General features: G+C 46.1%; 3 protein-coding genes, 3 long non-coding RNA genes and 6 other non-coding genes across 19 annotated transcripts; 9 read left to right on the top strand and 3 right to left on the bottom strand.

Moving 5' to 3' along the window:
- Positions 1–13,940: 13,940 nt before the first annotated feature.
- On the top strand, positions 13,941–14,012 carry trnae-cuc (transfer RNA glutamic acid (anticodon CUC)). Its single transcript has one exon. It is a non-coding gene; the product is annotated as a tRNA-Glu (tRNA).
- A 15,956-nt stretch (positions 14,013–29,968) lies between these two features.
- On the top strand, positions 29,969–30,042 carry trnan-guu (transfer RNA asparagine (anticodon GUU)). Its single transcript has one exon. It is a non-coding gene; the product is annotated as a tRNA-Asn (tRNA).
- Positions 30,043–32,560: 2,518 nt separating this feature from the next.
- Positions 32,561–32,632, top strand: trnae-cuc (transfer RNA glutamic acid (anticodon CUC)). The gene has a single exon. It is a non-coding gene; the product is annotated as a tRNA-Glu (tRNA).
- Positions 32,633–50,854: 18,222 nt separating this feature from the next.
- Positions 50,855–50,928, top strand: trnan-guu (transfer RNA asparagine (anticodon GUU)). The gene has a single exon. It is a non-coding gene; the product is annotated as a tRNA-Asn (tRNA).
- A 2,518-nt stretch (positions 50,929–53,446) lies between these two features.
- On the top strand, positions 53,447–53,518 carry trnae-uuc (transfer RNA glutamic acid (anticodon UUC)). The gene has a single exon. It is a non-coding gene; the product is annotated as a tRNA-Glu (tRNA).
- Positions 53,519–59,332: 5,814 nt separating this feature from the next.
- trnaw-cca (transfer RNA tryptophan (anticodon CCA)) lies at positions 59,333–59,404 on the bottom strand. Its single transcript has one exon. It is a non-coding gene; the product is annotated as a tRNA-Trp (tRNA).
- An 8,727-nt stretch (positions 59,405–68,131) lies between these two features.
- On the top strand, positions 68,132–73,310 carry LOC140460690 (uncharacterized). Its single transcript, XR_011954287.1, has 2 exons — positions 68,132–68,238; positions 71,754–73,310. It is a non-coding gene; the product is annotated as an uncharacterized lncRNA (long non-coding RNA).
- A 3,835-nt stretch (positions 73,311–77,145) lies between these two features.
- LOC140460668 (uncharacterized) lies at positions 77,146–88,862 on the top strand. 5 transcript variants are annotated; one of them, XM_072555295.1, is made up of 3 exons: positions 77,146–77,251; positions 83,984–84,167; positions 87,396–88,862. In XM_072555295.1, the coding sequence occupies exon 3, from the start codon at positions 87,781–87,783 to the stop codon at positions 88,786–88,788; it is 1,008 nt and encodes a 335-aa protein (XP_072411396.1). In that variant the 5' UTR covers positions 77,146–77,251; positions 83,984–84,167; positions 87,396–87,780; the 3' UTR covers positions 88,789–88,862. The 5 variants fall into 5 exon arrangements, with proteins under 5 accessions (XP_072411396.1, XP_072411395.1, XP_072411394.1 ...); XM_072555294.1 differs by lacking the exon at positions 83,984–84,167; XM_072555293.1 differs by lacking the exons at positions 77,146–77,251; positions 83,984–84,167 and adding an exon at positions 85,832–86,778.
- A 6,590-nt stretch (positions 88,863–95,452) lies between these two features.
- Positions 95,453–124,503, bottom strand: LOC140460677 (uncharacterized). The gene is made up of 3 exons (XM_072555309.1): positions 124,191–124,503; positions 121,578–122,991; positions 95,453–96,214 (listed from the first exon to the last, which is right to left on the bottom strand). Exons 2-3 carry the CDS (start codon positions 122,611–122,613, stop codon positions 95,535–95,537), a joined length of 1,716 nt encoding a protein of 571 aa, XP_072411410.1. The 5' UTR covers positions 122,614–122,991; positions 124,191–124,503; the 3' UTR covers positions 95,453–95,534.
- On the top strand, positions 97,620–106,591 carry LOC140460681 (uncharacterized). 2 transcript variants are annotated; one of them, XR_011954278.1, is made up of 3 exons: positions 97,620–97,748; positions 103,850–103,974; positions 106,132–106,591. It is a non-coding gene; the product is annotated as an uncharacterized lncRNA (long non-coding RNA). The 2 variants fall into 2 exon arrangements; XR_011954277.1 differs by having other exon boundaries at positions 97,620–97,871.
- On the top strand, positions 106,846–119,268 carry LOC140460680 (uncharacterized). The gene is made up of 3 exons (XR_011954276.1): positions 106,846–107,162; positions 108,802–109,008; positions 118,651–119,268. It is a non-coding gene; the product is annotated as an uncharacterized lncRNA (long non-coding RNA).
- A 4,704-nt stretch (positions 124,504–129,207) lies between the features above and the next one.
- LOC140460670 (uncharacterized) lies at positions 129,208–132,418 on the bottom strand. 3 transcript variants are annotated; one of them, XM_072555301.1, is made up of 2 exons: positions 132,200–132,418; positions 129,208–131,052 (listed from the first exon to the last, which is right to left on the bottom strand). In XM_072555301.1, the coding sequence occupies exon 2, from the start codon at positions 130,656–130,658 to the stop codon at positions 129,759–129,761; it is 900 nt and encodes a 299-aa protein (XP_072411402.1). In that variant the 5' UTR covers positions 130,659–131,052; positions 132,200–132,418; the 3' UTR covers positions 129,208–129,758. The 3 variants fall into 3 exon arrangements, with proteins under 3 accessions (XP_072411402.1, XP_072411401.1, XP_072411403.1); XM_072555300.1 differs by lacking the exon at positions 132,200–132,418 and adding an exon at positions 131,961–132,129; XM_072555302.1 differs by lacking the exon at positions 132,200–132,418 and adding an exon at positions 131,689–131,724.
- Positions 132,419–143,131: the final 10,713 nt, after the last annotated feature.

Here is a 143,131-nt window from a genome sequence, read left to right as displayed (position 1 = left end):
CATAGTCGCCACACTTCCATGGTTTATCCACGGGACGGGATTCCTTGGGTTTCTCCATGACCGAAGCTTCAGCTGAACACAAAAGCGTGTACAGCACCTCCCTGCCGTGAATTCCTCTTCCCAGTCTGTGTAACGTCTTCTGGCTCCACAGTCAGAATGCTGCAACAGTAGGATCTCTCTTCCAGTCTCACTGATGCTGAAAACATACTGAAACAGAAACCAAAATCTTGGTTCCTTCTCACAGAATCATAGTCGAAACTTGTTATGGTCTCCAGGGATTCAGTGACTGCCAGACATTGACGTGAAATTGAGGACTGCAAATGCTGGAGAGTCAGAGTCAAAGTGCAATGGTGGAGCGGCGATGGATCAGGCAGCATTCGAGGAGCAGCAGAGTCAATGTTTCAGGCAAAGCTCTTCATCTACTGATTTTGAAACTTACGTCTTCAGATCTTCAAATAATCTGTAAAAGAGTTCACAAAAGTCATCACTGTCAATCCAGGTTAGAAATTCCAAACAAGCAATTCTACTTTCTGCAGAACGTTCTTTTCTTTTTCCACAAAATTGAAAGTACCATCCCACCCCCTCTCATCCCTCTATTCTCACTCCGCTCAAACTAATTCTCCAGATGGTACTGATTCAGGATTTTGCAGAGACCAAAAAGTGAAAACATCATGACAGTCACCTTTGAATTTTGGATACCTCCACCTGAAAGTTAGAATCTTTCATGACATCTGGGAGTGAGTAAGTCTGCTTTTGGGAAGCAAAACAAAGTGTCAATTCAGGATGAACCTTCAATGCAGCCTCTTAAGAAACAACCAGACACGAAATGGTTAACATCTGGGGAGGTGGAAGTGGGCGGATGGAGGAAATGAGATATCAAGGCATTGGCACCTACACCAGACAGAAACTCAACATACAGACATGGCAAACATTACGGGCAAGCCAGAGTCATGGAGATACACAGAACAAAAACAGGTCCTTCAGTCTAACTCATCCGTGCCGACCAGATAGCTTAAATTAATCTCGTCTCATTTACCAGCACTTGTCCCATATCCCTCTGAACTCTTCCTATTCATATACCCATCCAGATGCCTTTTCAATGCCATAATTGGACCGACATCCACCGCTTCCCCAGGCAGACAAATCCTCCCACTTGCCTCCCTCACCCCAAACATATTACCCTCCTTTTTTGGACATCCCCGATTCCAGGAGGATTTTACCATATCCATACCTCTCATGATTCTATAAACGTCTGTAAGGTCACCCCTCAGCTTCGGGTATACTGGGTAAAACAGCTCAAGCGATGCATTGCGTTTACTTTTAGCTTCACACTCACCATTCAGCCCAACAAGTCCACACTGACCATCCAAAGTGTAACCCATCCAGACACATTCCCCTCTCCCATTACTCTACAGTTACTCCTAACTAAGGCACCTGACCTGCATACTGTGGGCCCATTTAGTAAGACCAATTCACCTGAACCCACACATATTTAGATTTTTGGTAGAAACCAGAGCACCCGGAGGAAACCCACGCAGACACGGCAGGGACAATGTGCAAACTCCACACAGTCAGCGGCCCCAAGGCTGGAATCGAACGCGGGTGCTTGGTGCTGCGAGGCAGCGGTGCTATTCACTGATCCATCGTGTTGCCTATGTGTGCAGAAAGAGGTGGGGAGTGGGAACTTCGTTAATTGTACCGCACTGTGGATTGTCGAGTAAGGTTAAATCTCACGGGATCCAGGGAGAGCTCACCAACTGGGTACAAAATTTAGAAGCGTGCTGTTGTAGATGCTGGTATCCTTCCTGAAAACAACAAATGTTGGAGATCACAGTGGTTCAGGCAGCGCTGTGCTACTCTATGATTGGATAGTGTGGACGTGGAGATGATGTTTCCACTAGGAGAAGGGTTGAGGATGTCAAGTCATTGAGGGCATTTAAGACAGAGATAGGTTCTTGATTAGTAAGGGGTCAAGGGTTATGAGGAGAGGGCAGCAGAATGGGATGGAGAAAAATATCAGCCATGATCGAATGGTGGAGGAGACTCGATGGGCCAAATGGTCTCATCCTGCTCCTGTGTAATATGGTCTTAAAGCTGGGCAGATGACTTAAGGGGTTCTCACAAACTATTTTAAAATCCTGAGGAGGAGTTGTTGGACTCGAAACTATATCTCTGCTTTCTCTCCACAGATGCTTCCAGTCCTGCTGAGTTTTTCCAGTGTTCTCAGTTTTTGTTTCAGATTTCCAGCATCCACAGTTCTTTGTCTTATTTATCAAATTCATTTCTTGCCCTTCCCAAGTGTCTGGAACTTCATCTCCCTGATCTACAAACTGTTCACTTACCCTCGAAATGACTACTACCTCCTTATTAGAGTAGATCCCTTTGTTGCAAAATGATTGTTCAATTCTGTGACTAAAATTATTGCATTCGTAATTACTTACACCAGGGACTCACAATATCTCAGGCCAGAACACAGCTAGATTGTTTCAGACAGTACATTTATGTGATTTGATACAATTCCCTATTCCCGACTTTACCAGCGTGTTGCAGGGAATGGAGGGTTTGAGTTAAGAAGAAGCTGGGACATTTTTCCAACGGAGCCTAGCAAGTTGAGAGATAACCTTATAGAGTTTTTTACAATCAGGAGAGGTATAGATAAGGTTTCATTTCCAGGAGGCTCAGAATATATTATTGCTCCAGAAGGTGTAAATGGGGGTCAAAGCTTCAGCATAAATCAAGCAGAGATGAGAACAGCCAACAACTAGCTCTGTGGGAACAGGGAGACCAGAGGACAGAGAAATCAGGACCTGAAATCCGAGCAGACACAAGACTAACATGTTATTAGTGCTTTGATTAGCAGTGCCCATGCTCTACCTTAATGAGCTTCCCACTCGACTTGAATACTATGTATCCCCTCGAAATTCCGGATCCAATCCATGTCATTCTGAAGTAAGGAGTCTCAGATCATAATTATTCTCTTTAACGTGTGCAGTCAATTAATTCGCTTTTGTTACAAAAAAGCACACATTCACATACTGAGCTTTTAGTTTTATTTTTTGTGATGGTTAGAATCCAGTTTTGATTGCTAGTACATTTATTCTTCTTGTCCCTTTCTATCATTCTCTGATGTTTGGTTTCCACATCACTACACGGCTCACTGGCCTTGATTTGGATTGGCCATGCTAAATTGCCCAGTGTCCAGGGATGTGCAGGTTAGGTGGGTTGGCCATGGGAAACGCAGGGTTATAGCTTCAAAGTAATAGAAGGAGTAGGCCCATCGACCCTGCTCTGCCATTTATTAAAATCATGGCTGAGCTATCAAACATCTCAGGTGTGTCTGGGTGGTATGTTTTTGGAGGGCTCAGTGCATACTTGATGACCTGAATGGCCTGCTTCCACACTGTCGTGATTCAATGATATACTGCAGCTATGTTTGCCACAGATCACAGCATCCAGAATGTCCCATCTTCTACAAATCGAAAGACAAGTCCCACCCTGCTCTTTATATTTGTGTTATCTAAATGCTTCATCATTACTAGTGAATACAGCCCACACCTGCTGCTGCTGCCAGTAGCCTTTACAATGCTGATGAAACAATGCAATACCTGCAGTGCTGAAAATCGTAAGGCTTCTAACGATACCAGTTACTGATTCACTGCACCTTCTGATTGACAGCATTGGAAATACAATGTTGGAGCCTGACAGAAATGAGCAGTTTGAAACAAAAACCAACCTAACCATTCACTAGGCTCCCCGCTCAGCACACTGTACTTACTGCCGTTAAAATACTTCATCCCCACAGTGCAATGAATTCCCACTTTCTCACAAAATCCGGGATGTACTCACATATTCAGCTGCAATCTCACAAATGGAAGATTTCTGTTCCTCGTAAGGGCAAAACATCTTTGAAAGCTGCTTCTGAAAGTCCACTCTTCACAACGACACGGCTGCATTCACCAAAGATCATGAGAGTCATGCAGCACGGAGACAGACCCTTCGTCCAACTCATCCGTGCCAAACCTAATCTCGTCCCATTTGCCAGCATTTGGCCCATAACCCTCTAAACCCTTCCTATTCATTCACTCATCCAGGTGCCTTTAAATATTGTAATTGTACCAGCCTCCACCATTTCCTCTGGCAGCTCGTTCCATGCACACATCACCCTCTGCATGAAAATGCTGCTCCTCAGGTCCCTTTAAAGTCTTCCCCCCTCACCTCAAACTTAGACTCTCTACTTTAGGATTCCCATATCCTGGGGAAAAGATCTCCATTATTCACCCTACACATGCCTCTTATAAACTTCGAATGGTCACCGACGCTCCAGGGAATGCAGCCCCACCCAATTCAGCCTCTCCCTGTAGCTCAATCCCTCTCACTCTGGCAACAACCTCCTAAATCCTTTCCGAACCCTTTCAAGTTTCACAACACCTTTCCGACAGCAGGGAAACCAGACCTGAGTGCAGTATTCCAAAAGTGGCCTTTCCAATGTCCCGTGCAGCCACAACATTACCTCCAAACTCCTATACTCAGTGTTCTGACCAATTAAGGAAAGCGTACCAAACGCTTTCCTTGCTATCCTATCTCCGTGCAACTCCACTTTCAAGGAACTATGAACCTGCTTTCCAAAGTTTCTTCGTTCAGCAACACTCCTCAGGAATTTATCATTAACCACATAGTTCCTGTGCTGAATTGCCTCATCAAAATGCAACAGCTCATATTTGTCTAAATTAAACTCCATCCGCCACTCCTTGGCCCATCGGCTCATCTGATCAAGCATAATTTATATCAAACTTTCTTTCCTCTCTTATTCCCTGAAAGCTGAAAATCTCTATCCCACACACTCTCCCTCCATTCTCACTTTGTTGAACCTAATCCCTGCTGTTCTCATCCTGAAGGGTTTGGTTCATGCTGATTAAGAGGCCCCATTCAAGGGGGATTTAACTGAAACGTACAGAATATTGAACAGCCTGGACAGAGTAGATATTGGGAAGATGTTTTCATTGGGAGGAGAGACTAATAACCATGGGCATGGCCTCAGCATAAAGGGAGAATGGAGATTAGGAGAAATTTCTTTAGCCAGAGAGTGGTGAATCTATGGAATTCATTTTCACAAAAAGCTGTGGAGGCCAGGTCACTGAGTATGTTTAACACTGAGATAGAGTATCAAGTGTTGAGAGTTACGGGGAGAAAGTGGGCGAATGGGCCTGAGAAACGTAACAGCCAGGATAAATTGGGAGCAGGAGTCGACCACTTGATCATTCCAGCCTGCACCAGCATTGAACACTTCATAACTGGATATGAATATATCTACATCTAGGGTGGATAGGCTGGAACTTTTCTCACTGGAATATAGGATATTGAGAATTGACCTTATGCAGGATTATAAAATTATGAGGGATACGGATGAGGTGAACAACAGGTGTCCTTTCCCTCAGCTGGTGGTTTCAAGATCAGGGAGCAAATATTCTGAGATGAGTAGAGAAAAATTTTATAAAGATAGGACAAGAATTTTTTTAAGAGAGTGGTCTGAGTGCAGAATGAATGTCCAGAGGAGTTTATAGAGTTATAGAGATGTACAGCACAGAAACTAACTGTTTGGTCCAACTTGTCCATGCCGATCAACTATCCTAACCCAATCTAGTCCCACCTAAAAGCACACGGCCCCATATCCCTCCAAACAATTCCTATTCATACACCTAACCAAATGCCTTTTAAATGTTGCAATCGTACTAGACTTCACCACTTCCTCTGGCAGTTCATTCAATAAACGTACCATCCTCTGCGTGAAAAAGTTGCCCCTTAGTTCTCTTTTGTATCTTTCCCATCTAACGCTAAACACTTTCGTTTTGGACTCCCCGAACCCAAGGAAAACACTTTGTCTATTTATCCTATCCATGCCCCTCATGATTTTATACATGTACAGTTACAACGTATAAAAGACATTTGCATAAGTACATGAATACGAAAGGTTCGAAAGGGCCAAACACTGGTAGGTGGGGCGAGTTTAGTTTCAGAACATACTCAGCATGGACTAGTTGGATGAAGGGTCTGTTCAGTGCTGTCTGACTCTGTGACTGACCTGTACTGGTCTTAAAACCATTTTCTTACCCCCCCCATAACCATCCACTTCTTTGTTGTTCAAAACTCAGATGAACTTCGCCTTGAATATGTTCAATGACCCCACTTCTGAACTCAATTCCTCTTCGTAATATACCACTTGCCTCGCTCATTGCCTGCTGCATCTGCCCGACAACTGGCATTGACTGGTGTGGAGGGACTCTGAGACCCCTTAGTACATCCATACATCATTCCTGATGAAGGGCTTGTGCCCGAAACGGTTACTGTCCTGCTCCTCAGATGCTGCCTGACATGTTGTGCTTTTCCAGTGCCACATATTTCGACTTTCACCTCTATTTCTCACTTTCTCCACATTCCAATATATCACCATTTAAACAATGCACTGCTTTTTTTTAAACAGCAAAGGCTATAACTTCACATTGCGGCACTGCACTTGCCTTGTGTTTGCCAATTGAGACACAGACCTGGACCAACTTCGGGAAGAGGCACAAGACTGAGTTCTGAACAAAAAACGTAGTGCACTCAAAACGTCGGCTCTGTTTACCTTTCCACAGATGCTGCTCGACCCGTTGGCTTTCTGCAGTATTCGCTGTGTTTCTTCTGCACAAATGCTGCTTTCCATTAAAGAACTTCAACCCCTGTCCTCTGGTAACTGACCCTAGTCAGTGGCAATAAGTTCTTCTGATCATTAACCTGCCCATTCACACCACGTCTTCTCCCATCATTGCCAACAGCCCCTGGAAATCTCCAGTTAACCTTCTTTGCTCCAAAGAGAACATCCCCAAACTTGGGAATGTCTCCACAAAATGGAAATTGCTCATCCCTGGACATGATGCAAAAGTTACAATGGGGAAGAGTTTTTGGCAAAATATTGTCAGTTAGCAGATGGAAAAATGTTCAGGAAGTAAAACAGAAATCCCAGTCTCCAGCTTTGTGAATCTTTCGAAACTCTTTGGGAAGTGGAATTAGAGGAGAATGAAGGATGAACTGACGGACTGAGCAGAGACAGTCCAGACACCATCCCCTTGTTTAAGAGGCTGATTGACTCTGATATTCTCAGGAGATGAACTGACCCGAGACATTGAAGGAATTCTCTGCACATCAGGAATTCAAACCCATTCTCGGCTCGGGGCCAATGGGAAAATTCGGGAAGAGGCAAAACACTGAAAGGCTCGGAGGGCGATGGCCCCGGTGGAGGAGAGCTCGTTCCTCGTGACATGGATGTGCCTGCAGATGGTGGGATCAGGCTGTCCCCATGTCTCCATAATCAATGTCCAAGGCTTTATTATGGAAAAGTGAAACGGATTGCAGACAATGGCACTTTTGGGCGGGGCGGGTTGAATTATGAATTGAATAGTAGGTTCCTCAAAGACACTGTGCAAGTAGTGCTGCAGCCTGTCTCTGTAGTGCAATTGGTCAGCGCATTCGGCTGTTAACCGACAGGTTGGTGGTTCGAGGCCACCCAGAGACGAGGTGATTTTTGTTCTCGCTCCTAACGCTTTTTTGACTGCGAAAGTGCACGTTTTTCATGGTTTCAGGAAAATATTTCCCAATGATTTTGTCTGGCAGCTCAACTTTGGTATATCTATTCCCCAGGGTGGTGGAAGTCCAAAACTAGAGGTGTTTAGGCTGAGAGGGAAAATGTTTAAAAGGGACCGAACGGGGTAACTTTTTCACACAGAGCGTGGCATGTGTTTGGAATGAGCTGCCAGAGGCAGTGGTCGAGGCTGGTAGAATTACAACATTTAAAAGGCATCTGGATGGAGGTATGAATAGGAAGGGCTGACAGAGATATGGGCCAAATGCTGGCAAATAAATCACTAGGTTAATTTAGGAAATGTTGTCGGCGTGGACTGAAAGGTTTGTTTCTGTTCTCTGCAACTCTATGACTGTATTTCTACATATTCTGAACCAATTTCACAAGACTAGGAATAGGCCATTCCAGGTTTACTGGCTGTCCTCAACTGTGGCCTAACTGCGGAGATTTCAATGCAAGTTTCAGAAAGATGTCTGCAGCTTTTTTTAAACACTTGAATGTGCTTTAAGACATTACTGATGTTTCTGAATACATCATTTTAGCTATTCTCAATGTTAAAGGTCAGCCATTTCTCACCCTTCCCTTCCCCAGCCCCACCCCAGGTCGCCATCACCATCCATTCTCTCTCTATCATTAGAAGGGTTTGATACAGCGATCAAAGAGGGCTCGAGGCACGAGCAAGGACGGGGGAGGGTACTCAGAGTGAGATTTGACCGGGGGCGCAGAGCCTGGGGGAAGAGAAAGAGAGAAAATGGGTAGGAGAGCAGAGCATCGGGGGTAGAGAATCCATGGGGGTACACAGGGTGGGGGCAGAGAGAGAGAATGTGGTGAAGAGGATTGGGGAGGAGAGAGAGATTGCGGAGTTGCAAAGTGTGAAGTGAAAGAAATTGGTTGCAGAGTGTGGGGAGAGAGAACGGACAGGGCAGTGGGTGGGGAGAGAATGGCCGGGGGCAATGGGTGGGGAGAGAATTCATGGGGCAGTGGATGGGGAGAGATTGGACGGGGAGCAGTGGATCAGGACAGAATAGAGACGGGGCAATGGGAGGGGAGAGAATGGACAGGGGTCAATGGGTGGGGAGATAATGGACGGGGCAGTAGGTGGGGAGAGAATGGACGGGGTCAATGGGTGGGGAGAGATTGGACAGGGAGCAGTGGGTGGGGAGAGATTGGACGGGGAGCAGTGGGTGGGGAGAGATTGGACGGGCGGCAGTGGGTGGGGTCAGAATGGACGGGGCAAAGGTTGGGGTGAGAATGGACGGGGTAGAGGGTGGAGAAAGAGAGCAACAATGAATGGCAGGAGAAGGTGGGGGAGAGAAGGAATGGATGGGGGCAGCGTGTGGGAGGTGAGAGAAAATGAGTGTAAGGGAAGGGACTGGATTGTGGAAGGCAGAGGGTGGAGAAATAAAGGGAATGGATGGGGACAGAGGGTGGATGAGGGACTGGACAGAGGGCAGAGGGTGCAGAGATAGAATGGACGGGGTGGGGAGAGTGGCATGTGTGTGAGAGAGAGAGAAGGGACTGGTAGGTTAGGGTAGAGAGAGAGAATGGACAGGGGATGCTATGGGTGGCGGTGAGGGAATGGACATGGGACGCTGTGGGGATGATTGGATGGGGAGGTGAGAATGCATCCCACCCACTCCCAGCATCCCCTTCTCTGCACATGTGCAGTGCAGACTTTTCTGAAAGACATGAGAGACGAGTCTGGAACACTGTGTGAGTGCAGTCACCCTCACATCCTGGAATCAGTAAACCACTGCCTTTCTGTTTTAAAAACTAAATAAAGATGTGGGCTATATACTAAGGATGGCGAGATGTGGCTGAGAAACTGAACAGAGGGTCAGCACTTTCAGGAGAGGGGAGCTGGGCAAAGGCAGGAGGATGGAAGGATGAATTTAGGTTGGAATACATTGAAAGGTTTAGGAATTGAGAGACAGAGATTTCGGGTAGAAGAAAGAGAAGGCTGTTCTGTGCAAACCAAAATTCTCTCATCCTATTTTCTGCCTTGCACTGACAGCAGTGATCTGTTTTCTCAAGTTATTAGCAGAGGAGGATTTGCTTTTCAGGCATGGACAAGAAATTTAGTCAGGGCCTGAATATCAGCAGTGTTTGAATCCAGGAGGGGTAATGTTTGTCTGCAGGAAATGAATTCAAATATCAACATGCATTGAGAATCCCCGTGAATACACGCAGCCTGCGTGGGAGTACTCAAGGGTTCAAATTGCGGAGAGAACTTTAATTTTTCAGCGAAATGTGGACCAGTGTTCTCGCTATAGACGAGCCCTTCATTGGATCGTTGAATCTGCCGAGTAACAACGACCCCTGCCCCGTGGAAACTCTATGGAAGCAAATTGAATTCCTCAAACTGATTGGAGTGTCACCAGGATTGGGGAGAAGCCAATTGATTGCCGAGAGCTGGAGAGGGGATTCCTCGCAGCGCCAGGGACCTGGGTTCAATCCCACCCTCACAGTGACTGTGTGGATTTTGCACTCTCCTACCCCTCCCCCAACCCCTGTCCGCGTCGGTTTCCTCTGGGTGCTCGGGTTTTCTCCCATGTTCCAAAGATGTGCAGGCTAGAGTGGATTGGGCGTTCTAAATTCAGAGATTAGCTGTGGGGTTATCGGGTGGGTCGGGGGGTGGGGGTATGTTCTTCGGAGGGTCAGTGTGGACTTGGTGGGCCAAACGGCCTGTTTCCACAGTGAATCCCCCAACGTGTCTGCAGCCTGGCTTCCAGCTCCATCTCTCTGTGCCGAAGGTCCTCCAGTATGTGTATTCCTTCGTTTCCAGCACTCAGAACGTCCCACCTTCTGCAAATCGAAAAACAAGTCCCACCCTGCCCTCTCCAATGTGTGTTGTGTAACTGCTTAATCATTTTTAGTGGCCCAGCAAAGGCTGATAGCCAAGTTCGGAAACCAGGAGGATGGCCTCAATCGCGACCATGGGTTCATGTCACATGACAGGTAACCCCACTTCACTGTTACGCTCTCTCTGTCTTACTCTCACACACGCACATATTCACACGCTCGTGCAGAGCCTTTCTGACAGACATGCTCTCTCTCAGACACACACTAATACGCCCCCCACACTCACACCCACGCATACATCTTCGCACATGATTGCACTCCATCACACACACACTTTGCCCAGCCTGCACGCCCACATACACACTGTCTCTCTCATTCATGCACTCACACATTTGGGGTGAATTTGCATTTGCAGGATTATATATTTGGAAATAGAACCAGTCTGACTCAAGATTGGGATACAGAAAGACTCTCACCTCACAGCTTTCATGCGTTGTTTGATGTGAGGTGTTACCTCCTTTTATAAAACATCAAGTTTCCTGGAGAACGTGACTTAAAAGAAGTTCTGGAATGTACAAATTAGTGAACCGAAATCTGCAGCCCATTTTAAAAGACGAAAGATTTAACAGTAATCTCGGTTTCTTCAATATGTCACTTATGTTGCATGACAGTCTAATGTTTTTGCGATATATTCTGTGTCTTGTGATTCTACACCACAGCTACCTGAAGAGGGAGCAGCACTTCGAAACCTAGTGTTTCCAAATAAACCTGTCAGAATATACCCTGGTGTTTGTGAGATTTTAAAACTTTGTTTCCAGTGAATACAGCCCACACCTCCCACTGTTGCCAGTAAACTTTGCAATTTCAATGAAACAATGAACCAGAAGTCTTGAAAAAATATACAGTTTGGAACAATATTAGCTACTCATTCACTGGTCCTTCTGAGACATGACATTAGTGCTGGAGGCTGAAAGAAATGAGCAGCTTTAAAACAAAAACCTGTTGGACCTCACAGAGTCTAAGCCGGGCGGTAAGTTCAGGTAACCTTTACTCCGACCCTATTTTGTTACAGCTTCAGATTTCCCCAGGAAAAAGGCATACAAAAAGTAGTTTTTAAAGAAAAAAACTCCAGGTCAAAGTGCACCCAGTCCCCCCACCCCACTTTCTTTGTTGGTCAGCTGAGTTGTCCGTTTGTAACTGGATCCCTGGTACAGCCGGGTAAAACATGCAGCTGGGATGACTGAGTGAACCCTTTCCTGCAACGGCAGTTTCCTTCACTAAAAAGGACATGAGTGAATCAGATGGTGTTTTTTCCCCCTTAAAGTGGTGTCATCCTTAGATTATGAAGTCCAGATTACTGACCGAACTCCAATTCTGCAATCTACCGTAGTGGGATTCGAACCTGGGACGCCCCAGTGCTGGGTTGATCGGAGCACTTGGCCATCGCTGCTTTCATCTCCTTGAGCTGGCACGTGAACTCGATGGCGCCGCCGCAGGTGGGAGGAGCAGATGAAGCCATTTTGGAACTTACAGCAGGTGAAAGGCCTCTCTCCAGTGTGGACCCACTGGTGGGAGGGCAGTGCAGCTGACTGAGTGAACTCTCCCCAGCACATGGGGCACGTGAATGGTTTCTCTCTGTCTGAACCCCTTCCTGCACACTGAGCAGGTGAACGTCCTCACCCCATTCTGAATCCGTCTGTGGGTTTCCAGCACTGATGGGAAAGGGAATCCTTTCCCACAGTCCCCACATTTCCACGGTTTCCCCATTGGGTGGAGCTTTCCTTGTGTTGCTCTGGGTTTGAAATTACAAACAGAGCGGGGACATTGTCTTTCCCACTGCGAGGGGTGTGATTTTAATTCCCCAATCTGAGTAAATGGTTTAAAGCACTTTTCACAGTCAGCGCACTGAATCTCCCTCACTCGATATCTCAGTATTCTCCCTGCCACACCAGTGTCCAAAGTCTCTCAAGCAGACAAAAGCAAACATTTCTTCAGGACCATGGGGGCAATGGATGACGTATCTGACTCCACCTACTTGTTTCAACTGCAGCTCACAGCTTCTTCACACATCCCAATTAATCTTTCTCATTGTCATGAAACCGGCGTATGGGTACAATTCCTAATCTGCAGGAATGAAAATATTTTCACTGTCTCGCGTCAGTAAATGTCCCTGAGAACATCAGAGTCCCGTCACAGCGCTGTCAGAGGAGGGGAAGCTGAAAGAGACCCACATGCTGCTCATGGGCACATTTCACTTTCCCCAACTCACCGCCCCAACCACTGTGGCTCTTGGGAGTGGAAAGGGAACAAACACCAAAACCCAGTCTCAGCTTTGTAAATCTTCAGGAAATAAGAAAACTGTACATCCTTTCGGATCTTCCATCGTGGGCTGACAGCGTTGATTTTAAATGGCTGTCCAGTCAGTGTCGATTCGTTTTGGCTGAAAAAATCTTCCTTATCGCATCCCAGCATTTCTTGCCACAGAGAACTGTGCAGCAGAGTTCATGTATATATTTCCTTGTATGGTATGTTGTAAATTACATTCGTTTTCTGGTTGTTTGTATCGGGTATTTCAGGTTCATGAGCCGCTGTTTAAGTTGTGTTGGTAGGTTTGTGGGCTACCATGATGCTGAGAGGGTTGAGTTTTCCGGACATAATTTCCCAGATGTCTTTATTGTAAAGTAATGTGGCTAGGGTTTCTGCAGACGTTGTGTCTACTTGTGTCAGTTTGTTGATGTGAAATTGGCACACTGGGCTTATTGGGTCGGCAAAAATGAGGACTGCAGATGCTGGAAACCAGAGCTTAGATCAGAGTGGTGCTGGAAAAGCACAGCAGGTCAGAAAGCATCCGAGGAGCAGGAAAATCGACGTTCCGGGCAAAAGCCCTTCATCAGGAATAGAGGCAGGATCCCTCCAGGGTGGAGAGATAAATTGGGGCTGGGGTGTGCTGGGCCGAAGGTAGCAAAAAGTACAATAGGTGAATGGGGGTGGGGATGGAGGTGACAGGTCAGGGAGGAGGGTGGAGCGGATAGGTGGGGAGGGAGATTGGCAGGTAGGCGAGGTCATGAGGACAGCGCTGAGCTGGAAGGCTACAATTGAGGTAAGGTGGGGGAGGGGAAATGAGGAAACTGATGAAGTCCACATTGATGGCCTGGGGTTGAATTTACCCCAAGCGGGAGATTAGACGTTCATCCTCCAGGCATCGGGTGGGGAGGTAGCGGCGATGGAGGAGGCCCAGGACCTGCATGTCCTCGGCAGAGTGGGAGGGGGTTTGAAATGTTGCGCCATAGGGCGATGGGGTTGATTGGTGCCGGTGTCCTAGAGATGTTCCCTCAAGCGCTGTGACTTGACTCTGCGAGGAGTCTCCAGTCTCCCAAAGTAGAGGAGACTGCATCAGGTGCAATGGATACAAGAAATGACATTGTTGGATACACAGGTGAAAGCCTTCGAACGACCACGGCCCGGATTCGATTTCCGGGCAGGGAAGTAATTTTCAGTAGAGCTATCAGGCTGTGTTGGCAACTCCCTGGTGGTCTAGTGGTTAGGATTCGGCGCTCTCACCGCCGCGGCCCGGGTTCGATTCCCGGTCAGGGAAACTGTTTTCACGGGGTTTATAGGCTCCCCGTTCTTCGTAATTGCTCTATACAGTTATTTATTGATCTTCGTCGTTCCTGGGTGCTGCAGTGTGTCGTGGCTCGTTGAAATAGTGTCCTGATTCAGATATGTTTGTCTGTGTCGGGGTGATTGCTTCTGTGGTTAAGTTCTTGGTTCGCGTGCATTGTTTTCCGATAGATGCTGTTTTGAATTTACCATTGACTGTTCGCTCTCCTGTGACATCTAGAAATGGGACTTTGTTGTTGTTCTCCTCTTTTGTGAATTTTATGCCAGTAAGGATATTGTTGATGGTGTTGTAGGTTTCCTCTAATTTGTTTCAGTTTTTGATGACAAAAGTGTCATCGCTGTAGCGGACCCAAAGTTTGGGTTGGATCGTTGGAAGGGCTGTCTGTTCGAGTCTCTGCATTATTGCTTCTGCGAGGAATCCTGATGCTGGAGGTTTCGTGCGTATTTCGTTGATTTGTTTGTCGGGCTTGTTATTGAATATGAAGTGGATGGAAAGGCACAGTTCCAGGAGCTTGACAGTGCTATCTTTGCTGATGAAGTTGATGCTGTGTTTGTGTCTTTGGTTCTTCGAGTAGTGTCTTCAGTTTTCTTTGGCCACGTTGATGTTAATGGATGTGAACAGGGCTGTTATGTCAAAGGACAACATTAATCCATCCTTTTCTATCTCAGTGTCTTTGGTGTTCAGGAATTCTTGGATGGAGTAAATGGAGTGGTGTGTATCTTCGACGAGGTGTTTTAGCCTTCAGTAGAAGCCTTTGACTAGTCTGTATATTGGTGTTCCAAGTCGTGAGACTATGGTCTAAGGGGGGGCTCCTCGTTTGACGGGGAGGAGAACAACAACAAAGTGCCATTACTTGATGTCACAGTAGAGCGAACAGTCAATGCGGAACTTCAAACTGGCATCTACAGAAAAACAACAGACCCAAACCAAGTACTTAACTGCAGAAGCAATCATCCCAACACCCACAAACGAAGCTGCATCAGGACATTATTTCAACGAGCCACTACACACTGCAGCACAGAGAAACTACGAAGAGCACAAGAGAAATACGTATATAGTGTATTTAAGGAGAACGGGTCCCCAATAAACCCTCTCTGCCGATTTCTCATTGATGCTTCCAAGCTGACTCTCAAAAATTCGGTTTATCCCTCCATTCTTTCCTGTTTGTTTTTTGTGGGTTTTGAAAGCTTTCGCAATCCTCTGACTAAGTATTGGAGTTGGAAGGTTGTGTTGTGGTTGTACAGGACACTTTTTAGACCACTTTTGAAATATTGTGCACAATTCTAGTCTCCCTCCGATCAGACGGATATTGTGAAATTTGAAAGGGTTCTTAAGCACCAAAGGGTCCACAGAGATGAAGAGGCCCTTCTGCTGCCCTGAGTGTGGGAAGGCCTTCAGTGATTCCTCTGCCCTGCTGACGCACCAGTTGGTCCATACCGGGGAAGGATGTTCTCCAGCCCCAAGTGCGAGATGGCCTTCAGCAGTTCTTCCCACCTGCTGAGACACCAGTGGGTCCACACTGAGGAGAGGCCGTTCTTCTGCCCCGACTGCAGGAAGGGCTTTGCACTTTCCTCCGACCTGCTGCCCCATTGGTGGGTCCACATTGGGGAGAGGCCGTTCAGTTGCCTAAGTGCAGGAAGTCCTTCATCAATTCCTCAGCCCTGCTGATGCACCAGTCCGTCCACACCGGGGAGATGCCATTCTCCTGCCCGAGTGTGGGAAGGGCTTTACCCGCTCCTCCACACTGCTGAAGCACCAGCTGGTCCACACGGGGGGATGGGGGGTGGAGAGGGGAGGCCTTTCTGCTGCCCTGAGTGCGGGAAATCCTTCAGCAATTCCTCCGCCCTGCTGAAGCACCAGTGTGTCCACACCGGGGAGAGGCCCTTCAGCTGGCCCGAGTGTGGGAAGAGGTTCATGTTTTCCTGCAACTTGCGGAAGCATCAGCGGGGGCACCAGCGCTCCCAGCAATCAGATCCCACCGGTAACGCTGCCTTTAATCACCCCTCAGGACTGAACCTCCTGCCAGTTCTGACAGTGGGTGCACTGGGAGAGTAGGTAGGCTGTTTTAGTCTTCTGCTGGACTGCAATTGCCTGCCCCACCCCCCACAACTACAACCCCATGGTGGCTCAGGGTTAGCACTGCTGCCTCATGGCACCAGGAACTCGGAATACTTCCACCTTTGGGGTCTGTGTGCAATTTATGGAGGGTAGGAAAATGGATCTGAGTGGGTTACTCTTCAGAGAATCTGTGCAGATGTGTTGGGCTGAAGGACCTGTTTCCACATTGTAGGAGTTCAACCAACATATGAGCTTTGTTTTCATTGGAAACTGCTGCTCATTGAGCCAGGGACTGCACATTGCCAAATGAAATGATCCAGAGAAACGTAAGACCGCAAGACCATCGGAGCAGAAGTTAGGCCATTCGGCCCATCGAGTCGACTCAGCAATCCGTTAGTGACAAAAGTAGCGCAGATGAGATTAGCTAGAGTGTGGAAACAGGCCATTTGTCCCAACAAGTCCACATCGACCCTCCGAAGAGTAACCCATCCAGACCCATTTCCCTCAGACGAATGTACCTAACTCTATGGGCAGTTAAGCATGACCAATCCACATGACCTGAACATCTTTGGACTATGGAAGAAAACAGGACCACCCAGAGAAAACCCACGCAGACACTGGGAGAATATGAAAACTCCTCACAGACAGCCACCCAAGGCTGGAATCAAACCTGGGTCCCTGGCACGGTGAGCCTGCAGTGGTAAACACTGAGCCACTACATATTGCAACCCGAAGTAGGCAAGCAGGAGTTTGGGAGAATGCAGCAAGCCAGGCAGCACCAGGATGTGGAGTAGTCAGCGGTTTGGGTATTAACCCTTCTTCATGATTGAAACGTTGACTTCTCTGTGAGAAACGATTTACGGGAATGTTGCTGGGGGTTGGAGGGTTTGAGCTACAGGGAGAGGCTGAATAGGCTGGAACTGTTTTCACTGGACCATCAGAGGCAGGGGAGTGACATAATAGAAGTTACAAAATCATGAGGGGCATGGACAGGTTAATAGACAAGCTATTTTCCCTGGGATGGGGGAGTCCAGAACTTGAGGGCATGGGTGTAGGGTGAGATGCGAAATATATTAAAGGGACAACTTCACAGGATTTGGGTCAGGTGTTGTCAAATGTGACTAGATTACTTTAGGATATCAGGTCAACATGGACAAGTTGGACCAAAGGGTCTGTTTCCATGCTGTATGTGTCTCTGACTACGAGTCCTGATCTAAGTTTAAAATAGAGTCCAAGTAACTTTGAATACTTCAATCTTGTTGAGCTCACCTCCTGAAAAGTTTCAGATGAATCCCTCTGAGCAATACTGTTTAAACATGCTGAGTTGGACAAAGTATCCCATCAAGTTCAACACAAACCCAGAGTTGAAGAAGTCAGAAGTCAGAACACCAACGGGACCAAAACTGATCATAATATTCCAGGTGCAGCATCATGAACGTCCTGTATAACTACACCATAACTCTATCTATACTCAATTCCCGAACTGATGAAGGTTACTGTACCTAAACCTTTCTTCATTGCATTGTGTATCGATGTAATCAGAGATATAGGACCTACTTTAAACTGAACCACAATCCTGCTTCTGGGAGCACAGTGACTGACAGGGAAGGCAAAAGGGAGATTGACCTTTAAATGGAGTATAAAAGTAGGGAGGTGAAAGTGGAGGTTTTGATTGAAAGTGCAGTGAAGATTCAACCAGCTGACAGTGGATCTGAATCACATGTAGATCAGACCAGGTTCGGACAGCAGGAAACCAGATATGTTTTTACAACAAACCACAACGAGGTCATCATTAGACTCTTAATTCCGGATTTATATTGAATTCAGATTCCACCATCTGCCGTGGCAGGTTTTGAACACAAGTCCCTAGAACATTACCTGGGTGAATAGTCTGGTGACAATAAAGTCGGCCATCGCCTCCCCTGAACACATTGGCTTATTGTGTTCAGAGGTAACAAAGGAACAAGAGGTTTTAGCAACTGTTAAGTTGTTGATGTTACACAAGGGAACATCAGCACTCTCAGTAATGGCACATACTGAAGTCAGTGTCCTGGATTAGAGGTAAGGGCTCGGGAACCATAAGAAAAAGGAACAGGAATATGCCATTCAGCCCGTTGAGCCTGCTTCTCCATTCAGTAGGATTCTGGGTGATCTGGCATTCCCCACAGTCACTTTCCTGCCCTTTTCCTGCAACTGTTCATCCCCTGACTCTTCACGAATCTATCCATCCTAGTTTTAAAGTGACGTAAAGGCTATCAACAGAGTTACTGGGGTGGGGGTGGGGGGGTGGGGGGGGGGGTACGGGGGCTCAGGTCGAACTTGGGGACTAAAACAATGGCTTCACACTTCACAACATTTAAGTAAGGGAATGTTTATGGTTATCCAATGCTGGAAATTGGGCAGACATTCAGGTAAAATTATTGGTAAATTATGAATGACAGAGGAGTCGGGAGAGAAGTGGTGTTCAGGCACAGTTGGATATCATTAGTATAGATGCCAACACCAGCAGCTACGGTAAAACAAATCAGAACGGAAGACGCTAAAATCATACCCTCCCAGAGGATAGAGTGATGCTAGAGAGGGTCAGTACTGTCATTAACTCTGATCAAGGCTGTCCGCAGGTCGACGAGGGAATGTTCATCCCTGTCACCGTGACAAAGGATGTCAAATATCACCTTGATAAGAAATGTTTCAGGGGTGGAAACCAGACTCGAGGGCTTTAAACACAGAATTCTGGAAAAGATGGGAATGGCTAATTCAACAATGATACATCCAAACTAACACTTCTTTTTGTGCGATAATAACAGAAGTGTTTTGGTTTTATGTTTGAAGATTCTCAGCAACACTGAGTAAGAAGCAACAAAATTAACACAAGAAATACTGCAATTGCTACAATGTGCCTGCTCCCAATAGGGGGCCATCGGTGTTCAATTAACTGTCTACAAGGGGCAATATTGGAAAGGAATTACCCAGTTCATAGCTATAAGAGGGGAGACACAGACTGCTTGATACAAACATATCATGGGCGGGAGTTGGCCACTCGGCACTTCGAGCCTGCTGCAGCATTCAATAAGATCATGGCTGATCTGAATTCAACCTCAACTCTACATTCCAACACATCCCCGACAATCTTTCATCCACTTGGTTATCAAGAACCTATCTACCTCTGCCTTAAAGATTTTGAATCCACTGCCTTTTGAAGAAGACACACAACCCTCAGAAAGAAAAGAAATCATCCTCATTTTTGTCTTCTACATTTAAAATATGACCCTGTACTTTCAGATATTAAGATAGGGACACAAGCTGCATTCAAATACTACCTGTGGTGCAGTTAACTATCTCAAAGTGCTTCACATGAACATTATGAGAATTCCTTTAAAAATCACAAGACCGGAGCAGAGATGAGACAGGTGACAAAATACTTGGTCAAAGGGACAAGTTTAGGGCAATCTTTTAAACAGGTTCAATTTCCCAAACATCAGAAGACAAAGACGTGAACAACAAACACAAAATAGCAACGAATGGGAAACAAAAGTGTAGTCATAACGTCACAGGATGAGTAATCCAGGGAACATGAGATCAAATCCCACCACAGCAAGAGGTGAGATGAGAATAATTCAAATCATCAATGGGGAACACAAAGTAAGTCTCAGTATGGTATCGATGGCACTGACGTCAATTGTCCTAAAAACCCATGTTCACCAATGTCCTTTCAAGAGGGAAACTGCCATCCCTGCATGGTCTGACTTACATGTGACTCCAGACCGACAGCAATGTGGTTGACTCTTAAACTGCCCTCTGAATTGGCACAAGCAAGACACCTTGCACTTAGGGATGGATAACAAATATCAACCTTGTGAAAGTGTCATAACAGAAATTGCTGGAGAAACTCAGCCAGTCTGGCAACACTGGTGGAGAGAGAGAGAAAGAAACAAAGACAATATCCTGGCTTGAGTCCAGAACAGTTGTGAAGAAGGGTCACAGCACTTGAAATGCTAACTCTGCTTCTCTCTCCACATGTGCTGCCAGTCCTATTGAGTTTCTCCAGCATTTGACGCATTTTTGTGTTTCAGATCTCCATCATCTGCAGTTCTTCATTACACTGACTTAGGGAAGCTCAAATCCCATAAAAGGGTCGAGCAGAAGGGCTGGAATTACTCAGCAGGTCTGGCACCAGTTATGGAGATAAAAACAGTTCGTACTTCGGGTCATTGAATGATCTTACATCAGGGACAAACTTTTGGGGAACCTGCAAGAGTAAAAGGCACTGGTGTAAGTTCGACATCTGGGAGAACTCTCTCAGCCTTGGGGGGTCAGGCTGACTCAGCATTCTGGTCCTGCTCATTACCTGTTAAATTCTCCATTTGTTTTTCTTGTTATATTTCTACATGGTTGACACATTCCTATGTTTTAAAATGAAATTACAAACAGACAAGAATTTTCCATGTAAGTCATCATACATTAGAGGGTTTGGAACGTGAATGTAAACTTTTAAACAGAAAGTATTTATTCATGCATGGGGTGTGGGCATCGTTGGCGATGCCAGCATTTATACCCATCCTTAACCACCCTGTGGTTGGTTGGAAAGGTGCATGAAAGTGTCTGAGATTGTCTTGATCAGCACAGCAATCTCAAAGATGGGTGTGCTCAGGTATAAGTACCCTCTACTCCCACAGCCAAGTCTGCATTCACTTTAATTATAGATGCCCTCTAAACCTCCCAGGACAAGGACAGCATGGGATGACAATCAGAATAAAGCTTCCTCTACTCTTGAATTTCAAGTGAAGCTACCTCAACACTGTCCCCAACAAACACTGCCAAGACAGAGACTGCATTGGGTTAGATACAGAGTAAAACTTCGTCTACAATTCCCCATTCATACAGTCCCAGGACAATGACAGCAGAGGGTTAAATAAACAGTAGAGCTTCTTCCATTCTGACTGACACTTAGTATGTCCTACACCAACCCTCAAGGAAAATTCAGAACTGAAGTATTATCTGGTACTGAATGGGAATGACAGCAACAGAAAATCATGTCGTGAAACACAGATAAAACACACACAATGTACAACAAAACTAGACTATTATTTGGATCAAAGACATAGTCCCTGCAGTGATCCGAATGTGAGCTGAACAAATTTCACACTTGAACAATATTCTCTGGGAATGCAATGTCCACCTCACTGCTGTCTATTCAGTTCCTCTGCTCTCGTTCAGGGCTGAGTTGCGGCTGACCACATTGTGGCGTGGAGGTCAAGAAGTTGGACAGTTAAGGTCAACTTGGATTGAGGGCATCCTTTGTCATGCCAGTGAGGTCGAGGGTCGCTCATTTACTCAACTTATAATCGGGGACAAGGGGATGTCAGGCTGGGCTTGTATCAGTTTGAGTTTAGAAGAAACAGATGATCCGATGGAGCTGTATAACATCTGGAGAGGACTTAATGTAAATGTAATGTCAACTCAATTCTAGCCAGAGACTAGTCTCTCACTTAAGTTAGGAGAGTTTTGTTTTTCCCTCAAGTGTTCCCGAGTCTTTGAAATTCACTTGTTTAGAGAGCAGCATGTGGTGGTGGCACGGTGGTTAGCACTGCTGCCTCACGGCATCAGTGACCTGGATTTGATCCCACCCTCGGGCAGACTGTCTGTGTGGAGTTTGCACATTCTCCCCTTGTGTCTGCGTTGGCTTCCTGTGGTGCTCTGGCCTCCTGCCACGGTCCAAAGGACATGCAGTTGATGGTAGACTGACCATGGGAGATGCAGGGTTACAGGGATAGGGTAACGAACTAGGTCTGGGTGGGACGGTCAGTCAATGTTGACTCGATGGGCTGAATGGCTTACTTGCACGCAATTGGCCTATAATAATCAATACTATGCACTTGCTTTATGGTTATCGACATCAAATTACATGAGTGGTTTTGGTTATTTCATCTCTTATTATCGTATTCAACCAACTACAGCATCTAGAAACTTGCTTAATTACAATATCCAATATCTGCCGAGTACTGTTTCTTTTTGTCACGACCATTATCTTGAACTCTGACGTGTGACCTCCTCATTGCTGTCAAGTTTCTTTATTTGTCTGTACATTGTCATGTTTTTACTTTGTCGAATGTCTTCCTGACATTTGCAGTTAAGACCCTATATTCTGCCCTCGTCAACATTTTCCCTTACAATTCTCCACTAAGGATTTCACGAAAAACCTCAGAGTGTGGTGAGACTGCAGAACTCACTACCATAGTGAATACTTGGTTTGGAAGACACGACAACTAAGGGTAAGCAACCCAATACAAATGACTGTGACTGACACCAGATTCACAACACAGTGAAATTTAAACATGCAATATCCCTCAATTTCTCAACTGTCCCAAACCAGACTTGGTGAAGAACAGATCTTGCACATCAACATTATAATTTAAACAAAAACGAACAATTATAAATACGGCTAATTTTCTAGGGCAAAGTTAAAGAAGATAATCTAATTAATAGCAATGATTTAAACCCTTTGATCAAGTCCCCCACCATCTCAGAGACAGAGACTTCAGCGCCAAATTAAAAATTTTTTTTTTTTAAAACATACCAATTCAAGCAAACAGTTTCCAACATAGGATTGCCAAGCCTTTGTGCAATCTTTGGACTATCACTGTTTCACAGAGACGTAACTGTAAATCTAATTTAAAAGTCACTGCTGAATGTGAATAGACACCCCAGTATTCAGCTGTTTCTTACAGGCTGGGACTCATTCACAGAAAGAGACAACAATTCTTTAACAGGACAGTAGAATCTGGAGAGAACAGCTCCTGGTCTCAACGAGCAGCAGTGCCCAATGGAAGCAAAGTTGCAGGGGTGGGGGAGCACGACGGCATAAAACAAAAAAAACCGGCCGACTCTCCCACTATAAGCACTGTCAGAATGTGCAGGGGTTCAGTCCTCTCAGTGACCCACAGCAGCTTCACCAGCAGAATCAGATTGTTGGGAGCACTGGTGTGCCCGCTGGCGCTTCTGCAAGGTGCAGAATGATGAGAACCTCCGCTTCCACTCGGGGCAGGTGAACGGCCTCTCCCCGGTATGGCCCCACCTGTGCCTCAGCAGGTGGGAGGAATTGCTGAAGGCCTTCCCGCATTCGGGGCAGGAGAATGACCTCTCGCCTGTGTGGACCCCTTGGTGCCTCTGCAGTACAGAGGAATTGCTGAAGGTCTTCCCGCACTCAGAGCAGGAGGACAGTCTCACCCCGGTGTGACTGCGCCCATGAGTCTCCAAGTCAGATGGGAAACGGATGCCTTTCCCACAGTCGCCATATTTTCATGTTTTCTCCACGGGACGGGATTCCTTGGGTTTCTCCATGACCGAAGCTTCAGCTGCACACAAACGCGTGTACAGCACCTCCCTGCCGTGAATTCCACTTCCCAATCTGTATAACGTTTACTGGCTCCACAATCAGAGTGCTGCAATAGTCGGGTCTCTCAGCCAGTCTCACTGATGCTGAAAACGTAATGAAAGAGGAACCAAAAAGCTTGTTTCCTTCTCACAGAATCATAGTCGAAAATTGTTATCGTCCCGATGGATTCAGTGACTGCCAGACATTGACGTGAAATTGAGGGCTGCAAATGCTGGAGAGTCAGAGTCAAAGCACAGCAGATCAGGCAGCATCGGAGGAGCAGCAGAGTCAATGTTTCAGGCAAAGCTCTTCATCTATTGATATTGAAACGTCCGTCTTCAGATCTTCAAATAATCTGTAAAAAGAGATTACAAAAGACATTACTGTCAGTCCAGGTTAGAAATTCCAAACAAGCAATTCTACTTTCTGCAGAATATTCTTTTCTTTTTCCACAAAATTGAAAGTCCCATCGCACTCCCTTTCATCCCTCTATTCTCACTCCGCTCAAACTAATTCACCCGACGGTACTGATTCAGGATCTTACAGAGACCGAAAAGTGAAAACATCAAGACAGACACCTCTGAATTTTGGATACCTCCACCTGAAAGTTAGTATCTTTCACGACATCTAGGAGTGAGTAAGTCTGATTTTGGGAAGCAAAAAAAAGTGTTAATTCAGGATGAACCTTCAATGCAGCTTCTTGAGAGACAACCAGACACGAAATGGTTAACATCTGGGGAGGTGGAAGTGGGGGGATGGAGGAAATGAGATATCAAGGCATTGACACCGACACCAGACAGAAACTGAACACATAGGCAGGGCAAACATGACGGGCAAGCCAGAGTCATAGAGATACACAGCACAGAAACAGGTCCTTCAGGCCAAATCATTCGTGCCCACCACATAGCCTAAATTAATCTCGTCACATTTACCAGCACTTGGCCCATATCCGTCTGAACTCTTCCTATTCATATACCCGTCCAGATGCCTTTCAAATGTTATAATTGGACCTACATCCACCACTTCCTCCGGCAGATCATTCCTTACACTTGCCTCCCTCACCTCAAACATATTATCCTCCTGTTCTGGACTTCTCCCATCCCAGGGAAATGACCTTGTCTATTTACCCTATCCATGCCTCTCATGATTCAATAAACGTCTGTAAGATCACCCCTCAGCCTCTGGTATACCGGGGAAAGCAGCTCAAGCAATGCACTGCGTTTCCTTTTAGCGTCACACTCACAGAACCTCACTCCCGTGTAAAACATTGTTTCCCTCCCCCACACTGTCCATGGGAAAAGCCAAGGCTGCTGAGACTCTGGAGTTGGGGGAATGCCACGTAGAATTCCTGCAATGTGGAAACACGCCATTCAGCCCAACAAGTCCACACCGACCATCCAAAGCGTAACTCGTGTGGACACATTCCCCTATCCCATTCCACTATACTTACTGCACACTCTGGGCCCATCTAGTATGGCCACTTCTCCCGAAACTGAACACCTTTAGATTTTGGGCGGAAACCAGAGCACCCGGGTGAAACCCAGCAGACACCGCAGGGAAAATGTGCAAACTCCACACAGAGAGTCGCCCCAAGGCTGGAATCGAAAGTGGATCCCTGGCGCTGTAAGGCAGCAGTGCGAACCACTGATCCATCGTGCGGCCCATGTGTGCAGAAAGAGGTGGGGGCTGGGAACTTTGTTAATTGTACTACGCAGTGGATTGTTGAGTAAGGTTAAATCTCACCGCATCCAGGGAGAGCTAACCAACTGGGCACAAAATTTAGAAGCGCGTTGTTGGAGATGCTGGAATCCTTCCTGAAAACAACAAATGCTGGAGATCACAGTGGGTCAGGCAGCGCTGTGCTACTCTATGACTGGACAGTGTGGACGTGGAGATGATGTTTCCACGAGGAGAAGGGTTGAGGATGCCAAGTCATTGAGGGCATTTAAGACAGAGATAGGTTCTTGATTAATAAGGGGTCAAGGGTTATGAGGAGAGGGAAGCAGAATGGGATAGAGAAACACATCAGCCATGATCGACTGGTCGAGCAGACTCGATGGGCCAAATGGCCTCATCCTGCTCCTGTGTATTGTGGTCTTTAAGATCGGCAGATAACTTAAGGGGTTCTCACAAACTATTTCAGAATCCTGAAGAGGAGTTGTTGGACTCGAAACTTTAACTCTGCTTTCTCTCCACAGATGCTTCCAGTCCTGCTGAGTTTTTCCAGTGTTTTCAGTTTTTGTTTCAGATTTCCAGCATCCACAGTTCTTTGTCTTATTTATCAAATTCATTTCTTGCCCTTCCCAAGTGTCTGGAACTTCATCTCCCTGATCTACAAACTGTTCACTTACCCTAGAAATGACCACTATCTCCTTATCAAAGTAGATCCCTTTGTTGCAAAATGATTGTTCAATTCTGTGACCAAAATTATTGCATTCGTAATTACTTACACCAGGGACTCACAATATCTCAGGCCAGAACACAGCTAGATTGTTTCAGACGGTACATTTATGTGATTTGATACAATTCCCTATTCCCGACTTTACCAGCGTGTTGCAGGGAATGGCGGGTTTGAGTTAAGAAGAATCTGGGACATTTTTCCAATGGAGCCGAGGAAGTTGACAGTTAACCTTATAGAGATTTTTAAAATCAGAAGGGGTATAGATAAGGTGTCATTCCCAGGAGGCTCAGAATATTTTATTGATCCAGAAGGTGTAAAAGGGGGTTAAAGCTTCAACAGAAATCGAGCAGAGCTGAGAACAGACAACATTTAACTCTGTGGGAACAGAGAGATTAGAGGACAGAGAAATCAGTACCTGAAATCCGAGCTGACACCAGACTACCATGCTATCAGTGCTTTGATTAGCAGTGCCCACCCTCTACCTTTACTGAGCTCCTAACTCGACTTGAATGCCGCGTCTCCCCTCGATATTCCGGATCCAATCCTTGTCATTCTGAAGCCATATCTCTGTAAGGAGTCTCAGATCATAATTATTCTCTACAATGTGTGCAGTCAATTAAATCGCTTTTGTTACAATGCAGCACACATTCATATACTGAGCTTGTAGTCTTATTTTTTGTGATGGTGAGAATCCAGTTTTGATTGCTAGTACATTTATTCTTCTTGTCCCTTTCTATCATTCTCTGGTATTTGGTTTCCACATCACTACATTGCTCACTGGCCTTGATTTGGATTGGCTATGCTAAATTGCCCAGTGTTTAGGGATGTGCAGGTTAGGTGGGTTGGCCATGGGAAACGCAGGGTTATCGTTTCAAAGTAATAGAAGGAGTAGGCCATTTGGCCCATCGACCCTGCTCCGCCATTCATTAAAATCATGGCGGATCGATCAATCGTCTCAGCTCCTCCTAATTGCATTATCCCAACTTCCCTGAGTTCCCTTACCTCGCAAAAAACCCATCCAACAGTGTCTTAATGAAGCTGCCTCTACTGCTTCCTTGAGCACAGAATTCCATTAATTTACCATTAACCACATTGGTCCTGCCCTGAGTTGCCTCATCAAAATGCAACAGCTCATATTTGTCTAAATTAAACTCCATCCACAATTCTTGGCCCATCGGCTCATCTGATCAATTATAATTTATATTAAACTTTCTTTCCTACCTTATTCATTAAAAGCTGAAAATCTCCATCTCAAACTCTCGCCCTCTGTTCTCACTTTGTTGAATCTAATCACGGATGTCCGCAATCTGAAGGGTTTGGTTCATGCTGATTAACAGGCCCACATTCAAGGGGGATCTAACTGAACCGTCCAGAACATTGAACGGCCTGGACAGAGTGGATATTGGGAAGATGTTTTCATTGGGAGGAGAGACTAATACCAATGGGCATAACCTGAGCATAAAGGGAGAATGGAGATTAGGAGCAATTTCTTTAGCCAGAGAGTGGTGAATCTATGGAATTCATTGTCACAGAAAACTGTGGAGGCTAGGTCACTGAGTATGTTGAACATTGAGATAGAGATGTACAGCACAGAAACAGACTGTTTGGTCCAACTTGTCCATGCCGACCAACTATCCCAACCCAATCTAGTCCCACCTGACAGCACACGGCCCCATATCCCTCCAAACCATTCCTAATCATACACCTACCCAAATGCATTTTAAATGTTGCAATCGTACTAGCCTTCACCACTTCCTCTGGCAGATCATTCAATAAACGTACCATCCTCTGCGTGAAAAAGTTGCCCCTTTGGTCTCTTTGTATCTTTCCCCTCTAACACGAAACCCATGCCCTCTCGGTCTGGACTCACCCACCCCAGGAAACGACTTTGTCTATTAATCCTATCCATGCCCCTCATGATTTTATACCTGTACAGTTACAACGTTGAAAAGATATTTGGATAAGTACATGAATACGAAACTTTCGAAGGTTTATGGGCCAAACACTGGTAGGTGTGCCGAGTTTAGTTTGAGAACATACTCAGCACGGGCTAGTTGGATGAAGGGTCTGTTCAGTGCTGTCAGACTCTGTGACTGACATGTACTGGTCTTAAAACCATTTTCTTACCTCCCCCGATAATCATCCACTTCTTTGTTGTTCAAAACTCAGATGAACTTCGCCTTGAATATGTTCAATGACCCCACTTCTGAACTCAATTCCTCTTCGTAATATATCACTTGCCTCGCTCATTGCCTGCTGCATCTGCCCGACAACTGACATTGACTGGTGTGGAGGGACTCTGAGACCCCTTAGTACATCCATACATCATTCCTGATGAAGGGCTTGTGCCCGAAACGTTCCCTGTCCTGCTCCTCAGATGCTGCCTGACCTGTTGTGCTTTTCCAGTGCCACATTTTTCGACTTTCACCTCCAGTCCTCACTTTCTCCACATTTCAATATGTCACCATTTCAACAATGCACTGCTTTTTTTAAAACAGCAAAGGCTCTAACTTCACATTGCAGCACTGCACTTGCCATGTGTTTGCCAATTGAGACACAGACCTGGACCAACTTCGGGAAGAGGCAAAACACTGAGTTCTGAACAAAAACCGTAGCACACTCAAAACGTCGGCTCTGTTTACCTTTCCACTGATGCTACTCTACCCGTTGGCTTTCTGCAGTATTCGCTGTGTTTGTTCTACACAAATGCTGCTTTCCATTAAAGAACTGCGATCCCTGTCCTCTGGTAACTGACCCTAGTCAGTGGCAATAGGTTCTTCTGATCATTAAGGTAAAAACGATGACTGCTGATGCTGAAAACCAAATACTGGATTAGTGGTGCTGGAAGAGCACAGCAGTTCAGGCAGCATCCAACGAGCAGCGAAATCGACGTTTCGGGCAAAAGCCCTTCATCAGGAATAAAGGCAGTGAGCCTGAAGCATGGAGAGATAAGCTAGAGGAGGGTGGGGGTGGGGAGAGAGTAGCATAGAGTACAATGAGTGAGTGGGGGAGGAGATGAAGGTGACAGGTCAAGAAGGAGAGGGTGGAGTGGATAGGTGGAAAAGAAGATAGGCAGGTCAGACAAGTCAAGGAGACAGTAACTGAGCTGGAAGTTTGAAACTAGGCAAATGTGGCTATGGTACCGAGTTTGTTTCACAACATGGTTGAAGAGCTTCAGAGCAGAGGAAATGACCTGGGAGTTGCAGTGGGAGAGGGACTCCCTGAGATTCTTGTAGAGAGAGGAGGAAAACTTCTTCAAGGCAGGCATCCTTGCAAGAGGATTCGCAGTTGGGGTAAAATCAACATGGTAAAAACAATGACTGCAGATGCTGAAAACCAAATACTGGATTAGTGGTGCTGGAAGAGCACAGCAGTTCAGGCAGCATCCAACGAGCAGCGAAAACACCACGTCTTCTCCCATCATTGACAAGAACCCCTGGAAATCTCCAGTTAACCATCTTTGCTCCAAAGAGAACATTCCTAAACTTGGGAATGTCTCCACAAAATGGAAATTGCTCATCCCTGGACATGATGCAAATGTTACAATGGGGAAGAGGTTTTGGCAAAATATTGTCAGTTAGCAGGTGGAAAAATGTTCAGGAAGTAAAACACAAATCCCAGTCTCCAGCTTTGTGAATCTTTAGAAACTCTTTGGGAAGTGGAATTAGAGGAGAATGAAGGATGAACTGTCCGACTGAGCAGAGACAGTCCAGACACCGTCCCTTTGTTTAAGAGGCTGATTGACTCTGATATTCTCGGGACATGAACTGACCCGAGACATTGAAGGAATTCTCTGCACATCAGGAATTCAAACCCCTTCTCGGCTCGGGGCCAATGAGGAAATTCGGGTAGAGGCAAAACACTGAAAGGCTCGGAGGGTGACGGTCCCAGTGTAGGAGAGCTCGTTCCTCGTGACATGATGTGCCTGCAGATGGTGGGATCAGGCTGTTCCCATGTCTCCATACTGAATGTCCAAGGATTTATTATGGAAAAGTAACACTGATAGAAGACAATGGCAATTTTGGGCGGGGCGGGTTGAATTATGAATTGAATAGTAGCGTCCTCAAAGACACTGTGCGGCTGAAACTCCGGCCTGTCTCTGTGGCGCAATTGGTCAGCGCGTTCGGCTGTTAACCGAAAGATTGATGGTTCGAAACCACCCAGGGACGGAGTGATTCTTATTCTCGCTCGTACCGCTTTCTTGGCTGCGAAAGTGCACGTTTTTAATGGTGTCAGGAAAATGTTTCCCAAACGGAAATCTTTTCCACTGAGGAAGCACAAAGAGGTTTCTGAATTGATTGAATTTCTAACGTGAAGGACTGCGGGTGCTGAGAATGCGAGACAGAAAGCGAAACTGCTGGAAAAACTCAGCAGGTTTGGCTGAACCTGGATGAGGGAAAAAAGAATTCTGAAATGTTGTCTCTGATTCTCTTTTCACGGATGCTGCCTGACCTGCTGAGTTGCTCCTGCAATTTCTGTTCTTGTGTTTAACTGACCGTCCATTTCATCTTTTGGGATGAAACATCCAGACTCGCCATTTGCAGATATTTAACCATTTTGAAACCTGTGAAGTGATTGGATTCAAACAAACTCTGCAATGAATCACTCTTTCTCAGCTCCACAGGCAGAGAGACCTGGGAAATTAAGCTGTCAGTGTGGTTCTGTATTGATGGGCCGAGTGGTGAATGCGATGGACATGAAATCCATTGCGGTTTCCCCACGCAGGTGTGAACCCTGCCGACTACAGTTGAGAACTGTCGTCAAAAAGAAAGAGAGATTGCTCCACGGTTTTTTAAAAATGCAAATCAGTGGAGCGGTTGAAGTATTTCAATCACATTGGGACTGGTCGGGAATCTGTAGCCCACTGCATGTCAGGGTGGAACAAGCAGATACCCACAGAGCTGCTTTTGAGGCGATGAGCCAAGTATTTGGAAATGAGACTCGAACAGTGAGGGGCGTGAAGTCATGATCGAAATGAAGCAGGCACCTGAGGACAAAGGTGTTTCCTTTGCCAGTGAAAGATACTGCTTCACAAAGTTGAGCCTGTGGAAGGGAATCAGTGACGGTGATTATCTTTGGTTGTTCACATTGTGAATGTTCCCATTGCTGCGCATGTCCGTGTTAACGTCAGAACTCTGCAGCATGGCGGCGTCAGGAACGCACAGTGCCAAGACGCAATGGATGACGCTTCTGACTCCACCTACCTGTTTGAAATGCAGCTCACAGCTTCTTCACACACCCCAATTAATCTTTCTCATTGTGCTGAAGCCGGCATACGGTTTGAATTCCCGATCTGCAGGAACAAGACTCCTTTCACTGTCTCGCGTCAGTCAGTGTCCCTGAGAACATCAGAGTCAAGTCACAGCGCTGTCAGAGGAGGGGAAGCTGAAATAGCCCCTCACGCTGCTCACCGGCACATTGCTCTTTCCCCAAAACACCGCCCCAACCACTGCGGCTCTTGGGAGTGGAAAGCGAACAAACACCAAAACCCAGTCTCAGCTTTGTAAATCTTCAGGAAATAAGAAAACGGTACATCCCTTCGGATCTTCCATCCTGGGCTGACAGCGTTGATTTTAAATGGCTGTCCAGTCAGTGCTGATTCGTTTTGGCTGAAAAAATCTTCCTTCTCTCATCCCAGCGTTTCTTGCCACAGAGAACTGTGTGGCAGAGTTCATGTATATATTTCCTTGTATGGTATTTTGTAAATAACATTCGTTTGCTGGTTGTTTGTATCGGGTATTTCAGGTTCATTAGCCGCTGTTTCAGTCTGTTGGTAGGTTTGTGGGCTGCCATGATGCTGAGAGGGTTGAGTTGTCTGGACATAATTTCCCAGATGTCTTTAATGTAAAGTAATGTGGCTAGGGCCTCTGCAGACGTTGTGTCTGCTTGTGTAAGTTTGTTGATGTGTAATTGGCACACTGAGTTTATTGGGTAGGCAAAAGTGAGGACTGCAGATGCTGTAAACCAGAGTTTAGATCAGAGTGGTGCTGGAAAAGCACAGCAGGTCAGATAGCTTCCGAGGAGCAGGAAAATCGACGTTTCGGGCAAAAGCCCTTCATCAGGAATAAAGGCATGACGCCTCCAGGGTAGAAAGATAAATTGGAGGGTGCTGGGCCGAAGGTATCAAATAGTACAGTAGGTGAATGGCGGAGGGGACGGAAGTGACAGGTCAGAGAGGAGGGTGGAGCGGGTCGGTGGGAAGAGAGATTGGCGGGTCGGACAGGTCATGAGGACAGCGCTGAGTTGGAAGGTTGGAACTGAGGTAAGGTGGGAGGAGGGGAAATGAGGAAACTGGCGAAGTCCGCATTGATGGCCTGTGGTTGAATTTATCTGAGGCGGAAGGTAAGACGTTCATCCTCCAGGCATCGGGTGGGGAGGGAGCGGCGATGGAGGAGGCCCAGGACCTGCATGTCCTCGGCAGAGTGGGAGGGGGTTTGAAATGTTGGGCCATAGGGCGATGGGGTTGATTGGTGCGGGCGTCCTGAAGGTGTTCCTTCAAGCGCTGTGACTTGACTCTGCGAGGAGTCTCTAGTCTCCCCAATGTAGATGAGACCGCATCGGGAGCAATTGATACAAGAAATGACATTGATGGATGCGCAGGTGAAAGCCTTCGAACAACCGTGGCCCGGATTCGATTTCCGGGCAGGAAAGAAATTTTCAGTAGAGCTGTCAGCATCGAGGCGCATCTCCCTGGTGATGTAGTGGTTAGGATTCGGCGCTCTCACCGCTGCGGCCCGGGTTCGATTCCCGGTCAGGGAGGCAATTTTCAGAGCGTTGGAAGGTTGTCCGTTCTTCTTAAATGAGCCGTGCAGTGATTTATTGATCTTCGGAATTCCTGGGTGCTGCAGTGTGCAGTGGCTCGTTGAAATACTGACCTGATTCAGATTTGTTTTTATATGTAGGGATGATTACTTCTGTAGTTAAGTTCTTGGTTCACGTGCGTTGTCTTCCTGTAGACGCTGGTTTGATTTTACCATTGACTGTTCGCTGTACTGTGACATCTAGAAATGGCACTTTGTTGTTGTTCGCCTCTTTTGTGAATTTTATGCCAGTAAGGAAATTGTTGATGGTGTTGTAGGTTTCCTTTAATTTGTTTTATTTTCTGATGACAAAAGTGTCATCGCTGTAGCGGACTCAAAGTTTGGGTTGGATCGTCGAAAGGGCTGTTTGTTCGAGTCTCTGCATTATTGCTTCTGCTAGGAATCCTGACACTGGTGGTTTCATGGATGTTTCGTTGATTTGTTTGTAGGGCTTGTTACTGAATATGAAGTGGGTGGTAAGGCACAGTTCCACGAGGTTGACAGTGCTATGTTTGCTAATGAAGTTGGTGCTGTGTTTGTGTCTTTGGTTGTTCGAGTAGTGTCTTCAGTTTTCTTTGGCCACGTTGATGTTAATAGATTGAACAGGGCTGTTATGTCAAAGGACATCATTATTACATCCTCTTCAATCTTAGTGTCTTTGGTTTTCAGGAATTCTTGGATGGAGGAAATGGAGTGGTGTGAATCTTCGACTTGATGTTTTAGTCTTCAGTGGAGGCCTTTGACGAGTCTGTATATTGGTGGACCAAGTGGTGAGACTTTGGGCCTGAGGGGGGCTCCTGGTTTGAAGGGGAGGAAAACATCCACACAGTGCCATTTCTAGATGTCACATTAGAGCGAACAGTCAATGGGAACTTCAAACAAGCGTCGACAGAAAAACAACACACACAAACCAAATACTAAACCACAGAAGCAATCATCCCAACACCCACAAACGAAGATTCAACAGGACATTATTTCAACGAGCCGCTACACACTGCAGCACAGAGAAATTACGAAGAGCACAAGAGAAATACGTATATAGTATATTTAAGGAGAACAGGTACCCAATAAACCACGTCTGCCGATTTCTCATTGATGCTTCCAAGCTGACTCCCAAAAATTTGGTTTTTCCCTCCATTCTTTCCTGTTTGTTTTTTGTGGGTTTTGAAAGCTTTCGTAATCCTCTAACTGAGTGTTGGAGTTGGAAAGTTATGTTGTGGCTGTACAGGACATTGGTTAGACCACTTTTGGAATATTGTATGTAATTCTGGTCTCCCTCCTATCAGAAGGATAGTGTGAAATTTGAAAGGATTCTGAAGCACCAGTGGGCCCAGAGAGGGGAAGAGGCCCTTCTGCTGCCCTGAGTGTGGGAAGGCCTTCAGTGATTCCTCTGCCCTGCTGATGCACCAGTTGGTCCACACCGGGGAAGGCTGTTCTCCTGCCCCAAGTGCGAGATGGCCTTCAGCAGTTCTTCCCACCTGCTGTGATACCAGTGGGTCCACAATGAGGAGAGGCAGTTCTTCTGCCCCGAGTGCAGGGAGGGCTTTGATCTTTCTTCCGAACTGCTGGCCTACTAGTGGGTCCACATCGGGGAGATGTCGTTCAGTTGCCCTAAGTGCAGGAAGGCCTTCAGCAGTTCCTCAACCCTGCTGAGACACTAGTCCATTCACACCGGGGAGAAGCTGTTCTCCTGCCCCGAGTATGGGAAGGGCATTACCCGCTCCTCCACACTGCTGAAGCACCAGCTGATCCACCCGGGGTGGCGGAGGCGGGAGGTGGTGGCGGAGGGGGGAGGCCTTTCTGCTGCCCTGAGTGCGCCCTGAATTCCTCCGCTCTGCTGAAGCACCAGTGTGTCCACACTGGGGTGAGGCCCTTCAGCTCGCCCGAGTGTGCGAAGAGGTTCATCTTTTCCTGCAACTTGCGGAAGCACCAGCAGGGGCACCAAAGCTCCCAGCAATCAGAACACACCCGCGACGCTGCCTTGGGTCACCCCCCAGGACTGAACATCCTGCCAGTCCTGACAGTGGGTGCAGTGGGAGAGGAGGTGCGCTGTTTTAGTTTTCTGCTGGACTTCAATTGCCTGCCCTACACCCCACAACCACAACCCCATGGTGGCTCATGAATTGCACTGCTGCCTCATGGCACCAAGAACCCAGCAATAATTCCACTCGTCGGGGTCTGTGTGCAATTTAGGGAGGGTAGGAAAATGGATCTGACTGGATTACTATTCGAAAGATCAGTGCAGATGTGTTGGGCTGAAGGACCTGTTTCCACATTGTAGGAGTTCAACCATCCTATCAGCTTTGCCTTTAGTGGACACTGCTGCTCATTGAGCCCGGGACTGCACATTACCAAATGAAATGATCCAGAGAATCCTAAGACCGTAAGACCATCGGAGCAGAAGTTAGGCCATTCGGCCTGTCGAGTCTACTCTGTCATTCGTTAGTGACAAATGTAGCGCAGATGGGATTAGCTTCATGTGAAACAGGCCATTTGTCCCAACAAGTCCACACCGACCCTCGGAAGAGTAACCCATCCAGACTCATTTCCATCTGACTAATGTACCTACCTCTACGGGCAAGAAAGCATGGCAAATCTACAAGACCTTCACATCTTTGGTTTATTAAAGAAAACAGAATCACCCAGAGAAAACCCACGCAGACACTGGGAAAATGTGCAAATTCCTCACAAACAGTCACCCAAGGCTGAAATCAAACCTGGGTCCCTGGCGCTGTGAGGCTGCAGTCGTAACCACTGAGCCACTACATACTGCACGCCGAAATAGGCAAGGAGGAGGTTGGGAGAATACAGCAAACCAGGCAGCACCAGGATGTGGAGTAGTCAGCGTTTTGGGTATTAACCCTTCTTCAGGACTGAAACGTTGACTTCTCTGTGAGAAACGATTTACGGGAATGTTGCAGGGGTTTGGAGGATTTGAGCTACAGGGAGAGGCTGAATAGGCTGGGACTGTTTTCACTGGATCATCAGAGGCAGAGAAGTGACCTAATAGAGGTTACAAAATCATGACGGGCATGGACAGGGTAATAGACAAGGTCTTTTCCCTGGGATGGGGGAGTCCAGAACTAGAGGGCAGAGGTTTAGGGTAAGAGACAAATATATTAAATGGGCAACTTCTTCATGCAGCGAGTGGTATATATATGAAATGAGCTGCCAGAGTATATGGGTCAGGTGCTGTCAAATGGGACTAGATTAATTTAGGATATCAGGTCAGCATGGACAAGTTGGACCAAAGGGTCTGTTTCCATGCTGCATGTGTCTCTGACGACTGGTCCTAATGTAACTTTAAAATAGAGTCCAAGTAACTTTGAATAGTTCAATCTTGTTGAGCTCACCTCCTGAAAAGTTTCAAATGAATCCCTGTTTAAACATGCTGAGTTGGACAAAGTATCCCATCAAGTTCAACACAAACCCAGAGTTGAAGAAGTCAGAAGTCAGAACACCAAGGGGACCAAAACTGAGAGAGATCTAGGGTTGCGGGTTATTAGCACCTAGAAAATGGAGTCATGGGTAGACAGGGTGGTGAAGAGGGCTTTTGGCATGCTTGCTTTCATTGGTCAGAGCATTGAGCACAGGAGTTGGCACGTCTTGTTGCAGCTGTCACACATGCCACACAACAACGATAGGCGTGGCCCTGCCCCCCTCTGACTGGCTGCCCCTTTGAATATCTGGGGGAAGATTAGACCCACCTGCCTGTGTGTGGCTCATATGTACTTATCCAAATAATTTTAAACATTGTAACATGACCTGCATCCACCACGTTCTCTGACAGTTCATTCCACACACGAACCACCTTCAATGTAAAAAACGTTGCCCCCCTCCGTCCTTTTTAAATCTTCTCCCTCTCATCTTAAAAATATACTCCCAGACTTTGAACTCCCTACCCTTCAGGAAAAGACGCTGGTTATTCACCTTATCTTTGTCCCTCATGACTTCATAAACCTCCATAACCTCCACCCTCAACCTCCTCCACTCCAGTGAAAGAAAGTCCCAGCCTATGCCGTCTATAAATCATTCTGGCAACATCATAGTTAAAAAAGGTGAGCTTTAAGAATTGACTGAAAGGGCAGTGAAGATTCAACCAGCTGACAGTGGATCTGAAATCACATGTAGATCAGATCAGATCAGGTTCGGAGAGAAGGAAACCAGATAGGTTTTTACAACAAACCACAACAGTTTCATCATTAGACTCTTAATTCCAGTTTTATATTGAATTCAGATTCCACCATCTGCCGTGGTAGGTTTTGAACCCAGGTCCGCAGGACATTACCTGGGTGAATAGTCTGGTGACAATAAATTCGGCCATCACCTCCCCTGGACACATTGGCATATTGTGTTTAGAGGTAACAAAGGAGCAAGAGGTTTCAGCAGCTGCTAAGTTGTTGATATTACACAAGGGAACATCAGCACTCTCAGTAATGGCACACACTGAAGCCAGGACCCTGTTTCAGAGGTAAGGGCTCGGGAACCATAAGAAATAGGAACAGGAAAATGCCATTCAACCCCTTGAGCCTGCTTCTCCATTCAATAGGATTGTGGCTGATCTGACATTCTCCACTTGCACTTTCCTGCCCTTTTCCTATAACTGTTCATCCCCCAACTGATCACGAATTTATTGATCCTAGTTTTAAATGTGACACGAAGGCTGTCAACAGAGTTACTGGGATGGGGGAGGGGGGAGCTCAGGTCGAACTTCGGGACTAAAACAATGGCTTCACACTTCACAATATTTAACTAAGGGAATGTTTATAGTTTATAGCTAAAACTTCCTGAAGAAGGGCTCATGCCCGAAACGTCGATTCTTCTGCTCCTTGGATGGTGCCTGACCTGCTGCGCTTTTCCAGAAACACATTTTCAGCTCTGATTTCCAGCATCTGAAGTCCTCACTTTCTCCTGAATAATCCCATGGAGTCTCACAGAGTGACACAGATGTACAGCATGGAAACAGACCCTTCGGTCCAACTCGTCCATGCAGCCCAGATATCCTAACCTAATCAAGTCCGATTTGCCAACACTTGGCCCAAATCCCCATAAATATTTCCTATTTTTATACACATCCAGATGCATTTTAAATGCTGTAATTATACCAGCCTCCACCGCTTACTCCAGCAGCTCATGCCGTACATGCATCACCCTCTGCGTGAAAAGGTTGCCTCTTAAGTGCATTCTATATATTTCCCCTCCCCTTCCTAAAACTATTCCCTCTAGTTCTGGACTCCCCCATCACAGGGAAAAGAACTTGTCCATTTGCCCTATCCATATCCCTCATGATTTTATAAACCTCTATAAGGTCACCCCTTAGCCTCCGACGCTCCAGAGAAAACAGTGGATTCAGCCTCGCCCTATAGCTCAACCATCCAACCCTGGCAACACCCTTGTAAATCTTTTCTGCACCCTTTCTAGTTTCACAACATCTTTCGAATAGGAAGCAGATCAAAACTACATGCAATATTCCAAACGTGGCCTGACCAATGTTCTGTACAGTGGCAACATGAGGTCCCAACATCTATCCTCGATGCTCTGACCAACAAAGGAAAGCATACCAAACACCTTCTTTACTACCCAATCTGCCTGCGTCTTTACTTTTAAGGAACGATCAACCTGAATTCCAAGGTCTCTTTGTTCAGCAACACTTCCAAGGAACTTCCCATTAAGTGTAAAAGTCCTGCTCTGATTTGTTTTTCCAAAATGCAGCACCTCATATTTATCTATATTAACCTCCATCTGCCACTTCTCAGCCCATTGGCCCATCTGATCAAGGTCCCATTGTAATCTGAGGTAACCTTCTTTGCTGTCCACAACACCTCCAATTTTGGTGTCATCTACAAACTGACTAACTATACTCCTCCGTTTACATACAAATCATTTATATAAATGACAAAAACTAGCGGACCCAGCATCGATCCTTGTGATACACCATTGGTCACAGGGCTTCAGTCTGAAAAGCAACCCTCCATCACCACCCTCTGTCTTCTGCCTTCTAGCCATTTCTGTATCCAAATGGTGAGTTGTCACTGCATGCCTTGAGATTAAACCTTGCTCACCAGTGTTCCTTGTGGAACCTTGATGAATGCCTTCCTGAAGTCCATATAAATCACGTCCATCGCTCTGCCCTCATCAATCCACTTTGTACTTCTTCAAAAAACTCAATCATGTTCGTGAGACATGATTTCCCAAGCATAAAGCCATGTTGACTATCCTTAATCAATTCTTGCCTTTCCAAATACATGTAAATCCTATCTCTCAGGATTCTCTCCAAAAACTTGCCCGTCACGGATATCTGTCTCACTGGTCTATAGTTCCCTTGCTTTTCCTTACCACATTTCTTAAATAGTGGCACCACGTTAGCCACCCTCTAGCCTTCCGGAACCTCACCTGTGACTATTGATGACACAAATATCTCAGTGAGAGGCCCAGCAATCACTTCCCCAGTTTCCCACAGAGTTCTAGGGTACTCCTGATCAGGTCCTTGGGATTTATCCACTTCTATGCATTTCAAGATATCCAGCAATTTCTCATCTGTAATATGGGAATTTTTTCAACATGTCACCATCTACTTTCTCACATTCTATATCTTCCATGCCTTTCTCCACAGTAAACACTGATGCACAAAATCCGTTGAGTATCCCCCCACCCCCCTCCCCGCCCAATCCGATCGACTGCAGCTCCACACAAAGGCTGCCTTGGTGATCTTTGAGGGGCGCTATTCTCTCCCTTGTTATACTTTTGGCCTGAACGTATTTATAAAATATCCTTTGGGTTATCCTTAACTCTATTTGCCAAAGCTATCTCATGTCCCCTTTTATCCCTCATGATTTCTCTCTTAAGTATGCTGTACTGTCTTTATTCTCTCAGGATTCATTCGATCTCTCTGTCGATACCTGACGTATGAATCCTTCGTTATCTTTACCAAAATCTCAATTTCTCTGGTCATCCAGCATGCCCTACACCGACCAGCCTTTCCTTTCACCCTAACAGGAATATACTGTGTGTGGATTCTTGATATCTCATATTTGAAGGCTTCCCATTTTCCAGCAGTCCTTTAACCTGCAAACAACTGCCCCCAATCAGCTTTTGAAAGACCTTGCCTAATACCTGAGTCTTCCTCCAATTTAGAACTTCAACTTTTAGATCTGATATATTATTTTGAATCACGATTGTAATGTTAATAGAATTATGGTTGCTGGCCCTTAGGTTTTGCACCCTCGCCAGTATGTACATCCTCGTTGTGAATTAGAAAATTTCCTTGTGCACACTTAAAAAATTTCTCTATTTGGCGGATAAGTAAATGGGCAGAAGTTTTCGCTTGGGTCAACTCTTCCTTCATTCCCATCAACCCTAACCCCATTCCCACCCCAACAGTCCAACGGCACTTTACCTTGCAACTGCTGAATGTGAGACACTAGCCCATTTACCTGCTCCCTCCTCACTATCCAAGGGCCAAACTTACCTTCCAGGTGAAGCGGTACTTTACCTGCTCTTCCCACAACCCAGTCTACTGCATTTGCTGCTCACAATGTGGCCTCTTCTGCATTGGTGAAAACGAAACATAAACTGGGTAACTGCTGCACAGAACATCTACGTTCTGCCCGCAAAAAGACCCTGAGCTTCCAGTTGCCTGCCAATTCCACACCCCATCCTGTTCCCTGGCCAACATCTCTGTCTCAGGTTTGCTGTAGTGTTCCAGTGAAGCTCAGCACCAGCAGAACGAAGAACACCGAATATTTCACTTCGGGACCATACATCTGTCCGGTCCCAATATCGAATTCAATAATTCTAGGGCCTGAAATCCATAGTATCCTCGTCCCGACCACACACACCAAGACTTGTTATCACGCAGTCTGTCATTGCACACGATGTATTCTGAGCCACGAACAGTCTCCATTCACCCTCCCACACGGATCGTTATCAACTCCCTTTCCTGTCCAACAATTCTTCCCTCGCTTTGGGCTCTGTCCTGATCTGTCATTTCCTGCATCTGCCTTCCTCCCACAATATCTCCTGCAGATAAACCAACGTTTTCCCAATCACCATCTGTTCTGTGGAAGGGTCACCGGCAACTCCTGCCTTTTTGTTTCTGATATACACCATCCACAGTTCTTTCACCTTTTTATTGAGGTAGAGTTGGCAATTGTTTCGCGAGACAGAAGGAGAGGGGGGAGAGACGGAACAGACATGAACTATTGATCTCCGTTGTTACTCATAATGTAAAATCATTGCAGTGCGATCACTTCCCTGAAGTATGAATAGAGGGAAGGAGCCATCCGTGACCGTGTCGCGGAAAGGTAGCGTGTCTGACTCCAGCTTGGAAGGTGGCGTGTTTGAATCACGTCAGATTCACTGACGTCGTTGTTGGGCTAAATGCTCCTCTCCCCCAGTTCATCACGGGGTTTAAACACAGCCGTCTCCCTCTGGGCAGCCGCTTCGTTCAGTTGGTGAGAGCGCGGTGTGAATAGCATATTACCGATATTTTTACAACATAATCCAGAGACTCCCGTCTTTATGTTTCAATCTATCAGGAGAGTGACAGCGAGTTCAGATAGAAATGTTTCCCACCAACAGCAAATCCTTTCCTCTCACTGGACACAGTTAAAATTATCTTTATTCAACAGAGGGTGCGGAAACTACAGTCTGATGGCCTCTCTCCACATTAACGGTGAGCCTGAATTTTATAAACGGTGTCAGTAAAATCCAGTGGCGGACACTGATTTGGTTCAATCGATTTTTTTTGCCAAGTGTAATTCACCGAGAGGATGCTGCTGTGTGAAACAGCGTGGGGAATTACTGCAGGGCCTCCTGCGCATGGAACAGACCTCAACTGATGTGTTTCACCTTCACCAGTTTATTCCTATCTCGGAGAAGAGAGATTTGATGATTAGGACCATAGCAGCCAGACAGAAAACAGGAGAAGAGCACTCAGACCTTCACAAGCTTGACACCACAGCTGGGTCATCGTGGCCTGTGTATCAGTATGGGATAGTAATCTGCATCTACTGACTGGAAGCACAGCAAATTGGAGTGTTGGTGGGACTGTCACACAGGAGAAAACGGCTTCGACCTATCAACTGGAGTGGCTCCCAATGCGCAACTCCGCTCACCTCAACTGAATAACTGTAAACAAATTACTCAGTAATTCAAAGGAATACTCGGTTTTGAATCTGCATTGTGTCATGTACCTTCGAGAATGATGTCAAAACACCTTCACTGCTGTGATGGATAATCCTGTTGGGCAGAATATATCCGTTGTCAAATTTCCTACATTCTGTTGGTCCAACTCCGATTTCACTCAGAATCACGAAATGTGTGACAGCGCAGACTGAGGCCATGCAGCCCACCTTAGCTCTGCTGGTTCAACACAATATGTAAATAAGTGTCTCATTCTGTCGCCTTCTCCCTGTAAATCTGCACATTGTTACATTGAACATGCCCACCGAATTCCCTTTTGTGTCCATTGAATCTGCCTTTTTGTCACTGTCAGACAGTGACTTACTGACCCCACTCCCTGTGCGAAAACGGTCTTCCTAATGTCACTTTTACTTATTTTCCTGATGACTTTAAATCTCTGCCAAATCGTTCTCGATCCTTTCAGGCCTGGGAGCATTTTCACTGCATTATTTCCTCTGTCTAAAACCCTCATGACGTGGAAAACTTCAATCAGACCAGGTTTCAGCCCTCTGTTCTCCAAAGAGAGCTGCCCCAAACTTTCCAATCTCCCTTCATTGCTGACATTCCTCAGGACGGTACCATTCACGTTAACCTGTTCAGCGCCGTCTGCAATCACTTCACTTCCCCGCTTCCTGAAGTATCACCCTCAGAATTGAGCATAATACAGGTGGAGGATTCATTCAGACTCGCATTGCGCGGGCGAAAAATCTGCAATACTTGTTCTCACTTTCACCACGTGTTTCCCTTCGCCGTGTTCACTGCAATAGCAGCTCTGCGCCGTCCCAAATTCAGGCAGTCCGATCTAAATTAACGAAGCGGCTTTAATTGACAAAATTGATCGGGCATTTTTGGTCATATCAATTTAAGGAATGATGGTTCGCCTGGGATTGGAACCCGGGAACTCTCACACGGCTGCATATGCTCGAAGACCCAAAGCAAGAATCACATCCCAGACTAACGAGCCACCAGCCATGGGTGCAGTCACCTCCTGAAGCAGCTGAGACTTGCTCAGTACGAAATTCATTGTACATTGCTCCCAGAATTGCAAGCAGGGAAGAGTTTCAAGAACATCTCCTTCTCGATCTGTCTCCCTGCTCCCAGGGCGCTGCTGTTTGTACTGTCCCCAGGAACCGGGCTCTCTCCACTGTTGGATAATTGAACCATTTCGTTTCTACTTACAAGCTGTGCTGGTGGAAGGCAGAGCCCATTCACTCTTCTGCTCTCTCTCACTATTACGTGAGGCAGGTTAAGTCAGTTACAGTCATGTGTAGGAAATGGGCAACTTTGAACTTGATCCAAAGGTCCTGTTAACGGAGAGACAGAAAGATGATGTGCTGCCGGGACAGAGAGAAATGGACACCGGAGACTCTTCCCTCAGGTAAATTGATATGAGTGCATTTTTGTGCAGCCTGCTTGGTGTTCAGAATTTGTCCTCACACAGCAATCCTGCAGAAAGTCTTTTATTACACGGACGTTCGTTTCTTTACTGCAGGAAATGGACTAAAACAGCAAATCACGAGTTTCAACTTCACCGGTTCATTGCCATCTGAGATAAGAGTTTTCATACGAGATCAGGCCACAGCGACGGAGAACAGGACAAGACATCTCAGATCTCCACAAGGCTGCCAGCGCAACTGTGTAAATTTGACCTGTGTATCGATATTGAGCTCAGATACCCGAAGTTTTGGGAAGCAAACGACATGGCAAGGAAAAGAACAAAGCGCTGTAACAGATATTTAGACACTCCGGAAGTCGTTTGAAAGGCAAGATGCTGAACAGAGTGCCACCACCAATGAAAGTCGCTCAAGGAGGCACTGAACGATAAGAAAGGATGGTTACGATCGATCGACCTCTAGGTTATGGGCCCAGCACGCCCCCGCTGCGCCACTCTGCCCCTACACACGGAAGCCTTTGCCACCGGTCCTTTCAGCCTTTCGTCAGGCGCGTGGTATGCACGTTGGAGACTGATGTCAAAGATCTCCACTGCTGTCATCTTATATGGTGTTCCGCAGACATATGGAGACTTTGTCAATATAAACTATTTCTAACTACCCTCATTCTCCTTTGATTTCACTCTGATTAGACGTCATGCGGCCCACCTTCGTTCTGCTGGGTCGACACCGAAAGTAAACGTGGGTCCCTATTCGTATTCGTCTCTCTTGCCTTCTCCATGTAATTCTGCACATTGTTACTTTAAACATGATCACCGAATTCCCGTTTGCGTCTAATGAATCTGCCTCTTTGTCAGTGTCAGTTAGGGATTTACTGACCTCAACCACTCCCTGTACGAAAGCATTCTTCCTAATGTCACTTTTGGTTCTTTTCCTCATGACTTTAAAACTCTGCCGAATCGTTGCCGATCCTTTCAGGCGTGGGAACATTTTGACGACATTACTTTCTCTGGCTAGACTTTGCATGACTTGAAAAGTTTCAATCGTGTCAGATTCAAACTTCTGTACTCCGAAGAGAGCTGTCCCAAATTTCCAATCGACCCTCATCGCTGACATCCCTCAAACACCGCACCACTCACGTCAACCTATTCAACGCGATCTCCAACCATTTCACTTCCCTGTTTTCTGCCCCATTCGTATTCCTGGCAGCCAAACCTCGTTTCACGAAGGTGCTTTTTGAGAAAATTAATGGGCCATTTTTGCACAAATCAAGTTATGAGACGCAGCCTGTTTTGGGAGTTGAATCTAGGACTGCGCACAAGTCTGTACAGTTAAAGACTCTCCCTGAGAATCATGCCCCTAGACCAACAAGCCAAAGAGCGGCTATTTCCCCACCACACACCTCTTGAGCCATCTGAGACTTGCTTAGTGTGAAATACATTTGACATTGCTCGAAGAATTGCAAGTGACGAAGAGTTTCCAGAACAGCTGCTTCTCATTCTGTCTCCCTGCTGCTGTTTGTCCCGTCCTCAGGAACCGGGCTCCCTCCACTGTTTCGAAACTTTTCTCTGACACCCGAGTGGCCAGTGACAAGCATTGCCCTCCTCAACATAGGATACAGAGAACAGGAGACCCCTCAGAGGTTTTCACCTCAACTGTGCACATTGGGCCAGTATATCATTGTGAAATATTTATGTCGAAGCTTTTTTGGGAAGCGGATGAGAAGGCAAGGTGCAGAACAGAGCGCTGTTATACGGGAAAGCTGCTAAAGACGACGTTGAATGAATAGGAGAGAATGGTCTCTCGTTTGGGTATTGATCCCAATAAGCACGCGTTGTGCCATTCTCCTGCATTGCTCGGCTGTATTTCCAGAGAAGTATTTAGCTTTTCATCTGGTGTGTGTCAGGCACGTTTGAGAATGACGTCAAAAGATCTTCTCTGCTGTCGTGTCATATGCTGTTGTGCCGACATATCGTCGATGTGCAAAAACAAACTCTGTCTAAATTCCCACATTCTGTTTTTCGATCTGTGATTTCGCTCAGAATCACTAATTTTCAAAACTCGCAATATTCAAACTTTAACAAAGTGCTCATAGAAATGATTAGTGAACACCTGGAAGAAATTCTTCCAAACTTACCTGGGGAATTTCGCTTTGAGGGGTCTTGAACTTTAAGTGGAAGGAAGGGAATTTTGCCTCGAGGCTGTTTAATGTGGAGATGTGTTCTCCATGTAAACTGGTCGTAGTTGACCATCCCAGTGCTTCCCGATGCAGGGTTGCTTGACCCTCCAGGGAGGTTTACTTGGAGCAACTGGAGTGAATCCAGAGATGGAGCAGATTCTGTAAAGGTGCTCAAATACTTTCTATCTCCCTTTTAGGTATTTCCCTTGTGTATTCCCTCAGTTTGTCACATATGCAGTTTGCACCCTGGAAAATGATTGCTTTTTTCCTCATGTTCACAATTAAAAGTGTAGTTTCACATGGAACTGAGCCGCATTGAAAGGATTGTCATATTGATATATATATATGTACACGTATTTAGTTTAAGATTAGATTAGATTTGAATGAAGTTTTCCTCTAAACACACCTGAGCCTATCTGGCTGCATGAGGGATTTCAGGTTGCTGTGTGCTAGGTATTATGTGATCAGCAGGCATCTAGCAAACTACACGAACTGCCACCTATGTAATGTTCGTTTCAGTGTACTGACAATGATCACTTATTTTGTGACTTTTTTTTGCAGGAAGACGTGCCGAAAGAAATCTGAAAACAAATGATACATCAACTTCTGACAGAGCCACTTGATTCATTGGGACTTGAATATCAGCAGCCATTCCAATTAAGAAGACATGGTTGCTTTTGTTTGCTTGAGAGATTTTGGACACTGGTGTGGCAGGAAGAATACTGAGACACAGAGTGAGGGAGATTCAGTGCGCTGACAGTGAAAAGTGCTTCATACCATTTACTCAGCTTTGGGGAATCAAAGTCTCATCCCTGACGGTGGGGATAGACTATGTCCCCGTTCTGATTGTAATTTCAAACCCAGACCAACACATGGAAAGCTCCCCCAATGGGGAAACTGTGGAAATGTGGGGACTGAGGGAAAGGATTCCCTTCCCCATCCGTGTTGGAAACCCACAGACGTATTCACAGCGGGGAGAGGCCATTCACCTGCTCGGTGTGCAGGAAGGGTTTCAGTCGGATCAGCCATCTGGAGACGCACCAGTGTATCCACAAGTGAGAGAAGCCATTCACGTGCCCCATGTACGGGAGGGGGTTCACTCAGTCAGCTGCACTGCTGACCCACCAGTGGGTCCACACCGGAGAGAGGCCGTTCACCTGCTGTCAGTTCCAAAAGGGCTTCACCTGCTCCTCCCACCTGAGGAGGCACCAGCGCGTTCACGTGCCATTGCAGGGGGGATGGAAGGAGCGATGGCCGAGCGCCGCAAACAACTCAGCTCTGGGGACTCTCAGGTTCGAATCCCGTCGCGGCAGATGGCAGAATTGGGATTCGATCAGTAATCTGGACTTCAGAATCTAAGGATGAAACCGTTTTTAGAGGGCAAAAACCCATCTGATTCAGTCATGTCCTTTTCAGTGATGGAAACTGCCGTTGCGCGAAAGGATTCACTCAGTCGTCCCAGCTGCATGCTTTACCCGGCTGTACGAAGGATCCAGTAACAAAGGGACAACTCAACGAACCAATAATAAAGAAAGTGTGGTGGGGGGAGTGGGGGGTGAGTGTGCGCACTTTGAGCTTGAGGTGCTTTTTTTTAAAAAAAGCTACTTTTTGTACGCCTTGTGTTGTGCAGATCTGAAGCTGTAACAAAGTTGGGTCGCAGTCAAGGTTACCTGAACTTACTGCCAGGCTTAAACTATTTCAGAATCCTGAAGAGGAGTTGTTGGACTCGAAATTTTAACTCTGCTTTCTCTCCACAGATGCTTCCAGTCCTGCTGAGTTTTTCCAGTGTTCTCAGTTTTTGTTTCAGATTTCCAGCATCCACAGTTCTTTGTCTTATTTATGAAATTCAATTCTAGCCCTTCACAAGTGTCTGGAACTTCATCTCCCTGATCTACAAACTGTTCACTTACCCTAGAAATGACCGCTACCTCCTTATCAAAGTAGATCCCTTTGTTGCAAAATGATTGTTCAATTCTGTGACCAAAATTATTGCATTCGTAATTACTTACACCAGGGACTCTCGTTATCTCAGGCCAGAGCACAGCTAGATTATTTCAGACAGTACATTTATGTGATTTGATGCAATTCCCTATTCCTTACTTTGCCAGCGTGTTGCTGGGAATGGAGGGTTTGAATTAAGAAGAAGCTGGGACATTTTTCCAACAGAGCCGAGCAAGTTGACAGATAACTTTATCGAGATTTTTAAAAACAGGAGAGGTATAGATAAGGTGTCATTTCCAGGAGGCTCAGAATATTTTGTTGCTCCAGAAGGTGTAAAAGGGGGTCAAAGCTTCAACAGAAATCGAGCAGAGCTGAGAACAGACAACATTTAACTCTGTGGGAACAGGGAGATCAGAGGACAGGGAAATCAGGACCTGAAATCCGAGCTGACACCAGACTACCATGTTATCAGTGCTTTGATTAGCAGTGCCCACCCGCTACCTTTACTGAGCCTCTCACTCGACTTGAATGCCACATCTCCCCTCGATATTCTGGATCCAATCCTTGTCATTCTGAAGCCATACCTCTGTAAGGAGTCTCAGATCATAATTATTCTCTTCAATGTGTGCAGTCAATTAATTCGCTTTTTTTACAATGCAGCTTTTAGTTTTATTTTTTGTGATGGTGAGAATCCAGTTTTGATTGCTAGTACATTTATTCTCCTTGTCCCTTTCTCTCATTCTCTGGTGTTTGGTTTCCACATCACTACATTGCTCACTGCTCTTGATTTCGATTGGCTATGCTAAATTGCCGAGTGTCCAGGGATGTGCAGGTTAGGTGGGTTGACCATGGGAAACGCAGGGTTATCGTTTCAAAGTAATAGAAGGAGTATGCCATTTGGCCCATCGACACTGCTCCGCCATTCATTACAATCATGGCGGATCGATCAATAGTCTCAGCTCCTCCTAATTGCATTATCCCAACTTCCCTTAATTCCCTTACCACGCAAAAAAAAACCCATCCAACAGTGTCTTAATGAAGCTGCCTCGACTGCTTCTTTGAGCACAGAATTCCATTAATTTACCATTAACCGCATAGGTCCTGCCCTGAGTTGCCTCATCAAAATGCAACAGCTCATATTTGTCTAAATTAAACTCCATCCACTACTCCTTGGCCCATCGGCTCATCTGATCAATTATAATTTATATTAAACTTTCTTTCCTACCTTACTCCCTAAAAGCTGAAAATCTCCATCCCACACTCTCACCCTCCATTCTCACTTTGTTGAATCTAATCACGGATGTCCTCATCCTGAACGGTTTGATTCATGCTGATTAACAGGCCCACATTCAAAGGAGATCTAACTGAAACGTACAGAACATTGAACGGCCTGGACAGAGTGGACATTGGGAAGATGTTTTCATTGGGAGGAGAGACTAATACCCATGGGCATAGCCTTAGCATAAAGGGAGAATGGAGATTAGGAGAAACTTCTTTAGCCAGAGAGTGGTGAATCTATGGAATTCATTGTCACAGAAAACTGTGGAGGCCAGGTCACTGCGTATGTTGAACATTGAGGTAGAGATGTACAGCATAGAAACAGACTGTTTGGTCCAACTTGTCCATGCTGACCAACTATCACAACCCAATCTAGTCCCACCTGACAGCACACGGCCCCATATCCCTCCAAACCCTTCCTATTCATACACCTACCCAAATGCCTTTTAAATGTTGCAATCGTACTAGCCTTCAACACTTCCTCTGGCAGATCATTCAATAAACGTACCATTCTCTGCGTCAAAAAGTTGCCCCTTAGATCTCTTTTGTATCTTTCCCCTCTAACGCGAAACCCATGCCCTCTCCTTCTGGACACCCCCACCCCAGGAAACGACTTTGTTTATTAATCCTATCCATGCCCCTCATGATTTTATACACGTACAGTTACGACGTTCAAAAGACATTTGGATAAGTACATGAATACGAAAGGTTGGAAGGGTTATGGGCCAAACACTGGTAGGTGGGACGAGTTTAGTTTGAGAACATACTCAGCATGGACTCGTTGGATGAATGGTCTGTTCAGTACTGTCTGACTCTGTGACTGATCTGTACTGGTCTTAAAACCATTTTCTTACCTCCCCCGATAAGCATCCACTTCTTTGGTGTTCAAAACTCAGCTGAACTTCGCCTTGAATATGTTCAATGACCCCACTTCTGAATTCAATTCCTCTTCATAATATACCACTTGCCTTGCTCATTGCCTGCTGCATCTGCCCGACAGCTGGCATTGACTGGTGTGGAGGGACTCTGAGACCCCTTAGTACATCCATACATCATTCCTGATGAAGGACTTGTGCCCGTAACGTTCCCTGTCCTGTTCCTCAGATGCTGCCTGACCTGTTGCGCTTTTCCAGTGCCACATTTTTCGACTTTCACCTCTAGTCCTCACTTTCTCCACATTCCAATATATAATCATTTTAACAATGCACTGTTTTTTTTTTAAACAGCAAAGGCTATAACTTCACATTGCGGAACTGCACTTGCCATGTGTTTGCCAATTGAGACACAGACCTGGACCAACTTCGGGAAGAGGCAAAAGACTGTGTTCTGAACAAAAACCGTAGCACACTCAAAACGTCGGCTCTGTTTCCCTTTCCACGGATGCTGCTCGACCCGTTGGCTTTCTGCAGGATTCGCTGTGTTTGTTCGACACAAATGCTGCTTTCCATTAAAGAACTTCAATCCCTGTCCTCTGGTAACTGACCCTAGTCAGTGGCAATAGGTTCTTCTGATCATTAACCTGCCCATTCACACCACGTCTTCTCCCATCATTGCCAACAGCCCCTGGAAATCTCCAGTTAACCTTCTTTGCTCCAAAGAGAACATTCCCAAACTTGGGATTGGAAATTGCTCATCCCTGGACATGATGCAAATGTTACAATGGGGAAGAGGTTTTGTCAAAATATCGTCAGTTAGCAGGTGGAAAAATGTTCAGGAAGTAAAACATATATCCCAGTCTCCAGCTTTGTGAATCTTTCGTAACTCTTTGGGAAGTGGAATTAGAGGAGAATGAAGGATGAACTGACGGACTGAGCAGAGACAGTCCAGACACCATCCCCTTGTTTAAGAGGCTGATTGACTCTGACATTCTCGGGACCTGAACTGACCCGAGACATTGAAAGAATTCTCTGCACATCAGGAATTCAAACCCCTTCTCGGCTCGGCGCCAATGAGAAAATTCAGGAAGAGGCAAAACACTGAAAGGCTCGGAGGGCGATGGCCCCGGTGGTGGAGAGCTCGTTCCTCGTGACATGGATGTGCCTGCAGATGGTGGGATCAGACTGTCCCCATGTCTCCAGAATGAATGTCCAAGGCTTTATTATGGAAAGTAAAACTGATAGAAGACAATGGTAATTTTGGGCGGGGCGGGTTGAATTATGAATTGATTAGTAGGTTCCTCAAAGACACTGTGCAAGCAGCTCTTGAACCTGTCTCTGTGGCGCAATTGGTCAGCGCGTTCGGCTGTTAACCGAAAGGTTGGTGGTTCGATACCACCCAGGGACGGCGTGTTCCTAGTTCTCGCTCCTACCGCTTTCTTGGCTGCGAAAGTGCACGTTTTTAATGGTGTCAGGAAAATGTTTCCCAAACGGAAATATATTCCACTGAGGCAGCACAAAGGGGTTTCTGAATTGATTGAATTTCTAACATAAATGACTGCGGATGCTGAGAATTCGAGACAGAAAGCGAAACTGCTGGAGAAACTCAGCAGGTTTGGCTGGACCTGGATGAGGAAAAAAGCGAGTTCTGAAATGTTGTCTCTGATTCTCTTTCCACAGATGCTGCCTGACCTGCGGAGTTGCTCCTGCAATTTCTGTTTTTGTTTTTAACTGAACGTCCATTTCATCTACCGGGATGAAACACGCAGACTCGCCATTTGCAGATATTTAACCCTTTCGAAACCTGAGAAGTGATTGAATTCAAACAAACTCTGCAAGGATTCACTTTTTGACAGCTCCACAGGCAGAGAGATCTGGGAAATGAAGCTGTCAGTGTGGTTCTGTATTGGTGGGCCGAGTGGTGAATGCGATGGACATGAAATCCATTGCGGTTTCCCCACGCAGGTGTGAACCCTGCCGACTACAGTTGAGAAACGACGTCAAAAAGAAAGGGAGATTGCTCCACGGTTTTTTTAAAGATACAAATCAGTGGAGGGGTTGAAATATTTCAATCACATTGGGACTGGTCGGGAATCTGTAGCCCACTGCCTGTCAGGGTGGAACAAGCAGAGACCCACAGAGCTGCTATTGAGGCGATGAGCCAAGTGTTTTGAAATGAGACTAGAACAGTGAGGGGCGTGAAGTCGTAATCGAAGTTAAGCAGGCACCTGAGGACAAAGGTGTTTTATTTGCCAGTGAAAGATATTGCTTCACAAAGTTGGGATTATGGAAGGGAATCAGTGACGGTGATTATCTTTGGCTGTTCCTCTTGTGAATGTTCCCATTGCTGCGCATGTCCGTGTTAACGTCAGAACTCTGCAGCATGGCGGCGTCAGGTCCGCACAGTGACAGGGGCGCAATGGATGACGCATCTGACTCCACCTACCTGTTTGAAATGCGGCTCACAGCTTCTTCACACACCCCAATTAATCTTTCTCATTGTCCTGAAGCCGGCATACGGTTTGAATTCCAGAACTGCGGGAATGAGACTCTTTTCACTGTGTCGCGTCAGTAAGTGTCCCTGAGAACATCAGAGTCAAGTCACAGCGCTGTCAGAGGAGAGGAAGCTGAAATAGTCCCACACGCTGCTCACGGGCACATTTCACTTTCCCCAACTCACCGCCCCAACCACTGCGGCTCTTGGGAGTGGAAAGGGAACAAACACCAAAACCCAGTCTCAGCTTTGTAAATCTTCAGGAAATAAGAAAACTGTTCACCCCTTCGGGTCTTCCATCCTGGGCTGTCAGCGTTGATTTTAAATGGCTGTCCAGTCAGTGCCGATTCGTTTTGGCTAAAAAAAATCTTCCTTTTCTCATCCCAGCATTTCTTGCTACAGAGAACTGTGTGGCAGAGTTCATGTATATATTTCCTTGTATGGTATTTTGTAAATTACATTCGTTTGCTGGTTGTTTCTATCGGGTTTTTCAGGTTCATTAGCCGCTGTTTAAGTGTGTTGGGAGGTTTGTGGGCGACCATGATGCTGAGAGGGTTGAGTTGTCTGGACATCATTTCCCAGATGTCTTTAATGTAAAGTAATGTGGCTAAGGTTTCTGCAGACGTTGTGTCTGCTTGTGTCAGTTTGTTGATGTGAAATCGGCACACTGGGTTTATTGGGTAGGCAAAAGTGAGGACTGCAGATGCTGGAAACCAGAGTTTAGATCAGAGTGGTGCTGGAAAAGCACAGCAGATCAGACAGCTTCCGAGGAGCAGGAAAATCGATGTTTCGGGCAAAAGCCCTTCATCAGGAATAGAGGCAGGACCCCTCCAGGGTGGAGAGATAAATTAGGGGTGGGGTGTGCTGGGCCAAAGGTAGCAAAAAGTACAATAGGTGAATGGGGGTGGGGATGGAGGTGACATATCAGAGAGCAGGGTGGTGCGGATAGGTGGGGAGGGAGATTGACAGGTAGGACAGGTCATGAGGACAGCGCTCAGCTGGAAGGTTGGAACTGAGGTTAGGTGGGGGGGGGGGGAAATGTGGAAACTGGTGCAGACCACATCGATGTCCTGGGGTTGAATGTATCCGAGGCAGAAGTTGGGACGTTCTTCCCCCAGACATCGGGTGGGGAGGGAGGGGCGATGGAGGAGGCCCAGGTCCTGCATGTCCCTGGCAGAGTGGGAGGGGAGGTTGAAATGTTGGGCCACAGGGCGATGGGGTTGATTGTTGCGGGTGTCCTGGAGATGTTCCCTCAAACGCTGTGACTTGACTCTGCGATGGGGCTCCAGTCTCCCCAATGTAGAGGAGACCGCATCGGGAGCAATGGATACACGAAATGACATTGGTGTTCGCCTTCTTCCTTCCGTGACCCGGGTTCGACTTCCGGGCAGGAAAGCAATTTTCAGGAGAGCTGTCAAACTTCTCCCGTATATCCCTGGTGGTCTAGTGGTTAGGATTCGGCGCTTTCACCGCTGCGGCCCGGGTTCGATTCCCGGTCAGGGAATCATTTTTCAGTGTGTTGCATGGCTTAAAAGCGCTGGACAGTTACTTATTTGTCTTCGTAGTGACTGGGTGCTACAGTGTGTCGTGTTTCGTTGAAATAGTGCCCTCGTTCAGATTTGTTTGTATGCGTAGGGATGATTACTTCTGTAGCGAAATACTTGGTTCGCGTGTGGTGTTTTCCTGTAGAGGCTGTTTTGATTTTACCATTGACTGTTCGCTCTACTGTGACATCTAGAAATGGCACTTTGTTGTTGTTCTCCTCTTTTGTGAATTTTATGCCAGTAAGGAGGTTGTTGATGGTGTTGTACGTTTCCTCTAATTTGTTTCATTTTTTGATGACAGAAGTGTTTCATCGGTATTTCGTTGATTTATTTGTAGGGCTTGTTACTGAATATAAAGTGGGTGGTAACCACGAGGTTGACAGTGCTATCTTTGCTGATGAAGTTGGTGCTGTGTTTTTGTCTTTAGTTCTTCGAGTAGTGTCTTCAGTTTTCTTTGGTCATGTTGATGTTAATGGATGTGAACAGGGCTGTTATGTCAAAGGACATCATTATTCCATCCTCTTCTATCTTCGTGTCTTTGATGTTCAGGAATTCTTGGATGGAGTAAATGGAGTGGCATGAATCTTCGACTTGGTGTTTTAGTCTTCAGTGTAGGCCTTTGACTAGTCTGTATATTGGTGTTCCAAGTAGTGAGACTATGGCCTGAGGGGGGCTCCTTGTTTGAAAAAGAGGAGAACAACAATAAACTGCCATTCTTAGATGTCACAGTAGAGCGAACAGTCAACGGGGAACTTCACACTGGCATCTACAGAAAAACAACATACACAAACCAAATACTTAACCACAGAAGCAATCATCCCAACACCCACAAAAGAAGCTGCATCAGGAGATTATTTCAACGAGCCACTACACACTGCAGCACAGAGAAACTACGAAGAGCTCAAGAGAAATAAGTATATGGTGCATTGAGGGAGAACGTGTCCCCAATAAACCCATTCCGCCGATTTCTCATTGATGCTTTCAAGCTGACTCTCAAAAATTCGGTTTGAACCTCCATTCTTTCCTCTTTGTTTTTTGTGGGTTTTGAAAGCTTTCCCAATCCTCTGACTGAGTATTGGAGTTGGGAAGTTATGTTGTGGTTGTACAGGACATTGGTTAGACCACTTTTAGAATATTGCGTGCAATTCTGGTCTCCCTCCTATCACAAGGATATTGTGAAATTTGAAAGGGTTCTGAAGCACCAATAGGTCCACAGAGGGGAAGCGGCCCTTCTGCTGCCCTGAGTATGGGAAGGCCTTCAATGATTCTGCTGCCCTGCTGACGCACCAGTTGGCCCACACCGGGGAAGGCTGTTCTCCGGCCCCAAGTGCAAGATGGCCTTCAGCAGGTCTTCCCACCTGCTGAGACACCAGTGGGTCCATACTGAGAGGCCGTTCTTCTGCCCCAACTGCAGGAGGGGCATTGCTCTTTCCTCCGACCTACTGGCCCATTGGTGTGTCCACATGGTGGAGAGGTCGTTCAGTTGCCGTATGTGCAGGAAGGCCTTCAGCAATTCCTCTGCCCTGCTGAGGCACCTGTCCATCCACACCGTGGAGAAACCGTTCTCCTGCGCCGAATGTGGGAAGGTCTTTACCTGCTCCTCCACACTGCTGAATCACCAGCTGGACCACACGGGGGTTTTGGGGGAGGGGGGGGGAACAGTGGAGGAGGGGGGAGGCCATTCTGCTGCCCTAAGTGCGGGAAGGCCTTCAGCAATTCCTCCACCCTACTGAAGCACCAATGTGCCCACACCAGGGAGATGCCCTCCAGCTGGCCCGAGTGTGGGAAGAGGTTCATGTTTTCGTACAACTTGCGGAAGCACCAGCGGAGGCACCAGCGCTCCCAGCAATCAGATCCCACCAGTGACGCTGCCTTCGGTCACCTCCCAGGACTGAACCTCCTGCCAGTTCTGACAGTGGGTGCAGTGGGAGAGTAGGTGGGCTGTTTTTCTTTTCTGCTGGACTGCAATTGCCTCCCCCACACCCCACAATCACAACTCCATGGGGGCTCAGGGTTAGCACTGCTGCCTCATGGCACCAGGAACCCAGGAATAATTCCACCCTTGGGGTCTGTGTGCAAGTTATGGAGGGTAGGAAAATGGATCTGAGTGGGTTAGTCTTCGGAAGATCAGTGCAGATGTGTTCGGCTGAAGGACTTGTTTCCACATTGTGGGAGTTCTATGATTCTATGAGCTTTGCCTTCAGTGGATACTGCTGCTCATTGAGCCCGGGACTGCACATTGCCAATGAAATGATCCAGAGAAACCGAAGACCACAAGACCATCGGAGAAGAGGTTAGGCCATTCGGCCTACTCTGCCATTCGTTAGTAACAAAAGTATTGGATGAGATGCGCTACACTGCGGAAACAGGCCATTCGTCCCAACAAGTCCACACCGACCCCCCCCCGAAGATTAACCCATCCTGACCCATTTCCCTCTGACTAATGTACCTAACTCTATGGGCAATTAAGCATGGCCCATCCACATGACCTGCACATCTTTGGTTTATGGAAGAAAACAGGATCACAGAGAGAAAACCTACGCAGACACTGAGAGAAAGTGCAAATTCCTCACAGATAGTCACCCAAGGCTGGAATCAAACCTGGGCCCCTGGTGCTATGAGGCTGCAGTGGTTACCACTGAGCCACTACATATTGCAACCCGAAGTTGGCAAGTAGGAGCTTGGGAGAATACAGCAAGCTAGGCAGCACCAGAATGTGGAGTAGTCAGCATTTTGGGTATTAACCCTTCTTCAGGACTGAAACGTTGACTTCTCCATGAGAAACGATTCACAGGAATGTTGCTGGGGGTTGGAGGGTTTGAGCTACAGGGAGAGGCTGAATAGCGTGGGGCTGTTTTCACTGGAGCATCGGAGGCAGAGAGGTGACCTAATAGCGGTTATACAATCATGAGGGGCATGGACAGTGTAATAGACAAAGTCCTTTCCTTGGGGTGGGGGAGTCCAGAACGAGAGGGCAGAGGTTTAGGGTGAGAGGCGAAATATATTAAAGGGACAACTTCTTCATGCAGAGGGTGGTACATATATGAAATGAGCTGCCAGAGTATATGGGTCAGGTGCTGTCAAATGGGAGTGGATTAATTTAGGATATCAGGTCAGCATGGACAAGTTGGAACGAAGGGTCTGTTTCCTTGCTGTACGTGTCTCTGACTACTGGTCCTGATGTAAGTTTAAAATAGAGTCCAAGTAACTTTGAATAGTTCAATCTTGTTGAGCTCACCTCCTGAAAAGTTTCAGATGAATCCCTCTGAGAGATACTGTTTAAACATGCTGAGTTGGACAAAGTATCCCATCAAGTTCAACACAAACCCAGAGTTGAAGAAGTCAGAAGTCAGAACACCAAGGGGACCAAAACTGATCACAATATTCCAGGTGCAGCCTCATCAACGTCCTGTATAACTACAACATAACTTGCCAACATCTGTACTCAATTCCCGAACTGATGAAGGCCAGTGTGCTGAAACCTTTCATCACTGCCTTGTGTACCGATGTAATCAGAGATATAGGACCTACTTTAAACTGATCCACGATCTAGCTGCTGGGAGCACAGAAGTAGAGTAGTGCTGCGTGAGTGTGCTGGGTAGATAACCCAGAGGTCGATTGGTAAAAACCATGTGATTCTATTGCTCAATGTCTCTGTAAGCTGCTTTCATATACAAAGGTTCTGTGCATCTGCTTCCCAAAGCTTCTTCAGTGGAGGCGTGGCCGCTGGAGCCCAGGCGTTCAACAACCCCCCGGAGCTGGAGGAAGTTCCGAGCTCCAAGAAGCGGGGGGTAAGGCTGGAAGCAGGATTTGCTCAAGGCTTGTATTTTTAACTCATTTTAATGGTACCTACTGTATGGGGCTATGGTTTACATTAAAACCGGAGGATCATATCAGAGTGTTTATATTTAGCAGTGGTAGTTGGTAAAATGCACTCTCTGGGGGAGCACTTTCTATGATGCTGCATTTCTTGCCTTCTGCCCTTACCCCATTTCTTATCTCCCATCTTGATTTTATATTTTTTTGGTCAAATTTAATTTCATATTAATCAGACTTGCGATTCACTGTGTGCTATTAATTTGTTTGTTTGAATATTGTAAGTCAAAATTAATGGTGTCATGTCATATCTGATGTCAGAGTTTGACATTGAATGTGCAGGTGTGAATACCAGTAAGTTGTGAAAATAACTCAAGAACTTGTGGTTTTTAACAAAAAGAGCAGTTCACTGATATTCATGGCATCGTCTCATTTGGGAGTGATGATTCAAATCTGACCAACAAACCGTTTCATGCAGTCATCCAATTGAATAAAAAAATTCTTTAATTTAATTAAAGAAAATAACTCTGGCAAGCTAAGATTTATGCAATCTATTTATAAGATTATGTCCATTGCTCGCAATATGGTCTCATCCACATTGAGGAAACTGGACGCCAACTAGCGGAACATTTCAGGGAACAACTCTGGGAATCTAAATCTAAACCACCGACCGCCCTGTGGCGGAACACTTTAACTCCCCCTCCCATTCCACCAAGGACATGCAAGTACTGGGCCTCCTCCACTGCCAAACTCTTGCTACCCGACACTTGTACGAAAACACCTCAACTTCTGCTTTAAGACCCTCCAACCACATGGTATCAATGTAGATTTCATCAGTTTCCTTATTTCCTCTCCCCCACCTTGTCCCAGATCCAACCTTCCAATTCGACACCAACCTCTTGACCTCTCATACCTGTTCACCTTGCTTCTCACCTATTTACTTCACCCTCATCTCTGACCTATCACCATCAATCCCGACCTCCATCTACCTATTGCACTCCCAGCTGCCTTCCCTCCAGCCCCACTTCCTTCCCATTTATCTCTCAGCCCCCTTGGGCCACCCTTTATTCCTGATGAAGAGCTTATGCTCTAAACCAAGACTGTGATGAAGCGACATCCTCAACAAATAGGAAATAGCTCCCAAGTCAGATTTCATCCCCTCTTCTGTTTCCCAGTTCTTTCAGAAAGAAGGAATGTCTTTTTCTTCCACTAGAAAGTGGTCTTCCCCTTTGCGCTATCTGAAGTGTTATCCCTCCCCACTCCTTCAGACACCTTTTAAGAATCCTTTCAACCTGTTTTTCTAACAATTGTGGAGGTGACCAAAAGCAAACATTTCACTTCTCCTCAATGCCCCATTTCTCCTCCTATGAGCCATTTTGTCATGTTGTCTATGTTACAAGCAGCCGAGTGCACTTGGTTTCTGAATTGAAATTTGGCCATTGAAGTGAACAGGATTAATATTTATCGATGGCTAGCTGTGTTTGCACTAACTGTAATTATCCACCAATATGATGTCTTTTGTTCCACCAAAACTGGAAACAATGATCTGTGTTTATATTGCAGTCGGATGTAGAAAATCATCCCAGCGATCTTCACGTTATTATAGTTTACTGAGGCCATAACAGCATTACGTGGCAGTTTGATGTGACTAAAACCTGGATGGCAATCTCTAGATTATGTTGTAAAAATATCGGTATAATGTTATTCACACTGCGCTGTCACCAACTGAACGAAGCGGCTGTGTGTTTAAATCCCGTGATGGACAGTTTGTGTTCGACTTCTCACATTGCGGGGAGCTGAGCATTTCCCCAAACAATAGGCACACCACCTCCCTGACACAGTGTTCACAAATCAAACTGACAGTAAAGATTCACATGTGATCGAAAGCTTCTGCAAAGAACTTTCGATATAACCGACGTACTCGTTTCTTCATTTGAAATGTTAGACGTTGATTGTAGTGAGCCTGACGTGATTTGAACACGCAACCTTCTGATCTGGAGTCAGACGCGCTACCGTTGCGCCACAAGCTCACAAATTGCCCATGCGCTCTATTCATACTTAAGGGAAGTGATCGCACTACAATGATTTTACGTTCATGTCTGTTCTGTTTCTCCCCCTTCTCCTTCTGTCTCTCGAAACAATTTCCAACTCTCTCTCAATAAAAATCTGAAAGAACTGCGGATGCTGTATATCAGGAACAAAAAACAGGAGTTGCCGGTGACCCTTCCACAGAATTGATGGTGATTGGGAACATGTCGGTTTATATTCAGGAGATATTGTGGGAGGAAGGCGGAGATCAGGACAGAGCCCAAAGCGAAGGAAGAACTGTTGGACAGATAAAGGTGTTGATAACGATCTGTGTGGGAGGGTGAATAACTGTGAGGGTGAATAATGGAGACTGTTCGTGGTTAAGTAGTGTGGAATGACAGACTATGTGATAACAAGGCTTGGAGTGTGTGGAAGGGACGGGGATACTATGGAGTTCAGGCCCTAGAATTACTGAGTTCGGTATTGGTAACGGAGGGATGTATGATCCCCAAGTGTAATATTCGGTGCTCTTCGTTCTGCTGGTGCTGAGCTTCGCTGGGACAATACAGCAAACCTGAGACAGAGATGTTTGCCAGGGAACAGGGTGGGGTGTGGAATTGGCAGGCAACTGGAAGCTCAGGGACTTTTTTGCCGGCAGAACGTAGATGTTCTGTGCAGCAGTCACCCAGTTTATGCTTCGTTTTCCCCAATGTAGATGAGGCCACATTGTGAGCAGCAAATGCAGTAGACTAGGTTGTGGGTAGTGCAGGTAAAGTGCCGCTTCACCTGGAAGGTAAGTTTGGCCCCTTGGATAGCGAGGAGGGAGCAGGTAAATGCGCTGGTGGCACACATTCAGCGGTTGCAGGGGAAAGTGCAACTCAACCTGCAAGTTTACTTTGAGAAAATCCTAGACTTGAACTCCCAAGTCTCTTTGCATTTCGGATTTCTGCATTTTCTCCCCATAATCTTCTGTTCCAACAGTGACTGTCTCGTGTCAGGGCAGCACCAGTGATTTCCTGACATATGGATTGTATTTGGGGATACCATGTAATGTCAGGAATTGCGAGTATCTCAGGAGCAATCATTATTCCTGGAGGAGGCAGAGAGGAATGTAAACTCCGGAACTTTGATAACTTCATGAGGCAGCAATAAATCTTTCTGAACCAAGAAACGAAAGGGCCAATGAGAAACTGCTACAAAGGAGTTAACAAATAACATACATTAACTATCGCTGGGAAGGAGGAGGCAAAACAATGAGCTGTTTCTTTGGACAGATGAGATAATGGTGTTTAATAACTGTGTGGCAAAAGGACAATTAATTCTGCCTGTAGAAGGAAGGCCTTGTCGTAAACGGGTTAATCGCAGGACAGGCTGTTTCAAACAGGTGGAAACCCCTCAAGGATAAGAAGGTAAGCTACAGACCTGAGGTCTCCAGAAGTGTGGGGAGGTGGTGTCAGAATCTAAAGAAACGTGACACCACAAATTTGAAAGTGAGGGAACTCCACCAGAAACCAACTCCAGAATGGTTTAGCAGCAGTACTTGGAAAAACAACACTGCATCAAACCCCTGTAAAGTTCCAGAGATGGGCACTGTTGGTGGAAACAATGTTAAATTCCACCATCACTTGGGTGATAGCCAAGATGGCGGGGTGGGGTTGGCGGGGGGTGGGGAGGGGGGTGGGGGAGGTTCTGGGGGAGAGAGAGGCTGAACTTGCTTACTTGAGGGATTTTATTTTTTGGTTGCTACCTACAATAAAGTGTAAATTATTGTTTCAACAGTTGGTTGTCTGTGCAGTTTCTGAGTCAGGATTCAAATTAAAGCGATTCACCCACAACCAGAGTGAGATGCTGGGATTAATAATGACTCCTTTGCATTCAGCAGGACGGCACATCAATACTGTTATAAAGCGAATGCTGAATCCCCTTCCCTCTCTGAGATCTCAAACCGAAGCACCAAAAGAGGAGTGCATTGCCCTATAATCTATAAAATTAGTGTGGAAAGTGGTGTCATCTGCTCTATTCTTAAAAACAAAAATAAATCCCTGTCACTTTAAAATCAAGGAAAAGTAATTTACGTATCCAATTTGAATGGAGAACAACTGAACTAAACTATTAACAAACCAAATAAATCCCTTCGAACTACTGACAATTCTGGCATAAAACAGGATTCTTGCTGTTCCAATAAATACAAGACCCACTAATATAACAAGAAATAGAATTTAGTTTCTCAGATTACAGCCAGGTTACATGTCTTCCAGGATATTCTATACATCCTTCTATTGAATCTTTTGTCAGGAATGTCTCCTCCAATTCCTGCCCTTCTGGTTTTTTTGTAAATGATGCTGACTCATTCACAGATGACTGTCAGGGCGGATTTCGCTGTCGAGTGCTGAGGACGAGACACGGTGGGCAGCACGGTGGCACGCTGCCTCACAGCGCCAGAGATCTGGGTTCAATTCCCGTCTCTGTGTGGAGTTTGCACGTTCTCCCCGTGTCTGCGTGGGTTTCCTCCGGGTGCTCCGGTTTCCTCCCACACTCCAAAGATGTGCAGGTCAGGTGAATTGGCCATGCTAAATTGCCCGTAGTGTTAGGTAAGGGGTAAGTGTAGGGGTATGGGTGGGTTGCGCTTCGGTGGGTGCGGTGTGGACTTGTTGGGCCGAAGGGCCTGTTTCCACACTGGAAGTAATCTAATCTAAAGGTAAGTAATCTAATCTAAAGACTCTTAGCTCCAGCAATGGGGAGTTAGCTCTGGGGCTCTGTCCTTGATGCGATATTGAGTTTTTACAATAGGATTGGTCCTCTGTTGTCAGGTTTAGATTTAATAGGTTCTGGTAGTCAAAGGACCTGATTTAAATTAATTGTCGAAATTGAAATGTCATTATCTTGGCCCGCTAACTGTACGAACTTTTGATAGAAATGTTTCAGCTTGTGTGCTTTCTGTTGTGATGATGTTACTCCTTTAAGAAGATTATGTCGTTCTTGATTTTTTTCCCAACAGGGGTTGTAAAAGGCAGAGGGTCTGATTCGTTTGGGCTAAGGGACTTCACTAATGGCCAACAAGTATTGGCAAAGGCAACAAAAGTTTGAGATTTTTTTTTCTCGATTGCTTCGACTGCAAAACCGTCTGTAACGTCACCCCTCAGCCTCTGACCCTCCAGGGAAAATAGCCCCAGTCTATTTCAGCCTCTTGCAGCAGCTCAAACCCACCAACCCTGGTAGTATATTTGTAAGTCTTTTCAGAACGCTTTCATGTTTCACAACTTGTTACAAACATGTCGACTAATTCAGAGAAGCCTCTCAATTACAGCTGTAAATTGAGAAAGTGTGTTTAATAATGAGTCATGAATAAAGGCTGCATTAATCTTTTACAGTGAAGTTTTACTCCTACATCTCAAAACAGAGCATACACACCTGGTCAGAAGCAGCCTATGGGGTTTAAGACACTATTGGCTGTTTTCCAATGAGGACTGACTTTGCACAGAATCCATAGCTATTTTAAAGGAATGGGGTACCATTCGTTTTAAGGTCAGGTAAACTTAAGAGGCACTGCATTGGCTTAGAAATGAGAGATCCTTGACACACACACTGTAGAAATAAAATGGTTTAATTATCCGCCAGTGGAGATCGTCCAGTTCCTGGGGATGGGACAAACATCAGCCCCCCCGGGGAAAGAATGACAAGCAGATGTTCTGGAAAGGCTTTGCTGCTTGCAATTCTTGCAGCAATGTGGAATGTACTTCACACTGAGCAAGTTTCAGCTGGCTCAGAGTCTCCAATGTTCATTGCTGTGTTTGCCGCCAGCTCAGAGAAAGAACAATATGAAGGACGTAGCAGTGAATAACGATCCTCGTGAGAGGGCGAATAACTGTTAACGGAGACTGTTAGTGGCTAACAATACGTCGTGTGTCATAGCAGACGAGGTGATAAACAGGAGTCTTTCGTGTGGTAGGGGTCAAGGACATGGGGGAGTTCAGGCCCTGTAGTAATAGAACTCGATATTGAAGACCGGAGGGCTGTAAGGTCTCCAAGTGGAAAATGAGATGTTGTTCTTTCATCTGGAGCTAGAACACTGCTGCAAGCCTGAGACAGGGATGTTGGCCAGGGAACAGGGTGATGTGTTAAAGTGGCAGGCAACCGCAAGGTCAGGGCCTTTAGTTTCTGCGGGCAGAAGCGGGATGTTCTGCGAAGCAGTCACCCGGTTTATGCTTCATGCTACGTTGGGGAAACGACACTGTGAGCAGCGAATGCGGTGGAATGAAATAGCAGCAGGGAGACTGGATGAGAAGCAGCTGTTCGGGAAAGTCTTTGCCGCTTGCAATTCTGAGAGCAATCTCAAATGTATTTCATACTGAGCATGTCTCAGGTCGCTCAAGAGGTCTGGGGCATGCGTTGCGTGCGTGCTTTCTGGCTCGTTGGTCTAGGCGTATGATTCTCGCTTTGGGTGTGTTACTGCGCTGACTTGCGAGAGGTCCCGGGTTGAAATCCCGGACGAGCCCGCGTTTTTTAACTTGACTTGTGCAAATTGCCTGATTAACTTTCTCAAAAAGCACCTTCGTGAGACGAGCGTGGGCTGCCTGGAGTACGAATGAGGCAGAAAACAGAAATGAAATGGTTGGAGATCGTGTTCAACAAGCTACTTGGATGCTGCCTGAACTGCTGTGCTCTTCCAGCACCACTAATCCAGAATCTGGTTTCCAGCATCTGCAGTCTTTGTTTTTACCATAGTGCTCAACAGGTTGACGTGAGTGGTGCGGTGTTTGAGGAATGTCAGCAATCAAGGTAGATTGGAAAATTGGGACAGCTCTCCTCGGAGAACCGAACTTTTCCAAGTCATGAGGGACCTAGAAACAGGAAATAATGTTGTGAAAATGCTCCCACGCCTGAAAGGATCCATAACGATTCGGCAGAATTTTAAGTCACGAGGAAAAGAAGTAAAAGTGACATTAGGAAGAACGTTTTCGTACAAGGAGTGGTGAGGGTCAGTAAGTCCCTGTCTGACATTGACAAAGAGGAAGATTCAATGGACCCAAAAGGGAATTCGGTGGTCACGTTCAGGTGTGCAGATTTCCGCTGAGAAGGCGAGAGAATTAAACGACTAGAGTCACACGTTCACTTAAGTGTAGAACCAGCAGAGCGAAGGTGGGCCGCATAGCCACCGTCTGCGCTGTGACACATGTTGTGATTCAGTGTGAAATCACAGTTCGACCGACAGAATGTGGGAATTTAGAAAAAAGTTTATATTGACACAGCCTCCATACGTCTGCGAAACAGCATATCACACGACAGCAGTGGAGGTCTTTGACATCAGGCTCGAAGGTGCCTGCCGCGTGCCAGAAAAAAATCCGATAACAGACCTTTGGAGAAAGTTCACAATCAAAGTTGTTCATGTTCCCCGCATTAATGTAACTGACACCTCTCACAGGCAACCACAAGGTCAGGGCCTTTTTAGTGAAACTGACACCTCTCACCCAAGGGATTCAGAGAGTGGGAGAGAGCAGAAGTGCAAAAGTGCTGGATCACTTTTCCACAAAAGCATCTTCGTTAAACGAGATTGAAGTACAAGAAGTAGGGGATGGGGCTGAGCTACCATTGCAGCGAACACAGCGAAGGTTAACACTTCTTCAAAGTTAGAACAAGTATTGCAGATTGTTCGCCCACACAATCCGAGTCTGAATGAATTCTCCAGCTTCGTTATTGCTTAAATCTGAGAGTGAAATTTCAGGAAGCGGGAAATTGAAGTGATTGGAGACAGCACTGAACAGGTTTTCGTGAATTATGCCGTGTATGAGGAATGTCAATAATGAAGGCAGATTGGAAAGTTGGGACAGTTCTCCTTGGAGAACAGAAGTTTGAAATCTGGCCCAGTTGACGTTTTCCAAGACATGAGGGGTCCAGACAGAGAAAATAATACAATGAAAATGGTACCACGCCTGAAAGGATCGCTCACAATTAGGCAGAGTCTTGAGCAAAGGAAGTAAAAATGACATTATGAAGAACGTTTTCGTGCAGAGAGTGGTTAGGGTCAGATTTACACAGTTGCGCTGGCACCCTTGTAGAGCTCTGAGTTGTCTTGTCCTCTTCTGTCGCTGTGTTCTGATCTCAAGTGTGAAACCTCTTCCCTCAGATGGTAATGAACTGGTGAAGTAGAAACACATGACTTGCTGTTTTTGTCCATATCCTGCGATAAAGAAACAGACGCTCTTGTAACAAAATACTTTCTGCAAGATTGCTGTGTCAAGGCAAATTCTGAACACCAAACAGGCTGCACAAGAAGGCACTCATATCAATTTACCTGAGGGAAGAGTCTCCGGTGTCCATTTCTGCCTGTCCCGATACCACATCACCTTGTCATTTCTCCGAGAACAGACCTTTGGAACAAGTTTAAAGTTGCCATTTGATGGATTCGTGTCAATGACGTCTCCTCCCCCAAGTGATAGGGAGAGAGAGCAGAAGAGCGAATGGGCTCTGCCTTCCACCAGCACAGCTTGGAAGGAGAAACAAAATGGGTCAATTATCCGCTAGTGGAGAGAGCCCGGTCCCTGGGGACGGGACAAACAGCAGTGTCCTGGGAGCAGGAAACAGACCGAGAAGCAGATGTTCTTGAAACTCGTTGCTGCTTGAAATTCTGGGAGCAATGTACAGAAGCAAGTCTCAGCTGCTTCTGGAGCTGGCTGCGCCCATGGCATGTGGCTCGTTGGTCTCAGGTTGAGGGGAATGGTGCCGCGCCTGAGGAGTGTCAGTTCTGAAGGTAGATTGGAAAGTTGGGACAGATCTCCTTGGACCTATGGTTGCTGTGGAGGAGGATGATAAGACACAGAATATCGAATAAAATATTATAGTGTTAGCAACATAAATGATATATTGAAGAAACCTAGATTGCTGTTGAGTCTTTCATCTTTTAAAACGGGTTGTAGATTTCGGTTCATTAATCTGTCAATCCCAGAACTTTTAAAAGTCACATTCTCCAGGTACCTTAAGGTTCTATAAACGGAGGTGACACCTCAGGTCAGACAATGCATGAAAGCTGTGAGGGTAGGGTCCATCTGTATCCTAATCTTGACTGAGACTGGTTCTATTTCCAAATATATAATCCTGCAAACGCAGATTCACCCCAAAGACTTCTATATGTGAGTGCATGCATGAGAGAGAGTGTGCGTGTGCGTGTGCATGCTGGGTACTGTGTGTGTGTCTGTGTGTGTGTGTGTGCGTGTGTGTGTGTGATGGAGTATAAGCATGTGAGATGGTGTATGCGTAAGTTTGAGTGTGGGGATGTATTACTGTGTGTCTGAGAGAGAGCATGTCTATCAGAGAGGGTCTGTACGAGCTTGTGAGTATGTAAGAGAGTGTGCTTGTGTGTGTGTGAGTGTATTGTGTCGCTGGGTCTCCTGTAGTGTGACGTGAACCCAGGGTCTCGGCTGAGGCCATCCTCATGTGTTCTAAACTTGGCTATCAGCCTCTGCTCGGCCACTAGATCAAAGAGGGCTGAGGCATGAGAAAGGACGGGCTGGGGCACTGGTGGTGGTGGAGAAGGGAGAGAACTGGAGAGGGGACAGAGGTTGGGGAGTAGAGAATGACTGGGGTTCAGAGGGTTGGGGTGAGAATCGGGGTGCAGTGTGAAGAGGGGAGAAAGGGCGGGGGCAGTGGATGGGGAGAAAATGGACAAGGGGCAGAATGGGAAGCGAGAGACAGCACAAATCCCACCTTCCCCAGGACTGGTGTCAGTGTCCCACGAACTGGAACCCACTCTTTCCACAGCAGATTTGGGGCATCCATCTCTCAATATAAGCATGGCTAAGGCATATCATCCCTGCAGGCCATTCACACCGACCTTCCCAACAGCATCCCACTTACACTCACTCGATTACTCTACAGCCCTGCAGTTCCCCATGGCTATTTCCTGATGAAGGGTTTAGCCCGAAACGTCGATTCTCCTGCTCCTCAGATGCTGCCTGACCTGCTGTGCTTTTCCAGCACCACACTCTCGACCCGAATCTCCAGCATCTGCAGTCCTCACTTTCGCCCTGTAGGGGGTGAATGTTATATTCCTAGTCTTTTAAATCTTTTAAAATCTTTTCCCCTCACCCTAAACCTATACCCTGTAGTTTTGGAATACCTCTACCCTGGGGAAAAGACAGAAACGTTGAGCAGCCAGACAAAATGCAAAAGGAATAACATGTCAAGGCACAGGGGAAAAAAACACTTCGACAAAAAATTGCTTTGGTATTTTTCTCTCGTATTCGCATTGGACACTTAAAATTTGTCATGATCTGGAGGTGCCCGTGTTGGACTGGGGTGTACGAAGTTCCAAATCACACAACACCATGTTACAGTCCAATCGGCTTGTTTGGAAGCACTAGCTTTCGAAGCGCCGCTCCTTCATCAGGCGATTGTGGAGGATAAGATCATAAATTCTGTGTTTTACGATCTTATACACCACAACCACCTGATGAAGGAGCAGCGCTCTGAAAGCTAGTGCTTCCAAATAAGTCTGTTGGACTATAACCAGGTATTTTGTGATTTTTAACTTTAAAATTTGTAACAAATTCCTGCACACTGAGCATGCTCCGCGGTGTCAGCAATCAATGCGCATGACCGCCCGTGTCAGCAAAGCACTGCGCATATTCCTTGGTGTCCGTAGAAACTTCGCGTCAGCTCCTTTCCATGGACCAATGAAGAACCTTGGAGGACCGGAAGGAAACTGGTCCTCCTGCCAATCAGAGCCGGCCATTGTCGAAATGTGGAGGTTGGACCGTGAGCTCTGAAACTGCTGCTGCTGCTGCTCCTTTCTCTGTGAACTTTACCCCAGACTGTAACTTCCTTCCTCTGTCTAACTTTTGTGAGTACAACAGTCTGTTTCTCACCACTTTTTCCATGTTTTGTTTCATTCTGGGGTTCAATTGTTAACTTGCAGCAACTGAAAGGAAAGAGTGAATCGAGGGAGGGGACAGACTCTGGAAAAGTTGATCCAGGTCTGTGCCTCAATTTGCAAACACATGGCAAATGCAGTGACACAATCTATAGCCTTTGATGTGTTTTTAAAAAACGCAGACAGGAGGCGCATTGTTTAAATGGTGATATGTTGGGATGTGGTGAAAGTGAGATGATGGAGGTCAGAGTTGAAAAGTGTGGCGCTGGAAAAGCACAGCAGGTTAGGCAGCAACTGAGGAGGAGGAGGAGAGTCAATGTTTTGGGCACGAGCCCTTCATCAGGAATGATGTGCGGATGGACAAAGGGGCCTCAGCGTCCTTCTACACCAGTCACTGTCAGTTGTCAGACAGGAGCAGCAAGCAATCAGCAAGACAAGTCGTATATTAGCAAGAGAAGTTGAGTTCAGAAGTGGGGTTGTCTTCCTGCAGTTAGGTCAGTCATTGAATGTATTCAAGGCTGAGTTCATTTGACTTTGAAGAAGAAATAAGTGGATGGGTATTGGGGGAAGGTAAGAAAATGGTTTTAAGACCAGTGTAGAACAGTTACAATCACACAGCACAGAAACAGACCATTAAGTCCAACTAGTCCATGCTGACTGTGTTCTGAAACTAAACTAGTCCCACCTGCCAATGTTTGGCCCAGACTCTCTGAACCTTTCCTATTACAATTGCAACACTTAAGAGGCATTTGGATGGGTATTCGAATAGGAAGGGTTTGGAGGGATATGGGCCGGGTGCTGGCAGGTGGGACTAGATTGGGTTGGGATATCTGGTCAGCATGGTCGGGTTGGACCGAAGGGTCTGTTTCCATGCTGTACATCTCTATGACTCTATGTACTTATCCAAATGTCTTTTAAACACTGTAACTGTACCTGCATCCACCACCTCCTCTGGACATTGATATCACATGAGAACCATTCTCTGTCTTAAAATAAAAAGGTGCCCCTCATGCCTTTTTCAAATATTTCTCCTCTCATCTTCAAAGTTTGCTCCCTAACCTTGAAACACCCATCCCGGGGAAAGAATACCTGCTGTTCACCTCATCGATACCCCTGAAGATTTTATAATCCTCTCTAAGGCCATCTCTCAACCTCCGATGCTGCAGTGAAAAGAATCCCACCCTGTCCACCTAGATGCAATTATACTTATATCCAGTTATGAACTGTTCAATGCTGATGCCGACTGGAAAAACCAAATGACCTATTCCTGCTCCCAATTCTCACACTCTGTGTCCAGGACAGCAAGAGACCATATGACATAGGTGCAGAAATTAGGCCATTCAGCCCATCAGATCTACTCCACCATTCAATCACAACTGATACGTTTCTCAACCCCATTTTGAAATTTTGATTTTGGAAAGGCAGATCAGGGCAGGATCTGCAAAGTTAATGGGGATGTTATTGACCAAAGATACCTTGGAGTGCTGGTTCATAGTTTCTTGAAGGTGGAGTCGCAGGTAGACAGGATTGCGAAGGAGGTGTTTGATGTGCTTGCCTTTATAGGTCAGGGCATTTCAGTACAGATGTTGGGAGGTCATGTTGCCCCTGTACTGGACATTGATTAGGCCACTTTTGGAATACTGTGTTCAGTTCTGGTTACCCTGCTACAGGAAAAGTGTTGTGAACCTTTGAAAGGGTTTGGCAAAGATTTACAAGGCTATTGTCAGAGTTGGAGGGTTTGAGCTATAGGGAGAGGCTGAATAGGCCGGGACTGTTTTCTCTGGAGCATTGGAGGCTGAGGGGTGACTTTATAGAAGTTCATAAGGAGCATGGATAGAGTGAATAGCCAAAAACATTTCCACATAGTAGGGAAGTCCAAAACTGGAGGCCATAGATTTGAGGTGAGATGGGAAAGATTTAAAAGGAACCTTATGGACAACTTTCTCGCACAGAGAGTGATGCAAGCATGGAATGAGCTGCCAGAGGAAGTGGTGGAGGCTGGTATAATTACAGCATTTTAAATGGCATCTGGTAACAGGGTGAATTGAGAGGGATATAGGCTAAGTGTTGACAAATGGGACGAAGTTAATTTGGGATATCTGGTCAGCACAGACAATTTGGACTGAAGGAAAGCAGAAGTATTGTTGTGAAGACTGGAATTTCAGAGCAGCTTTCAAAGATATTTTGTTCTTACTGGGAGCAGAAGCTACAATGAAATCTTTCATTTGAGAGACAGCAACTGAGGAAGTGAGGACATCCAGGATTTTGATGGAATGTGGGAATTTGTTGCAATGTGGGATTGAAGTGTTTTAAGTAAAGTGTCCTGAGCGGGAAGCCTAGTGAAGGGTTAGGTGGGTTTTTGTTTTAAACTGCTTATTTCTTTCAGCCCCCAACAATGTATTTCCAATGCTGTGCATCAGAAGGAGCGGTGAATCAGTAACTGGTATCATCAGAAGTCTTACGATTTTCAGTACTGCAGGTATTGCATTGTTGTCTCACCATTGTAAAGGTTACTGGCAGCAGCGGGAGGTGTGGGCTCTGTTCACTGGAAGCGATGAAGCAGTTAGATAACACACATATGAGAGGGCAGAGTTGGACTTGTCTTTCAATTTGCAGAAGTTGGGAGGTTGTGGGAGCTATGGTTCTGGGCAAACACAACTGCAGTAAATCATAGAAGCCCTACAGTGTGGAAGGAGGCCATTCAACCCATCAAGTCCACACTGACCCATCGAACAGCATGCCACCCAGACCCACCCTATCTCGTCGTTTCTGCTGGTGGGTTAGAGTAGGTAACAAGATTAGGGGTAGGTTTAAGGCAGAGGAGGAGGGACTATGTTTCCTGGAGAGTGGTGAATTCTTTGCCCAGGGAAGGAATAGAAGCAGGCATATTCAAGACAATCAATGGGATTTTGGATGGTAGGTGAATTTAGGGTAGTCAGGACAATGCAGGTAAGAGGAGCTGAGAAAATGGATAGATCAGCCATGACCTTAAAGAATGGTGGAGTAGGCTCCATGGGCCAAATGGCCTCTTTCTGCACTGCAGGGATTTTATGATTGCTTCATATGGTGTATATCTGATATTCACTGTTGTACACGCTGCATGGCTATGACTTTTCACCTTCTAATATAGTAATGGAATTACACCCTGTACTTCTTGTATTCATTTTTATTTAACAGGTCAGCAGGAAGTCTTTCGGCAAATTTACTGGCTTTCTTTCCTGAAGCAGCCTTGACATTTCATTTTCATATCCTTGATTCAGCTCCATTTCCAGCACCTTTGTAAGAAGGTTGTTCCAGGTCATTGTCACCTAAATGAAGTTTTCCTCTTTATATACCTAATACTACCTTGCTGAATGAGGGTTTTCAGGTTTCTGTGTCATGGATAATATATGATCAGCAGGTATCTGGCAACCTAAGGAATTGTCACCGATGTTATGTTCATTTGACTGTACTGACCATGACTTACTTCGTGATTTCTTTTGCAGGAAGACATGGGGAAAGAAATCTGAAACCAAAAGATACATCAGCTTCTGACAGAGCCACTTGATTCATTGGGACTTGAATATCAGCAGCCATTCCAGTCGAGAAGAAATGATTGCTTTTGTCTGCTTGGACACTGGTGTGGCAGAAAAAATACTGATACACCCGAATGAGGGAGATTCAGTGCGGTGACTGTGAAAAGTACAGTACTTCACACCAGTTACTCAGCTTGGAGGATCAAAGAGACCGTTCACTTGCTGTCCATGCGGGAAGGGCTTCACCCGCTCCTCCCACCAGCAGAGACATCAGTGAGTTCACCTACCATCGCAGGGGGATTGAAGGAGCTTCGGCCATTATCGAGTGCATTAATAACCCAGTTCTGGGGACTCCTGGGTTTGAATCTCACCAAAGCAGATGGCGGAATTGGAGTTCAGTCAGAAATCTGGAGTTCAGAATCTCATTATGAAACCATTTTCGGGGAACAAACTCCCAAGTCTGATTCACTCATGCTTTAGAGGAGGAAACTGCCGTTGTGGGAAAGGATTCACTCAGTCGTCCAAGCTGCAGCCTTTCCCTGGTCTGGCCTATATGTGACTCCAGACCCACAGCAGTGCGGTTGACTCTTGACAGCCCCTCTGCAAGTGCGCGGGGAGAATCTTACTTGCATACAGGCGATGGGTTGCAATTGCTGAGTGAAGCAATACTTCCTCCAGGCTAAGGCTGCACCAAGGATCGAATTACAAAGGGAGAACTCAGCTGACCAATACTGGAGAAAGTGGGATGCAGGGGACTGTGTGTGTGTGTCTATGTGTGTTTAAAAAAAAGCTACTTTTTGTGCACCTTTTTGCTGGGATGACCTGAAGCTGCAACAAAGTTAGTTCCCAAAAAAGTTACCTGAACTTACCGTCAGACTCAGACATTGAAGGCTATGAGATCCAACAGGTTTTTTTAAAATCTGCTAATTTCTTTCAATCTCCGGCGCAAGGTTTCTAATGTCTTCTCTCAGAAGGAGCAGTCAGTGTGTAGCTCGTAGTATTAGAATCGTACATTTTTCAGGACTGATGGTTCATTGTTTCCTCAGCATTGTAAAGTTTACTGGCAGCAGTGGGAGGGGTGGGCTGTCTTCACTGGAAACAAAGTTAAAAATCCAGTTATAGTCCAACAGGTTTATTTGGAAGCACTAGCTTTCGGAGTGTTGCTCCTTCGTCAGGTAGCTGTACAGCAGGATCATAAGACACAGAATTTGAAGCAAAATGATATATTGAACAAATCTCGACTGCTTTTAAGTGTTTCATCTTTAGAATGGGTTGCAGGTTTCAGTTCATTAGTATGTAAATCCCAAAACTTCTTTTAAGTCACAGTCTCGAGATAACTTTACAAAGAGGTGCCATCTCAGCCCAGAGAATGCATGAAAGATGTAAGGTTCGAGTCTGTCTTGAGTCATACTGGTTCTGTTTCCAATGTAGGAATTTAGAAAATATTACATGGAGTGGTTGCCTGCAGATTGTGCACTTTTTGAGCAAAATAGAATGTATCTACAAATATAATTCTGCAAATGCAAATTCACCTCATGGTCTTATCTATGTGTGCATGCATGAGAGTGAGTGTGTGTGTGCATGCACTTGAGTCTGGCTGAGAGAGTATGTGTTTGCGTGTGTGCATGCTTGGTAAAGTGAGAGTGTGCAGGAGTATAAGTGAGAGGATGTGTGTGTGGGTGGGTACATGTGTGTGTGTGTGTGGGTACATGTGTGTGCATCTGAGAGAGCGTGTATATCTGAGAGAGTGCCTGCGTGAGTATGTGAGAATGTATGGCTGTGTGTGAGAGACAGCCAGTGTAGTGGGGTCACCTGTAATGCAACATGAACCCAAGGTCCTGGTGGAGGCCATCCTCATGGGTTCCAAACTTGGCTATCAGTCTCTGCTCAGCCACTAGAAATGATTAAGCAGTTACACAATAGACACGGGAGAGGGCAGGGTGAGACTTGTCTTTCGATTTGCAAAAGGTGGAAGGCTCTGGATGATGTGATCTCGGGCAAACACAACTTGGAGGACCTTCGGCTCAGAGAGGTGGAGCTGGAAGCCAGGTTGCTGACACGCTGGGAGGGCAAGGCGGAAAGTTAATCAGATGCTTTTTATTCCGGGAGATGGTCTTTCCCTCCGGACAGAGCCTTCTGATGGGATCAGTGGACAGGGTCAGGAGGGTGTGAGCCCGGGTCAGGCAGGTAAAGGGGATCTGAGAGAAGGCTGCAGGGGAGAGGAGCTAACTGTGTGGTGGTGGGAGTAAGAACAATTTTAGGGAGGGGGAGATAAGGGACAGAATAGTGACGGGGATTGCCTGCGTTCTCTGCAGTTGGCAGCAGAAGCACAGATGGCATCAGAATCTGATGCCAGGATTCAAGAACCGCTGTGCTTTAGGCTGGAGAAGTGGGAAAGGGAGGTGCAATGGGTGTGGTCCAACAATGTCAGCAGGACACAGCCTCTGCTGAGGCTGCATGAGAAGTTAAAATCTGCAAAGACAAAGCAGTACCTCAAAGCACTGGGTGGGATGGTGGCTCAGTGGTTAGCAATGCTGCTTAATAACGCCAGGAGCCTGGGTTTGATTCCACCCTGGGGTGAGTGTCTGTGTGAAGTTTGGCATGTTCTCCCCCTTGTGTCTGTGTTGGTTACCTCTGGGTGTTCTGGCTTCCTCCCACAGTCCAAAGATCTGCACTTTTTTCAAGGTGTGCAGGTGAGCTTGCATCTTGGATGACCATGTTAGTTTTGGTTCCTTCATTTGTAAATCCCAGAACTTTTTTAAACTTACATTCTCAAGATAGCTTTTAATAATAGGTGTCATCTCAGCTCAGATAATGGATTGAAGGTGAGACATTTAAGTCTGTCTGTGTCCCAATGTAAGGTGAAACTGATTGTATTTCTAAAGTGGGAACTACAGAATCTTACATGGATTTATGCAGTTTTTGAGTAATTCGGAATAAATGGACTTCTGCAAGGAAGTGTACAAACAACTGACCAGGAACACGACAGGAAACTACCAGCTGATCTGACCAAAGAGCAGAATCGTGAACTGACAGCATTCATCAAGACTTCTGATCCAATCCTTCCAGAAGCTCAGCATCCACGGACAAGTTGAATCCGTGGATGTGTCAGTACTCTACACCAGCATTCCTCATGATGATGGCATCACGGTAACAGCTTCAGTACTCAATACCAACAACTGCCAATCTCTGAGCACTGTCCTACAACTCATCTGCTTCATTCTCAACCACATTTTCACCTTTGGCAACCAGTTCTTCATCCAGACACATAGAACAGCCATGGGGACCAAATCTTCACCCCAATATGCCAACATTTTCACGCAGAGGTTCGAACAAGGCTTCTTTTCTGCACAGGACCTCCAACCAACACTATACACCAGATATATTGATGACATTTCTTCCTCTGGACCCATGGTGAGGAGTCACTGAAACAACGATACTGTGATATTAACAAGTTTCATCCCACCATCACACTCGCCACACTCTTTAGTATCTGTCTCATTTTTGAACACATGCAGCTCTGTCAAGGATGGGTATCTCAGCACTTCTCTGTACCGCAAACCCACGGATAACCTGACAGTGCTACACTTCTCTAGTGAAACATATTAAAACAGCCACCCCTCTGGACAAGCCCTTCACATACACAGGATCTGTTCAGGTGAGGAGGAACGTGGCAGACACTTGGAAGTACACAAGCATGATCTCATAAGAACGGGGCACAATGTTCAACTCATCAACTGCCAGTTCCAATGTCACAGCAAGAAACTGGAATGACTTCCTTTGGGAGACAGACACGAGCTGCAACCAAAATGGTACCATTTGTTGCCCAGTCCTTTCAGGAGCCGAAACACAACGCCATGTTCTTCACAGCCTGCAACACATTATTGATGAGGATGAGCACCTCGCCAAGACCTTCCCCACGCCTCCACTTCTCGCCTTCAAACAACCGCCAAACTTTAAACAGATTGTTCTCAGAAAACTGCCTGGCCTTCAGGACAAGACGAAACAACTCTGTCACGGCAGATGATGAAAGACGTATCAGAGTGTTGACACGATTACCACCATTAAACGTGGGGACACCACCCACCATGAGTGTAGCAGGTACTCATGTGACTCAGCCAACATTGTTTATCTCATACGCTGCAGGCAATGATGCCCTGACTCTTGGTATATTGGCGAGACCGAGCAGAGGCTACAGCAACAGATGAATGGACACTGCACAACAATCACCAGCGAGGAGTGTTCCCTCACAGTCGGGGAACACTACAGCGGTCCGGGACATTCAGCCTTGGACCTTCGAATGACCATCCTTCAAGGTAGACTTCAGGATAGGCAACAACGGAAAGTGGCTGGGCAGAGGCTGATAGCCAAGTTCAATACCCATGGAGATGGCCTCAACCAGGACCTTGTGTTCATGTCACACTACAGGTGACCCCACTATAATATACATTCTCTCTCTCTCTCTCTCTCTCTCTGTCTGTCTGTCTCTCTCTGTCTCTCACACACACACAAGCATGCATTTAGACAAATACGTGCTCCTCCAAACCAACACACTCACACAGACTCTCTCTCATACACATGCGCTCTCTCAAATGCTCTCTCTCACACACACACCCTCTCACAGACTTGTACCCCATTACACTCTCTCACACACACATGATCACTCAGTTTCTCCTGCACACACTCACACACATAAAAGTTTGTGGGTTGAATTTGTACTTGCAGAATCGCATTGTATTTTGCTCAAAAGCTCAGACACGTAAGATTCTGTAATACCACGATAGAAATAGAATCCGTCTGACCTAACATTGGGACACAGACAGACTTTAACTTAACACCTTCAATGCATTATCTGATTGAGATGACACCTATTGTTAAAAGCTATTTTGAGAACGTAACTTTTGAAAAGTTCTAGAATTTACATGTGAAGGAATCAAAACTAACATGGTCATTCTAAAAGATGGTAGAGGTCAGCTAAAGTTGTTTGATATTCCATTCCATGACACTGCAATCCTGTTGCTATAAAGTCTGTGTGTTATGATTCTGCTCCACAACCAACCGATGAAGAAGCAGCGCTTCGAAAACTAGTGATTCCAAATAAACCTGTTGGGCAACAACGTGGCATTGTGTGATTTTTAACTTTGAAAATCTGTCAGTAATGCCAACATTTCCATACTGCGCATGCTACTGGGTGTCAGTAACGCACTGCGCATATGTCACGGTGTCAGCAAAGTACTACGCATGCTCACGCAACAAGGGGAAACACTCCGTGACCTTGTTTTGATGGACCAATGAGAAGCTATGGAGGACCGGATGGAGACTGGTCCTCCTGCCAATCACAGCAAACCCATCGTCTGGATGCGGAAGTCGGACCATGAACTTCTGAAATTGCTGCTGCTGCTCCTCTCTCTCTGAATGAAGATTGAGCTTCACCCCAGACTGCAACTTCCTTCCTCTGTCCAACATCTGTGAGTACAACACACTCTTTTCTCAACCCCGTTTCTATTCTGGGGTTGAGCTGTTGACTTGCAGGAACTGAAGGGAAACGGAGTGAATCCAGGGAGAGGACAGACTCTTGGAAAGTTAGTTCAGGTATTTTTTCAATGGCAAATACAGGAGAATTGACATTTCAGGCTCGAGCCTTTCATCAGTAATGATGTGTGGATGAACAAAGGGGCCTCTGCGTCCTTCTAATCCAGTCAGTGTAAGTTGTCAGACAGGTGCAGCAAGTAGTGAGCAAGGCAAGTGGTATATTAGCAAGAGGAATTGAGTTCAGAAGTGGGGACGCCTTCCTGCAGTTTGGGCGTAATTGAATATATCCAAGGTTGAGTTCATCTGATTTTTGAACAACAAGAAGTGATGGTTATGGGGGAAGGCAAGACCAATTCAGATCAGTTATAGAAACAGACCCTTCACTCCAACTAGTCCATGCTGACTATGTTCTCAAACTAAATTGGACCCACCTGCCTGTGTTTCACCTATATCCCTTTGAACCTTATATATTGGAGTCCTAGAGATGTACAGCACTGAAACAGACCCTTCGGTTCAATTTGGCCATGCCTACCAGTTATCCTAATCTAGTCTATTTGCCATCCCTGGGCCCATATCCCTCGAACCCCTTCTATTATGGACCAATCCAAATGCCTTTTAAATTCTGTAATGGTGACAGCGACCGTCATGTCCTTATAAAATCTTTCTCCTCTCTCTCTTTCAAAATTTGCTCCATAGTCTTGAACCCTCAGCCTAGAGAAAGGATTTTGGCCGTTCACCTCATCTATACCCCTCACGATTTTATAATCCTCCTCTGCTCCAGTGGAGAAAATTCCAGCTTATTAACCTGAATGTAGGTATATTCATGGCAGGTCAGGCAGCATCCGAGGAGCTGCCTGACCTGCTGTGCTTTTCCAGCACCACTCTAATCTAGACTCTGGTTCCAGCATCTGAAGTCCTTGTTTTTACCTTTTACGTCGGTATACTCATATCTACTTATGATCTGTTCTATGCTGGCGCAAGCTCGACAGGCTCAATGGCCTATTCCTGCCCCCAGTTTGCACACTCCTAGTCCAGGACAGCAAGAGACCATAAACCACAGGAGCAGAAATTAGGCCTCTCAGCCCATCAGGGTTGCTCCACTATTACGTTCTGGCTGATAAGTTTCTCAATCCCATTCTCCCACTTTCTCCCTGTAACCCTCGATCCCCTTGATACTCAAGAACCTATCTATCTCCATGTTAAATCTACTCAGTGACCAGGCCTCCACAGCCTTCTGTAGCAATGAATTCCACATATTCACCACTCACCGGCTGAAAATGTTTCGTCTTATCTTTGTTCTAAAAGATATTCCTTTTACTCTGATGCTGTGCTCTCAGGTCCTAGACTCTCCTACCAATAGGAACATCTTCCCCATGTACACTCTGTCCAGGCCATTCAGAATTCTGTCTGTTTGAATTAGATCTCACCCCTCCCCGAGTGTGGGCCTGTTAATCAGCATGAACCACACCCTTCAGGATTAGTTACAGCAGGAATTAGGTTCTGCAAAGTCAGAATGGAGGAAGTGTGTGTGGGATGGAGATTCTCAGCTTTTGGGGGATGAGAGAGGAAACGAAGTTCAATATAAATTAGAATTGATCGGATGGGCTGATGGGCCCAGGAATGGCAAAATGAGTTAATTTAGATAAATGTGAGGTGTTACGTTTTGTAAGGCAAATCAGGGCACGACTTACATAGTTAATGAGAAGTGATGCTAAACAAAGTGTCCTTGCAGGTTCATAATTCCTTGAAAGTGGAATTGCAGGGAGACAGGATTGTGAAGAAGGCATTTGGTACACTTTCCTTTATTGGTCAGAGCATTGAGTACAGGGGTTGGGAGGTCATGTTAGGCCACTTTTGGAAAACTGTGTGCAATTCCAGTTGCCCTCCTCTGGAAGAATGTTGTGAAACTTAAAAGGGTTCAGAAAAGATTTACAAAGATATAGGCAGAGTTGGAGGGTTTGAGCGATAGAAAAATGCTGAATACGCCAGGGATAATTTCCCTGGAGCATTGGAGGCTGATGGGTGACCTTACAAAAGTTTATAAGGGGTATAGATAGGTTGGATAGCCAAAATCTTTTCCCCATGGTAGGCGACTCCAAACCTAGAGGGCATAGGTTTCACCGTGAAAGGGGAAAGATTTAAAATGGACCTGAGGGGCAACTTTTTCACACAGAGGGTTGTGCATGTTTGGAATGAGCTGCCAGAGGATGTGGTGGAGGCTGCTACAATTACAACATTTAAAAGGCATCTGGATGGGTAAATGAATAAGAAGGATTTAGAGGGATACAGGCCAAATGCTGGCAAATGGGATTAGATGAGTTTAGGATATCTGGTCGGCATGGATGAGTTGGACCGAAGGCTGTGTTTCTGTACTGTATGACTTTAATCATCTTGCATGAAAGCAGAAGTGTTGTGAAGACTGGACTTTCAGAGCAGCTTTCAAAGATGTTTTGCCTTTACTGGAAGCAGAAGAAGTGACAATGAAGTATTTCATTGGTGAGACAGCAACTGAGTATGTGAGTACATCTAGGATTTTGGTGGAAAGTGGGAATTCATTGCACTGTGGGGGTGAAGTGCTTTAAGGCTTCCCAGCAGGAAGGACAGTGTGCTGATTGGGGTGCCCAGTGAAGGGTGAGGTGGATTTTTGAGTTAAACTGCTCATTTCGGCCAGCCTCCAACATTGTATTTCCAATGCTGTCCATCAGAAGGAGCTGTGTGTACCTGGTATTGTTAGAAGCCTTACGGTTTTCAGTACTGCAGGAATGGCATTGTTTCATCGGCATTGTTTCATCAGCATTGTAAAGGTGACTGGCAGCAGAGGGAGGTGTGGGCTGTGTTCACTAGAAACGATTAAGTATTTAGATAACATACAAATGAGAGGGCAGGGTGGGATTTGTCTTTCGATTTGCAGAAGGTGGGAGATTCCGGGAGCTGTGATCTGAGCTGTGAACTGCGGTAAATCATAGAAGCCCTACAGTGTGGAAGCAGGCTATTCAGCCCATCAAGTCCATTCTGACCCCTCCGAAGAGCATCCTGCTCATACACCCCTCCCACCCTCACCCCTTAGGGAATCAGGGGTTCGGGATAATGCAAGTAAGAAGAGCTGAGATGATGGATAGATCAAATGGCCTACTCCTGCTTCTATTACTACAAAACTATAACCCTGCATTTCCCATTGGCTAACCCACCTAACCTGTACATCCCTGGCCACTGTGGGCAATTTAGTATGGCCAATCCAAATCAAGGCAGGTGAGCAATGTAGTGATGTGGAAAATGGACGTCAGAGAACAATAGAAAGGAACAACGAGAATAAACGTACCAGCAATTAAAACTGGATTCAAAAGATTACAAACAATAAAACTAAAAGGTCAGTATCTGAATGTGTGCTTGTTATGAAGGGGTAGAGGTACTGTACCTTTAAGAGAGTTAAAAAAGCGAGCAGAACAAAGTGTTCTAAACAAGATGAGATTGTATTATTTGGTCAACACAAATAGAGCAACTGGGTTGCCATGAGGCACAAACTAATTCAAATTTGGCCAATCAGTTTAAATTTTGCACCAAAATACCAAAGTCCAATCAAGTTTGAATTAAGTATTTTGATAATATTAACACCAATAAAATGATCCGATGTTTTGGAGTATAAAACCAGGCATTTTTGTGAGTTTTAACACTCTGTGTTGGACATAAAGAGTAAAGTTGTTAATTTTTACTTTAAATATTTATATTACTGCATGGGGTGAATAATTTCTGTGTTGATGGTCTAATTTAGCAGAGGGGGTTACCCCGTGTCGTAACAGTGCTGCAACGTAACAAAAGTGAATGAATTGACTGCACACATTGAAGAGAATGATTTTGATCTGGGACTCCTTACAGAGACATGACTTCAGGATGACAAGGATTGGATCCTAAATATTGAGGGGATTTGTGGCATTCAAGTCGAATGGGAAGCTAGGTAAAGGTAGAGGGTTGACACTGCTAATCAAAGCACTGATCACAGGGTCGTCTGGTGTCAGCTCGGATTTCAGGTCCTGGTTTCTTTGTCCTCTATTGATCTCCCTGTTCCCACACAGTTGTTGTCCGTTCTCAGCTCTGCTTCATTTCTGCTGAAGCTTTAACCTCCTTTGACACCTTCCGGAACAATAAATCATTCAGTCAAAGTCCAACCCACAATCTCCCAGCCTGTCAACCATCCAGACACAGAGTATCATACCAGAAAATATAACAAAAAAGATGAAAAGTTAGAATTAAATAGGTGCTTGTGTCTGTTCATTGGCAAGTAAACTAGAAATAGGGGTCTGCCAAAAATCTTATAGTGCCCTAATTGAAGAATTGTCTCTCCCTTACATCTAGGTATTAGTACCCAGCTATGATTTATAACAATATTTACATCAACAGAAATAAAGCATCTGTTATGCAATAGACATAGAGATATACAGTATGGAACTAGACTTTTTCTCTCGTGTGTGTGTGTGTGTTCACACACACCAAGGTCTATGGGGTGAATTTGTATTTGCAGATACATTCCATTTTGCTCAAAAAATGCACAATCTGCAAGCAGACAATACATAGAATATTTTATAAATTCCACTTTGGATATAGAACCAGTCTGACTCAAAAACTGGGATACAGATAGACTCTGGCCTCACACCTTTCATGCATTGTCTGAGCTGAGTTGTCATCTTTTCTTATAAAGCCTTAAGTTATCTCGAGTAGGTGTCTTATAAGAAGTTCTGGGATTTACATATTAATGACACCAGCAATTCATTCTAAAAGATGAAAGACTTTACAATCCAGGTTTCTTCAATGTATCATTTCAGTGGCATGACTCTGTAATGTTTTGCTGTAAACTCAGTGTCTTATGATCTTATACTCCACAACCACCTGATGAAGGAGCAGTGCTCCGAAAGCTAGTGCTTCCAAATAAACCTGTTGGATTGGCGTCATGTGATTTTTATCTTTGCCCAGGTTAGGGTGGATTGGCCCTGCTAAATTACCCATAGTGCTGAGGGTTTTGCAGGTGTGGGAGAATTGTTAGAAGCGATTTGATTCCACCTTCTCGTGACTGTCTATGTGAGCTTTGGTATGTTCTCCCCCTTCTGTTTGCGTGGGTTACCTCTGGGTGCTCCGGTTTCCTCCCACAGTCCAAGGATCTGCGGTTTCGGATGGATCGGCTGTGCTAAAGTGTCCAGGGATGTGCAGGTTAGAGTGGGTTAGCCATGGGGAACTGCAGGGCTGTAGGGTAAGTTGATGAGTCTGGGTGGGATGCTGTGTGGAAGGTCGGTGTGAATTTGATAGGTGAAATGGCCTGCAGGGATTATATAATTCTCCTGCTTTAGCCATATGTGGATTGAGAAATGACTGCTGTGGGAGGAGTAGGTTCCAGTTCATGGGACACTGCCCCAGTCCTGGGGAAGGTGGGAATTGTGCTGTCTCTCTCCCCACCCACTGCCCCCATCCATTCTCTCTCGCCCCGCAACTCTCTGCCCCCCATTTTCTCTCTCTCCCCCTCATTCTCCTCCTCCACCCTTTGACCCCCGAGTCTTTCTTTTCTGCCCCCACCACCCTCTGTTCCCACCAGTCTCTCAATGGCCCCCACACTCTGTCACCCTGTCCATTCTGTATCTCTTCCAACTCCCACTAAACTTTCTCATGCCTCGAGCTCTCTTTGATCGCTGTATCAAGCTCATCTCAGAAGAGAGAGAGAGAATGGTTGGTGATGACACTGCCTGGGAGATAGGGGTGCACGAGAAATGGCTGATCTTTCAAATTGAGAATAGATAAAATAATATATTCAGAAACAGCATTAAAGTTTGAACGCATGTTCAATTGTATATTAAGACAAAGCTGCAGCCATCTTTCTCAAACTTGCTTTGAACTATGTGCAGTTGAGGACAGGCTGTTCGGGGTGAATGAGGCTTTTGCCCGAAATGTCAATTTTCCCGAAATGTCAATTTTCCTGCTCCTTGGATGTTGCCTGACCTGCTGTGCTTTTCCAGCACCACATTCTTGACTCTAATCTTCAGCATGTGCAGTACTCACTTTCGCCTGTTAGGGGTGAATGGCCGATTCCTAGTCTTGAATAATTGGTTCTGTTAGAAGGTGTATTGGTGTATTCTACGTGCAAGAGTTGAAAAGTGAGCAGAACCACCTGACATAGCACCAAGCGTTCTGAACAAGGTAATAATTTAACATTTGGTGGAACAGCTGGGTTGCCTGGAGACAAAAACATACTCAATTTTGGCCAATCGATTTAGATCTTGCCCTAAAATACTGAATTCCAATCAAGTTTGAATTTAGTATTTTGAGAATATTGGTTAGCACTGTTGCCTCACACCACCAGGGTCGATTCCAGCCTTGGGTGACTGTCTGTGTGGAGTTTGCACATTCTCCCCGTGTCTGCATGGGTTTCCTCTGGGTGCTCCAATTTCCTCCCACAGTTCAAAGATGTGCAGGTCAGGTGAAGTGGCTATGCTATATTGCACGTAGTGTGCGGTGCATTCGTCAGAGGGAAATGGGTCTGGGTGGGTTACTCTTCGGAGGGTCGGTGTGGACTGGTTGGGCCGAAGGGCCTGGTGCCACACTGTAGGGAATTTAATCTAATCTAATATTAACACCAATGAAATGATTTGATGCTTTGGAGTACAAAATCAAAAAATACAGTTGAACAGTTACAGGAGAACTGCCAAAAGACCAACAAATGTAGGCTGCTAGTGAGAACTCTGAGAGGTACCTGTCCAGACAAGGAGTCTGCACAGAGAAAAAACATCGACACCGACCTGGAGAGCAAATCTACAGAGGAAGATACAAAGAGAAGATTTAACAGCTGGCTGGTTTTGAAGTTTGAATCTTTCGGTAAATCTTAATCAGGGGTTTTTATTGATCTGGTATCATACAGGGGAAGTTAGAAGATAGGTTAGAGAAAGGAGTTGTAAATAGTTGTTAATTAATTATTCTCCGTTAGACTTTAATAAATAAAGTTGTTAATTTTTACTTTAAATACTGACCTTTGGAAATAGTTTCTTGGTTCTTGAATTTTCACAGATTACTGCATGGATTAAACCTTCTCTATGTTACTGGTTTAAATTAGGTGGGGGAGGTTGCACCCAGTGTTGTAAAATTTGGGGGCTTTCGTCAGAGATTTGAACTGGTTTAGACAGATTTGAATAGATTTGGGGGTATTAAAAATCCCAGCAGATTTAAACACTTGCAAGTTAGTGTGCTAGATCATTAAATAAAACTTTAAATAGTGACTTTTAGAAACAGTTCCTTACCTCTTGAATTTTCACAATACCACATGGGGTAAATCTTTTATGGGTTTAAATTAGTGGGGGGTGCAGTCCATGTCATAACATTTCTGACTATGTAGAAATAGAGTCATAGAGTAGTGGAGCATGGAAACAAACTGTTTGTTCCATGCCAATCAGATATCCTAAATTAATCTAGGCCCATTTGCCAGCTCTTGGCCAATATCCCTCCAAACCTTCCTGTCCAAACCTTCCTGCCGTGGATGGCACAGTGGCATAGTCGTTAGCACTGTTGTCTCACAGTGCCAGAGACCCGGGTTCAATTCCTGCCTAAGGCAACTGACTGTGTGGAGTTTGCACATTCTCCCTGTGTCTGCGTGGGTTTCCTCCGGGTGCTCCGGTTTCCTCCCACAGTCCAAAAATATGAAGGTCAGGTGAATTGGCCATGCTAAATTGCCCGCAGTGTTAGGTGTAGGGGAATGGGTCGGTGTGGACTTGTTGGGCCGAAGGGCCTGTTTCCACGCTGTAAGTAATCTAATATACCCATCCAGATGCCTTTTGAATATTGTAATTGTACCAGCCTCCACCACTTCCTCTGGGAGCTCATTCAATCCACGCACCACCCGCTGCGTGAAATAGTTGCCCTTTAGGTCCCTTTTAATCCTTTCCCCTCTCACCCTAATATAAATCAATTGCTGCTTTTTCTGAACAGACTCAGTGGCTGGCACTGCTGCCTTATAGCGCTAGGGACCTGGGTTTGATCTCAGTCTCTGGCAACTGCGTGAATGGAGTTTGCACCTTCTCTGTGTGGGATTCCTTTGGGTGCTCCGGTTTCTTCCCACAATCCAAAGATGTGCAGGTTTGGAGAGGGCACTTCTTGAGGGGAATTAACTTTCACACTTTTTTTCTACTCCTTAGGTCCCTTTTAAATCTTTCCCCTCTCACCTTCAACCTATGCCCTCCAGTTTGGGAGTCCCCTATCCTGAGGAAAAGATGAGTAGTCAAATAAAATGCAAAAGAAATAAAATGTCGAGCCGCAGGATAAATATAAAATGTGACTCCAGCCTTTCTTGTCTCCGATTGTCATTTGGGCACAAAACCTCTCAGTAACACCAGCAACTTCACAGAGCGTCTTGCGCATGCTCCTCGGTGACAACACACACTGCGCATGTTCGCCGGTGTCAGCAAAACCTGCGCGTTGGGCCAATAGAAAGCCCTGGAGGACCGGAAGGAGCGTGGTCCTCCTGCTAATCAGAGACACCCCTATTGTGTGTGTGTCTCTCTCTCTCTCTCTCTCTCTCTCACTCAATCTCAATTTATGGAGGGGACAGATTCTGGAAAAGTTGGGCCAAGTCTGTGTCTCAGTTGGCAAACTCATGGAAAATGCAGTACCACGATGTGAAGTGATAGCATTCCCTGTTGGGGGGTAAACAGCAGAAAGGAGATGCATTGTTTAAATGGTGATATATTGGGATGTGGAGAAAGTGAGGACTGCAAATGTTGGAGATCAGAGTCAAAAAGTGTGGTGCTCGAAACGCACAGCAGATGAGGCAGCATCCGAGGAGCCGGAGAGTCCGCGTTACAGGCACGAGCCCTTCATCATAAATGTGTATAAAGGGGCCTCAGTGTCCTTCCATACCAGTCAATGCCAGTTGTCAGATAGGTAGGAGCAGCAAGCAATGAGCAAAGCAGGTGTTATGTTAGCAAGAGGAATTGAGTCCAGAAGTGGGGATGTCTTCCTGCAGTTATGGGATCATTGAATATATTCAAGGCTGAGTTCATCTGATTTTGGATCAACAAAGAAGTGGTTGTTTATGGGGGAAGGCAAGAAAATGGTTTTCAGACCATTGCAGAACAGTTACCGAGTCAAACAGCACAGAAACAGTCCCTTCAGTCCAACTACTCCATGCTGTGTTCTCAAACTAATCTAATCCCACCTGCCAGTGTTTGGCCTATATCCCTCTGTCACAAAGCTGGTCCTTTTACTAAAAGCTGGTCCTTCTCAAGGATGCTGTGTCCTTAGTTTTTATTATCAGAGGGGTGATTAAAACGATCCGGGCTCCGAAGCGACTGGTTTAGTACAGAGATGAAAAACGGTATTGGGAGGCATTTTTGGTTATATGTGAACAGATGAGACTTGAGGCCCAAGTTTTTGTTTTAGAAGTGACCTGTACAATGAAAGGGGAGTGGTCAGTCCTGAAAGCTGGAGTCTCGTTTGGGTGAGTTAAGCAGTGGTCTATGTGGAGAAAGGCTGCTAACACTGTCTCCTTCTGGCCTTCTAACTTCAACTGTAAGCCTCTGTTTCAGTTTTACTTTGTTTAAGGGGTTTGTTTTTTGGTACTGTTGTGTACCATTGCGAAGAGTGTTAAGAGTTTCTCCACAGCTTGTACTGTACTTAATAAAGTTTGGTTGTTCACAGAAGTTGGCGTATTGCAGTGTAAGAAGCTCAAGCAAAAGAACTTAACAAAGGAACCTAAGGGATAAGTCTTTCATGCAGAAAGTGGCGTGTTTAAGGAAAGAGCTGTCAGAGGAAGTGGTGGGTGCTGGTACAATTATGACATTAAAAGGCATCTGGATGGGTATACGATTAGGAAGGGTTGAGACGATATGGGCCAAATACTGGCAAATCGGCCGAGATTAGGTTAGGTTATCTAGTTGGCATGGATGAATTAGACCGAAGGGTCTGTTTCTGTGCCTAATATCTCTATCACTCTGGCTTGCCACTAACATTTGCCACATCTAGATGTACAGTTTCTCTCTGGTGTCAGTGTCAATGCCTTGATATCTCATTCTTAACCGGACTGGCAGTGATGACTTTTGTAATCTTTTCTTACAGACTATCTGAAGACAGAAGTTTCAAAGTCAACAGATAAAGGGCTCATGGCCAAAATGTTGATTCTCCTGCTTCTCTGATGCTGCTTGCCGTGCTGCACTTTTCCAGCGACGCAGTTTTTGACTCTGACTCTCCAGCGTCTCCAGTCCTCACTTTCACGTCAGTGTCTGACAGTTACTCAATCCATCAGGACCGCAACAATTTTCAACTATGATTCTGTGAGAAGGAGCAAAGCTTTCTTTTTGGTTCCTGTTTGAGTACGGGGGCACTGGTTGAAAGACCCTACTGTTGCAGCGCACTGGGTGTGGAGCCTGAAACAACTCTGCTGCCTGGAAAGAAGAATTCATGGCGGGGTTGTACACGTGTGTGTGCAGGTGAAGCTTCGGCCATGGAGAAACCCGAGGAAACACAACCTGTTAAGAAACCATGGAAGTGTGGCGACTGTGGGAAGGGCTTCCGTGTCCCATCTGTCCTGGTGGCTCATCAGTGCAATCACACTGGGAAGAGGCCGTTCTCCAGCCCCGAGCGGGCAAAGGGCTTTACCTGCTCTTGTGTCCTGCTGGCCCACCAGCATATACACACTGGTGAGAGGACGTCTTACTGCTCCGTATGCGGGAAAGGGTTCACTTGGGTGGACAACCTCCAGACCCACCAGCAATTCCACACAGGGGAGAGGCTCTTCAGTTGCCACGAGTGCGGGAAAGCCTTCAGCAATTCCTCCGACCTGCTGAAGCACCGGCGAGTCCACACGGGGGAGAGGCCATTCAGCTGCCCCGAATGCGGGAAGGCCTTCAGCGACTCCTCCAACCTGCTGAGGCACCGGCGGGTCCACACGGGGGAGAGGCCCTTCAGCTGCCCAGAGTGTGGGAAGGCCTTCAGCAATTCCTCCAACCTGCTGGCCCATCAGCAGGTCCACACGGGGGAGAGGCCCTTCAGCTGCCCAGAGTGTGGGAAGGCCTTCAGTAAATCCTCCAACCTGCTGGCCCATCAGCGGGTCCACACGGGGGAGAGGCCCTTCAGCTGCCCAGAGTGCGGGAAGGCCTTCAGCAATTCCTCCGACCTGCTGAGACACCGGCGAATCCACACAGGGGAGAGGCCATTCACCTGCCCTGTGTGTGGTAAGGCCTTCAGCAATTCCTCTGACCTGTTGTCCCACCGGCGGGTCCACACCAGGGAAAGGCCATTCAGCTGCCCCGAGTGTGGGAAGGGGTTCACCCGCTCCTCCAAACTGCTGGCCCACCAATGGGTCCACATCGGGGAGAAGCCATTTGCCTGCCCCGACTGCGGGCGGAGGTTCACATTGTCCTGCAACTTGCAGAGGCACCAGCGGGGGCACCAGTGCATCCAACAATCAGATTCCACCAGTGACGCTGCAGTGGGTCACCCACAGGGCTGAACCTCCTGCCCATTCTGACAGTGGGTGTAGTGGGTTTTTTTGTTTTGTGCTGGACTCACCATCCCCCCCTCCCTCCCCCCCCACCCCCCGCAAGCCCACCTATGTGGCTCAGGGGTGGCATGGTGACTCAGTGGTTAGTACCATTGCCTCACGATGCTGACCTGGGTTCAAATCCACCCTCGGGATGACAGTCTGTGTGTAGCTTTCACGATGCCCCCCCCACATCTGTATGGGTTACCTCTGAGTGCTCCAGTTTCCTTCCCCGATCTAAAGGTGTGCAGGTTAGTTTGGATTGGCCCATCTAAATTGTCCCACAGTGTTCAGGGATGTGTAGGTGTGGTGCATTAGTTGGGGTAAATGTAGAGGAATAGGGATAAGGGAATGGGTCTAGCTGGGTTACTCTGCGAGGGCCAGTGTGAACTTGTTGGACCAAAGGAACTGTTTCCATACTGTAGGGAATCTAATCTTAAAAAAAAGATTTCCTTCAAGCGATACTGATAAAATATGCCGAGTTGGACAAAGTATCCCATCAAGTTTGAGACAAACCCAGGGTTGAAGAAGTCGGAAGTCACACGACACCATGTTACAGTGCAACAAGTTTATTTGAAATCACAAGCTTTAGGAGCATTGCTCTTTCATGAGTGCTGCTCCTTCATCACTTCATCTGGTGCCATGTGACTTCTGACCTTATCCTCCCCAATTCAACACCAGCACCTCTGCATCAGAGTTGACGAATGAGATTGGATTTTATTCGGCCTGATTTAGTGAGATGTTCATTTGGAAACTCAAAACTGTCGGACTGACAAAGAGACACGAATCATAGAGTCCCACAGCAGGAGACAGGCCCTTCGGTCCAACATTGTCCATACTGACCAAACTGTCCATCAACACTAAGCCCATTTCCCTGCACTTGGCCCATTTCCTTCCATACCTTTCCTATCCACGTATTTGTCCAAATGCCTTTTAAATGTTGTTAATGTACCCACCTCAACCACTTCCGCTGGCATCTTATTCCATATGTCTACCACCGTCTGCATAAATAAAGTTGCCCCTCACGTTCCCTTTTATTCTTTTTCCTCGAACCTTAAACTGATGCCCTCTAGCCCTCACATCCCCAACCCTGGGGTAAAAGTCTGAGTGCATTCACCCTCTCACGATCTCTTCATTTCTCTAAGGGCCTTTCTCAGTCTCTAATGCTCTAAATAAAAATATCTTAGCTTGTCCAACCTCTCCCTTTTACACAGACCCTTGAGTCCTGGCAACATCCTTGTATATGTCTTCAGCACTCTTCCAAGTTGAATAACATATTTGTTATAGACACTGCCCTGACGACATATTTTGTTGGAGAAAGAGGACCAAATATTATCCAAACTGGATAATCTGGCTGATGGGACAGGAAACCACTTCCTTTCTTGAGACAAGTCTCCTGGAGAGAACTGGCTGGCTGACTGATCTACTGACCCTCACAGTGCCCCACTGCCCTCAGTTATCTGGAGGGAGTCCACACATTTGCCTAAGGTGGTGCTTGAAACCTTTATCAACTTTGGGATGGATCCCCATTCATTCCGTGCTATGGAGTCATGCAGCCTGGAATCAGACCCTTCAGACCAACCAGTCCATGATCCCCAACTAAACTAGTGCCACCCATCTGCTCCTGGCCTGTATCCGGTTTGTTAATAGTTTTGTTCATTTGTTCACCATGATAGTTGGATAAATAAATTGCTGATTGTTCATTTTAAAGTGTTGGGGATTTATTCTTATCACTAGAGCAGGTTACACCACTTTTCATGCTAATTTTACAGATTATTGGGCGACACGCTCCTCTGGGTGTTTCTGTTTGAGAAAGGCGGTGCTGTCAGCCTTCGCTTTATAAGAGTATTGACGTGATGTACTGCTGAATGCAATGGAGTCAACATGAATCGCAGACTCTCACTGTGGTTGTGGGTGAATCACCTTAATTTGGCTCTTAACTCAGAAACTGCACACAATTAACTGCTGAAACAATGATTTACACTTTATTGTATGTAACAACACAAATAAAACTCAAGTAACCAAGTTCAACCTCACTCACAACTTGGCTATCTCCCAATTGATGGCTGAATTTAACTGAGTTTCCACCAACAGTTTATGTCTCTGGAAGTGTCCAGGGATTCAATGCAGCATTCTTCTTCCTCCAAGTACTGCTGCTACATCATTCTGAGGTTGAATTCTGGTGGAGATTCCTCACTTTCAAATCTATGATGTGATGTTTCTTTCGATTCTAACACCACCTCCTCACACTTCTGGAGATCTCTGGTCTGTAGCTTACCTTCTTATCCTCGAGGTTTAGTGGTTTGTTTGATACAGCCTTTCCTGCAAAAAACCCTTTTACGTCAGGGCCTTCCTTCCACAGACAAACTTAATTGTCCTTTTGTCATGAGGTTATTAAACACTTAGCTCATCTGTCCCAGGAAACAGTTTGTTGTTTTGCGTCCTTCTTCCCGGGGATGGTTAACTAGCAGAAATTAGGCCATTCAATCTGCTCCACTATTCAATCATTGCGGATACGTTCCTCAACCCAATTCTCCCCGTCACCCTTGATACTTAAGAATGATTAAGTCAGCTCCACCATTCAATGAGCTGAATGGCCTAATTTCTGCCTCTGAGGTCTTCTGATGTAGCAGTTTCTCAGTGTTTCTTGGTCCAGAAAGAGTTCCTGCTGACTCAGGGAGTTTGGAAAGTGCTGCAGTTTAAAGGACCACGCCACATTCCCCTCTGCCTCCTCCTGCGATAGTGGCAATTCCCAAGATCCCTTGGTATCCCTGAAAACAATCGAGGTGTCTGGAAATCTCTGCTGCTACTCTGGAACAGAAGGATTATGGGGAGAAAATTCAGAAATCTGATGTGCAAAGAGACTATGGAGTTCTGCTCCAGCATTCTCTCAAGGTAAACTTGCAGGTTGAGTCAGTGGTTAGGAAGGCAAATGCAATGAAGGCATTTATTTTGATCAGACTTGAATATAAAAGCAGGGATGTACTTCTGAGGCTCTGTAAGTCTCCGGTCAGGCCACAATTGGAGTACTGTATGCAGATTTGGGCCCCATATCTCAGGAAGGATGTACTGGCCCTGGAACGTGTTCAGAGGTGGTTCAAAAGAATGGTCCAGGAATGAAAAATTTAACATAAGAACATTAGAGGACTCCAGGTTTATACTTCATGGAGTTCAGAAGGATGGGGGGGGGGATCTAATTGAAACCTACAGAATAATGAACGGTGTGGATGTTGGGAAGATGTTTCCATTGGTAGGACAGACTAGAACCTGAGGGCTCAGCTTTCCTGTCAAGGGAAGACCCTTTAGAACAGAGGGGAGAGAAACTTCTTCAGCCAGAGTATGGTGAATCTATGAAATTCACTGCCACAGAAAGCTGCGGAGGCCAAGTTACTGAGTATATTTAAGACTGAGATAGCTCGGCTCTTGAGTATCAAGGGGATCAAGGAGTTCGGGGAGAATGGGGTTGAGAAACGTATCAGCCGTGATTGAATGGCGAAGTAGACTCAATGGGCTGAATGGCCTAATTTCTGCTCCTGTGGTCTTATGGTATGCTGATGTGAGGAGGGGGGAAAAGAGATGGAGAGAAAGACAGTTAAGGTGAAGCTCGATAGAGATGAAGGAAATATAAGAATTGTATGATAAATGGCAGAACATATAGGAGCACTGGCATAGAGGGGTCTGGGCATATAGATCCGTGGAAGTGGTAATGCAGGTGGGCACGGTGGTCAAGAAGGCACACAGCACGCTTCCTTGAGTGTAAGAGTTACATTACAGCTGTTTATTCTGGCCACATTCGGAATATTGTGTGCAGTTCTGGTCACTGTGCTACTGGAAGGATGTGGGTGCTCTGGCTGAGGATACAGACAAGGTTCACCAGGACATTGCATAGTCTGGAGGGCTCTCGTTACGAGCAGAGGAGGCATAAACCTGGATTGTTTTCTTTGGAAAAACAGAGGCTGAAAAGAGACCTCGACAAAATAATGAGAGACACAGATTGGCTGGACAGGGGTGGCAGGGTAGCTCAGCGGTTCGCACTGACACCTCACAGTGCCAGGGACCTGCGTTAGATTTTAGTGTCAGGCAACTAGCTGTGTGGAGTTGGCACATTATCCCTGCACCCCACCTCCCGTGTCTGCGTGGGCTTCCTCTGGCTGCTCCGGCTTCCTCCTACAATCCAAACATGTATAGGTTAGGGTGGATTAGCGATGCTATGTTACCCATAGTGTCCAGGGAGAGGCAGGTTAAGTTGGATTGTCTGTGTGTAAATTGCCCCAGTGTTCAGGGATGTGTAAGTTCGGTGCATTAGTCAGGAGTAAATGTAGATTAATGGGGTAAGGGAACGGGTCTCTATATGTCTTCTGTCGGATCTGTAGATGCGACATCCTCTCTCTCTCTCGTTAACATAATAGGATTAGAGAGGCTTGGAGTACCATTCTCTCTAAACACGATTCCTAATCCACTGTTATTCCAGACTTATATGTGTAACATCAAAACCTAAATAGTCACAGCTCCTCAGCTTGATCTCCCACAAACAATAGAATGGTTTCAGCACAGAAGGAACGTGCTCTAATGGAATGATGTCTGTTCTTAAATTCCACGTGAAGGTTATTATTGCATTAATCTGTTATAAATGGTGTCTGATTCAGAGAGGCATCCTTTGTTGAACCCTACGTGAGTTTTCTGATCACAGAATCATACAGTACAGAAAAGGCCATTTGGCCCATCAAGTGTGTATCACCAATATGTTATCACTTACACTAGATTCATAGAGCTGCACAGCATGGAATCAGACCCTTTGGTATCCATAACTAGAAGGCATAGGTTTAAGGTAGATGGGGAAGGGAATCTAAGGTGCAACCTTTTCACACAGAAGGCGATGCATGTATGGAATGAGCTACCAGAGGGAGTGGTGGGATTGGTACAATTACAACATTTCAAAGTCATCTGGATGGATAGATGAATCGAGAGAGATATGGGTCAAATGCTGGCAAATGGGATGAGATTAATTTCAGATATCTGGTCAGCATGGCCAAGTTGGATGGAAAGGTCAGTTTCTGTGCTGTCCAGCACTACGGTGGGGACATAACCCATGTCCACATGCCCCCCTCTACCCTGCCACTTGTTGTGTGGCTCAGAGCCCGGGAACATCGTTGGGTCAACCAGACCCTGACAATTTCCATATAGCTCCGGGCATTTCTCACAAACGCCACTTGGATTGTCAGCCACTGTCAGAAACTTTAGTTTTCCTTTTTGTCCAACCTTCAGCACTGGGCGAGCATTCTCTGTTCCCGTTGTGGGATCGTGTTCAAATAGCAATCAAATTCAGCAACTGGCGAAAATAGCCTCTTTATTCAGCAACCGCAAGTTGCACAAGTTTGAGGTGGTGATGGAATCCTGAAATACTGTCCTTACAGCAGCCTCTTTACACACAGTTCTTACAGAGATTAACACTCCGTCACTATGGTGTCCCATTGTTTTATCTATTGTACACAAACGCTGGCTGCTACTCCTGATAGGATTGAGATTGTCTGTGTGGTCTGCTTGCAGAATTAAGAGGTGTTAGTCCTTTCGTCTTTTAAGTCAGCAAATGTTAGTAAAATTACTCGGCCTGTATGCTCTAAATAAGTTAGACATTGTCCCTGCACTGAATAAATTAATAAAGGATATTAAACTGTTTATCACTGCTGGATTGTGAGATATGTTTAGTATTTGCCAGCGTGAGTTTCATTCATTCCTGCAATTTCATAGAAGCACAGTCTCGATAGTCAGCTTCTTAAAGGGGACAGTGGCTGCGAGTCAGGGAAATGGTTTAATGTATTTATGTATTGATGTATTTATTCAGGTCCCGATAGACGGTTGGCAAGGGTTGATTAATATTGTATTCTTTCATGGAGATAAGATGGCAGGGAGGTATTGTTCTGAAAACATTACTATGTTGACAGTTATTCAGAGGTAGCTTTTGATGCAGAAATAGGCCTAAACACTGCTTGTAGCAAGAGCTGGTAAGGGATGAAGGTGTGAAAAAGCAGGAATGAGTCAAAAGAGGTGTTTTAACTTATTCTATTTTGTAATAGTAAAATATACCACAAACCTGCGATTTTATGAATGAACGAATGAAGCTATGTTATAGGAAAGAGTTATGAGTGAATGAAATGGGAATGCAGTATTTTTAGATATAGGGCTCCTGTGAGCAGCTTAGAAAAGACTTATGAATGACTAAATAGAAACTGTTTGAGAGTGGGTTAGTAAAGAGACCTATAACACAATATGTCACACCATATTATCATCCTGGCATCCTGGTGGGGTAGGAGAAACCGGAGCCAGATTTCTTCTGAGTCAAACATGACAGATACACACCTCCTGACTTCAGTACATGCTCCAAATCAGTAACTGTGTCTTAATAGGTGCTCAACTCACCAGGGAATATATGCCCTCTTGAATATTAAGGGAAAAAATGTGAGGACTGCAGATGCTGGAGATCAGAGCTGAAAATGTGTTGCTAGAAAAGCGCAGCAGGTCAGGCAGCAGCCAAGGAGCAGGAGAATCGATGTTTTGGGCATGAGCCCTTCTTCAGGATTCCTGAAGAAGGGCTCATGCCCAAAACATAGATTCTCCTGCTCCTTGGCTGCTGCCTGACTTGCTGCGCTTTTCCAGCAACACATTTTCAGCTCTTGAATATTAAGACAAGTAACACACACAAAGCATCCAAATGTTCACTACTCAGTGTGACTGGATTGGTGTCTGAGCAGGTGGCATGACTGACTGAATCCCTTCCCGCACTCGGGGCAGGTGAACGGTCTCTCCCCAGTGTGGATAGGCTGGTGTCTCCGCAGGGAAGACCAATCAATGAACCCCTTCCCACACACTGAGCAGGTGAATGGTCTCTCCCTGGTGTGAACCCACTGGTGTCGCCGCAGGGTGGATGAATCGCTGAAGTGCTTATCGCACACAGAGCAGGTGAACGGCCTCTCCCCGCTGTGGACCCGCTGGTGGTTCATCAAGGCAGAGGACCGTGTGAATACCTGCCTGCACACAGAGCAGGAGAAAGGCCTCTCCCCGGTGTGGACTCGCTGGTGGGTCAGCAAGGCAGAGGACTGGGTGAACGCTTTCCCACACATGGAGCAGGTGAACGGTCTCTCCCCAGTGTGAATCCGCCGGTGGGTCACCAGGGTGGATAACTGAACGAACGCCTTCCCGCAGACAGAGCAGGTGTACGGCCTCTCCCCGGTGTGGACCCGCTGGTGACTCTGGTGGTTGGAAGACTGGTTGAACACCTTCCCACACACAGAGCAGGTGAAAGGTTTCTCCCTAGAGTGGACGTGCTGGTGACTATGGAGGGTGGATAACTGAATGAACGCCTTCCCGCACACATTGCATGTGAAAGGCCTCTCCCCATATGGACCCACTGGTGGGTCACTAGGGCGGATGAATGGGTAAACCCCTTCCCACACACTAAGCAGGTGAACGGCCTCTCCCCAGTGTGACGGCGGCGATGGCTTTCAAGCAAGCACGGGAATTTGAATTCCTTCCCACAGTCCCCACATTTCCACGGTTTCTCCATCACGTGGGAATCCCCACCGCCTTCTAGTGTTGACAATCAGTTGAAGGACCACTCACAAATGGAAGTTGTTCTATGTCTTGCTGCTGCGAACGGGGTGTTGCTATTTCAGACTGTGTACCCGCTTAAAGCTCTTCCCACAGTCAGTTCACTGGTACATGCTCACTGAGGTCTGTGTACTTCAGTCTCACTGAAGTTTGAAACATTTCAAAGCAGACTGGACAGAAGAGAAATAAAATTTCCAGTGAGATTCAAAAGACTGATAACATTCCTGTGCCAGTGAATCAATTGTCTCGATCAGATCTTGTTTTGAGATTTCTGGCTGCAATTCCATCCGTTCTCATATCCTGTAAAATGGAGATTACAGAAGACATCAATGTCTACAAAGGATAGTAATTCCAGACAATTCTGGTTCTTGTGGAACATTCTTTCTTCTCAATGCCACAGTCTCCCTCTATTCTAACTAGGTATTATTGCCCCATGCTCCATATTCTCCTAAAAATGCTGAAAAATGTTGACTAATGGATCTATGCTCGCCTCTTCCTGCCCTGGACACAGGTTATCACAGATTGAACCAGGAGTGAGCCATTCAGCTCCTGGGGTTTGCTCTGCTGTTCCATAAAATCAGATCTGTGCTGATTTGGCCTTCACTCCATTTCCTGCTGTTCTCCATAACCTTTCCTATCCCTGTCATTTAAAATTCTCTTCAATTAAGCCTTGAATACATTCCATGAGTCAGGCTCCATTACTCTCTGTGGGGGAACATTCCATAAACTAACAAGAAAATAATAATTTCCTCATTTCTCCCTAAAATGGGAGACCACTTCCAGGCAGGTAGAGACTAGCTAGTTTAGAATCATGTTCAGCATGGACTGGATGGAATAAAGAGTCAGAAACTGAGCAGTTTAACCCCAGAATAGAAAGGGGGCCGAGAAAAAAAAAGTGCCGTACTCACAGATAGTGAACAGAGAAAGGGAGTTACAGTCTGAGGTGAAACTCAACCTTCATTCAGGGAGAGAGGAACAGCATCAGCTTCAGAAACTCATGTTCAAACTTCCGCATTCAGTCAATACGGCGGTTCTGATTGGCCGGCGGACCAGTCTCCTTCCGATCATCCAGGGATTCCAATTGGCTCACCATTGACCAGTGTGACGTCATAGCGCGTGGCCAATAGGAGAGAACCATCTTGGAACACAGGATCGTCAGCGGCCAGCTCCCTCCGGACGTCCCGCCCCATATGTGGACGTCACAATGCGGACGTAGTGCGATCAGTTTCCGACTGAGACCTCCCCAACTCTGGGCAATATCTGGGAGCAAAGCAATATCTCCCCCTTTCTATTCCTCATCCTGGGAGGGAGAGAGAAGAGGGGAGGTACTGTACACTTGTACCAACTGGCGGAGGAAAGTATGAATGCAAGCGAAGGGGTTTCAGATTCGCTCTCTCTTCAGGCTTTCTGATTCTCATGTCATTTATCAGGACTGGAACGTGGAAAGGGTCAGAGATTTGTCCATTTTTATTAAGTTGTTAAACATTCAACGTGTTCTTCGTGGTTTTCTCACATTCGATTATAATTAATTGTTGTAATTATGTATTGTAGCTATGTCATATACTTCCAATTATGCTGTTATTGAAAGGGATGGTAAGTGAGCATTGGACTGAGTCATCGAGATTGAACAGACCCCTCAGTCCAACTCGTTCATGCTGACCAGTTAATCTGAATAAATCTAGTCCCATTTACCAACACTTGGCCCATATCCCTGTAAACCTTTCTTAATTCATTCACCCATCCAGATGCCTTTTAAATATTGTAATTGTAGCAGCCTCCACCACTTTCTCTGCAGATCATTCCATATGTACAAAGAGAGTCTGTTCATCAGTCTAACAATGGCAGGGAAGAAGCTCTTTCTGAACCTGTTGGTGCATGTGTTTCCAGATTCTGTATCTTCTGTCTGACTAAAGAAGTTGTGAGAGAGCATTAGGGGGTTGGAGGAGAATTTGATGATGTTGGCAGCATTTCTGCGGCAAAGAGAAGTGTAGGTGGAGACCATGGATGGTAGGTTGACTTCCATGATGGTCTGCGATGCGCATAAAACCTTCTGGGTATCTTAGCATTCTGGGCAAAGCAGTAGCCGGAATAGGTTGTTACACATCCAGATAGAACACTTTCTATAGTGCATCTGTAAAAGTTGGTGAGGGTCATTATTGACATGCTGCATTGCATCAGCCTCCTGAGGAAGAAGTGTTGTTGTGTTATCCTGACTGAGATTGCCCCATCATTTTTCCAGATGGTGAGAACACTCAAAAAACCCACCGTGGAGTTTGCATTGCTGACAGAAAGCAGTTTGTGTTCAACAGCAGCTTAGTCATTCACGCACTGCTGTGAGATTAAAAGTACAGACAGCCATGAGGAACCAGAGGTGTTTTCAACCAACATTCAAACTGAGCCATCTAAACCTTTGAAGTCTCAAACGAAATCTAGAAGTTCACTTAGCCAAAAGCTAATGGAGGCATCCTCATAAAATTATCAGATATACTTGGAATCCTGAGAAGAATTCAAGTGAATCCTAGAAAGATATTGCATGTCTTGGACTATTCCCAGAAAGTGAATGAACGATCAAGATTCATATAAAGATTTGTGGGAACTATGGCAGAGAAGGAAAGAAACTAGATTTACAATTTAATGCCATAGATACTATTCTGCTAAGTTACTCCTGTTGATTAGGTTTTCACATTTTTAAACAAAAAAAGAGTTGTTCTTCCAGTTAATGACTGGGTTTTCAAACTTCTCTTCAAAATTTAATAGTTTTTCTCTTCAAACTGAATGATTGTAACAAAACTGCATCTCATTGTTGAATTTTGAATGTGTACCATGTGCTTGGTAAAGTTTGAATGAACAATATTTCATAGTGAATTTTATCATGTTTAGTACTAAGACATTCTGGAGAGGAAAGACTTGTCCTTGTGTGTTTTGCAACATTTAATCAAGGTCAGTTCAATAGAAGAAGCAGACAGGTTGATGCTCAAGTTGAGAGCTGGGGCAAAACAGCTGAAATAATGCAGGCAGTAGCACAGCAATTAGGGTTCGAAAGTTAGCCAAAAATATAAAAACAGGTTGGAAAGTTTCTTCAGCTTTCTTTAAAAAAGTTAACAATATAAGTGTTGGTTCTATAGAAAATGAGTCTGGGGATTCAAGAACGGAGGATAAAGACATGGTAGATGAATTGAAAAGAGCTTGAATCTGTCTTCACTAGAGAGGATACAAGTAACACCCTGGAACTAGCTGTAAATCAGGAATTGAAAAGGAGGGAGGAGCTGAAGAAAATTACAATTACCGGGGAAACTGACTAAACTGTTGGAGCTACGATTTGACAAGTTCCAGGTACCTGAAGGATTTCATCCAAGACTCTTAAAGAAACACTAACCAGTGAAACAGTTAACACATTGGTTTTAATTTTCCAAACGCTATTAGTTTCAGGGAAGGTTTCTTTAAATTGGTAAACTCTTTTCGAAAAGGGAGACAGAGAATAGGAAACTGCAGACCATTTACCTTAACATATGTCATAGGGAAAATGTCGAAAGCTATAACAAAAGATGTTATGACAAGGCACTTGTATAAGTTCAAGGTAATCAGGCAGCGTAAATGTATTTTTGGCAATGGGAAATAATGTTGTAGTAATGTTTTGAAGAACTGCCTCTTCCCAATGCGACTGAGCTGATGAATCTCCAGTGCCGACAGGAAATGGTATCCCTTCCCCCAGTCCCCACATTTCCACGACTTCTCCACAGTTCTGGTGTCCTTTTGGCTTTCTGCTTCTGATGAACAAGTGAAACTGTGATCACACTCAGGAAACGTATACAGTCACTCCTTCCTGCGAATAGTGTAATAGTTCTTCAGTCTGTGTAACTGGTTAAAGCTCCTTCCCACTGTCAGTTCACTGGGGGACACTCTCTCTCTCTCTCTCTCTCTCTCTCTCTCTCAACAAGGGGAAAAGATGTACAAAAGTTGAGCAGCAAGACAAAATGCAAAAGCAATAAAACAATTGTGGCTGTACCCTTTTTTTCTCTTTTGGCACTTGGATATTTAAATGTATTAATAACACCCACATCCCCAAAAAACGTATTACGCATGCCTGCCGGTGTCAGCATAACACTGGGCATATTTATCGCTGTCTGGAAAAAAGGCGTGCAACCTTCTCTTGATGGACCAATAGGACGCCCAGGAGGACCAGAAACAGACTGGTCTTCCTGACAATCAGAGCCATCCCATTGACTAAATGCGGAAATTGGACCATGAGGTGCTGAAGCTGCTGTTCTTCCTCTCTCTCTATCTCTGAATGAAGATTGAGCTTTAACCAGACTGCAAATTCTTTCCCCTGTCCAATTTCTGTGAGTGCGGTACTCTCTTTTTGCACCCCATTTTCCATTTCTTTTTCATTCTGGGGTTCAATTTTTGACTTGCAGCAACTAAAAGGAAAGGGAGTGAATCCGGGAGGACACAGAATCTGGAAACGTTGGTCCAGGTCTGTGTCGTAATGGGCAAAATAGACAGGCAGGAGGCTGCAAGAACACAGCAAGCCAGGCGACATCAGGAGGTGGGAGAGTCGATATCTTGGTGTAACCTTTGTTCGGGACTGGAGGTGGGTACAGGGAGAGGTACAGAGAAGAGGTGTGCTGGGGACACGATGGTGAAGTGGGGATAGGTGAAGACAGGTGGAGGGTACAACCTGATTGGTCAATGGGAGGAAGGAATCTGGTTGGTGGCAGAGAGGAGTGCAAAGGAGGGGTCGAGGCTGAGAAGGGAATTGGGGTATAGGAAGTGAAGTTATTTGAAATTGGGGAACTCTGTGTTGAGTCCTCTGGGCTTTAGGCTGCCCAGGTGGAAGATGGGGTGTTGTCTTCCAAGTTGTGGTTTAGTTTGTTGTGGCAATGGAGGAGGCCAAAGATGGTCATGTCAGAAAGAGAGTGGGAAGGGGAATTAAATTGGGTGGTGACGGGGAGGTCTGGTCAGCCTCTGCGGACCCGGCTGCAATGCTCGGCGAACCATTCCCAAGTTTACATTCGGTCTCCCCGAAGTAGAGAATACCACAGTTTGCAAACACATGGTAAATGCAGTACCGTAATGTGAAGTTATAGCCTTTGCTGTGGAAAAAAAAGCAGAAAGGAGGTGTATTGTTTAAACGTTAATGTATTGGGTTGTGGACAAAGGGAGAACTGTAGATGCCGGAGATCCGAGTCAAATTGTGGCACTGGGAAAACACAGTAGATCAGGCAGCATCCAAGGATCAGGGGAGTTGACGTTTCAGGTACGACCCCTTCATCAGGAATGATGTATGGATGTACAAAGGGGCCTCAGCGTCCTTCGACACCAGTCAATGCCAGTTGTCAGATAGGCGCTGCAAGCAATCAGCATGGCAAATGGTATTTTGCCAAGAGGAATTCTGTTGTAAAGTGCGGATGCTTTCCTGCAGTTAGGTGGTCATTGAATATATCCAAGGCTGCATTGATCTGACTTTTGAACATCAAATAAGTGAACGCTTATGGGGAAGGCAAGAAAATGATTTTACAGAGTCATACAGCACAGAAACAGACCCTTCAGTCCAACTAGTCCGTGCTGACTATATTCACAAACGAAACTAGTCCCACCTGCCTGCGTTTGGCCCATGCCCCTCCGAACCTTTCCTATTCATGTATTTATTCAAATGTCTTGTAAATGTTGTTACTGTACCTGCACCCACCACTTCTTCTGGACATTCATTACACACACAAACCACTCCATGCAAAAAAATAGGTACCCTTCATGCCTTTTTAAAGTCTTTCTCCTCACACCTTCAAATTTGCTGCCTAATCTTGAAACCCCACTCTAGGGAAAGGATACACGGCAGTCACCTCATCTATGTCCCTCATGATTTTATAAACGTCTGTAAGGTCACCTCTTAGCCTCCTATGCTCCAGTGAAAATGTCCCAGCCCATCCATGTAGATGTTGGCAGATTCATATCCAGTTATGATCTGTTGAGTGCTGGTGCAGGCTTGAAAGACCAAATGCTTCCAGTTCTCTCACACTGTGTCCAGGACAGCAAGAGACCATAGGACAAAGAAGCAGAAATTAGGCCATTCAGCCCATCGGGTCTACTCCACCATTTAATACTGGCTGATAGGTTTCTCAACCCCATTCTCTCACTTTGTCCCCATAACCCTCTATCCCCTAGATATTCAAAGTCTCCATCTCAGTCCTAAATATCCTCAATGACCAGGCCTCCACAGCCTTCTGTGGCACTGAATTCCATAGATTCACCACTCACCACCATTCTGAAAGGTCTTCCCTTTACTCTAAGGCGGTGCCCACTGGTTCTACTCCCTCCAACCAATGGAAACATCTTCCCAATGTCCACTCTGTTCAGGCCGTTCAGGGTTCTGTATTGTTTATGTTTCAATTAGAACCCCCCTCCCCCCAAGTGTGGGCCTGTTAGTCAGCATGAACCAGACCCTTCAGGTTGTGGTACAGCAGGGATTAGGTTGAGCAAACTGAGAATGGAGGGAGAGTATGTGGGATGGAGATTTTCAAATTCTAGGGAACAAGAGAGGAAAAAAAGAGTTCACTATAAATTAGAATTGATTGGATGGGCTGAAGGGCCAAGGAGTGGCAGATGAAAATGTGTGGTTTGCATTTTGGTCAAGCAATGCAGGCAGGACTGACACACGTAAGAGGGGTGTTGCAGAACAAAGGGACCTTGTAGTGCAAGTTCATAGTTCGTTGAAGGTGGAGTCGCTGTCGACAGGATAGTGAAGAAAGCATTTGGTATGCTTTCCTTTATTAGTGAGACCATTGAGTATAGGAGTTGGGAGGTCACGTTGGAGCTGTGCAGGCTATGTTTGGATGACTGCATTTGCTTCTGGTCTCCCTGTTATTCTAAAGATATTGTGTAACTTTGAAAGGGGTCAGAAAAGATTGACAAGGCTGTTGCCAGAGTTGGAGGGTTTAAACTACAGGCTGAATACACTGGGGATATTTTCCCTGGAGCATCGGAGGCTGAGGGGTGACCATGTTGACATTCATAAGGGGCATAGCTAGGGTGAATACCCAATGTCTTTACCCCAGGGTAGGGGAGTCAAAAACTAGAGGGGCATATGTTTGATGTGAGAGGGGAATTTTAAAAATTCTTCTGGTTGGGTACATGAATAGAAAGGATTTAGAGGGATATGGACCACATGCAGACAAATTGGACTAGATTAATTTAGGATACCTGTTTGACAGACAAGTTGGACCGAAGGGTCTGTTTCCGTGCTGTATGACTTTTATCGTCTTCTATGAAAGCAGAAATCTGTTGGTGAAGACTGGAATTTCAGGATGTTTTGCCCTTACTGGGAGCAGAAATGTTTGACTGAAGTGTGTTGGTGTTAATGTCTTAATGTTCCATTTTGCTCCCACCTTCCTGGGGACGTTAACCATTTCTTATCTGCTTGTTCATCAAGAAGCTGCATTGCACCCTGAATTGACTATTTTGTTTTGCTGAGTGAGTCAATACTTCCTTCGAGTTACGCTGTACCAAGGATTCAGTTACAAAGGGACAACTTGGTGGTGACAAACAGTAAAGAAGGTGAGGTGGGATGGGTGGAGAGTGTGTGCGCTTTGAACTGTTTAAAAAGCAGTTCCTTTTTCTATGCTTTTTTGCTGGGGGGGGGTTCTGAAGCTGTAACAAAGCTGGGTCACAATAAAGGTTACCCGAACTTATTGCCGGGCTCAGATTCTCATTGAAAGTTTTGAGCTCCAAGAGTTTTTAGTTTTAAAGCTGCTCATTTCTTTCAGCCTGCTGCACTAAGTTTCCAATGTCGCATATCAAATGGAGCAGTGAATGAGTAGCTAGTATCTTGAGAAATTGGGAATTTTTCAGGAGTGCAGAGTAAGTCATTTCATTGGCATTGTAAAGTGTAATAGCAGCACCGGGAGGTGTGGGCTGTGTTCACGAGATACGATATGGAGGGGCCGGTATTGGAGGGGGGTGGATAGAGTTAAATATCTCACAACACCGGGTTATAGTCCAACAGGTTTATTTGGAAGCACTCGCTTTTGGAATGCTGCTCCTTCATCGGGTAGCTGTGGACCAGGGTAATAAGACACAGATTTCATAGCAAAAGATCATAGTGTCGTGCAACTGATCGGATATATTGAACAAGCCTAGATTGCTGTTACCTCTTTCATCTTTTAGAATGGGTTGCAGGTTTTGGTTCATTTAAATCTTTTAAATCACATTCTCGAGATGACTTAAGGTTTTATAAAAAATAGGTGACATCTCAGTTCAGACAATGCTTTAAAGGTGTGAGGTTCGAGTCTATCAGTTTCCCAATCTTGAATCAGACTGGTTCTATTTCCAAAGTAGGAATTTATAAAATATTACATGGATTGACTGCCTGCAGTTTGCGTGCTCTTTGAGCAAAATTGAATGTATCTGCAAGAATAATCCTGCCAATACAAATTCACCCCATAGAGTTACGTGTCCGTATTCATGAGACAATGTGAGTGTGTGCATGTCAGGTTGTGTGTGCGCAGGTAAATTGTGAGTGTGATGGAGTATAAACCTGTGAGTGTGTTGGGGGGGAGTATGTCTGTGTGTCTGAGAGAGAGTGTGTGTATGAGAGAGGTATGGATAAAAGCAAGGGCTTGCGTTTTGTGAAAACAAGGAAGGGCAGGACATGTACAGTTAATGGTAGGGCCCTGGGTTATGTTGTAAAACAGAGAGACATGGGGGTGGGGTGGGGTGGGGTTGGGGAGTCATAGAACCTCGAAAATGTGGAAGTAGGCCATTCAGCCCATCTATTCCACACTGGCCCTCTGAAGAACATCCCACCCATAACCACCCCCTTATTCCATATTTCCCATGGACCATCCACCCTAATTTGCACATCACTGGGCACTATAGGTAATTTAGCACAGCCAATCCACCCTAATTTGCACCCTAATCTATAAATTATCTTCTCGAGTGTAATTTAAATGCAGAGCTTTTCTAAGAAAAATGTCAGTCTGACTCAACATTGGGACCCAGACAGAATTCACACCTGTTATTAGAAAAATTCTGCATTTAAAGGACCTTCTTGAGAAGGTAATTAAAAATAAGTTCAGGGATTAACATATCAAAGAGCAGAAACCCATTCTAAAAGATGGAAGATTTAGTCTAAAATTGTTGACTGTATCACATTTTCATGACACTGGACTCCTTTGCTACAAATTCCGGGATCACGATCTAATTCTCCACAACCACCTGATGAAGGAGCAGCGCCTCGAAAGCTAGTGCTTCCAAATAAACCTGTTGGATTCCAATCTGGTGTTGTGTGATTTTTAACTTTGTCCATGGGAAACTCATGAGCTGTGGGACTGGTAACAGTTGTTATTTTGTGATCCATTCCAAGTGAAAATTATCCTCTGCGCAGACACGGGTGAGCAGTCTGTTTTTGTGCATTGTGCGGGATCAGGCTCGCAGCTTTTAAATCCTTATGTTCAGCAGCAGAAGCAAACTGTAGATCAGCAATTGTATTCTGAGAGTGGTACTTCCAGCCCTGGTTAATCCCATTGGGTCCACAGAGAGAGGGAGAGGATGTCACATCTAAAGTTCATACAGAATAGTTGTTTCGGTTGTTCAGTCAGTTGAGTTGGTTCTGCACTCAGATGAGACTGGATATTGCTTTTTAATGGATCATAATTGAAACAACAATGGAACACCTTAATTTTTTTTTCTTTTTCTTTTCTTTTTTTTGTGCAGGTGTGAGACACAGTGAAGGACACAAGGTGCACGAATCTTTATTCAATTTCCACCACCAGGAAATATGAAAAACACCCGAGTGGCCAGTGACAAGCACTGCCCTTCAAACCAGAGGGCAATGCTGTGTGATCAAAACAGTGAAGGGGAGGGTAGGGACTAAATCAAAATAGAGTTGGAGGGAGAAATAATGCACTCCACTCCCTGCGGCGCCCACCTCTCCCTGAACGACTCCAGGGTGTTATGGAACACCTTAAAGTCAAGCAATTTTGATGGGCAAATCGAACCTTGAAGAGATCATGTTCTTCCATTAATAACGTCGGGTGACCCAAATTAGACATGTTTATTGATAGCTCCATAATCATATTCCTGCTGGATTTTTTTCTGGGCAAACAATTTCAGATGGGAGAAATACTGTATCCTGGGAAGGCAGTGAAATAAAAAAAAACGGTTGTTTAAAGCATTTTAACTGTGGACCCACGAGCTCTTGTCCATTAAATCTCTTTATTCGTTATTATGTAGAAATATCTGTTTAAATTGAGCCGTGAGCTTTCCCAACGTAGACAGGGCTCCTCGAAACGTGGCAGTGTCCCCCCTGCAGCTGCAGAGCGAGACAGGAGAGTTTGTTTTTGTGAATGAGCAGTTGTAGCGCGAGGTGTCTGTTACTTGGTGACGGTGAGGCTCCCCGGCCCCGCCCATCCCCCTGAGCTGACGTCACGCGGGGGTGAAGGCGGTTGGGAGGAGAAGTCGCTCGAGCGGGGAAGGGGCGGCCGTTAGGAAAATGGCGCCGTGCGGCCCCGGGGCAGACACCCGTCACTGGGCACCGCCGCCTTCCTGGTGCAGCTGCTGTGTCACGGCCACACCGCCCGGCTGTACAGCAGGCAGGAGCCGGTGACCATTCTGGAGGCGGATGGGGTTAAGGGCCTGTTTGGGAACCCGTCGGCCGCCTGGGTGGTGGAGTTCTACTGGTCGTGGGGCGGCCCCTGTGTCAACTCTGGGGCCACCTGGAAGGTACTGGGCCCGGGAGGTGAAAGGTGAGGCAGGTTGGGGGGGGGACGGAGGGGAAGGAATGTGGGGCCTGTCCTGTCATAGTCACATTTTACACTCACTTTACATCTGCTTTTACTGGAGCTTGTGCTGTTTACTCTTGCTGTTACTTGTGCAATTCCCTCTGGTAGTGTGGAGATACTAGTGAAGGAGATTATGCACCAGCATGTATATGTTATTCAGTCATTGAAGGGGCAGGACCTGTTGAGAATGGTTAGTAAAGCATGTGGTGTACGTAGCCTTGTTAACAAGGACATACAGTAGTTTGTAATTTGTCAAAGTATGCTTCTCATAGTACAGACCCTTTGGTCCAACCTGTCCATGCTGACCAGATATCCAAAATTAGTGTTGACAGTGTAGTGCTGGAAAAACACAGCAGCTTAGGCAGCATCCAAGGAACAGGAGAATCGATGTTTCGGGCATAAACCCTTCATCAGGCGGGCGTATGCCCGAAAGGAATCAAAAGATTCCTAATGAAGTGCTTATGCCCGAAACGTCGATTCTCCTGTTCCTCGGGTGCTGCCTGACCTGCTGTGCTTTTACAGCACTACACTCTCTCTCCTCTGATCTCCAGCATCTGCAGTCCTCACTTTCTCCGAGTTGATTTCAACATTACTGCGAAGACTCTTCCATGGATGCCTACCTGGAAGAAGTTCTCCTCCTCTGTCTACAAAGATCTGAGAGTCCCTCACTCACTGTACCCCCCAAGTCCTCTCCTCTGCCCAGAATTACTTCAGCCATGTCCTCAAGCAATTTGACTACCACAGCCATATCTCCTTTCTCATTGCTTGGCTACGGAACCATCTGATCCCACATGGACTCCGGACCACATTCAGACCAACCCAGTTTGGACCTGAACAGGATACCCAGTACACACTACAAATCCGAAACCTTCAACAACGATTTTCTTTCTGGATCCTCCACTCCACACTATCAGCCATCTACTTTACCTGCAGTCAGTCCTGCTCAAGCTCAGCCTCACTTTTTCCAGAACTGCAACCAAGATTCAACATCCTCAGAAAAGATTCCTGTTGAAGGGCTTATGCCCAAAATGTCAATTCTCCTGCTCCTCGGATGCTGCCTGACCTGCTGTGCTTTTCCAACACTCTCAACTCTGATCTCCAGCATCTGCAGTCCTCACTTTCTCCGAGATATCCTAAATTAATCTAGCCCCATTTGCCAGCACTTGGCTCATATCCCTCTAAACTCTTCCTATTCATATACCCATCCAGATACCTTTTAAATGTTGAAATTGAACCAGCCTCCACCACTTCCTCTGGCAGCTCCTTCCATACACGCACCACACTCTGCATGGAAACGTTGCCCCTTAGGTGCCTTTTATATCTTTCCGCTCTCAACCTAAACCTATGCCCTCTAGTTCTGAACTTTACTGCTACACTGGGGAAACTGGGGAAAACACAAAGAGCTTGAGCAGCCAGACAAAATGCCAAAACAATAAAATGTCAAGCCATGTGGGAAAAAAAAGTGGCTCTTCCCTTTTTTTCTCCTCTCGGTATTTGGACACTTAAAATCTGTCAGTAACACTAGTATCACCACAGAGCATATTGCAGGGCGTGTGTTCAGTGGTGTCACCAAAACATTGGGCATGTTCCTTGCTGTCGGCAGAAAAGGCGGAAGATCTTCTTTTGATGGACCGATAAGGAGCACTGGAGAACCTGAAGGTGACTTGTCCTCTTGCCAATCAGAGCTCCCCTTCTGTCTGAAAGCAGAAGCTGGACCATGACCTTCTGGAGCTGCTGCTGCTCCACTCTCTCAGAATGAAGATTGAGCTTCAGCCCAGACTGCAACTTCCTTCCTCTTTGTCTAACATCTGTGAGTACAACACTCTTTTCTCACCCCTTTTTCTATTTATTTTTCATTCTAGGGTTTAATTGTTGACTTGCAGCAACTGAAAGGAGAGGGAACAAATCCAGGGAGGGGGCAGACTCTGGAAATGTTGGTACAGGTCTGTGTCTCAATTGGCAAAATAGACCGGCAGGAGGCTGGAACAATGTAGCAAGCCAGGCAGCATCAGGAGGTGGAGAAGTTGACGTTTCAGGTGTAACCCTTGTTCCAGACTGAGGATGGGTGTAGGGGAAGATGCAGAACTAGGGTGTGCTGGGGGCAGGGTGGTGATTTGGAGACAGGTAGAGGGTACAACCTGGCTGATAAGTGGGTGGAAGGAATCTGGTTGGTGGCAAGGAAGAGTGGAATGGGAGGGACTGGGAAGTGAGTTGGTGATGGAAAGGGAGGTTATTTGAAATTGGAAAACGCAGTGTTGAGGCCTCCAGGCTGTTGGCTGCCCAGGCAGAAGATGAGGTGTTCCTTTAATTTACGGTTTGGTTCATTGTGGAAATGCAGGAGACCCAAGGTGATTATATCAGAAAGGGAGTGGGAAGGGGAATTAAAATGGGTGGTGACTGGGAGGTCCATTCGGACTCTGCGGCTTCAGCTGTGGACCATTCCCCAAGTTTACGTTTCGTCTCCCCGATGTAGAGAAGACCATAATTGGCAAACACATGGCAAATACAGTACCGCAATTTGAAGTTATTGCCTTTGCTGTGAAAAAAAAACAGAACGAAGGTGCATTGTTTAAATGGTGATATATTGGGATGTGGAGAAGGTGAGGTCTGCAGATACTGGAGATCAGAGTTGAAAAGTATGGTGCTGGAAAAGCGCAGCAGGTCAGGCAGCATCCAAGGATTAGGACAGTCCACGTTTTGGGCATGAGCCCTTCATCAGAAATGATATATGGATGTACAAAGGGGGCTCAGTGTCTAGTAAATGCCAGTTGTCAGACAGGTGCAGCAAGCAATGAGCAAAGCAAGTGGTATATTAGCAAGAGGAATTGAGTTCAGAATTGGGGATGTCTTCCTGCAGTTAGGGGCTCATTGAATATATTCAACGCTAGGTTCACCTGATCTTTGAAAAACAAAGAAGTGGATGTTTATGGGGGAAAGCAGAAAATGGTTTTAAGATCAGTACAGAACAGTTAGAGTCATACAACACAGAAACAGACCCTTCAGTCCAACTACTCCATGCTGACTATGTACTAAAACTAAACTAGTCTCACCTAGATTGGCCTATATCCCTCAGAACCTTTCCTATTCATGTACTTATCCAAATGCCTTTTAAACGTTGTAACTGTACCTGCATCCACTTTCTCTGGACATTCATTCCACACAAACCACTCTTTTAAAAAAAAATCATGCCCCTCATAACTTTTTAACCTTTGTCCTCTCACCTTCAAAATTTGCTCTCTAATCTTGAAACCCCCACCCAAGGGAAAGGACCCCTGCCTTTCATCTCATCTATCCCCTTCATTATTTTGTAAACCTCAGTAAGGTCACTTCTCAATCTCCTGTGGTCCAGTGAAAACTAGTGTGGTGCTGGAAAAATACAGCAGGTCAGGCAACATCCGAGCAGCAGGAAAATCAACGTTTTGGGCATAAGCTCTGATGAAGAACATATCCCGAACCGTCGATTTTCCTGCTTTTCAGATGCTGCCTGACCTGTGCTTTTCTAGCACCGCACTCTCGACTCTGATCTCCAGCATCTGAAGCCCTCACTTACTTCCAGTGAAAACGTCTCAGCCTATCCACCGAGATGGAGGTAGATTCATATCCAGTTCTGATCTGTTCAATGCTGGTCCAAGCTCGAAAGACCAAATGGCCTACTCCTGCTCCCAATTCTGACACTGTGTTCAGGACATCAACAGACCACGAGACATAGGAGCAGAAATAATGCTATTCTGCCCATCAGCTCTGCTCCATCATGGCTGATGAGTTTCTCAAACTCATTCTTCCACTTTCTCCCTGTAACGCTGAAGCCCCTTGATACTCAAGAACCGATCTGTCTCCGTCTTAAATTTTCTCAGTGACTTGTCCTCCACAGCCTTTTGTGGCAATGAATTCCATAGATTCACTGCTCTCTGGCTGATGAAGTTTCTCCTTGCCTCTATTCTGAAAGGTTTTCCCGTTACTCAAAGACTGTGCCATCGAGTCCTAGTCTCTCCTATCAGTGGAAACATCTTCCCAATGTTCACTCTGGCCAGGCTGTTCAGTATTCTGTATGTTTCAATTAGATCCCCCTGAGTGTGGACCTGTTCATCGGAATGATCCAGACCCTTCAGAATGAGGTTCAGCAAAGTAAAAATGGAGGGAGAGTGTGTGGGATGGAGATTTTCAGCTTTTCAGGAATAAGAGAGGAAAGAGAGTTCACTATGAATTATAATTTATCGGATAGGCCAATGGGCCAAGGAATGGTAGATGGAGTTTAATTTAGAGAAATGTGAGGTGTTGCATTTTGGAAAGGCATTTTGAAGACAAAGACAGGGGAATATATTACGGGGAACAAAGAAATGGCAGAAGAATTAAATGGGTACTTCAGGTCGGTGTTCACTGGGGAAGACACACGCAATCTCCCTGAGGTAACAGTGGCTGAAGGACCTGAACTTAAGGGAATTTATATTTGCCAGGAATTGGTGTTGGAGAGACGGTTAGGTCCGAAGGTTGATAAGTCTCCGGGGCCTGATGGTCTACATCCCAGGGTACTGAAGGAGGTGGCTCGGGGAATCGTGGATGCGTTGGTGATTGTTTTCCAGAGTTCGATAGATTCAGGATCAGCTCCTGAGGATTGAAGGGTGGCTAATGTTATTCCACTTTAAGAAAGGCGGGAGAGAGAAAGCAGGAAATTATAGACCAGTTAGTCTGACCTCAGTGGTGGGAAAGATGCTGGAGTCTATTATAAAGGATGAAATTACTGCACATCTGGATAGTAGTAACAGGATAGGACAGAGTCATAATGGATTTATGAAGGGGAAGTCATGCTTGACTAAACTTCTGGAATTTTTTGAGGATGTAACTCTGAAGATGGAGGAGGGAGATCCAATAGATGTCGTGTACCTGGACTTTCAGAAAGCTTTTGATAAAGTCCCGCAGAGGAGGTTAGTGAGTAAAATTAGGGCGCATGGTATTGGGGGCAAAGTACTAGATTGGATTGAAAATTGGTTGGCTGATAGGAAACAAAGGGTAGTGATAAACTGCTCCATTTCGGAATGGCAGGCAGTGACCAGTGGGGTACCGCAGGGATCCATGCTGGGACCGCAGCTTTTTATAATATATGGTAATGATATAGAAGATGGTATCAGCAATAACATTAGCAAATTTGTTGATGATACAAAGCTGGGTGGCAGGGTGAAATGTGATGAGGATGTTAGGAGATTACAGGGTGACCTGGACAAGTTAGGTGAGTGGGCAGATGCATGGCAGATGCAGTTTAATGTGGATAAATGTATGGTTATCCACTTTGGTGGCAAGAACAGGAAGGCAGATTACTACCTCAATGGAATTAATTTAGGTAAAGGGGCAGTGCAGAGAGATTTGGGTGTTCTTGCACACCAGTCAATGAAGGCAAGCATGCAGGTACAGCAGGTAGTGAAGAAGGCTAATAGCATGCTGGCCTTCATAACGAGGGATTGAGTATAGAAGCAAAGAGGTGCTTCTGCAGCTGTACAGGGCCCTGGTGAGACCACACCTGGAGTACTGTGTGCAGTTCTGGTCTCCAAATTTGAGGAAAGACATTCTGGCTATTGAGGGAGTGCAGCGTAGGTTCACGAGGTCAATTCCTGGAATGGCGGGATTACCTCACACTGAAAGACTGAATCGACTGGGCTTGTATACCCTTGAATTTAGAAGACTAAGAGGGGATCTGATTGAGACGTATAAGATTATGAAAGGATTGGACACTCTGGCAGCAGGAAACATGTTTCCGCTGATGGCTGAGTGCTGAACCAGAGGACACAGCTTAAAAATACAGGGTAGACCATTTAGGACAGAGATGAAGAGAAACCTCTTCACCCAGAGAGTGGTGGCTGTGTGGAATGCTCTGCCCCAGAGGGCAGTGGAGGCCCAGTCTCTGGATTCATTTAAGAAAGAATTGGATAGAGCTCTCAAAGATAGTGGAATCAAGGGTTATGGAGATAAGGCAGGAAGAGGATACTGATTAGGAATGATCAGCCATGATCATATTGAATGGCGGTGCAGGCTCGAAGGGCTGAGTGGCCTACTCCTGCACCTATTGTCTAAGGCAAATTGGGACAGGACTTATACACTAAATGGTCAGGTCCTGGGGAGTGTTCCTGAACCAAGAGACAGGGAGTGTAGGTTCCTTTCCTTGAAAGTGGAATCACAAGTAGAGATGGTAATGAAGAAAGTGTTTGCTTTCCTTTATTGGTCAGTGAATTGAGTATAGGAGTAGGGAGGTATGCGGATGTACCTACTAGAGAAGATGCAAACCTTGACTTACTCTTGGGAAATAAGACAGGGCAGGTGACTGGGGTGTCAGTGGGAGACCACTTTGGAACCAGTGACCATAATTCTATTAGATTTAAAATAATAATGGAAAAGGATTGACCAGATTATAAATTGGAGAAAGGCCAATTGTGACGGTATTAGGCAAGAACTTTTGAAAGCTGATTGGAGACAGATGTTCGCAGGTAAAAGGACGGCTGGAAAATGGGAAGCCTTCAGAAATGAGATGATGAGAATCCAGAGAGAGTATATTCCTGTTAGGGTGAAAGGAAGGGCTGGTAGGTATAAGGAATGCTGGATGATGAAAGAAATTGAGGGATTGGTTAAGAAAAAGGAAGCATATGTTGTATATAGTGAATCCTTAGAGTATAAAGGAAGTAGAAGTATACTTAAGAGGGAAATCAGGAGGGCAAAAAGTGGACATGAGATAGCTTTGGCAAGTAGAATTAAGGAGAGTATTTACTGTGGAAAAGGATATGGAAGATATATATTATAGGGAAATAGATGGTGACATCTTGTAAAATGTCCATATTACAGAGGAGGAAATGCTGCATCTCTTGAAACCACCTAAAAGTGGATAAATTCCCAGGACCTGATCAGGTGTACCCTAGAACTCTGTGGGAAGCTAGAGAAGTGATTGCTGGGCCTCTTGCTGCGATATTTGTATCATTGATAGTCAACAGGAGAGGTGCTGGAAGACTGGAGGTTGGCTAACGTGTTGCCACTGTTTAAGAAGGGTGGTAAGGACAAGCCAACAAACTAGAGACCAGTGAGCCTAACATAAGTGGTGGGCAAGTTGTTGGAGGGAATCCTGAGGGACAGGATGAACATGTATTTGGAAAGGCAACGACTGATTAGGGACAGTCAGATTGAGTTTTTTGAGGAAGTAACAAAGAGGATTGATGAGGGAAGAGTGGTAGATGTGTTGTATATGGACTTCAGTAAGGCGTTCGACAAGGTTGCCCATGGGAGACTGATTAGCAAGGTTAGATCTCACGGAATACAGGGAGAACTAGCCATTTGGATACAGAACTGGCTCAAAAGGTAGAAGACGGAGGGTGGTGGTGGAGGATTGTTTTTCAGACTGGAGGCCTGTGACCAGTGGAGTGTCACAAGGATCAGTGCTGGGTCCTCTACTTTTTGTCATTTACATAAATGATTTTGGATGTAAGCATAAGAGGAACAGTTAGTAACTTTGCAGATGACACCAAAATTGGAGGTGTAGTGGACAGTGAAGAGGGTTACCTCAGATTTCAACAGGATCTTGACCAGATGGGCCAATGGGCTGAGAAGTGGCAGATGTAGTTTAATTCAGATAAAAGTGAGGTGCCGCATTTTGGGAAAGCAAATCTTAGCAGGACTTATACACTTCATGGTAAGGATCAACTAGGCAAAAATGTGGACTGCAGATGCTGGAAACCAGAGTTTCGATCAGAGTGGTGCTGGAAAAGCACAGCAAATCAGGCTGCATCCGAGGAGCAGGAAAATCGATGTTTCAGACAAAAGCCCTTCGTCAGGAATAAAGCTCTCTTCCTGATGAAGAGCTTTTGTCCGAAACGTTGATTTTTCCTGTTCCTCAGATGCTACCTGACCTGCTGTGCTTTTCCAGTGCCACTCTGATCTAAACACTTAATGGTAAGGTCCTAGGGAGTGTTGCTGAACAAAGAGACCTCGGAGTGCAGGTTCATAGCTCCTTGAAAGTGGAGTTGCAGGTAGATAGGATAGTGAAGAAGGCGTTTGGTAGCTTTTCCTTTATTGGTCAGAGTATTGAGTACAGGAGGTGGGAGGTCATGTTGCGGTTGTACAGGACATTGGTTGGAATATTGTGTGCAGTTCTGGTCTCCTTCCTATCAGGACGATGTTGTGAAACTTGAAAGGGTTCAAAAAAGATTTACAAGCATGTTGCCAGAGTTTGAGCTATGGGAGAGGCTGAACAGGCTGGGGCTGTTTTCCCTGGAGAATTGGAGGTTGACGAGTGACGTTAGAGGTTTACAAAATTATGAGCGGCATGGATAGGGTAAATAGACTAAGTCTTTTCCCTGGTGTCGGGGAGTCCAAAACTAGAGGGCATTCCTTTTGGGTGAGAGGGGAAAGATATAAAAGAGACCTAAGGGGCAACCTTTTCACGCAGAGGGTGGTCCGTGTATGGAATGAACTGCCAGAGGAAGTGGTGGAGGCTGATATAATTGTAACATTTAAAAGGCATTTGGATGAATAGGAAGGGTTTGGAGGGATATGGGCTGGGTGCTGGTAGGTGGGACTCGATTGTGTTGGGATATCTGGACGGGTTGGACTGAAGGGTCTGTTTCCATGCTGTACATCTCTATGACTCTTATGATAATTGGTAAACAAGTTAAGTCATAAAGGTTAGGTCATCTTTATCTTGAGATACAAAGGACTTGCAGCTTGCAGAGTGTGGTTAGTACTTTCTCATTGGTCTACTTCTGCATTCTAGTGGTTTTAGTCGTTAGTTGTTTATACAGCTATAGACACGAGCAGCAGCTCGTCACGTAGCAATGCAGAAGCCATCTTGTGCAGCTCCTTCAGCCATTTTATCCTACCTTCCAGAGGCCCCATATCCTCACACTCTCCCTCCATTCTCACTTTGTTGAACCTAATCCCTGCTGGACCTCATCCTGAAGGGTCTGGTTCTTGCTGATTAACAGGTGTCACAAAGCTAGTACCATTCTTTCCTAAAAGATGTCCCTTGACTCAAGGAGACGGTGTCTTTGACTTTTTTCCCAGAGGGGTAATAAACTGGGTCAATCTCCGATCAGTCTGGTTTGGTACAGAGACGAAAAGGATTTTAAGAGGCCTTTTGTTTATATGTAAACTGATGAGATTTCAGGCCAACGTGGTCATATTTTAGAAGTTACCTGTATAAAAAAGGGGGCATAGTCAGCTCTGGAACTGGTTGGAAGTTCAACAGGGAGCTTTTCTTTTCTGCCTCTCAACTTCAATCTGTAGGTATGTGTTCTATTTTTACTGGTTTTCAAATTGAGTTTGCTTATTGGGACTGTTGTTTATATTCGAACAGCATAATTAAGTCTAGTTGGATAGGTTGAGTTCTGTAGGGGTTCTTTATTCTGATCTTTGTGTTTAATTGTGTAAGTTTGTGAATAATTATTGTCTGTTTTAAAATCTAGTAATCAACCAAGCTAACTTCAGTTAATTTTTACTGTACACTTAGCGAAACAAATTTCAAAGCTATGGTGTGGGGCTGGCTACTTAAGATTGTTTTGCATGGTCCGGTTTAGTCCATAACACAGGCCCCCACACAGGGGTGATCTAATTGAAACATACCGAACACTGAATGGCCTGGGCAGAGTGGACATTGGGAAGATGTTTCCACTGACAGAAGAGACTAGAAACCGAGGCCACAGCCTTCGAGTAAAGGGAAGACCTTTTAGAACAGAGATAAGGAGGAACCTTTCAACCAGAGAGTGGCGAATCTATTGAATTCATTGCCACAGAAGGCTGTGCAGGCCAGGTCACTGAGGATATTTAAGACTGAGATAGATAGGCTCTTGAGTATCAAGGGGATCGAGAGTTACGGGGAGAAAGTGGGAGAATGGAATTGAGAAACTTATCAGCCATGATTGAATGGTATGAAGATACCTGATGGGCTGAATAGCCTAATTTTGTGCTCCAATGTTTTATGGTCTCTTGCTGTCCTTAGACTCATGAGGGTGAGAATTGGGAGCAGAAGTAGGGCATGTGGTCTTTCGGGCATGCACCAGCATTGAACAGATCATAACTGGATATGAATATATCTACATCTAGGTGGATATGCTGGGACATTTTTCACTGCAGCACAAGAAATTGAGAGGTGACCTTAGTTTATAAAGTCAAGAAGGGGGTATTGATGAGGTGCATGGCAGATGCTGTTTCCTTCGGGTGGGGGTTTCAAGATTAGGGAGTACATTTTTAAGGTGAGGAGAAAGATTTTAAAAAAAGACATGAAGAGCACCTTTTTTCTTTTGGTTTACACGTGGAATCGCCCTTTTTCAATGTCCTGAGGAAATGGTGGATGCAGGAACTGTCAACATTTAAAAGATATTTGGATAAGTACATTCACAGGAAAGGTTTGGAGGGATATAGGTCAAACTAGATGGGACTAGTTTAGTTTGTGAATGTAGTCAGCATCGACTAGTTGGACTGAAGGGTCTGTTTCTGTTCTGTATTACTTTGTAACTATTCTGTGCTGGTCTTAAAAACTTTTTTTTTTAAACTTTCCCCCATCACCATCCACTTTTCAAAAATCAGATGAACTCAGCCTTGAATATATTCAATGACCCTTCACAACTGCAGGAAGACATCCCCACTTCTGAACTCAACTCCTTGCTAATATATCACTTGCCTTGCTGATTGCTTGTTTCACCTATCTGACAATTGGCATTGACTAGTGTAGAAGGACGCTGAGCTGAAAATATGTTGCTGGAAAAGCGCAGCAGGTCAGGCAGCATCCAAGGAGCAGGAGAATCGCCGTTTCGGGCATGAGCCCTTCTTCAGGAATGAGGAGAGTGTGCCAAGCAGGCCAAGATAAAAGGTAAAGAGGAGGGACTTGGGGGAGGGGCATTAGAAATGCGATAGGTGGAAGGAGGTTAAGGTGAGGGTGATAGGCCGGGGTGGGGGTGGAGAGGTCAGGAAGAAGATTGCAGGTTAGGAAGGCGGTGCTGAGTTCGAGGGTTGGGACTGAGACAAGGTGGGGGGAGGGGAAATGAGGAAACTGGAGAAATCTTAGTTCATCCCTTGTGGTTGGAGGGTTCCTGGGCAGAAGCTGAGGCGCTTTTCCTCCAGCTGTCGTGTTGCTATGGTCTGGCGATGGAGGAGTCCAAGGACCTGCATGTCCTTGGTGGAGTGGGAGGGGGAGTTGAAGTGTTGAGCCACAGGGTGGTTGGTCCGGGTGTCCCAGAGGTGTTCTCTGAAACGTTCCGTAAGTAGGCGGCCTATAGAAGGCCTTTTGTACATCCACACATCATTCCTGATGAAGGGCTCATGTCTGAAATGTTGACTCTCCTGGTCCTTGGATACTGTCTGACTTACTGTGCTTTTCAAGCGCCACACTGACTCTTAATCTCTTGCATCTGTAGTCCTCACTTCCTTCACATCCCAATGTGTCACTTTTAACAATGCAATTCCTTTCTGCTTTTTTATTCCACAGTAAAGGCTATATTATCACATTGTGGTAATGCAATTGCCATGAGTTTGCCAACTGAGAACAGACCTGGACCAACGTTTCCGTAGTCCGTCCCCTCCCTGGATTCATTCCCTTTCCTTTCACTTGCTGTAAGTCAACAATTGAAGCCCAGAATGCAAAACAAGAAACGGAAAAGAGAGTGCTGTACCTCACAGATGTTGGACAGAGGAATGAAGTTGCAGTCTGGGGTGAAGCTCAACCATCGTTCATGGAGAAGAGTAGCAGCTTCCAAAGCTCATTGTCCAACTTCTGCATTCAGAGAATGGGAGAGCTCTGAATGGCAGGAGGTCCAGTCTCTTTCCAGTCCTCCAGGGCTCTCTATTGGTCCATCAAAAGAAGGTCACAAACCGTTTGTGCGGAAATCTAGGAGTATGCGCAGATTTTTGCTGACACCGAAGAGCATAAGCAGTCCGTTGCTGACTTTGTCACTCTTGTTCTACATAGTTGGAACCTATATCACAAGACTAGGAATACGCCATTCACCCATTACAGCCTGTACTCAACTGTGGCCCAACTGCGTATATTTCAAGGCAGGTTCAGAAAGGTGCCTGCAGCTTTTTAATAAAATTGAAGATGCTTTAATGATGTTTCTGAAGATATCATTTTAGCTATTCTTCATTTTAAAGATCAGCCATTTCTCATACACCCCCATCTCTCATATAGACTCATCAACATCCATTCTCTCTCTCTCTCTCTCTTCTTAGAAAGTCTTGATACAGCAATCAAAGGAGTCTTGAGGCACAAGAAAGAACAGGTACTGGGGGGGGAAAGGGAAAGAGAATGGCTGGGGGTCGAGAGAGAGAAAATGGACAGGGGTTGGGGGGGGGACAGGGAGAGAATGGACAGCGGGCAGTGATACCACAAACCCCACCTTTCCCAGGACCACAGCAGGCACTTCTCAATCTACATGTGGCCATGGCAGCAGAATCATATAATCCCTGCAGGCCATTCGCACCAAACTTCCAAACAGCATCCCACCAGACCAACTCACCTACCATATAGCTCTGCAGCTCCCCCTGGCTTACCCACCCTAAACTGCAGATTATTGGACTGTTGGTTGAAACCACAGCACCCAGAGGTAAACTATGCACAAAGTCCACACAGACAGTCCCCAGAGGCTGGAATCAAACCCAGGTCCCTGGTAATGAGAGGAAGCAGCACTAGCCATAGAGTCATTGTGCTGCCCATAGCTTTGGGGTTCTGCTTTGTCTTTGTAGCTTCTGATTGGCTGTGTCTTCCTGACATTGTTGGACCAGCCTCCCTTTCCCACTTCTCCAGCTGTGCACGTTGGTTCCTGAATCCTGATGCCATGATGCCTCCTGCTGCCAACTGCAGAGAACAGAAACGATCTGTCACTATTCTGTCCCTTACCACCACCTTCCCCACCCCCCCAACTTTGTTCTTCCTCCCACCACCCAGCCAGTTAGCTCCTCCCCCCTGCAGCCCTCTCTGATCCCCTTTACCTCTCACCCACCTGATCCTGTCCACTGACCCAATGAGAAGGCTCTGTCTGGAGATGAATGACTATCACCTGGAATAAAATGCTGGTTAATTTTCCCCCTGATGCGTATGCAGCCTGGCTTCCAGCTCCAACTCTGAGCCAAAGTCCTCCATCATGTGTTTGCTCTCATCCAGAGCCTCCCACCTTCTGCAAAGCAAAAGACAAGTCCCACCCTGCACTCTCCAACGAGTGTTGTGTAACTGCTCAATTGTTTTTAGTGGCCGAGCAGAGGCTGATGAAAGTTCGGAACCCATGAGGATAGTCTCGACAGGGACCTTGGGTGACCCCACTATATTATACACTCACACTCTCTCTCACATACAGTTACGCAGACCCTCTCACATACACATGGTCTCTCAGACACACACACATACAAACACACCCCATGCACATGACTTCTCAGAGGTTTATACTCCATCACACAAACTTTACCAAGCATGCAAACACATACACATGGGTCTATGGGGTGAATTTGCATTTGCAGATACATTCGATGTGTGCTTTCAGAGCAGAAATCAGCAGGTAGTCAATCCATGTATTATTTTATAAATTCCTACGTTGATAATGGAACCAGTCTGATTCAAGCTTCAGATACAGACACACTCAAACTTCACACCTTTCATACGTTGAGAGCTGAGATGTCACCTATTTTTATAAAACCTGAAGTCATCTCGAGACTGTGACTTAAAAAATGTTCTGGGATTTACCCATTAATGAACCAAAACCTGCAACCCATTCTAAAAGATGAAAGACTTAACAGCAATCCAGGTTTTTTTCAATATATCATTTCTGTTGCATGACACTGTGATCTTTTGCTATAAATTCTGTGTCTTATGATCCTGCTCCACAGCTACCCAATGAAGAAGCAGTGCTCTGAAAGCTCGTGCATCCAAATAACCTGGACTATAACCTGGTGCTTTTTAACTTTACCCACCCCTGTCCAACACCGGCTCCTCCACATCGTTTCTCGTGAACACGGCCCACACACTTTACTGCTGCCAGGAAACTTTACACAGTGCTGAGGAAATGGTGCAGTACCTGCACTCCTGAAAAATTTACAATTTCTAACAATAGTATCTACTCATTCACTGCTCCATCTGATACATGACATTGGAAACTTAGTGCAGGAGGCTGGAAGAAATGAGCAGCTTTAAAACAAAAACCATTTGGAGCTCAAAGCTTTGAATGAGAGCCTGAGCCCAACATTAAGTTCAGGTAACTTTTATTATGACCTAACTTTGTTACAGCTTCAGATTCCCCCCAGCAAAAAGGCATAGAAAAAGTAGGGTTTTTTTTAAAACACTCAAGGTCAAAGCGCACACACTCTCCCCACCCAACACCACTACCAACCCCTCCAACCCATTGCTCCTTCAATCCTCCTGCAATGGCATGTGAACTCGCTGGTGGCTCCGCAGGTTGAAGGAGCGGGTGAAACCCTTCCCACACCGAGAGCAGGTGAAGGGCTTCTCGCCCGTGTGGACCCGCTGGTGGTTCAGCTGGTTGGAGGAATTGCTGAAGGCCTTCCCGCACACTGTGCAGGGGAACGGCCTCTCCCCCGTGTGGACCCGCTGATGGGTCAGCAGGTGGGAGGAACTGTTGAAGGCCTTCCCGCACTCGGGGCAGCTGAAGGGTCTCTCCCCCGTGTGGACACGCCGGTGGGTCAGCAGGTTGGAGGAGTTGCTGAAGGCTTTCCCGCACTCTAAGCAGCTGAAAGGCCTTTCACCCGTGTGGACCCGTTGGTGGTTCAGCCTGTAGGAGGAACTGCTGAAGGCCTTCCCACACTCGGGGCAGCTGAAGGGCCTTTCCCCGGTGTGGACCCGCCTGTGGGCCAGCAGGGCAGAGGAATAGCTGAAGGCCTTCCCACACTCTGGGCAGGAGAACGGCCTCTCCCCCGTGTGGACCCGCTGGTGCTTCAGCAAGTCAGAGGATTTGCTGAAGGCCTTCCCGCAGTCAGGACAGCTGAAGGGCCTTTCTCCTGTGTGGACCTGCCGGTGGGTCAGTAGGGCAGAGGAATCACCGAAGGCCTGCCCGCAGTCAGGGCAGGAGAATGGCCTCTCCCCTGTGTGGACCCGCTGGTGCTTCAGCAGGTCGGAGGAATTGCTGAAGGCCTTCCCACACTCTGAGCAGCTGAAGGGCCTCTCCCTTGTCTGGACCCACTTGTGGGTCAGCAGGGCGGTGGAATTCATGAAGGCCTTGTCGCACTCAGGGCAGCTGAATGGCCTCTCCCCTCTGTGGACCTGGTGGTGCTTTAGCAGGTCGGAGGATTTGCTGAAGGCCTTCCTACACACTGGACAGGAGAACGGCCTCTCCCCGGTGTGGCTGCGCTGATAAGTCTCCGGGACAGACAGGGCACGAAAGCTTTTCCCACAGTTACCACACTTCCATGGTTTCTCCATTGCTGAAGCTTCAGCTGTATGCAAACACATGTACAGCCCCTCCCTGCTGTGAATTCCTGTTTTCAGGCCGTATAGCTGTTACACGCTCCACGCTCAGTGCACTGCAACAGTAGGGTCTCTCATCAAGTCCCACTAATGCTGAAAAAGTACTCAAACAAAAACCAAAAAGCTTGTTTCCTTCTCACAGAATCATAGTTGAAAATTGTTGCGGTCCTGATGGATTGGGTGACTGTCAGACATTGATGTCAAAGTGAGGACTGCAGTCGCTGGAGAGTCAGAGTCCAAAAACGCAGCACTGGAAAAGCACAGCAGGTCAGGCAGCATCCGAGCAGCAGGAGAGTCAATGTTTCTGGCATAACGCTTACACCTGTTCATTTTGAAACTTCTGTCTTCAGATCTTCAAATACGCTGCAAAAAGAAATAATAAAATTCATCACTGTCAGTGCAGGGTAGAAATTCAGAACAAGCAATTCTACTTTCTGCAGAATATTATTCTTCCACAAATTGAAAATACCATCCCACTCTCTCTCCCCCTCTGTTCTCACTCTGCTCTAACTAATTTTTACAGGGAAACCAACAAGGTGACTTTGTCACTGTATAAGTTTAAAATTAATATGAAAGTAGTCTTCGATAAGCTGTTGGCACTTAGAAGTTGACAAGGCACTGGGACTCGATGAAATGTATCCAAGGATCTTGAAGAAAGGGACGACAGAAATTGTGGGAGCACTCACCATAATTCAACGGTCCTCCATGGAATTGGAGGAAGTGACTGGAAAACTGCAAACATTGTAGCCTTGTTTAAGAAAGGTTGTAAACATATACTCAGCAATGACAGGGCAGCCAGTTTAAATTTGGTGGAAAAGCAGAAATAGTTATTCTGGTCAAAATTTGTAGTTTTATGGGGAAAGGTGGATTAGGAAGAGTCAGCGTGGGATTGCTGAAGGGGACATTGCATTTAACTAACTTGATGGTCTTTTTTGCAGAAGTTACAGGCTTGACGAGGATAACACCTCAGCTCTCCTCTTTGTTATCCATCCTGGCTGTCCTAGGGAGTCTGGTACACCTACAGCCTTGACGTTATGCTGAATTTGAGGGGATTAAAGCACCAAAGTGAGACTTCAAATTACTTGGCTACACGGGTTTTGCTATCGTATCTCTCCCATAAAGGCTGACAGAACAGGCTGTGAGCAGCAGTCTGCTGGGCACCACCTTCATTAATCAAAAGGGAAAGAGCTATTGATTCAGCACCTCAGTAAATCTTGAGGCAGTCTTAGCTCCTATGCATATGTTGGGATCCATGTAAGGAGATGTTTATATTTTGCTTCTGTACTTAGAATTCATAAATTGAAGCCAGTGTACATTTAAAAAATATTCAAGATCAAAGTACAGAGGAGATCAATATTATACAACAATCCAACAACCCCGCCCCAAGACAACATGCGCCTGACCCTCACAAAGATGGCGGCCGGTTGCCCGGGCAACCCGAGAGCTCCTTCGCCGGTGAAGTAAACACTGGGGCCTGTGGGGCTTCTATTGGAGGCCTCAGGCCTCCCCCTAGGAGTTTATAAACTCCCCAGTCTCCCTCCTCCCGCGGTTCCCAATCCTACCCTGTCTCACTGTCTCCTCTCCCCGGGGGCAGGAGCCAGGTCTTGGCGCTCGGGCCTGGCGACCTCCCCGGGATGTTTCTGAAACCTGGTCCTGTCCTGAAGGAGGATCACCGGGACCCGAAACCCGTCCTCACATTTCTCCCGACACGAGCTGCCGGACCTGCTCAGCTTTTCCAGCGGCTCCTGTTCTTGTTCCTTCAGCCGCCGGCGCCATTCCTCTCCCACACTCAGTAACACGGTCTTTGTCCCATTGCACATGCGCCAACTCACAGGGGGCGGGGTCCCTCCTGGTGACGTCATCACCCGCCGAAGTGGCGCGGTTGGAGGAGTCCTCCAAGAATTCGAAGACAATGGGGGCGGGGCGATCGTTTTCCCCGCCCTCAGCCACTTGAAAGGTGGGTTTCTTTTAAGTTTGAACGTACTTTCTTTCAATTTTCAGAAATGTTATTCCAGACCTCTGGAAGGCTGAAGCATTGAGAATCTTTCAGACATAAACAAACGGATACGAATAAAATCAATAAAAATAGGTAAGTTAAATTGCGAAATAAACCCAGCACAAAATATCAAAAAGAATAGCAAGAGCTTCTATTGGTATGCTGAAGGGAACAAAATCGCTGAAGTAAATGTTGGTCCCTTGGAAGGTAATACCGCTGAGTTAATGGGGAACACTAAAATAGCAGAGCTGCTAAATCAAAACTTTCCTCAGCTTTCACATTGGAGGACAGCAATACTATCCCTATTGGAACAGGCAAGTCAGAGGCTGTGGAAAGGGTAGAACTGAAACAATCAACGTCGATTGGTACACTATTAGGATTGAGGGCGGACAGGTCCCCTGGGCCTAATGGCCCACATTCTCATGTACTAAAGGAAGTGGATACGTTAGTCACAATATTCCAAAATTCCTTGGACCTAAGAAAGATTCATTGAGTTTATTTAAGACTGAGATAGGTAGATTCTTGATTGTCAAGGTTACGAAGAGAAAGCGCCAGAAAGGAGTTGATTTCAGCTATGATTGGGTGAAGGAGCAGACTTGCTGGGCTGAATGGCCTCATTTCTGCTCTGATATCTTCTGAATCCACTGGAATGGGAAAATACTAATGTAACACCTGTATTCAAAAAGGGAGTGAGGCAATATGTGAGAAATTGCAGACCAGTTTGTTCAACAGCTGTTAATAGGAAGTTGTTAGAATCAATTATCAAGGAAGCAATATCAGGATGTTTGGAAAGTCAAAACTCTTTAGATAGCTCCTTTCCAACTACTACCGTTAAGAAGGTCAAGAGCATCAGTTACATTCGAGACCATTACCTGCAAGTTCTGTTCAAAGACACTCACTACTGAAGCAGCACACTCATCTCAACATATGGAGATTACAAAGATAAAGATGGGAGAAACCATTGGAGAGATTTGAAGACTAAAATGAGAATTTTAAAATTTGGTTGTTGCTTGAATGGGCACCAGCACAGGTCAGTGGACACATGAGCCACAGAGTAATGAAAATTGTTGCCATGAAACAAGAGCAAAGTCTTAGATGATTTCAAGTTTACAGAAGGGCAAATGCGTAAAATTATTGATTGCATCATTGAAGTAGTCAAGCCTGGAGGTAAGGAAGGGACCAAAGATGATTCCAGCAGCAGCAGCTACTTTGAGAATGGGACAGGCTCGAATGAGATGACAGAGGCGGATACAGGAGGCTTTGTATTGGCACAGGTCAGAAGCTCCTCTCAGAATCCAATGCAGCAAGTTATGAACAGCCTGGCTGAATCTGAGAGTTATAAGGGAGAGGGAGATGGAGGCAGTAGCTCAGGAATGAAGATGGATGCAAAAACTGGAAAGCAGTAGCTTCATCCTTCCCAGTGTTTAATTGGAGTGGATCCATCAATATGAAGAATCTCAGCAACCAGAATGGACCATGAAACTGGTGAGTTTTGAGAAGGTTTGTAGCTCAGGTTGAGGTTCTGGATGTAGGTTTGCTCGCTGAGCTGGAAGTTTCATTTTCATCACTGTACTAGGTAACATCTGCAGTGAGCCTCCAGATGAAACACCAGTGGTGTAGCTCACTTCCTATTTAGATGTTTGGATTTCTTTGGGCCAGTGATGCCATTTCCTGTGGTGGCATCATTTCGTATGGCGATGTCATTTCCTGTTCTTTTTCAGGGGGGTGTAAATGGGATCCAAGTCAATGTATTTGTTGATAGAATTCTGGTTGGAATGTGATGCTTCTAGGAATTCTCGTGTGTGTCTCGGTTTGGCTTGTCCTGGGATGGATGTGTTGTGCCAGTCGAAGTGATGTCCTTCCTCATGCATATGTAAGGATACTAGGGATAGTGGGTGATGTCTTTTTGTGGCTAGTTGATGTTCATATATCCTAGTGGCTCGTTTTCTACCTATTTGTCCAAGTAGGGACACCACATCCATCCTCGGATAAGGGTCTGTTTCTGTGTTGTTTGACTCTAACTCTTCTGTACTGGTCTTCACAACCATTTTCTTGCCTTCCCCAATACCCATCCAATTCATTGTTGTTTAAAATATCAGATGAACTCAGCCTTGAATGTATTCAGTGACCCCAAACTGCAGGAAGACATCCCCACTTCTGGACTCAATGCCTCTTGCTAATATACCACTTGCCTTGCGCATTGCTTGCTGCACCTGTCTGACAACTGGCATTGATTGGTGTGGAAGAACATGTTGCTGGAAACGCACAGCAGGTCAGGCAGCATCCGAGAAGCAGGAGAATCAGCCCAAAATCAGCTTTTCCAGCAACACTCTCAACTCTGATCTCCAGCATCTGCAGACCTCAATTTCTCCTGGTGTGAAAAAACGCTGAGACCTCTTTGTCCATCCACACATCATTCCTGATGAAGGGCTTGTGCCTGAAACATCAACTCTCCTGCTCCTCGGATGCTGTCTTTCCTGCTGTGCTGCCAGCGCCACATTTTTTGAGTCTGATCTCCAGCTTCTGCATCCTCACTTATTCCACATCCCAATATATGATCATTTAAACAATGCTTTGTGCTGTTTTCTTTTTCCACAACACCGGCTATAACTTCACACTGAGGTAACGCATTTGCCATGTGTTTGCCAATTGAGACACAGACCTGGACCAACTTTTCCAGTCTGTCCCCTCCCTGGATTCCCTCCCTCTGCTTTTAATTGCTTTAAGTCAAAAATTGAACCCCAGCATGAAAAAAAGAGAATAGAAGAGGGGGGAGAGAAGAGAGATCGCTGTGCTCACAGATGTTGGACAGAGGAAGTTCCAGTCTGTGGTGAATCTCAATCTTCATTCATAGAGAGAAGCAGCAGCAGCATCAGCCGCTTGAGAAGCTAATGGTCCACCTTCAGACAATAGATAGGCTGTGTTTAACAAGAAGACTAGACTCCTACTGGTCCTCCCGTACTCCTCATTGGTCTATCAAAACAATGTAGCGCTGTTTTTGCGGACAGCTACAAGCATGTGCGGTGTTTTTGCTGACACTGAGGAGCACGCGTAGTAGACTCTGTGGAGATGAAGTTACTGACAGTTTCTAACTGACCAAAGGCCAATGGGAGAAAAAAGGATAGAGCCACAATGACCACCACCACCACACACACACACCTCTCCTCCCCCCACCCCCCCATAGCTCGACATATCAATATGTGCGCCTCGCTATTTTTGCTAATCACTTTACTACACCTCTCATGATTTTATATATTTCAATAAGGTCACCCCTCAACCTCCTCTGCTTTAGTGAAAGAAGTCTCAGCCTCTCCTTATAACTCAAACCCTCCAGTCCTGACAAATCTTTTCCGAACCCTCTCCAATAGTATTCTTCCTATAACAGGACAAACTGTACTCAGTACTCCAATAGTAGCCTCACCATCATCCTGTATAAACTCAACATTATGTCCCAACTCCTATACTCAATGGTGTGAACAATGAAGGCACGTGTGCTAAATGCCTTCTTAACCACCCAGTCTACCAATGATGCAACTTTCAAACTTCTATGTACCTCAACACCCTCAGATCTCTCTGTTCTACAATACAACTCAGGGCTCTCCCATTAACTGTACAAGTCCTGCACTTCTTTATTTTAGCAAAATGCAAGCTCTTGCTTTTATCCATACCTCTCAAACACACACCCCAACACTCTCAACTCCTGAGGCTTATACTCCAACACACCCACACTTTACGAAGCATGGTACGCGCACTCTGATGCACAAGGTCACATGCATGCATACACACACACACATATATATAAAATCTATGGGGTGAATTTGCATTTGTAGAATTACATTTGCAGATACATGCAATTTCGCTCAACAAAGCACACAATCTGCAGACAGTTAATGCAGGCAGTCAATCCATGTAGTATTTTATAAATTCCTACTTTAGAAATGAAACCATTCTGATTCAAGATGGGATACAGACAGACTCAAACCTCACACCTGCCATGCATTGTCTGAGCTCAGAAGTCACCTATTTTTATAAAACCTTAAGTCATCATGAGATTGTAACTTAAAAGAAATTCTGAGATTTATACATTAAGGAAATCTGCAACCCATTCGAAAAGATTAAAGACTTAACAGCAATCTAGGTTTGTTCAATATATCCTATCAGTTGCATGACACTGTGATATTTTGCTATAAACTCTGTGTGCTTTGATCCTGCTCCACAGCTACCTGATGAAGGAGCAGCACTCCAAAAGCTCGTGATTCCAAATAAATGTGTTGGACTATAACCTGGTGTTGCGTGATTTTTAACTTTATCCATCCCAGTCCAAGATCGGCTCCCCAAAACAGTTTCTAGCGAACACATCCCACACCTCCCAGTGCTGCCAGTAAACTTTACAATGCTGCTGAAACGATGCAGCACCTGCACTCCTGAAAAATTTGCAATTTCTAATGATACAAGCTCCTCATTCACTGCTCCATCTGATACACGACATTGGAAACTTAGTGCAGGAGGCTGAAAGAAATGAGCAGCTTTAAAACAAAAACTATTTGGAGCTCAAAGCTTTCAATGAGAGTCTGAGCCTGACGGTAAGTTCAGGTAACCTTTATTGTGACCGAACTTTGTTACAGCTTCAGATTCCCCTAGCAAAATGGCATAGAAAAAAGTAACTGATTTTTTTTAAACAGCTCAAGGTCAAAACCCACACACTCCCTCCACTTTACTATTGGTTAGCATCTAGTTGTCCCTTTGTAACTGGATCCTTGGTACAGCCTTAACCCATAGAAAGTATTGCTTCACTCAATAATTTCAACCCATACCCTGTATCCAAGTAAGTTTCTCCCTGTGTATGGGTGGGGGGAGCTGTGTTGACAACCACACTGCTGTAGGTCTGGAGTCAGTCATGCGTAGGCCAGACCAGGGAAACAATGCAGCTGGGACGACTGAGTGAATCGTTTCCCCTAACAACAGTTTCCTTCCCTAAAAAGGACATGAGTCAGTCAGATGGGGGTTTTCTTCGCCCCCAAAAATGGTTTCATCGTTAAATACTGAGCTCCAGGTTTCTGACCGAATTCCAATTCCGTCTTCTTCCGCGGCAGGATTCGCCAGAACTGGGCTGTTAGTCCAGTTGATAATGGCACTAGGCTGTCATTCCTTCATCATCCTGCGATGGCAAATGAACTCGCTGGTGCCTCCGCAAGGGGGAGGAGCAGGCGAAGGCCTTCCCGCACTCGAGGCAACTGAAGGGCCTCTCCCCCGTGTGGACCCGCCGGTGGGTCTGGAGATTAGAGGAATCGCTGAAGGCCTTCCCGCACTCAGGACAACTGAAGGGCCTCTCCCCCGTGTGGACCCGCCGGTGGGTCTGGAGATTGGAGGAATCGCTAAAGCCCTTCCCGCACTCGGGGCACCTGAAAGGCCACTCCCCCGTGTGGACCAGCTGATGCCTCAGCAGGGCAGAAGAATCGCTGAAAGCTTTCCAGCACTCGGGGCAGCTGAAGGGCCTCTCCCCGGTGTGGAGCAGCTGGTGCTTCCGCAAGGTGCCCACTTGACTGAATCCCTTCCCACACTTGGGACAGCTGAAGGGCCTCTCCCGCGTGTGGACACGCTGGTGGGTCAGAAGGTGGGAGGAATTGCTGAAGGCCTTCCCGCATTCGGGGCAGGGGAATGGCCTCTCTCCTGTGTGGACCCGCTGGTGGGTCAGCAGGATGGAGGCCCGGGTAAAGCCCTTCCCACACTCAGGGCACCTGAAGGGCCTCTCCCCTGTGTGGCACCGCTGGTGCCTCAGCATGGAGGCAGCCTGGGTAAAGCCCTTCCTGCACTCAGGGCAGGAGAATGGCCTCTCCCCTGTGTGGACCTGCTGGTGCCTCAGCAGGGTAGAAGCCTGAGTAAAACCCTTCCTGCACTCGGTGCAGGAGAATGGCCTCTCCCTGGTGTGACTGCGCTGATGAATCTCCAGGGCAGACGGGACACGGAAGCCTTTTCCACAGTCGCCACACTTCCACGGTTTCTCCACAGGGTGAGATTCCTCGGGATTCTCCATGGCCAAAACTTCAGCTGCTCACAAACACGTGTATAGCCTCTCCCCGCTGTGAATTCCTCGTTTCAGGCCGTATCACTCTTCCAGGCTCCACACTCAGTGCAGTTGAACAGTAGGGTCTCTCATCCAATCCCACTGATGCTGAAAATGTATTGAAACAGGAACCAAAAAGCTTTGCTCCTTCTCACAGAATCTAAGTTGAAAATTGCTGAGGTCCTGATGGATTGAGTGACTGTCAGGTATTGATGTCAAAGTAAGGATTGCAGATGCTGTACAGTGAGTCGAGAAGTGTGCTGGAAAAACACATCAGGTCAGGCAGCATCTGAGGAGTAGGAGAGTTGATGTTTTGGGCATAAGCCCTTCATCTGTTGATTTGAAACTTCTATCTTCAAATACTCTGTAAAAAGAGATTACAAATGTCATCACTGTCAGTCCAGAATAGAAACTCAGAACAAGCAATTCTACTTTCTGCAGAATATTCCACAAAATTGAAAGCACCATCCCACTCTCTCTCTCTGTTCTCACTCCATTCTAACTAATTCTCCTGAAGGTATTGATTCAGGATCTTACAGGGGCAGAAAAGCAAAAATATCAAGACTGACATCTCTCTGAAGTTTGGATGACTCCACCTGAAAGTTAATATCTTCCACGACATTGGTATGCTGCTGAGAGCGAGCAGGTCTGATTTTGGGAAGCAAACAAAAATGTTAATTCAGGGTGAACCTGCCATGCAGCTTCTTGAGGAACAACCAGACACAAAATGGTTAATGCCCCTAGGAAGAGGGGAACAAAATGAGACATCAAGGCATTAACACTGACACCAGAGAGAAACTGAACATACAGATGTGGCAAATATTAGTGGAAAGCCAGAGTCATAGAGATATACAGCACAGAAACAGACCCTTCAGCCAAAATCTTCCAGATATCCTAAATTAATCTAGTTCCATTTGCCAGCACTTGGCCCATATGCTTCTGAACCCTTTCTATTCATACACCCATCCAGATATCTTTTACATGCTGTAATTGTACCAACCTCCATCACTTCCTCTGGCAGCTCATTCCAAACATGCACCAGGCTCTGCGTGAAATATTTGCCCCTTCGGATGCTTTTAAATGCCCACCCCACCCACCCTCACCCGAAATCTTGTTACTATCTTGTCCTGGACTCCCCTATCCCAAGTAAAAGACCTTGTCTATTTACCCGATCCACACTACCGATGGTTTTATACAAGTCGATAAGGTCACCCCTCAGACTCTGCCGCGCTAGGGAAAACAACTCCATCCTATACTTCCATCCTCACTCACCCAGGTAATGAAGATTCATAGCTGAGTTTGCTCCCTCCCTGGATTCATTCCAGTTGCTAAAGTGAACAAATGTCCCTCCCTTCTCTCTCTCGCTCCCAGGAAGAAGAGTTGCCCAGACGGAAAGAGTTTCACTCTGAAACTGACAGGGCCACTTCCGCGTTGTGACATCACAAGGGCGGACCTAGGCCAACACCCAGCCCCCGCACTGCGCCTGCTCCAGACGCCGGCGTCCCACTGACCTGCATTACGCCTGCTCCGGAGGGACGGCATCCGACTGGCCCTCGCTGCGCCTGCTGCGGACGGCGGCCTCCAGCTGACCCTTACTGCGCCTGCTCCGGATGGACGGCATCCGGCTGGCCCTCTCTGCGCCTGCTGCGGACGGCGGCCTCCAGCTGACCCTTACTGCGCCTGCTCCGGAGGGACGGCATCCGGCTGGCCCTCTCCGGACGGACAGCATCCGGCTGGCCCTCACTACGCCTGCTCCGAATGGACGGCATCCGGCTGGCCCTCTCTGCGCCTGCTCCGGACGGACAGCATCCGGCTGGCCCTCACTGCGCCTGCTATGGTCGGTGTCAGACTGATCCGCATTACGCCCGCTCCAGACGGCCGGCGCTGCCCTGCACAGTTGGGAAAATCCCTTCCCTTCAACAAATCCCCATCGTGTGGAAACAGGCAATTCGGCCCAACGAGTCTACACCGACCCCTCAAAGGGTAACCCACCCACACCCATTCCTCTACATTCACCCCCTGACTAATCCACCCGAACCTACACAACCGTGCCACTATGGGTAATTTAGTATCGCCAATCCACCTTAACCTGGACAAAGTTAAAAATCACACAACGCCAGGTTATCGTCCAACAGGTTTATTTGAAAAGAGTACCATTTGGAGCGCTGCTCCTTCATCATGTGGTTGTGGAGGATAAGATCATAACGCACAGAACTTATGAAAAATCATTACAGTGCCCTGCCACTGAAATGATCTATTGAACAAACCTGGATTGTGTAATCTTTCATCTTTTAGAATGTGTTGCAGGTATCACACATATGTAAATCCCACAACTTGCTGCAAGGCACCTTCGAGATAAATAAGATTTTATAACAGAAGATGACATTTTTCAGACTGGGGGGGAGGAGGAGAGTTGGGGGGGAGGAGGAGAGTTGGGGGGGAGGAGGAGAGTGGGGGTAGGAGGAGAGTGGGGGGAGGGAGGAGGAGGGGGAGGAGAGTGGGGGGAGGGAGGGGGAGGAGAGTGGGGAGGAAGGGGGGAGGGGGAGGGAGGGAGAGAGAGGAAGGGGAGGGAGAGGGAGGGGGGAGGGATTAGGGGCAGGGATGGGGAGGAGGGGGCAAAGGGAGGGGGGAAGGATGGGGGAGGAGGGGGAGGGCAGTTCTAGAGGGCATAGGTTTAGGGTGAGCGCGGAAAGATATAAAAGAGACCTAAAGGGCAACCTTTTCACAAAGGTATGTGTATGGAATGAGCTGCAAGAGGAAGAGGTGGAATAGCAAGGGTTTGGAGGGATATGGGCTAGGTGTGGGAAGGTGGGATTAGATAGGTTGGGATATCTAGTCGGCATGGACAAGTTGGATCGCAGGGTCTGTTTCTGTGCTGTACATCTCTACGACTCTATTTCAGCTCAGACAATCAATGAAAGGTGTGAGATCAGAGCCTGTCTGTATCATAACCTTGAGTCAGGTTGGTTCTATTTTCAAAGTTGAGTTTACATAATACTACATGTATTGACTGTCTGCAGATTGTTCATTTTAGGAGCAAAATAGAATGTATCGGCAAATATAATGCTGCAACTACAAATTCACTGCCATGGACTTGTGTGTACACACACACACATGAGAGAAATAAAAAGTCTATTTCTTTGCTGCATATCACACAGACATTGAGATAACAGATGCTTTATTTCTGTGGTTGAAAATGTTGTTGTAAATTATAGCTGGATACTAATAGTTAGATGTAAGGGACAGAATTCCTCAAAATAGGGCACTATAAGAATCCTGGGAGAACCCTATCCTGGTATACTTACTAGTGAACAAACATTAAGCACGAGTATCTATTTATTTCTAATTTTGTTTCGATTTTCTTGTTTGATTCCCTGCTATGACAACACTGTATCTGGATGGTTGACAGGCTGAGAGATGGTGGGTTGAGTCTCGATTGACTCAATGTTTTATTCTTCCAAATGGTGTAAAACTGGGGGTCAAAGCTTCAGCAGAAATCCAGCAGAGCTGACAGACCAACATCTTACTCTAAGCGAACAGGGAGGTCAACAGAGGAGAGAGAAATCAGGACCTGAAATCTGAGCTGACACCAGACTACCCTGTGATCAATGCTTTGATTCGCAGTACCAACCCTCTACCTTTACTTTGCTGCCCATTTAACTACCCCTTCAATATTCAGGATCCAATCCTTGTAATCCTGAAGCTGGGTTAGCCATGGGAAATGCAGGGTTATAGTTCCATAGTAATAAAAGCAGGAGTAGACCATTTGTCCTGTCAGACCTACTCTGCCATTCATTAAGATCATGGCTGATCGATCCACCATTGCAGCTCCTCCTTCCTGCATTGTCAAAGCTACCCTTAATTCACCAACCATGCAAAAACTCATCCAACTGTGTCTTCAATATACTGAAATGGCCTCTACTGCTTCACTGGGCAGAGAATTCCATAGATTCACTACTCTCCAGGAAAAACAGTTCCTCTTAATCTGTGTTTGAAAGCTACTCCCCCTAACCTTGAGGTCTAGTCTCACCCAACAGCAGAAATGACTGGATAGGGAAGGGCTATATCCCCAAAGTGCAATGAATTCCCACTTTCCCCCAAAATCCCAGATGGACTCACTCACTCAGTTGTTTGCTCATAAATGAAAGATTTCACTGTTACAACTTCTGCTCCTAGTCAGGGCAAAATATCTTTGACAGCTACTCTGAAAGTTCAGTCTTCACAACCACACCTGTGAACCATTCTCCTCTCACCTCAAATATGCACCATCTATTTTTGGACTGCACCATCCTGGGGAAAAGATCTTGGGTATTCACCCTATCCATGCCCGTTACAAACGTCAATAAGGTCACCCCTTAGTCTCTGATGCTCCAGGGAAAATATCCCTGGCCTATTCTCCCTCTCCCAGTAGTTCAATTCCTCCAAGTCTGGCAACAACCTTGTAAATCTTTTCCAACCTCTTTCAAAGTTTCACAACATCTTTCCTATATCAAGGAGACCAGAATTGAATGCAGTGTTCCAAAAGTGGCCCAACCAATTTCATGTACAGGGGCCACATGACCTCCCAACTTCCATACTCAATGCACTGACCAAGAAAGGAAAGCATACTGAACGCCTTCTTTACTATCCTAGCTACCTGAGACTCCACTTTCAAGGAATTATGAAGCTGCACTCCAAGGTCTTTGTTCAGCAACACTCCCCTTAACTGTATCAGTTCTGCCTGGATTGCTTGACCAAAATGCAACTCCTCACATTTGTCTAAATTAAACTCCATCTCCCAAACTTCGGCCCAATGACCCATCTGCTCAATTCCCATTTATGGCAAACTCTCTTATTCCCTAGAAGCTGAAAATCTCCATCCCAAACTCACTCCCTCCATTCTCACTTTGCTGAACCTAATTCCTGCTGCATCTCATCCTGAAGGGTCTGGTTCATGCTGATACACAGGCCCACACTCGAATTGAAACATACAGAATACTGAATGGCATGGACAGACAGGACGTTGGGAAGATGTTTCGATTGGTAGGAGAGACAAGAACCTGAAGGCACAGCCTTAGAGTAAAGGGAAGGCCTTTTGGAACGGAGATAAGGAGAAACATCTTCAACGAGAGAGTGGTGAATCTTTGGAATTCATTGCCATAGGAGGCTGTAAAGGACAGGTCATTGAGAATATTTAAGACGGAGGTAGACAGGTTCTTGAGTATCAAGGGGGTCAAGGGTTACGGGGAGAAAGCAGGAGAATGGGGCTGAGAAACCTATCAGCTGCGATTGTGTGCTATCAGCAGACCTGATGGGCTGAATGGCCTAATCTCAGCTCCTATGTCTTATGGTCTCTTGCTGTACTGGACACAGAGGGTGAGAATTGGGAGCAGGACTAGGACATCTGGTCTTTCGAGCCTGGACCTGTATTGCACAGACCATAACTGGATATGAATATACCTACATTTTGGTGGATAGGCTGGGACATTTTTCATTGGAGCATAGGAGGTTGAGAGGTGACCTTACTGAGGATGATTAAATCATGACAGATATAGCTAACGTGAATGGCAGGTGTCCTTTCCCTCGGGTGGGGGTTTCAAGATTAGGGAGCAAATTTTGAAGGAGAGAGGAGAAAGATTTGAAAGACATGAGGGACACTATTTTTCATTTTACACAGAGAGTGGTTCACGTGTGAAATGAATGTCCAGAGGAAGTGGTGGATGCAGGTGCAGTTATAGCATTTAAAGGACATTTGGATAAGTATCTGAATAGGAAAGATTCAGAGGATATAGACCAAATACTGGCAGGTGGGACTAGTTTAGTTTGAGAACGTAGTCAGCATGGATTGGTTGGACTGAAGGGGCTGTTTCTGTGCTGTCTCACACTGTAACTGTTCTATACTAGTCTTGAAACCATTTTCTTGACATCCCCCATAAACATCCATTCCATTGTTGTTCAAAATATCAGATGAACTCAGCAGTGAATACGTTCAATGACACCCCCCCCCCCCCCCCCAGGAAGACATCCCCACTTCTCAACTCAATTCCTCTTGCTAATATACCACTTGCTTTGCTGATAGCTTGCTCCACCTGTCTGACAACTGCCAGTGACTGGTGCAGAAGGACACTGAGGTCCCATTGTACATCTACACATCATTCTTGATGAAGGGCTTGTGCCCAAAACATCAACTCTCCTGCTGCCTGACTAGCCTGTGCCACCGTGCCACCCATAAGTGGTTTTATATTCAATATGCTCGTCTCCGAGATTCAAATACAATTATCTGTTGTATTTTTGTCCTTCAGCTATGTCATATATTTCCAATTATAGAATTATTGAAGGGAACAGTAAGTGACCATTGGACAGAGACCTCCCAATTCATATACTCAATGCTCTGACCAATATAGGGCTACTTTCTCTGGCGTGTCAGAGGGTGAGGGGTGACATTATACAGGTTTATAAAATCATGAGGGGCATGGATAGGGGAAATAGACAAGGTTTTTTCCCTGGAGTGGGGGAGTCCAGAACTAGCAGGCATAAGTTTATGGTGAGAAACCGTACGGGGCAACTTTTTCACGCAGAGGGTGGCGCGTGTATGGAATGCACTATTAAAGGAAATGGTGGAGGCTGCTACAATGACAACATTCAAAATGGCATCTGGATGGGTATATGAATTGGAAGAGTTCGAGGGATATGGGCTAAGCGCTGGCAAATGGGACTAGTTTAGGTTTGGATGTCTAGTCAGCATGGACAATTTTGAATGAATAGTCTGTTTCCGTATGTACATCTCCATGATTCTAAGACTCTATAACTCTCCCTAGAGCTCAAACCCTCCAAGCCTGGCAACATCCTTGTACATCTTGTCTGAACCCTTTCAACTTTAACATCCTTCTGATGCAAGAAGGCCAGAATTGAACACAATATTTCAGAAGTGGACTCACCAATTTGGGATAACTGGTCAGCATGGATGAGTTGGACGGAAAGGTTTGTTTCCATGTGGTCAGGTTCTATGACTCTATGGTGGCGATATACCCAATGTCTGCATTCCCTTCTCCATCCTGCCATTTGTGGTGTGGCTCAAACTCTGGGAACATCAGTGGGTCACACAGACCATGACAATTTCAAAAATACCTCCAAAAGCCACCAGGATTGTAGGACATTATCAGAAACTCTCATTTTTCTAATTTGTCCAACCTTCAGTACTGGACAAGCATTCTCTGTTTCCCATGTTATCGTCCTGACAGCCTCCTGGGGAAGGGACAAACTGGAGCCAATCTTTCCATGGGATAGATTTCTTCACAGAGTAAAACATGACAGGTATACATCTCCCGACTCCACTGCATGTTCCAAATCAGTAAGTGTGTCTTAATATGTGCTCAACTGACCAGTGACTGTAAGCCCTCTTGCGTACTAATGTGTGTTGCTGGAAAAGGACAGGCAGCATCCCAGAAGCAGGGGAATCGATGTTTTGGGCATAAACTCTTCATCAGGATTGATGTTCAGGCAGAAGCCCTTCATCAGGATCAGCTATTTCTCAGAACTGCCTATGGAACCATCTGATCTCACATGGACTCCGGACCACATTCAGCCCAACACAGTTTGAACCTGAACAGGATACCCAGTACACACTACAAATTCGATAACCTTCAGCAACAATTCTCTTTCCGGATCCTCTGCTCCATGCTATCAGCCATGCACCGCCACCTACTCTACCTGCAGTCAGTCCTGCCTCAGCAATATTCCCCTTCCTCTTGAATACTAACACATGTCACACCCACAAAGAATCCAGACGTTCTCTCCTTGCTGTGACTGGATTGGTGTCTGAGTAGATGAGATGACTGACTGAATCCCTTTCCGCACAGGGAGCAGGTGAAAGGCCTTTCCCCGGTGTGAACCCGCTGGTGTCTCTGCAGCTGGAATAATCCGTGAATACCTTCCCGTACACAGAACAGGAGAACGGTCTCTCCTCAGTGTGGATGCGCCTGTGCGCCAGCAGGATGGATGAATGGCTAAACCCTTTCCCGCAGATGGAGCAGGTGAACAGCCTCTCCCTGGTGTGAACGTGCCGGGGTTTCTGCAGGTCAGAGGAGTGAGTGAATCTCTTCCCACACTCAGACCAAGTGAATGTCTACTCCTTGGTGTGAACCCGCTGGTGGGTCACCAGGGTGGATAAATGAATGAACTCCTTCCTGCACATGGAGCAGGAGAACAGTCTCTCCCTGGTGTGAACCCGCTGGTGCGGAAGTAGGGCGGACAAATTAATGAATGCTTTCATGCAGACAGAGCAGGAGGATGGTCGCTTCAGTGGTATGGCCTTATTGGTGGATCAGCAAGGCAGGTGTCGGGGTGAATCCCTTCCTGCACTCAGAGCAGGTGAACGGCCTCTCTCCGGTGTGAGCCCGCTGGTGTGTCACTAGGCTGATAAATAAATGAACCCCTTCCCACACACGGAGCAGGTGAAAGATCTCTTCCCGATGAAACTCCGCCGGTGGGTCACCAGTGTGAATAAATGAATGAAGCCCTTGCTGCACATGGAGCAGGCGAACAGCCTCTCCCTGGTGTGACCGTGGCAATGGCGTTTAAGCAAAGATTGAATTTTGAATTCCTTCCCGCAGTCCTCCCATTTCCATGGTTTCTCCATGATAAGGGAATCCATGTCTATCTCCAGCTTCGACAGTTGTTTGAAGGACCACTCACGCATGGGACGTGTTCAATCTCTTGCTACTGCCATTCATCAGGCTTACTTTCCAATTAAGAAGATCATACACGTCCTGCTGTGGCCTTAACTTCATTTTTTTACCTGTACTCCATAACCTTTCATTCCCTGTCTCTCAAAATTCAGTTCACTTCAGCCTTTAATACATTCAAAGAGCCAGTCTCTATTACTCTCTGTGTGGGAGCATTGCAATAAAGAAAAGAGAATAAATTCCTCATTCTGCCTGAGATGGGAAAGCCCTTATTTATAATCTGTGTCATCGAGTTCTAGATTCTCTGACAAGGAAGCATTTTATCGGCATCTATCATGCCAAGCCACCCTTCAGAAAGTGCTGGACTCACAGATGTTGGAATGCAGAAGGAAATTGCAGTCTGGAGTGAAGCTCTATCTTCATTCAATTTCAGTGTAAAACTCCCTCCTCAAAAGTATTTTCACTTTTTTCATTAATTTGACACATACATTTGAATACAGTTTGCACCCTAGAAATAGATTGCTTGTTTCCTCATGTACACAATTAAAAGGGTCGTTTCTCATGGAACTAAGCAGCAATTAAGGGATTAGCACATTAATATAAAAAGTACATATATGTTGCTTCATTTTGTGTATATCTAATATTACTCACTGTTGTAAAAGCTTCATGGCTAATATGTTTCACCTTCTAATAATATTCTATATTTATTGTCATCTTTTCCATTTAATAGGATAGAAGGAAGTCATTCAGCAACTTAAATGGCTTTCTTTTTCAAGCAGCCTTGATACTTTCACGTCCTTGATTCAGCTCCATTTGCAGCATCTTTAAGAGCATCTTGTTCCAGGTCATTGTGTATGGAGGAAAGCTTCACTTAGGTGATTCTTAAGGCTGGCCGGCTGGCTGCATGACAGTTTTGGTGCCCTGGATAATATGTGATCAGAAGGCATCTGGCAGTTTGCAGGAATTAGGTGCCTATGCTATGCTAATTTAACAGTACACTTATTTTGTTATTTTTTCTAGAGAATTTCAAGAGGAAGACATGCAGAAAGAGATCTGAAACCAAGTGTAATATCATCTTCTGACTGAGCCACTTGATTTATTGGAACTTGAATATCAGCAGTCATTTAAATCAAGAAGAAATGTTTGTTTCTGTGTGGTTCAGAGATCTTGGACACTGGTGTGGCAGGAAGAACATAGTGGAATAGATACCCAAGTGAGGGAGATTGAGGGCATTGACTGAAAAGCGCTCTACCGAATTACTCAGCTTGGGGTATCAACATCACACCACTAGAGACTGTGTATCTGTTCTGTTTGCAATTGCAGCTGGCCGGCAAACCCAGAGCAACGCCAGGAGAACCCAAGCTCAAAAATGATAAACAAACTATGGAAATGTGGGGACGCTAGGAAAGGATTCCCTCCCCTTTCGGCACTTGAAAACCACGGGGAGTGGCCCTTCACCTGCTCTGTGTGCGGGTAGAGATTCATTGATTCTTCCACCCAACTGACGCACCAGGGGGTTCATACCAGAGAGAGGCTGTTCACCTGCCCTGAGTGCGGGAAAGGCTTCAGTCAGATCTGCAACCTGTGAACACTCCAGCGGGTCCACTCGGGGAAAGAGGACATTCACAGCCCTGCGTGTGGGAGGTGGTTTGCTCAGTTAGCTGCTCTGCTTATCCACCAGCAGGTCCACACTAAGGACAGGCCATTCACCTGCTTTCAGTGTGGGAAAGAGTTCATTGACTCCTCCTACCTGCGCAAGCACTGGTGAGTTCATGTGCCATCGCAGAGGGATTGAAGTAGCGACAGTCTCGTGCTATTATTGGCTGGATGATTAACCCAGTTCTGGGGCCTCGGGGGTTCGAATCCCGCCGTGGCAGATGGTGGAATTTTAAACCGGTCAGAGGTCTGAAACTTAGAATCTAACGATGAAATCACTTTCGCGGGGGGGGGGGGGGGGGAGGCCATCTGATTCACTAATGTCTTTTATCAGGAAGGTAAATGTCATCCTTTACCTGGTCTGCCCCACACATGACTCCAGACCCGCAGCAGTGAGTTTGATTTTGACAGTCCTCGCTCCCACCGGGGAAGAAATGCTGGTCTAACCAGTGACGCCCTAATCCCACAGAGTCATGGGGTTGTACAGCACTGAAACAAATCCTTCGGTCCAACCCGTCCGTACTGACCAGATATCCTAACCCAATCAAGTCCCACTTACTAGAATTAGAAAGCGTAAAATTTCCAAAGGGCTTACTTCACATGCTCCTTTGTGTCAGCAAGCACTGCGCATGTGCATTTGTGTCCGCAGAGTATTGCGCATGCGCATAGCTCTCCGCCGCGCGACTATCTTTTACTGACCAATGGAGAACCCTGGAGGACCGGAAGGAGTCTGGTCCTCCTGCCAATTAGAGCCCTGCTATTGTCTAAATGTTGAAGTTAGACTGAGATTCTGAGGGTAAAAATAATGACTGCAGATGCTGGAAACCAGATTGTGGATTCGTGGTGCTGGAAGTGCACAGCAGTTCAGGCAGCATCCAACGAGCAGCGAAATCGACTTTCCGGGCAAAAACCCTTCATCAGGAATAAAGGCAGAGAGCCTAAAGCGTGGAGAGATAAGCTAGAGGGGGGTGGGGAGAAAGTAGCATAGAGTACAATACTGGATTAGTGGTGCTGGAAGAGCACAGCAGTTCAGGCAGCATCCAACGAGCAGGAACTCCGAGTGGGGGAGGGGATGAAGGTGATAGGTCGGGGGGAGGGTGGAGTGGATAAGTGGAAAAGGAGATAGGCAGGTAGGACAATTCATGGGAACAGTGCTGAGCTGGAAGTTTGGAACTGGGGTGAGGTGGGGTAAGGGGAAATGAGGAAACTGGTGAAGTCCACATTGATGCCTCGGGGTTGAAGTATTCCGAGGCGTTCTTCCTCCAGGCGTGCGGGGGTGAAGGAGGCCCAGGATCTCCATGTCCTCGGCAGAGTGGGATGGGGAGTTGAAATGTTGGGCCACAGGGCGGTGTGGTTGATTGGTGCGGGTGTCCAACAGATGTTCCTTAAAGTGCTCTGCTAGGAGGCGTCCAGTCAACCCAATGTAGAGGAGACCGCATCGGGAGCAACGAATGCAATAAATGATATTAGTGGATGTGCAGGTAAAATTTTAATGGATGTGGAAGGCTCCTTTAGGGCCTTGGATGGAGGTGAGGGAGGAGGTGCAGGCGTAGGTTTTGCAGTTCCTGCGGTGGCAGGGGAAGGTGCCAGGATAGGAGGGTGGGTTGTGGGGAGGGGGGCGTGCACCTGACCAGGTAGTCATGGAGGGAACGGTCTTTGTGGAAGGCAGAAAGGGGTGGGGTAGGAAATATATCCCTGGTGGTAGGGTCTTTTTGGAGGTGGCGGAAATGTCGGTGGATGATTTGGTTTATGCAAAGGTTGGTAGTGTGGAAGGTGAATACCAGGGGCATTCTGTCCTTGTTACGGTTGGAGGGGTGGGGTCTGAGAGTGGAGGTGCGGGATGTGGACGAGATGCGTTGGAGGGCATCTTTAACCACGTGGGAAGGGAAATTGCAGTCTCTAAAGAAGGAGGCCATCTGGTGTGCCGGGTTCTACCTCCTTCCCAAGATCCACAAGCCTGACCACCCTCGCCGACCCATTGTCTCAGCATACTCCTGCCCCACTGAACTCATCTCTACCTACCTACTGTCCTATCCCCCCTAGTCCAGGAATCCACACATACGTTCGAGACATCACCCACGCCCTCCACCTCCTACAAGACCCCGTTTCCCAGCCCCCAACGCC

This window comes from Chiloscyllium punctatum, chromosome 36, assembly GCF_047496795.1.
Source record: "Chiloscyllium punctatum isolate Juve2018m chromosome 36, sChiPun1.3, whole genome shotgun sequence".
Lineage (NCBI taxonomy): Eukaryota > Metazoa > Chordata > Chondrichthyes > Orectolobiformes > Hemiscylliidae > Chiloscyllium > Chiloscyllium punctatum.
This window is presented reverse-complemented; position numbering and strand designations above follow the sequence as displayed.

Excerpts from the sequence above, each read along its gene's own strand:
- LOC140460668 (XM_072555294.1), top strand. The coding sequence starts at position 87,781 with ATGGAGAAACCCGAGGAAACACAACCTGTTAAGAAACCATGGAAGTGT.
- LOC140460677 (XM_072555309.1), bottom strand. The coding sequence starts at position 122,613 with ATGTGTTTGCATACAGCTGAAGCTTCAGCAATGGAGAAACCATGGAAG. Across the intron at positions 96,215-121,577 it reads GAGCCACCAGCGAGTTCACA|ATGGGGAGAGGCCTTTCACA; the intron begins TGCCATTGCAGG and ends CAGTGGGTCCAT.
- LOC140460670 (XM_072555301.1), bottom strand. The coding sequence starts at position 130,658 with ATGGAGAATCCCGAGGAATCTCACCCTGTGGAGAAACCGTGGAAGTGT.